The sequence below is a fragment of the Rhinolophus hipposideros genome, assembly GCF_964194185.1.
Source record: "Rhinolophus hipposideros genome assembly, chromosome: 6".
Taxonomy (NCBI): domain Eukaryota; kingdom Metazoa; phylum Chordata; class Mammalia; order Chiroptera; family Rhinolophidae; genus Rhinolophus; species Rhinolophus hipposideros.
The window spans coordinates 47,488,188-47,632,366 of NC_138052.1; the positions used below are offsets into that span (position 1 = coordinate 47,488,188).

At 41.4% G+C, this 144,179-nt stretch overlaps 3 protein-coding genes across 8 annotated transcripts; all 3 read left to right on the top strand.

Annotated features, from left to right (window-relative positions):
- Nucleotides 1–4,979: 4,979 nt before the first annotated feature.
- SP5 (Sp5 transcription factor) lies at nucleotides 4,980–9,323 on the top strand. Of its 5 annotated transcripts, none has more exons than XM_081051174.1 (2): nucleotides 4,980–5,236; nucleotides 7,590–9,317. In XM_081051174.1, exon 2 carries the CDS (start codon nucleotides 7,767–7,769, stop codon nucleotides 8,730–8,732), a length of 966 nt encoding a protein of 321 aa, XP_080907300.1. In that variant the 5' UTR covers nucleotides 4,980–5,236; nucleotides 7,590–7,766; the 3' UTR covers nucleotides 8,733–9,317. The 5 variants fall into 5 exon arrangements, with proteins under 5 accessions (XP_080907300.1, XP_080907297.1, XP_080907298.1 ...); XM_081051171.1 differs by having other exon boundaries at nucleotides 5,009–5,575; nucleotides 7,590–9,323; XM_081051172.1 differs by having other exon boundaries at nucleotides 5,051–5,496; nucleotides 7,590–9,323.
- A 25,996-nt stretch (nucleotides 9,324–35,319) lies between these two features.
- Nucleotides 35,320–65,501, top strand: ERICH2 (glutamate rich 2; the record flags this gene model as incomplete). Its single annotated transcript, XM_081050761.1, has 6 exons — nucleotides 35,320–35,429; nucleotides 48,083–48,231; nucleotides 51,054–51,241; nucleotides 57,376–57,433; nucleotides 64,608–64,679; nucleotides 65,318–65,501. The coding sequence occupies 6 exons, from the start codon at nucleotides 35,320–35,322 to the stop codon at nucleotides 65,434–65,436; spliced, it is 696 nt and encodes a 231-aa protein (XP_080906887.1). The 3' UTR covers nucleotides 65,437–65,501.
- Nucleotides 65,502–76,812: 11,311 nt separating this feature from the next.
- GAD1 (glutamate decarboxylase 1) lies at nucleotides 76,813–118,358 on the top strand. Of its 2 annotated transcripts, XM_081052371.1 has the most exons (17): nucleotides 76,813–77,124; nucleotides 78,522–78,666; nucleotides 81,993–82,055; nucleotides 87,692–87,850; nucleotides 89,187–89,429; nucleotides 96,523–96,613; nucleotides 103,110–103,222; nucleotides 104,392–104,507; nucleotides 104,592–104,671; nucleotides 104,895–104,949; nucleotides 106,241–106,357; nucleotides 107,503–107,567; nucleotides 110,543–110,621; nucleotides 111,728–111,877; nucleotides 113,910–114,017; nucleotides 115,439–115,528; nucleotides 116,917–118,358. In XM_081052371.1, exons 2-17 carry the CDS (start codon nucleotides 78,585–78,587, stop codon nucleotides 117,088–117,090), a joined length of 1,785 nt encoding a protein of 594 aa, XP_080908497.1. In that variant the 5' UTR covers nucleotides 76,813–77,124; nucleotides 78,522–78,584; the 3' UTR covers nucleotides 117,091–118,358. The 2 variants fall into 2 exon arrangements, with proteins under 2 accessions (XP_080908497.1, XP_080908498.1); XM_081052372.1 differs by lacking the exons at nucleotides 87,692–87,850; nucleotides 89,187–89,429; nucleotides 96,523–96,613; ... (9 more) ...; nucleotides 115,439–115,528; nucleotides 116,917–118,358 and adding an exon at nucleotides 82,937–83,123 and having other exon boundaries at nucleotides 76,984–77,124.
- The last annotated feature ends 25,821 nt before the right edge of the window (nucleotides 118,359–144,179 follow it).

Below are 144,179 nucleotides of genomic sequence, written 5' to 3' on the forward strand. Positions count from 1 at the left end.
AAGGTCTTGGATCAGGACTATAACTCTTAAGGCAAAAACCCGTATTTCTCCTTGGGTAAAACAGACAGCAAACCCCTCACATGGGACTGACATTTTCACCACAAGGCAAGTAATAACCAGTAATGTGGCCAATAAATTATTCGAGACTTCTTATTTCATAATATCACTGCAGACCCACATACACATTTAATTGTTTTTCCAGTCATAGAGATTTATATTCACTCAGGGAAGGGCTCTACTGTGATGGTTAAATGGTTGTCCTCTGGAGTAACATTACCTGGATTCAATTCCGATAACAAAAGGTAGAATCTTGAGCAAATTACGTAACCCCTCGATGCTACAATTTCCCCATCTACAAAATAGGGTTAGTGGGAGAATTGGTGAGCTCCCAGTGCTGTGACCGGCAGCCTCCAGCCACAGGGTCACATAAGCACACTCTGAGTGTAAATACCTGTGTTCACACAGTCAGGGTGCGGGCTATGGCCACCCAACTGACTATTACCAGCGAACTACCACACTCCATGATGCAAACCAGTGACCTCACCAGCACTCCTTTCTCCAGCCTAAATCAGCCAACCCCAACCCCTTTCATCCAGGGGTGCCGGACTTGGAAAGTTGGGGATGGAGGGTCCAGAGTTTATTTGCAGTTCTTGATATGCATACAGGGTCTTTATTAGGCTTGCATCCAAAGCAATTTTCCTATATATTAATGTACATTTTAATTTTATTGGCATATCCAGATCAAATTTCCAGAAATCTGTATGTGTAAGATTATTGTGTAACTTAAAAGATTTATCACTTTCATCTTTTTTAAGGAGTGCCACCATGCGTAGATAATAGGACAGGGAGAACCTTTCCTTTCAATACTTACGTTCCCTACAGCACTATAGAAATAATGTATGCAAGACTCAGTTCTTTTACTGCGTTGTATGATCTCAGGAAGCCACCTCACTTCTTTGTGCCTCACTTCCTTCATCAGCCCTCAGTCTCCTCCCTAGGGTTCTGTGACCCGCCTTGGGCTCCACTATCATCTCTCTCTTTCTCAGTACTGGAATCCAAACTCTCCAAGGGCAGGGTGTGTCTTCTTTATCTCGGGGGTCCTCCACCATGCCTGTGCTCACCTGGCCATACATCCTCTGTACTCAGTAAAGTTTGGCTTCTTGTGCCTAGAAAGAAAGATGGAAGACAAAGCCAAAGAATGGTACCTTGAGTTGCTGCAGGCTCCTGCCATGACCTTCAGTCCTTAGCCTTCTCTGTGCCTTTATTTCTTGTGACATCAGGGGGTTCTTGTCACAAATCAAAACACACAGTCATTTTGAAACATGAATACTAATAGATAAACTAAACAGGTAAACGAAAAGATATACTGCATAAAGATATGTCTTTTGTAAGGGGGCCTTGTCTATGCCTTAAAGATTACTCATATCCATGGCAGTGCTATTGAAAGTACTTATATACACCCAAAAAGAGCATGTTTGTTTGGGGACATCCTTCCCATGGTAGGCAGGTGGCACCATTTGTCAAAAGAGGGATTTTTATTATTCCCTTCATTTCATCTCTTATTCCAACCTGTCATCAAGTTTTGGTTTTTTTTCCCTTTAAAATATGTCACCATTTCACTACCAGGGCAGTTCCCAGTCGAGGCCTTCACCATGTCACTCCTAGATGACTGTATCTATGTCTCTCCTTCCCAGCTCTCAGCAAGCCATCCCTCGTAGGGAAAGAAATTCAAGAAATGGAATTGAATTCATGTAATTCCCGTGCTCAGAGCCGACAATAAATTCCTGCTACATACAGCATCAGGGCCAAGCTCTTCTCCCTGCATTCTCTAATCGGGCCCCATCGTGTCAACACCAGCAAAGCAAAGATACAGAGCTTCACCTTCCACATTTATTCAGCTGCTCAATAAAAGGGGAGTTCTCTTTCCTTGCTGTCCTTCCCCACCTCCTCCATCATCTTCCTTTCTGTGCACCCCATTAAAATCTCATAGGTATTTAAAGGCCACTCCAAACCCCAGCTCCTTGATAAACTTCCCTTAATTCCTCCAACCCTCACCAATGCTCTCCTGAGTCCCTGCTGCCTTTCTGTGCTTTGTAGCACCAACAGTCACTGTGCAGGTGACAGTGGTACCTGGGATTTTACTCTACCACCCAACACCAATGAGCAGTTACTGAACAGCTATTCAAGTTCCGGACACATATCGCGCAAACTGTTTCCTCCTGCCATCAAATGGGAGAATCGACTTGGATGAGACCAAAGATTCCTCCCAGATCTAGATTTCCACTCCTTCATCCATTCTATACCAATCCAATTTCGAAGTTTAAGCTTAAAGTTAACTCAATGTTTTCAGCTGAGGAAACTTTTCCAGTACCAAGCCAGTGTTTTCCAAAGATCCCAACATGATGATTTCTTGCCACTGAACACACTTGGCCTATTAACGATGAGCCTGTTTCAGACTCAAGCGTTAGGGCGTATGTGATTGGGTCTGCAGCTTAAACTTCGAGACTGCTCCAAATACTCCAAGTTAATTTAGAGAGTATCAGATTGCAACCCTATGCCCCCACCCTCCTCATTAGAAAAAAGAATCTTTCAAATTGAAGAGGCAAAGTTTGATCCCTTGCATAGTGGGAGCTGAAAACAATAGGAGCTTTCTGCTCTAGTACAACTTCAAAAAGCTGCTGAGTGACCGCTCTAAGAACACTTGTTTGTAGTGATGAAGAGGTACACAGGCATCCTCCTGCCATTCAGTGCCCCGTTAGCACAAGGGACATTCTGCCTCTTGCACTACCAGCACCTTAATGAAGCAACAAGCAGTACTTGTATTAATTAGGCAGATGCTGGCAACTGGAAGGATGATACTTTGGCAGAGAAGGGGCGAGATCTGGGAGATTAAGTAAGGCTCTGCTGTAAAGAGCCAATGAATTAAGAATTTGTTGAAATGATCTAAATAATATGTAGGGTATATTTTTTAAAAAATCAACTGGATTTGGGTCACTGTTGCATTGATTCCAGAGGCACGAGTCCCATGGCTGCAAGAAAATGACTGAGGCGAGGTACCAGGCTCCAGCGAGAAGCAACCCCAGAGTTCTCAGCAAACACCTCCCCTTCCCACACCCAATGGATCCCAGAGCACGCAGAGCAGGCGCGCCCATTGTGCGAGTGCCTCTGCGGGTTCACCTACCCTCCACTTCTCACTGGTGGCAGGGTGGCAGCAGTCCTCGCTGGCCACCCGCCCTTGAAGAAACGGCAATTCAAACGTCCCACTTCGGAGAGCTGTTGCGCTGTGTCAGTGGCTTCTATGAGGCAACCTCCCCGCCCCACCACGGTTAAACTTTGCTCCCCATTCGACGCCCCCCTTCCCTCACCCCAATTCCCCCACCACCCGTCGCGCCTCAGCCATCGGGCTGGAGGACCACAGTGGAGTTCCTGGGTCCTCTGTGCACAAACACACCCACTAACAAAAGAAAGCCCATTAAATTTTCCCTCCTGTGAACTCGAGCCCTAGAGGATACCTCTTTGAACTGACACCCCCACCCCCACCCCGCGCTCCCCTGCAGCCCCCGCGCGGTCTCCCTCCCTTCCTCCTGGCTGTGCACTTTTGCAATGCGCTTGGTCTTTGATGTCTCTTTACATTATGGCAGAGCAGCCACACGCTCTTACGCGGCGCGGGGCTTTGTATAACGGAATTGACATTTGGCCTTGATACCTGTATCTCTTGGTGATTGCAACAAATTTCTAAAATAAATATTGTACTTTGATCTTCGGCATTGCGTTTTTAATGGATGCTGCGAACATTACTTCATTAAGAGTAAGTTTTTCAGAAGCACCGAATGCAAAGGGAGGGAGGCGAAACAACAGTTTATAAGTCTCTCCAAACTTCAGCTCGTGACTGAGAGGGCTGCAATCCTGGCGGGTTTTCACAAATGGGCGCTTTTGAGGCCAAGAGCAAGGACTTCCAACACTCAAGAGAGAAAGCCTACGGTGGCTCTCCCGCACTGTCCTAAAGGCTTTGCATATCTTAGGTCGTCTTTTAAGCCTACAAGCACTCTAAGTGAGCACTACTATAACCCCCATTTTACACATTGGGACACTGAGGCACAGAGAGGTTGAGCAACTAGAAAATGCAAATCTGGGTTCAGGTTTTCAGAGTCCAAGCTCTTAACCACTAAGCCACCACTCTATTTCGCCCTGCTGGCAACTGGTGGTGGTTTAATTGACCAACGGGGGGGCGGGCATTTTGGAGGAAAAGTTCTCTCCTATAACACAATGGAAATGTGAATTGGCCATTCTTGCCTTTTTGTTAAAATAGAGAACAGAATGGGCAAATGAGAATGCCTTCCAGCCCACTTGGCCCAACCTCCCGGGGCCTGGGGGCGGGGGTGGAGGGGAGGGGGGCTGTCGAAGAACTCAAAGGAGTGCAAGAGGAAACACGCTAAGGGACCAGACCTGCTTGGATAGTGAGGACAGGTGCCGGCGCGGGTGTGCGCCACGGGACTCCCTGGCTTCTGACTTGCATCCGGAAAAGGGCTCCTTCGGGTCCCAGGCTTCGCGAGGACGCGACCCCTGAACGGGGCTTAGAGAAGGGTAGGTCTGCCCGGCCTCAGAGCAAAACACTAAGTACCCTCCCCTTCGCCGCTCCCAGAGCACCCAGATCTCATCTTCAGGAGCCAGATCGCCTCGCTGAGCTGTGCGGTCACTGCTTGGCGTTCCCAGGTGACACCTTGTTGGGGAGAAGGGGGCGTGCGATGATGGGGCGTGCGAAGTGCTCATAGTATTTGGGCCCATGCGGCCCACTCTCAAGCAAGATGTTTCCATTTCACTGACGGGCCCTGGGCATGGGGAAATGTGGGCCTGATGGCAAAGTGCCCCGACCACTTAGGGAATGCAGAGGGCACAGCCCAGACTCTGAAAGAGAAGCCCATTGGAGTTAGGTCACGCAGTCCCTTTTCACGTCAGTCCCGGCCGCGGTGCCGTCCCCGGGAGAACGACGCGCAGGAAGGCGGGGCGCGAGACGGCTCCGAGGATCCTTGCACTGCCGACGTCCTCGGACAGAGCAGACCGGGTCTGCCGGGAGGCCGGACCTAGAGCCGGGTGGGCCAAGCCCAGGTGGCCCGAGAGCCTCGGCTGCCGGCGGGAAGCCTCAGCAGCTGTTCCCGGCCCTTAACCCCCTCCTGTGCAGTGGGTACCCGGCGGCTCCCCGCCTGCCTCTTCCTCCTTCCCCTCCCCACGCCCCCAGGTGAGGTGATCCCGGTGTCCGCGCAGCTCCCCGCACCGGACCCGCCTTGCGCCCTGGGCCGGAGGGAGGCAGGTGGTTGACTTCCCTCCTCGACCCGCCGTGGCAGGCGACCGAAGGTTCAGGGGAGGAAACCACCCTGGGGAGCTTTTCCCTAACGCGGAGAAAGCACGCACCGCTCCTGAAGAAGTTTGCTTTCCAAAAGTGATGGGCACAACCCTTTTTATTGACTTTTCTTTCCGATTAGAGGACTGTTTGTCCCGGTACGTACTATTGTAGTTTGTTCCACAATAACAAAAGGCTTCGTCCGCCGCGCCGTACTGTTTTTCGAGAAGTTCCCAGGTAGGTCTGTGCGGCTCGCAAGAACGCGCACTCGCCTGGCGGAGCTCCTGGGGAGAAATTGCTGGCATCGCGGGGGACTTTTGGTGGGGCCTAACAGCGGTCAGCCGCCTGCCCGGCCCTCCACAGCGTACAGGGCTGTCTGTGGGCTTGCAGAGAGGAGAGAGAGATAGCATTTCTTCCCTTGGGTGTATATTCTCGGTTGCTCTGGTTGTCTGTCCTGCAAAGCTTAGCTTAGCTGGTAAACGCCGCACGGTTGTTTTTCCCAGGCTCACTATTTGCAAAAGTTATGGCCAGAGAAAACTTCCAGGTCGCCAGCAAGAATGTCACAAGAGAGCTCCAGTCGCTTGTCAGGCGGGTGGCCCTGAAGGATGTGCACCACCCACCGCCGTCCTGGGCGGCCGCCCGGCCCCGCCCCGGGTCACAGTCCAGCCGGTGGCTCCCCCACCACGAGCAGGGGGGCACGCGGCGGGCGGGGCGAGGTGCGTCCCACGCCCCGCCCCGGGAATTCCCTCCGGTCAGCGGTGTGCGCGAGCCAGTGCGTGTGCTGTCCCGGTGCGGGGTGTGTAAGCACGGGGGAGAGGAGAATTACCCTCATCCGCGTCTCAAAGACCCGCGCTTAGAAGCCGAAGGCAGATTTCTCTGGAGATAACAAAGGCACTTTGTCACTTTGGGCGCTGCCTCGGTGCAAATCTTTAATTGCAAGGGAGTTGGGGGAAGGGGACTATAGTGTCTCAAGCAACCCAAACGCGGGTCTCCAGGCGGCAAGGCCCCCTTTGATCAGGAAAATCCAATTATTTGTGTATATACATTTCCCACATAGTGATTACTTCATTAATTGTCCCGCCTTTATCTCCTCCCTTCCCATCCCCCCTAATAATCAGTTCTTTTATCCAGACCAACAAACACACCATAGGAGCTTTGTGGATTCAAAGGATTTGCTTTCGCTTCTGAAAGAGCCGCTATTCTTTGATGATTGGGTAGCGGCAAACTTCAAAGCCATAAATCTTCCCTCTGACTGGCTGGCGGCCCAGCAAAGTCCTTATCAAATTCTTGGAGGTGATCCTGAAGCGCTCAGACCGCGAGCAGGGCAAGCGAGCCGGGGACCGCAAGGGGCGCGGGCGGGGAGGGCCCAAGCACGCAGAGCGGGCGCCGGCGAGGGACCCTGGGCGGCTGTTCGTCCTCACCTTCGGGTCTCCATGCCTCGGCTGCGCCCTGCTCGGCAGCCAACGACCCTCAATCTGTAGCCATGGCCGCCGTAGCGGTCCTCCGGAACGACTCGCTGCAGGCCTTCCTCCAGGTCAGGGGTGGGCTCGGAAGGGACGAGGGAAAGTTGGGAAGGACCGTGTCTCGCTCTTTCCTGGTACTCTGTGCACCCTGAATCTCAAGGGGAGCCCCGCTTGGTGGATGCCTCAGGAGTCAGACCTAGGGGTACCCACGCCAACTTCACACCTAATCTTGGTGTCAAGAGTGCGGCCTTTGGGGGAGGGACGCGCGGTACTGGGGGTGGTTCAGAGCTGCCCGTCTGGCTGAGAACGGGGCTAGAGCTTACTGTGCTGGGCCCTCCTGCTGATTTCAGCCTGGGGCGGGCGGGGGGGGAGTAGCGCGAGTGCAGCATGGAAACAGCTTAGAAGATGAGAGGGAGGGCGGATAGGCAGCCGGGCTGTGGGTGTTTCCAGGCCCCCTCAGACAGCAGAGCCTGGAGTCAACGCTCGCATGCCTCTCCCCTCCCACTCTGTGCCTGCTTCCTCTAAGGCTGGGTGGCGTCTCTTTCAACCAAATACAGTAGTTAAACAGGAAGCGCTCGTGCGCTCCGCGTGCAGGTAGCGCAGGCACCAAAAGTTTCCCGGGACTGGTGGGTGCGTGCGTGGGCTGCGGTGGCGGGGAGGGGCAGCCGGGACGGGGGAGGGGCGGCGGTATAATAGCGGGCGTGGGGGTAGAAGGCCGGTGGGGAGACCGCGCTAGGAGCGCTAACCTTTTGTCTCTTCTCCGCCCTACCCCGCCGCCGCCCATGCAGGACCGCACCCCCAGCGCCTCCCCGGACCTGGGCAAGCACTCGCCTCTGGCGCTGCTTGCCGCCACCTGTAGCCGTATCGGCCAGCCGGGCACAACGGCGCCCCCGGACTTCCTGCAGGTGCCCTACGACCCCGCGCTGGGCTCGCCCTCCAGGCTCTTTCACCCGTGGACCGCCGACATGCCGGCGCACTCGCCAGGCGCGTTGCCACCCCCACACCCCAGCCTGGGGCTGACGCCGCAGAAAACGCACCTGCAGCCGTCCTTTGGGGCGGCGCACGAGCTGCCGCTCACCCCCCCTGCCGACCCCTCGTACCCTTACGAATTCTCACCGGTCAAGATGCTGCCCTCGAGCATGGCGGCGCTGCCGGCCAGCTGCGCGCCTGCCTATGTGCCCTACGCGGCTCAGGCCGCACTGCCGCCCGGCTACTCCAATTTGCTGCCCCCGCCGCCACCTCCGCCGCCGCCCACGTGCCGCCAGCTGTCCCCCAACCCGGCCCCAGACGACCTCCCATGGTGGAGTATCCCGCAGGCGAGCACGGGTCCGGGGACCTCCGGGGTTCCGGGGGGCAGCCTATCCGGCGCTTGTGCCGGGGGTGCTCACGCTCCCCGCTTCCCTGCCTCAGCTGCCGCTGCCGCCGCCGCCGCCGCTGCCCTACAGCGGGGCCTGGTGTTAGGCCCGTCGGACTTTGCGCAGTACCAGAGCCAGATCGCGGCGCTGCTGCAGACCAAGGCCCCCCTGGCGGCCACGGCCAGGAGGTGCCGCCGCTGCCGCTGCCCCAACTGCCAGGCGGCGGGCGGCGCCCCCGAGGCAGAGCCGGGCAAGAAAAAGCAGCATGTGTGCCACGTGCCGGGCTGCGGCAAGGTGTACGGCAAGACGTCGCACCTGAAGGCGCACCTGCGCTGGCACACGGGCGAGCGGCCCTTCGTGTGCAACTGGCTCTTCTGCGGTAAGAGCTTCACGCGCTCGGACGAGCTGCAGCGGCACCTGCGGACTCACACCGGCGAGAAGCGCTTCTCCTGCCCAGAGTGCGGCAAGCGCTTCATGCGCAGCGACCACCTCGCCAAGCACGTCAAGACGCACCAGAATAAGAAGCTCAAAGTTGCTGAGGCCGGGGTCAAGCGGGAGGACGCGCGGGACCTGTGAGCCCACCCAGGGGAGACTCGGGGTTTCTGCAGCCTCGGACTCCCTTCCCAGCACCTCTTCGGGGAGATTCCAGAGGCCTATGAGCAGCTGGCCTGGGGGGAGACCCAACACTGGCATTTGCCCCTACCTGCTGCCCGCCCCCGCCCCAAAGTGACACCAGGCTCCCAGCTTTCCTGACATCACCTGCGGGACAGGGACTCTGTGCCCAGGAGGAGCAAGGGAAATAGGGTTGGGAGCTCTGCGTAACACGAGGGCGGTTTCAAGCTCTGAACCATTCTCGCCACCTGGGAGACCTACAGTTTTGGGGGACCACCCTGAGCTGATCTTGTATATAGGAAACGCTGCTGAATTAAAGCGGAAGGACCTTGGGAGAGTTGAAATAGTGCTGGGTGTTTTGCTAGGACAGGGCCGGGCTTTGTACAGGTTATTTAATAGCTTTGTTAAAAAATAATTATAATATTAATAAAAATGTTCCTTTTGTCCTCAGCTCCTTGCAGAGCTACAGCATGACATGTCTCTGTAAAACAATCAGCAGTTGCAGCGAGAAAATAAATACACTAACTCCGGGGTCACCTCGGGAAGACCCCGCTGAGCCGGTCTCATTTGATCTTTTCTTCTTGCGGGAGGCTTTACAAAGCGGTCAGGTTTCACTGGGAATTTGGAGGTTTCTGAGGCTGCCTGGGTCGGAGGCTTCTTTGGTTTGGAAGGTTCTGGACAACTGTGTTGGTTGCATGGATGGAAGAAGTAGGGCAGGGTCAGTTTTATGATAAAGAGGATAGCGCAAGATTTTCCGGTCACACCCGAAATTTCTTATGCAGCTTTAGGATTGACCAGAGAATGTTGGGCTTCTCTTAAAAGTTTGATACTTGCTGCACATACAATACATGCTCTTTTTATCTGGTGAATTCCACGTGGCTTTCCATTTCTTGGTACTCTCAGGAAAGAGGTCACAATCGAGCTTGCTCTTTTTCCTGACAGTGGGCTATGCTGGTGTGTCTGGAAAGGTCTTAGCAACTCTAGGATTTGTTCACAGATGAGATTTTGGAGTTACCAGAAAAACTGGGGGCCCTGGCTCAGGTTGTTCTCTGCCCAGGAAAGAAGCATCACTCTTGTATTTCAGACTCATCATGATATACAACATTGTCTTGTTTTCTTCTTAAGCATTTTGTTGCGGAAATCGTAACAGTCTTCTTTCAGATTAGCCACTTAGAGATTTCTGACTAGGCCTGGAAGTTGAGTTCCATTTTGTATGTTGGGATTTTACTTTTTTAATCATTGAAGTAGACTAAGATTTTCTCAGGGAGGGGCCAGAAATACTAATATCTAGGTTTCTTGCCTGACTCTAAAATTTGAAGTTTTAAAGTTCACAAGTGTTTTTTTTTAAGTGTCTCAACTTAGCTGGCTTCTTGATGTTTTCTAATATTTGAGTTTTTAAACCCGAAACTGAAACCTTAATATTCTGATTTAGAATTAGCAAAGAACAGAAAACTTTCTAAATTTTGTTAATATGTTCAGCTAGCACCATTAATGCCAAATTTCAGTGAAACTGAATAATCTTTTCATAGTAATACAGTGTATATAAATTGATAAGTTTTCACAGTTTACAAACTGCTATCACCTTGCCTTTTGTTTAAAGTCAAAGTAAAGGGTAAGTTCTTAAAATCTATGAGGTTTGTGCTTGAGATTTACTGTATTAAGTAAATCACAAACATCAACATAATTGAGATTAAAATTACCTTTAGACTCCTAAGAAATAGCATTTGTACTCCATTAACTTGGGACAAGGTAGTAAATGAATATTAGAATCATTGTGGAAATAGGTCTTAGAACCATTTACTCTCATTAGAGATTTTGAAACTGTTTAATGACAAATTCGAATGTGAGTTTTCAGGGTTCTTTACCTGGGAAGAGAAGTTTGGGTTAGCTAAATTTTCAAGTGTGTAGCAGTTTTGCAAATAATAGGAATAAGAAAGTTGCTAGACAGTAACATTAATATACATCTAAATGTGTAATCTTAATCTAAATCAAGATTATTGAGAATGATTTCTATGAAGAGCTACAGAAACTCTCACATCTGAATCCATGCCCTAGGATCAACTTCAGAGGCAGACTAAGTGTTTGGCAGGTGACAGGGAAAGAGGAATCCTTGTTAGAGTGAGAAGACCAAGAGCATTCGACTCAGAAAAGTTGAAATGGTTCTTTCATGGGAAATTCATAGGAAATAGAATGCCCTTGGTAGAGAAAGAAAAATAGTAATTTTGAAATTAGTCTACCAGCTGTTATTGACAGCTATGAACGTTTAGTATGCAAACAGATGAAGTGTTGAAGATAGCTTCCTTATAATTTTAACTTTGCAGTTAAGAGAAAACATACATAAAATGTATGCAATTTAGTATTTAAACAGATGAAGTGTTGAAGATAATTTCCTTATAACCTTGTGGTTGTTAAGAGAAAAACTAGATAAAATATATGGAATTTATCTAAAAATACAATATATATAATTTTTAAAAGCAAAACATACCATAGTCATTCGATGACAAAATAACTTCCTTATGTTTTCACTTAATTGAACCTGAAAATGTAAAAAGTGTGGTAAAAGAACAGTCCCTAGACTAACTTTGGATAGCTGAGAGACTATTCCTTATTGTACCACTGCAAAACTGTGTTCCAATTACTTTAGAAAAAAAGTTTATACCATTATCCAGGTGGAAGCCAAGAAGCCACAATAGACCAAGTGTAGGAAAGTATTTCATGTTTATACTGAAAAATAAACTAATAAATGCTCAGAAATACAAGTTTGACAATGCCGACATGTATTAGATTTTATAAGCTGTTAAAATTTGAACTGCTGCTGCATGCTTTATTTGTTTCATAAAACTGCAACCAGAGTACCATTTAGGACTTTAAAAATTATTTTTCAATAAATCAACATGCAAGAATAAATGTGCATAAATGATGGATTTAAGGAAATTTAGCAGAAAAATTAATGAAATTCAAATTAAAAGAAATTCAGAAGCAAATTACTATTAAATGTACACTAAAATTTACTTTTTATTTGGAGTTTTGCTGACATCAAAAAAGACAGTTTAATCCACCAACTGTATTCAATGCTTTATTTAAAGACCCCAGCACCCAATTCAATTAAGTTTTAAAAACTAATTGAAGAAAATGTTACCGATGGTCTCAAATGTCAATAGACATTTTATATTTTTTAAAGCAACTGTTTTAACATGCGAATACAGTGTAGTGTCATTTTAGAAAATTCTAAAATTAGTGTGATGTGATTATTTCAAATTTAACAATTGATAAATGAACCATTTTAACCAAGAACTTAGAAACATGGAGAAATTGAGTTGTCAGTAATTTAGGTAATTTGGAATTGGATGTTTCTGAATTTATCAACACTCCATAGTTTTCTGCTTTTCCCAAGGGAAAATTGTGCAAATTTACCTTTTGGGTACCACTAATTTGCATTAGGTTCAGTAACGAATGAAAGTACACTGTTAAAGAAAATACCATTGTATGAGTCACTACTGTGTTAGTCTTTTCTAGTTTCGGTCAGAGTTTAAATCTTATAACTGTATTGTGTATATTGCTACATATTTTTTTGCGGTGAGTCAATCAAACAATACATACCAATTAAAAAAATTAATCTTGAAGAGCATGCTTTTTGCAGAAATGATTTGAAACACTATTTGTAGAAAAGGCAGTTTTTTGCTACAATTTGCACCATGTTTCTATTCTGAGATTGTGGGTTTTTAAGAAATCAGCACCTTCAGTGTTTCTCATTTTGATTCTGCTGTGAGTTTCACAGAATGTTACCATAGCGGTAGCTATGACTTCCAATTCTTGTAAACACCTAGTCAATTGTTTAGGGCTCTAAAGTTGCAAACCACTTTTTTTTGCTTGCATTAGCTCCATTAAATACTGACAAATTGAGGTACAGTGACAATATCTCACTGGGAAATGGTCTGTTGTGGAATCAGATTCAACATTCAAGCTTTGTTTTATAGTAAATGTAATTATGGTTTACTAACATCCCAAATTGAACACCAATCAAAACAAGTCATATTAATGTTCTATTACATATCATTACCTTCCTCTGGTTCACATGATGGAGGGGAACTTAAAATGTATGAGACTGCGGGCAGCTTTGAAATGAGTATATGTGCCAACATAGTTTCATGAGTTAGGAGAAAAAATCTGGATAGATGTATGTTGGTAATGAGATACATATTTAATTACCTAAAGGACATGTTTCATTATTGGGCCACTAGAATGGTAAACTGATTAAAGTAGTATTCAATATATGTGAACAGTACATTTTTCTCTGGTACTGTTCAAACTCAACACATTTTTGCATAAATATTGTGTCAGTTGCTCCTCCCTTGATTGTTTTTAAAGAATCTGCAGTGTTTCAAATTAATTTATGGACATTGTAAAATAACTTACATAATGTTCCGTACTATAGCAAATATGTGCTATCATTCAACAAAGACGTAATGAAACAGCTATGGACCATCACAACTTTTTTTGATAGTTTCACAATTTTTTTTACTATTTCAGCTTATTACCAATTGAAGATTTGAATGTGATGATTGATATACTCTACATTTTCATGCTGACATTTTGATGACTTCCCTTTCAAGTAGTTATATACATTTCCTTCCATGTCTTTAGTGATTATGATGAAGTATAATCCCCAGTGGGGTATTTGACACAATTCATAATTCAGTCCATGCTTGTGAACTGCAGTAGTTTCTTCCCAATACATAATAAACTATATTAACTTATATATTTTGGTTGTCTACCTAATATCAAAATTCAATTTAGGAGAGATAATCCAGTTTCTAATTTGATATATGGAAAATGTGCAGCTTTCATTTTTTAAAAAGTTGTTTTAGCATTATGGAGATTCAATCTGCCTATTATAAAATGAAAGTTTGTTTTACAGCAAAACTATTCATCTAATTGTTTTCCATTACCTGTCAAACTTATGACATCAAAAATATACTAAAATTTTCTAAAGGCTAAGGCAGTTTCAAGATGTCACCTGATTTTTAAATATAAAGTTAAATCGTTCAGTCATGTGGATGCTTTCTAATGATTTTGTGTTTAGCATAATCTAAAACATGGATGGAAAACATCTGGCCCTCAGCTTGGTTTCATCCAATTCACAAGGCAAGTATCAAAGCTAAATCTTCATTTATGCTTATGGTTGGGAAAATGTGTCCTAATTTGAAAAGTATTTGGTGGCAGTTTCCTAAAACTCTATGTAAGGTAGCATGAAAGCTTGTTTCTTTTCTGTCTTTGTGAGTTTTATTCTTATATTCTACATACTGTTATCTTGTTCCTCTCTGTGTCTTCTGGATGTCACATGTCCTTTGCATACCCATGTTCATCTCTACGATGGAAAATCATTTTGTCTTATGTCTTTTCTTGGTGTGTTTATGCCCATTATTTGATTTTGCTCCCTATTATGCAAAATATGATAGAGGATTACGGTTTGAGATAATCCCAGGTTAGATGGATTTTAGTTAATAAAAAGCATACAAAACAAAGTAGATTATCTAACTTTGTAAGCACAGTCCTTTATTGAACTGAAGTTTTCATGAAGGGGAAGTGAACTAAGAGCTATGAGCATTTAGCTATTTATATTCCTCCTTGAGGTTATTATAGTGGATGGAGATTTATTTTTCTCTCAAAGCCTTTCTTCTCTGTCTGATCCTTGATGAGGTCCATGTTATCTCTCCATGGCACTGCACACAACTGCCAAGAAGTCATTGTAACAAATTTTGTACTGAGCCTGGGTTTGGAGTAGAAAGTTGCTACCGTGTTTCCCTGGAAAAAAAAAACCTAGCCAAACAATCAGCTCTAATGCGTCTTTTGGAGCAAAAATTAATATAAGACCCAGTATTATATTTATATTATATTATGTATGTTACATTATATTAATTATATGAGACCCGGTCTTAATTTTTGCTCCAAAAGACGCATTAGAGCTGATTGTCCGGCTTGGTCTTATTTGGGGGGAAACACGGTAAGTTGTTTCCTAAGGTGAAAGCACGATTCCATCAAACATGATTCAGGCTTGTCAATAGCAAGCCTGTGTGTCCTGAGCAGCTAGTAGGTGGAAGCTGGGGGGGCTATAGCTGTCCCCTTGCCTCTATAGCTGGGAGATTTAGAGGCAGGGAAAAGGGAAACAGATCGTGGGAAATAACATGACCATGGGGAATAACAGACATTTGGAATATCCTGTGTAGATAGGCTATTCCTAAAGGGGTTGAAGTAGAGCCATTGGTTAGCAAAGCTGAAGGGAAAGTTTTGAGCACTTTCTGAAGTTGGAATGGACCTTTGTGGTGGAAGGTGCCTCCCTTAAACCAGGTTGATTTGTTGTTTTTTAAATCAATGGTGAGTACGAGTAGGGTGTAGGGAGATATGGGCCTTGACTGAGGATATTTGGACTTGATCTTTATGGTCTCTTCCAAAGCTGAAATGCTTCAAATCTAAATCTGTAAATCAAAAAATTCAAATACATTTTATTATGGCTACTAACAATGCAACAGTAGTATGAATATTCCTGGCATTTTGGCATCTGATTTCAGAAATCCGGTTTTTGAAAATATAGTTTGTTCTTAAATAGTTTAAGTATTAAAGAGGAGCAAAGGTAATTTGGAATAAATCAGCCTCTCTGCAAGTAATAGCAGAATTTAGTCACATGATCTTAATATTGGCTTTTGAAGATAGCACTTCTGGGTGTGTCAATCTTTGTAAGTGCTGTACTATTACGCAATCCTATTTCTATGTATGGAAATTTCATAATAAAATGACCAGGATGGAAAAGTATAGATAAGTTTTCAATAATTAAATAGGCAGAATTGCTTAGATTTACAAACTTTGGCCTAGTTAAATTTAAGGGAACCATCCTTTCCCCATATCCTCAGTCAAGTTGATATGTACCATCAAGAATATGTGAGCTGCATACTTAATTTAGTACTTGTTCTTAGATATAGAAAACTAGGTACAACATAAATTCAAAACGTGTATACATAACTAAATTCAATCACCCAAATAATTATTTGATGTCTACAAGATGTAAGGTACAAAGATGAACACAATCCTTCAAAGAGCTGGCAGTCATAAAGGAGATAAGACATACACACAAATGAATGTCATGCAAGGCCTAACTAAAAAGCAACCAATGAAATTCCTATTAAAGCACAAAGGGAAGAGAGACTATTTTACGTCATAAGAATGGGTCTTCTGCTTTCAAAAACAGCAACCCACAATCCACCCCTGCAGCGTTCAGAACTCCATTCGATTTTTCCCCAGAGCTGAGAGTTCAAGACAGTGTGGTCCCCACACCAGCAGCATTAGCCTCACTTGGAAACTTGTTAGAAATGCAAATTCCTGGGTCCAATTCCAGGTTACTAAATCAGAACCCCCTGGGAAGGGGGCTCAGCAATCTGTTTTAATAAGTCTTCCAGGTGATTGTGATACACACTAAAGTCAGAACCACTGGTTTAGGAAATTATGTATTTAATCATGCATAAGATTAACCTATGGGAAATAAACAAATTCTAAGCTAAAACATTTCTCACATGTTACTCTGAGAAAATGCAGAATGGAGAGGCCGCTTGGCTGAAATCCTTCATCCACGTGAGACACTCAATTGAGAATATTCCAACTCCCAATGGGGAGACAGCAATAGTCTTAACAAGTGATTTTTATGTGCATGTTATATAATTATGTAGACAATTGGCCTTTTATAGTATTTAACACACCCAGACTACCCATTTTTGAATCCTAAGTCATATTTTATGTTAGTGTAATTTTTCCCATAAAATGGGAAAATGACTTTCACCACATCTGTTTTCTTAAGAAGAATACTCATCTAACTAAGCAGTTTGATGTTTTAGTGGCGTTGGATGATTAATAACTAATTATCTTAGGGCACGTATAAACACCACTACGAGTGAAAAATACATGTATACACCATGCAAAAATGCAATGATGACACTTCCAAATTGCAAGCACAGTTGCTTCAAGTCTCTGTTTTGCTAAAATAGCTTTTAAAAACTAACAGGGAAGAGCAGAGTCCTGAGGCTTCTCTGTAGAGGCCAAAACTTAGGCGGTTGTACATATTTATCTAAACCCAGAATTTTCACTTCCTCTGCTTTACCATGGTCTTCATCAGCCCACCTTCTTCACCAAATCTTTCTTGCTCAAGGTACATCTCAGGGCTGTTTCTCAAACCAGAACACAAATTTGTAAAATGTCTTTGAAAAACAGTTTATTTCTGACCATTCGAGTTATAGAAACCTGCTGGGAATTACCAGCACCAGGGAAGCTTGTAACAGAAATGAGAATAGCTGCGTAACTTTTTCCAGTGTATGGCCCTTCTGCCTCCAAGTCCAATCAATCATTGATTTGGGGTATATTAGGAGAACCCTTAGTCAATAACATGAAGCTAGATTGATACTGACTATAGCATATTCCCAAGAAGTTCCCCAGGAAAGGAGTTCCCCAGGAAAGATGGTGGAGGGTCAGGAAGAGTGGGAGAAGACTTAGAGTGTAGCATCAAGAGAAACTATGGCTCCAAGATGCCAAAAGACTGGCTCTCCACTTTTTATATGCATGAAAATACCTAGGATGCTTATTTAAATGCAAACTCCCTGGGTACGTTCCTAAACCAACTTCCTGGGTTGCCTACCAGATGGTCTTTTATATAAGAGAGAAATAAACCATCTAGTTTAAGCCATTGTGATTTGGTGTCTGTTACAGTAACTTAGCCAATATCCTAACTGATAAATCACACAATGCTTCTAGAGGCAGTTATTAGCAGTGTTCCTGCTGAGTCTTCCTGTGGCAGCCGGGAATTACATCCCTTTAAAAGATGTTAAATGGTGTCACCTTTCCACCTCCTCCTAGGCTGTGTCTGTTGGAGTCCTCAAAATGAGTTTTCATCACCGAAAGGGTACCCTCGTAGGATGCAGCGATGGAAAACTCCATCTCTGCTTTCAAGCGTTGCCCATGCTCAAGTACCCAGAAGACATCATTCATTCAGTTACTCATTTATTTCAGTATTAATCGGTCCCTTCTCAAGAGGCAGTCCCCGTTTTAGGTACCAGGAATACCGCTGTACTTTTAGGTACCAGGAATACCGTGGTGAACAAGACAGATAAGCTTTATGCTCTCAGGAGGCTGACATTCTAGTAGGGCAGTAAAAATACAATATAACCAAAACAAAGATAATTTCAGAGAATTCTCAAATAAAACAACAATCTGAAATCCATCATCATTTGCCCAATAACGTCACACAGGCAAACTGAGTATGAGCCACATTGCCGGATATCTCATGGTCTCCGTGGTAACCAGCTTCAAAGATGGCCCCTTGTCATCCTTATCTCTTAACTGCCTCAGACTAAAGGAGACACGGTATTTCCACCCACATTCTTTTAGTAAGAATTACTCCCATGAACACACCTACCTGATGCATGGGGGCTGGGAAATAGACAGAAGCTCATGGGTATTTGTTGAACACTAGCAGTGTTCTCCCAACATGCACATCATAAAAATTCAAATAAATTTTAAAAATAAAGTAGAAAATAAAAGGGCTACTTTATCCTCACCTCTCATAAGTTAACATCTTGGTTCATTCATTCAACCAACACATTTTTCCCGATTTGCAGTGAGCCCAGCCCTGTCTTTGATGCCCAATGTGCTGGATATAGTTCATAACCACATGTGTCTCCCAGTTTGAGTGTGTCTCTTCCTGGATATGTAAAGTGCCTCCACCGCACATAGCTATGTGATTTCAGGCAATCATAACTCCCAAAGACTCAATTTCCTCATTTGCAAAATGAGTATAACAGTACCACCTAATTTATAGGGTTGCTGTGGGGATTAATTTGATAATATACATTAAATAACTTAGAACAAGCACTCAAAAAATCTGCTACTATCCCTATATGAATAATATAATATATAAATCTGCTACTATTGCTATATGAATAATACAATATATAAATAGTATTACACTATAGTACTTACATGCATCTATTCTGTGGTTTACTTCTTGAACTATTTCAGTAAGGTTCATTTTTCCATTTTAAAACGTAGAAGATGAAGTTCATCATTTTAATGGTATTCTATTGTCTGTATTTATCCTAATATATTTGGCCGAGAGATTGATGGACATGAGGGTCTACACATGGACATATGCAAATTTCTTAATGTAGTCATTTTTCTGGACAGCGGATTCAAAATTTAGTTATATTCTGAAAGGATTAATCATCCAGAAACAGAACTGTGTTTTAAATGGATCAATCTTTGCCCTTGATCACGTAATTTCACCTTTTTGCGCTCCAGTCTATCTGCGTGTTTAGTTAAATCACCCCTCTCTCTTTCCTAGAAATGTTAAAGCTTTCTAGAAAACACAGTGAGAAACATAAACATAGAATCAAAACCAACAGTTTTACTAGGTTTAAATGTAATGGTTCCAAATGTAATATTTGCAGCTCCTGGGTGGATAGAGCAGGACTAATTGTCAACCTTCTCACCTGGGTTTAGTTAAACAACTCCAAATAACTTGCCAGCCCGGGCTTTAAAATTCTGAGTTTCTGTACTGTCTTCATAAGGCCTGTTTATTTTTCTCTATGGAGTATGTCCTTATTTAGATTTTCCTACCTCTGTATACACTATATAGCACCACTCTTGAGAAGATGCGTAAGAGTACATTCCACTAAACACTTGTAGTGCACCCTTAAGTGTGCTCTCAACCCTACAGTTTATGCTGCCATATGCACAGTCTAAATTTGTGATATAAAAAATCTACTCTTTGAATACCAGTGATTTTATTAAACGGCCACAGATAAGATAACTTTAAGAGGAAAGACTCAACTACTATTTTGATTTTAGGGGATTTCAGTTCTGAGCTCCTCACAGAGGCACAAAGACCTGTGTGATCATAGAGACGACACTTCTCTGAGATCAGTTTCCCCATCTATATATGGGAGGAAGATGAAGGGGTTTCCAAATGTAATTCCTTAGAACCCGTGGTGACTGATGAGATGCCTCCTTGTGGGTGGGGGCATTCTGCTTCTGTTTCATATCCTGAGCTTCTCTGATAACTACCAGCCAGTTGGATGATCCCTTCCACTTGTGTTATGATGCTGTACCTCACAGATTATAAGCATAACTTATGCCTCTCAGCGCCATTGGTTGATGTACGAGGTTTCAACAGACAGTGCTGAAAAAGGAAAATGGAAGAAAATAGTGGAGTGGGAGAAGCCACAGGGAGGAGTGGGAGAGAGACCACAGAGGATTGAGGAAGTTGGCCAGCCCAGTAATGTAACCCATATCCAGGTTCCCAGGAGAGTTTTCAGCTTAAAGGTTTATCCAAAGTCAAAGAGAGCTGGAACTTTGGTGAAGACCATGTCCTTGGAAGAGTAGCTGATGCTGTTCCAGTTTACAGGGGATCGCACTGCATGGTTAACACATCTGTTCTTATGGAAAAGGAGTTCAGACACTTGGTCTGCTACCAATTAATATTAGGTTGGTGCAAAAGTAATTGCAGTTCAAAAGGTTAAAAATAATTGCAAAAACCACAATTACTTTAGCACCAACCTCATAGCACAACTTTAGCTAAGTCATGTAACTCTATGAGGATCAGTTTCTTTATCTGAAAACTGAAGGAATAGGACTGGATAATCTCTTGAGGTCAACTGGGTTGGCAACCATTGGGTTGGGCTCTTCACAGCATGGTGGCTCTGTGATGGAATATCCTGGGGTGCAGCCAGACAGTGAGTGTTCTATGAGAAAAAGGTGGAAACTGCACAGCCTTTTCTAACCTAGCCTTAAAAGTCACATTTGTTGGTTCAAGAGAGTCACAAAGGCTACCCTAGATTCCAGGGGAGGAAATTAGACTCACCTCTCAATGGGAGTGACAAAGTCCCTCTGCAGAAGTACACATGATATAGGAGATACTGTTGCAGCCATTTTTGGTTACTGATTTGCCGCTCCAGGCCACCCCATTCCTGACATCCATCTCATTCATTCCTACATTATTTATTTTTCCTCTGCTTCCTTTCAAAAAGAATTTGAGGATACTCAGTTGTAGTTAGAAGATGGATTGATGGGCATGGAAAGAAAACAGGAAATTGGTTAATCTCACGTGATAATCTCATATATTCATTCATTCCATAAGTATTTTATAAGGTTTAGCAATGGGTCACATACTGTGATCAGCTCACGAGTAATGAGATGAGCAAAATTAACAGAGGTTCTGTTCTCATGAAGCTTAAACCCAGTTGGGGAGCCAGACATTTTAAAACAGTTCTACAAATGTATAACAACAAGTGTGCTAATCTCGTAAATGCCATGTAGCAATGGTCAAGGAGCAACCCAGGAGCTTAGTCCCATCCAGGGAATTAAAGATTTCCCTGAAAAAAAGTGACTTTTAAACTATTAATGCAGAGATGAGAAAAAGTCAAGTAACTAAACCAGGGTGTTGCAGAGCATGCTCCATGAACCACTGATGGTATAGAGATATGTTATTATTGTCCTTATTATGTATTTATTTTGTGCAATTTATGATAGGTGATAGTGGTTTTCCATTTTTGTTAGCAGACAAAGTTTCCTTATTAAATCAATGTTTTTAAGTTTAGCAAAATTGTCCGCTTAAAAAAAAAAGATAGTGGGGAGGCTGGATAGCTCAGTTGGTTAGAACGCGGTGCTCTTAACAACAAGATTGCTGGTTCGATCCCCACATGGGCCACTGTGAGTTGCGCCCTCCACAACTAGGTTGAAACAATGACTTGATTTGGAGCTGATGGGTCCTGGAAAAGCACACTTAAATAAATAAACGTTTTTTAAAAAATGGTAAGTAAGATAATAGTGCAGACATTACACAAGAAGGCAGATATTGTGTAGGTCAGATGTGGGTACCTGAAGTTTAGTAGATACTGGACTTGGTGTGTTGGGGGAGGTGGGGAGGTTGCATCTTGAAGCTAAAACTCTGAGGTGGAAGAGTTGAGGGTCCAAGAATCAGAAAGGTGGCCAACATGGCTTGAGCAGAAGTGAAAGGGAACACCTTACAATGAGCCAGGAGAAGCCAGCAGGACCCTGACATCCAGGGAGCTTAATTCAGAGCAGAAACCTCCAAAACTCAAAATGGGCAATTGCACTTTTTTCCCTTAAAAATTGTACTACAGGTTAGTACAAAAATCACTGGCATTTGAATAATACCTTTACAATAGAACAAATTTAGACTATATAGATAGCAGCAGTACTAACGTGCAGTATCTGAGAGCTAATATTCCCATTGGAAATAGTGTTGCTCAATAGGTTTTCACTGGGACATCATTGAAGAATTTGGGAAAGGGGAATGACAAAACCTAGTTAGTGAGGTTTCAAAAATTATTTCTGTCAATGTAATTCATGCACTAAAAAATTGTGTAAAAGAGCTAATAATAATAATAAGCAACATTTAGCTCTCCAACCTCTTTCCCACTCCCAGAGGCAACCACCTGAATACTTTTCTGTTTTTATTCTTCTGATACCCTTCTTATCTCCAAAGAAATATGCTTAAATCTCCATTTTTTTGTTTTATCAAGTTTGGAAATTATACTAGACACATCATAGGTGCTTGCTTAGATTTCTTCAAACTCATCTTTCTCCCAGTGTCTCAACCTGCCCTGCCTAGGCCATCCCAGTGGTGACTGCCTACATCTGAGTTCCTAGATTCACTGTGGGAGGCCATCAGGCCAGATGCCCAGATCTGCCTTCCTCAGTGGCTACCTGTAGGGACAGAGCCAGGAGTGCAGTTTCCAGGCTCTCGCCCTAATGTGGAAAGGTGCTCACTAGGGTAGTAAATGGCCATCAACTGTGATTGGATGGCCATCACCTGTGGCTAGTTGGCCGTCAGCTGTAACCAGTGAGCCACTAATATAACTGCTGTGGCTACGCTAGCAGCAAATAAGGGCTCACAAGCAGATAGTGGCTGGCAAGGGCGGAATGTGGATTGCGGATTGCAGAGAGGCGGATTGCAGTTAGCAAGTGAGGTTGGTTGGCAGAGACAAGTGGACAGCGGGTTGAGGATCATGTGGCTCCTGCTTCCTGTGTCTCTAACCCAGCCACCAGTAAGTCTACAGTGGTATGTCTCCCCTATCTATGGCTCCGTGGGTGTTCCTTTTTGGCCTCGCCATATCCTGCATTCTGATGTGGAGAGCGGGACTAGAGACCCCGCATGACACCCTTCATGACACTACCACAGGGGTCAGGTGACATAGCCTGGACATGTGGGAGAGTTCATTCTCCAGGCAGCAAATTTTGACCAATGGAAGAGAGGGAGATCGGGCAAAGAAATTAGAGGGAGATTGCAGACACATTTTCTCTTCCTTTCTCCCTCTGATGGATTGTTCCAGGCACACAGCCTGTCCAAAGAGGTCCTCGTGACACCGTGGTCACCAGCTCTGTTTATTCATGGCACTTTAGGAAGCAATGCCATGGCAAGGAGTCATCACCTTGTATTTGCTACCAGTCCTTCCCGGCCTGCCTTTTTCCCTAACTCTTGCAGAGCTGAGATGGTGCCTCCTGATAAAGCATTAGCCCTTAGCGTTGCCTCAGGCGCTGTTTTCAGGCTAAGACAGATAATGCCAATATTAACTATTGACTTGCAGCTGTGACTTAACATCATCACCCACATCTTTCTCCTGCATCCCTACAGTTAACTTGTTGTTCTTTGTTCTGTTATACTTAAACTTCCAAGTTTGTGCTTTATCCGTTTATCCATTTTTCCAACCACCAGAGAGAGTATCTCTTGGCTCTGACCTTTTGCAGGATGAAGATATTTGTATTCCTTCCCTTCCTTTCACTTCTCCTCCCCTCTCACCTCCAAAACTCTACACCATACTCACATATCCTCAGGGTTGATAGCATTTACATTCTGCTCTGTAAACGTGATTATCTTATTGTTTCCCAAGTGCTGATTCTAAACTTGAAAATCGATATACAGTGCATATACTGTAATAATCCATTGAACAATAAATGTTATTGAGAGTTGGTTGTGTTTCAGTCACTGTTCTCTGGGCTCTAGGGATAAAACCATGAACAAAACAGAAAGAAATCCTTCCCATCATGGAACTTCAATTTCAGGGGGGAGACAAATGAATAAACAAGATCAACATGTAAAATGTATAGTATGATGGATAGTAAAAAGAACTAAGAAGAAAATAAAGCAAGGAAGGAAAATAGAGTCAAGCTGAGGAGTTGAAATTTCAGGGAAGGCTTCACTGAGAATGTAACCTTAAGGAAGTGAGGGAGCAAGACAGATAGTCCATCTGGGCAAAGAGAACAACATTCCAGGCAAAGGGAAGAGCAAGTAAAGGCCCTAAGATAGGAGTGTGCTTGTTGTGTTTGAACAAGAGCCAGGAAGCTCGTGTGGCTGGAGCAGATGGACCGAGAGAGAGATTTAGATGGGAATCAAGAAAGAGAAGTAATGGGGAGGTGGATCATGCAGGGCCATATATGTCCTAGTAAGGATTTTGGTTTTTACTATAAGATAGATGGGAAAACTTGACAGGGTTTTGAGCAGTGGAGTGACAGGATCTAATGTACGTTTTAATAGGATCACTTTGGATATTGTGTTGAGAAGAGACTGGGGGAGGTAAGGGAGAAAACAGGAAAACTAGGAGATTATTGAAATAATCTAAGCAAGAGATGATGATGACTTGAGATAGGGTTATAGCAGTTAAGGATATGAGAAGTGGTCACAATCTGGATATATTTTGAAGGTAGAAACAACATGTTGGTGAATGGTTGGATGTGGGAGAAAAACTGGAATCAAGAATGACTGTAAGATTTTTGACCTGAGCAACTGGAAGAGTGGAGTTGTCACATAACAAGATGGGGAGCCCGTGGAAAGAGCAGATTTTGAGTAGAAAGATGAGGGACTCAGCTTTAGCCAGTGTGAGTTGCTGTTTTAGTTATCTATTATATATATGGAGATTGAATCTCACAAGACTTAAATCAATCAAAAGTGTTTTGTCTCCCAAAGACACCAATGTTCAGTTGAAAATAGCGACCGCAGAATTAGTTTGGGCATACCACACAAATGAACACACTATTTTCTCATTCCCTTTATGGTCCTGCGGAACTAAGTAAAGTTACAGTTACTGATTCACAGGTTGGAATTAAAATGTGCTGTGGGGAAATTTGAGAACAGATGTGCTGGCCTCTGTATTAGGGTTGCTAGGGCTGCCATAACAAAGCAGCACAAACTCGGGGTCTTAAAACAAACAAAACAATTATTCCCTCACAGTTCTGGAGACTAGCAGTCTGAAATCAAGGTGTTTTATGAAAGAATGTGTTTCATGACTCTCTCCTAGTGTCTGGTGGCAGTGGCAATCTTTGGCTTACCTTTGCTCATAGATTTATCACTCCCATTTCTTCCTCCATCTTCCCATGCTGTCTTCCGTGTGTGTGTGTGTGTGTGTGTGTGTGTGTGTGTGTGTGTGTGTCCATGTCCAAGTTTCCTCCTTCTTCTAAGGACACCAGTCATATTAAATTTAGATCCCACCCTACTCTAGTCTGACCTCATTTTAACTTGATTACATCTACAATGACTCTACTTCCAAATCAGGTCACATTCTCTGGTTTCAGGTGGACAAGAATTTTGGGGAGAATACTATGTAACCCAGTACAGCCCATTAGCACATAGAGCTCATTTTGTTGGATTTTACCTATGATCACACTTTGTAAATATTATCATGCAAAACACTGAATTATGGCAACAAAAAAATGTTCACTCTCTCTTAGGTATTTTAATTTGAAAAAATGGAGTTTCAAATCACTTTCTTGATTTCTATGAAGATTTTAATAAAACTGTAGAAAATGCAAAAGACTGTTGATATCTTGTTCAAAAAAGCTAGGCTTTGCTCATCTATCTGCATATTCAGCAGAGTGCAAATGTAAATCTTGACAAATTCTATTCCGTCTATAAACCTGACAATAGCAAAGCTGCAAGTCAAAATGAAATTACATTTGACTGTACCCAGTTTTACTACTATGCTACATAGAAGGAAAGAAGGAAGTCCTAAAGGAAGCAGGCACTTCAGAGAAATAGCATTTATGTTTATGTGCATATGTTGATCTCTACCATCCTGCTGTTGAAAACAATTTAAGAAAGATTTCAAATAAAAATTAGAAATAACTTCATTAATTTTATTAGACACCATATAAAATCACATTTTTCTATTTAATGAAACCAACATGGATAGCCAGCTGAAAAAAGAAAACCTAATTTGAAGCTAGCAACCATTTTTTGTTTGTTTGTTTTTTTGTTTTTTAAGGAGAGCGCAGCTCACAGTGGCCCATGTGGGGATCGAACCGGCAACCTTGGGGTTATCAGTACCATGTTCTAACCAACTGAGCTAACCAGCCACCCCCATAGCAACCATTTTTTTTAAGAAGAGGTAGACACTATTTCACATTTTATAAGATGAAGGTTTACTGTAATTGAAATAAATATATTGTGATGATTAAGTAAAAGTTACTAACTTCATTAATGTACACACAATCTGAAAGAAATCACATAAAATTTTTATTTGTAACTTTTATCTAATGTAGCTTTTAAAAATTAATAGTCCCAGAAATCATTCCAGTTACACACACACAAAAAAAAATTAGTGTTATTAACTTGATTTGCTGTTCAAATTTTTTTCTTTCTAGCTAGTAATATGGCCCTAAGGAAGAATACTGAAGATAGCTAAAAAAGATTTGCTAATGTTTAAATGCATTTTAAAAGCCATTTTTAGCATTCAGTATATTTCACCAATCCTCTGTGTTCTCCTGGACTCTTCCCAAGAATACTTTATAATCTTGACAATAGTCTGGGGATGGAGAAAGCTCTTTCAACAAAAACTGTAATCACTTTCACCCACCTCCCCGCCCCCATGATGCATCAAAACTGAAAACATTTCAATGTGAGTCAAAATGCCCGATCTCTAATGCTGGTTTTACTTAAGCTGAAATATACTTAGAACAGAAAAATATAGGAAATCTAAAATGTTTATGATGTTTTGATCCATTCTGAGAAGGAACTGCCTTTTGGCTTAGCCCATGAGGTCCTTACATCATGGGGGCCACTTCTGAGATTTGAGATGGGTGAGAGGTATGGTTTTCTTTTGTAAAGTGAGAGGAGAAGCAGAAAAACTTCAGGAAAGAGTCCATACAGATGTTGAGGATCCGGTAGCTGATTCTCTTAAACTGTTTTCTTCTTGGAAAGCGATCAAGTTGGAAGACCACTGGTGCAGGAGAGAGGGAAAGCAGATGGACTAAGGACATGTGGTACTATGATGGGCCAGCATTGATGACCCCCTTGAGGTTAACCATAATGAATTTGAAACGAAACTAGTCATGTGTCTTCCATTAGTCACAGTCTGCTTGGCTGATACAGGAATGAAGAAGGTAGAGAACTGGATTTAAGCAGGTTTGTGGATTTGACCAAGCAAGTAGTTTTGAGAATTTAAAGATGTGAAAGAAAGGAAATGTAACCACACTGCACTACTAAATTCTACAGTAACACGTTTTTATATAGATTTTACTTCCTGACTCATCATACCCTCTAAGACCAGTCTATCTGATGGTCACCCCTCTATCTCCATTCTCTTTGTTGTAGATTTAGACCTCTTTAATCTTATATTATCTTAATAAGGGTATTGGGAGTAAGAGGTGATAAACTATGTGCCTAGTTTGTCATCTTGAGCAAAAAGTTCTCAAATTGAGGTTTAAAAGATCACTCTGACACTTGGAGAATGGATTTGGTGAGGAGACAAGAATGAAGTAGTGACATTAGAAGACAGTTGCAGTAATCCCAGTAAAGGGTGCTGGTAGCTTGGTCTAAAGTAGTGGAAGTGGAAATAGAGGAAAGCACACGGTATAGAGAATTATCAGGACTTAAAATTCACGTGACTGGGTTATGGAATAAAAATGGGGGAACAAAAAAGAGATATTTGTCCAGGCTTCTTGCTAATGGTTATATTAACTAAGCTAGGGAACACTGAAAGAGGAAAGCAATTCTGGTGCAGGATCATTAATGTGGGTTTAGAGCTATTGAGCCTGAAGTATCATTGACATATCCAGTAAGAGGTCAAGGAGACACATGCTGTATGAGTTCAGAGGTGAGGTCAAAGGAGGAGATGTGTGTTAGGGAATTACTGATGGTATATTGATGGACAGTGAGCCAAATGAATGGATAAAATCTGTTAGGAAATGAATCCAGAGTAAGAAACTAAGAGGGTTGTCCTATATTGTAAATAATGGCCACATAATTCCTTGCGTCCTGGTTTTCATGACTCTTTACAATGTGATTTTGTCACTTATTAAGAGGTGGAGTTTATTTCTGGTCCCACCTCTTAAGTTTGGACCAGCCTTGTGACTTGCTTTGACCAATAGAATATGGTGAAAAGCACTGCTGTGGGAATCTGAGCATAAATATCAAGAGGCCTCGTAGTTTCTGCTCTGGCCCTTGAGGCTGTCATGTCAAGAAGCCTAGATGAGTCTTCTTGAGGATAAGTGACAATGAGAGGGACAGCCATCCCTAACCACCATACATGTGGATAAAGTCATTTTAGGTCAGCCAGGCCTTATTTGCCATCAGATAACGGTAGCCGCATGAGTGACCATTTGGCTTTGGCTTCAGTGAAGCCAAATCCAACTAGCTGACCCACAGAATCATGAACAAATAACATATTTGCATTTGTTAAGCCACTAAGGTTTGAGATGGTTTGTTATGCAGCAATAGACCACTGATGCAGGAACCCAGGACGGACTCTTTAGAAACTCCAGAATTTAAATATTGGGTAGAAAAACAAAAGCTGGCAAAAAAAAAAAAAGTGATCACTAAAGAGATAGGAAGAAAAGTGGAAAGGTATAGTGTCACAGCAACAGAAATTGACCCACAGAAACCAAGCAGTGTTTCAAGAATGAGGGAATGCCGACAATGTCAAATATGGCTGAAAGGTCACATAAGATAAGATGAAAAATTCCTATTGTATTTAATGATATGAAGGTGCAGTCACTCAGTGACATTTGGAGCGGAGGGAAAAATAGATAAGTTCAGTTTTAGACAGATGGAGTTTGAGATGCTTATGGGATATCTAAGTACATCTGTCCAGCACATAGTTAGATTATATGAGCCTGAAGCTCAGTGGAAAGTTTAGCGCAGTAGGCATGTCAGTGATAAAGCCATTAGTGTGGATGTGATCCCCAGGGAGACTGTGTAAAGTGGGAAGCGGAGGGGATCTTGGGAGCACACCAGGGTTTTAGACAGTGGGTACAGGCAGAAAACACCACAAAGAAGCCCATGAATGAGGTGAACTGGAAGAAAGAGGTGCAGGAAAGACAAAACAGTGTTTCCAAAAGGGGTGAAAAGTAAGCCTGTCAAATGCAGCAGAGAGCTATAGTAAGGTGAGAAGCAGAGGATCCTCTCATTGAATCTGACACCATTTGCCGGGGCAAATGGTCCAGCAGCACTGTGCAGAGCCAGGAAAGGTGGGCTCAGCAATAACTTAGAATATGGATGCCGATACGGAACAAGACTCCACACAGAAACAAGAAGGCAAATGTCAAGTGCCAAGTGTTTTGTTTTTTGATTAATTTTGTTTTGTTTTAAGGCTATGTCACTTAAGCTTGTTTATTAATTGAAGAGAAAGAGGTAGTTAAAAAAAAAAAAAAAGAGGGTTACACCCTAATGGGATATTTTTTCCCCAACATTTTCTTTTCCAGCTTTCACGAAAAATCCTACTTATACTTAGTTTTTGCAGTATCATCCTTCATCTCAATATAGAGTTGGTTAAAATTCCCATATTTATTTGCTTTTTCCATTAAAATTTTAGATTAGCTGATTCCTGATTAAGTTGGGGAGGGACAGGGTATTTTTCTCACTTGGAGCTATTGATACAAGAGAGTTAGCATGTCCCTAGGTAGACAGGGAGGTCCCTGGTGGAATAAACAGTCATATCCTAAAACTTCAGGTTTTGAAATCACTCGTTCACTCCAGGACATAATGTAATAAGGCCTTGAGGTTAATCATAAAATTCATTTTGGCCTGACAAATGGAGCAGATCTGATAGATAAAGAGTGGGTTACTTTGCTAATTCCTTTAGGATGGGCAAGCAGAACAAACTTGGTAGACGAATTTCATTAGAAGGCGCCAGTTCCCTTCTTCAAACAAGTTCCCTTCTTCAAACAGCTTCCCTTCCCCAAGCAGGCAAGGGAAAGTATAAAAGTAGAGCTTTTGCCTCAGTCATGGGGCACCCCCCATTCGGGACCCCCTCCCTCTCGGGAGCTGCAACTTCTTCTCCTGCCTCTAATAAACTATCCTCTTTTTAAAACTTTTTGCCTCTCCCTGGTCTGTTTCCATTCTTTGGCTTCACGAGACAAGATCCTGGCCCACATTCAGAAACTGCCAGCAGATTCAACATCACCTACATCACTTGGGGAATCACAGGAAAATATTCCTATATCACTATCTTCAAATCGGAGAAGGTATCTGGTATTCCAAATGATGCTAAGAAGTGAAATTCCTGCCTGAGTAAATTTGAGAAAAGCTACACATTAAAAAATCTCCCTCTGAGAGACTGACAAAGTACATTAGCATATTAAAGCCTCTGAGACTTCCTACATTAAACAACAACAACAACAACAAAAACCTTGTTTAAAAGTTTACAAACAAACTCATTTCCCCCTGGGGAATGCTTTTTTTCTCTGCATGTTATTAACATAGCAGAAGAATTTCCCCTTAACACCAGTTTAGAAAACTCTGCTGTGGCAAATTGATTCTACCTATGTTCTGTGGATTTGTTAGATTTTAAATAGAGAGGCTCTCCAGCTTATCTCTAGATTTGGTGATTCGTGTTACATCCAGGACTTGGAGCCCTCCCTAGACTATCTACAGTAAAGAGGAGTGGTAGCACCACCCATTTACTTGGGGACCCCTTTATAACAAACACCAGGGCCGGGGAAATTAACCAAAGATTGGACTGAGGATAAAGATGGTTGAGGAGAGGTCAGCAAGAGACAACATCTTTAATTAAGGCTAATGAAAATTCCCACTCTGTGAAGGATTGGTAATTTATTAGAAACCTTGCTAACAGGATGTGAGTTGAAGGCAGGATCAAAGTGCCTCCTTATTTGTCTGGAGGAAGCCATCAACTGAACTACAATCAGTTAATAAGACACACAATTGGAAATGGTAACATATATTTGAAGTTCTGAGGAACTAAAGAATCATGATGTAATGCCCATGGAAGTGGGTGATTGACATTATGGGTTGAAAAGAGGAAAATTATGGAGCACAAATATGTCAGTGTGGCAGTGTGCTGTATCCAGCATCATTCGGGACAATTCCAGTCAGATTGGTCTTAGTATGAACCCTAATGGGGTCCAGCCTGAACTGCCAGCCAACCTTGCCCCTTCTATCTTGTTAAATCGATTATTTGGGTACAACCAACCTTTAAAAAAAAAAAGATTGCTATTTTACATATACCCTAATATTTAAATTCATCCACACATCAAGAATTGGAAGACAATCATCATTTACATAAGGCCTAAAATAACAATGTTTTGGCTCCAGACTCCCTCTACTGTCTTTGCAATAATAAACAAACATTTTATGGCATTTTACTGACTAGATTGCAGAATAGATTCCAGAATTTATGAAAATCAAAGCAAACACAATCCTGTGCCATAATAAAGGAAATCGTTAGTATGATAATGAGAAAGTTCAATATTTGGAGAAAGTTGACAAAATATAAACTAGTTAATGAAATATTTATATAGATAGAACTACATGCAGTTGTCATTTGGCTGTTTTAAATCCACAAACGTCAATGTCATATGCTCCAACCTTATATATAAACATTTGTCAAAGAATAGTAGGGTGTGTGTATGGTGTGTGTTGGGGTGGTTATCGCTTTTAATAGTAATGTTTATTATGAAATTCCTTATTCCAAATACGTTGGTTAACTTACATGAGGTTCCTTGACCAAAATTAACTACAGCGAACATTAAGTTCAGTACCATATAGGAATGTGTATATTATGACTTGGGTTTACAAGAAAGAAATCTACCTTCAGGTTAAAAAGTGTGAAGATACAAAGTGATTCACACAGGAAGGTAAATGAAAGAAATGCAGAAAAGCCATATGTTTACAAGAGGAAAGCTAGAAATAAAATAGTTAACATTTTAACTGTGAGAGGAGGAAGTAGGGCAATTTGCATAGACTTCAAACAATCTCACACTATTGAGAAAACCTGCAAATCCTGGGAAGAATTAGAGGTAAAAGGCAAAGTCAATACACTTCAAATGCCCTTGATGTTTCACAGTTACTAACGAGCAAGCATCTTCTGAGTAAGTTCACACTTTGCACAAAATACATATTAAGTCTGTTGTTGGTGATTTTCCAAAAAGTTAATATTTTACAGTTCAGAATTTTATTTAAGTTTGTATTTAAGTTTCTGTCTTTGAAGCAGAACAAATGCTTTTTGAAGTTATGTTTCCATAGTCTTAGGAATTCAGTCTAAGAATGAAAGATGCCATCAAAAGTGTATTTACAAAGATGTGCATCAAAACCTTACATGTACAGTTACTGTTCACCACTTGTCTTATGCCTAACAGCACCTAGCATGTAGTAAGCACTCAATAAATATTCTTCAAAGAATGAATTACAGGAGAAAAGTTAGAAAATTCCAAATTGGTGACTCGTTGAGTAATTATGGGCAAATTGTGGTTTATACACATTATATTATATGGCAATTAAAATATTTTGAGGACTTTTAAAGACGTTGGGGAAATGTGAAGACTGGAGAGAATGTTAAGCAAATGGGATAACAATGTATACACTATCTAATACGGATCTTATAAAGTAAATATATATGGACACAAAAAGGCTAAAATTATTGATTGAGGTGGTTTTTATTTTTTCCTTTGTGTTTCTGTGTGTTGCAAACTATCATTATGTATTACTTTTATAATCAGAAAAACACTAAATGTTATTAACACACTTTCATAATTTTCTGCTAACATTCAGATCTTTAATAAAAATTTATCCATTTAAAACTGTGGAGTTTAATATAGGCAGTTGTGGGGTGATTCAATATTTGTATTTTCCCTAATATTTGTGGCTTTTCCCTATCACTTTGTTAGGACAAACCCTCACTGCATAGATACTTTTGGTAATTTATTTAGTAGCTATAATGCATGAGTCAGAGCTAAACTGTGCTGGAGTTTTGAGTATTACACCAATAGCTTCTCTATAAAAAAGACAGACAAGTTATTTCTAAAATTATACAGACAAAGATGAAATGTATTGTTTTTACATTAGAAACAAAATAATCATTATGCGTTCAAATAGGCACTGGACCAGACACTTTACCTAAATGATCTTTAATCTTTACAGCTACACTTTATTCATATATGTAGAAAATAGTATAGAAGTAGTAATAATAGCTAATTCGGGACCTCCTCCCGCTCCGGAGCTCTGACCATTTTGCTTTCAATAAACTATCCTCTTTTAAAAAAAAAAAAAAAAACTCCTCGCCTCTCCTTGGTCCCTGTTTCCATTCTTTGGTCTCAAGAGACACCATCCCAGCACTCACAGCAAAACTCCCCTACATCATTTTGGGGACTCAGAGAGAAATATTCCTACAACAGTAATAATAGCTAGGAATTATTGATCAATTATCATGTGCCAGGCTCTGTGTCAGGGGCTTATTTTCTTTCACGTTTTGAGCTATTGGATTAAGTAGTGCATATTATCCCCACTTTGCACTTGAAGACCCTGAGGCCCAAGGTGAAAGCCAGATCTAACCAGTGCTCCACGTGGAGAAAATATTTTTATTCCCCAGGGTCATTAAACTATTTTTGCACCTTCTTTCAGGTACAATGAATATTGAAAACACGGCAGCCTACAAATAAACTTGATCTTCTGTTGGACAGAAGAGGGGTAGGAAAAGAAAGTTTAATCAGTTATACTTAATGTTTTCTTACTTTCCTTGGAGTAGGACAATGGGAATAGCTAGTCAGACATTGCCTATTTATCAGTACAAAGCAAGTTCATCAAAACTAATGCTTTCAAAGGTATTGGTCAAGAAATATAATGAATTTCCCTTTCCATAGTTTGAAAGAAAAGCCTGCAAATTTCAGACCTCGGCTATATAAGGCTGTTCCTATAATAGAAGAAGTAGCGGTTTGCTATGTCTTTATCAAACTAGGAATACATTTGTCATTGACTTCATTGAGTTCTCTAAAAAAGGTCCATTCTGGCTTTTTTCCTTTGCCTCCTCCTTCCTTCTATCCAGGATGCCAAGGAGATTTGTAGTGAATGTGGACAGATGATTAAGAAAATTTAAAAGTAACTGAATTTCTGTATACTCGGTTCCTGAAATGGTCCAGCTTGTTCTATTTTTATAATAAAATAAAGAAATACAATTAAAAATTGCCATTTGTTAAGCACCTTCTACATGTCAGAGCTTTATACCTTTTATGTCATTCGAAGCTGACAACCATCTACAAAGGTACATATTCCCTGAGGGTACCTAACCCCAGAAGTTAAATAGCAATTATACTTCATATCATGGCTACTCAGTAAAATTCGAATCCAGATTTCATTCCAACAAACCGGCTTCCTTCAAAACACGTTGCCTAGCAACAAATCGATCCTACTAGTGCCTTCCCCCACTAAGTGGAGAAAAACAAACTTCCTAGAAGCCAAGATTAAAGGACAATTCGAATTTTCTAACAGAAATTCCCCCCTATCCCCTTGTGTGACCAAAGCGGTTATTTAAGCAGTAAAACCTCCCACAGCCAATGTCAATTTCACCCGGGCCTTGGCCCCCGCTGGTGGCAGAGGAGGGTCCCTAGTTCTAACTACTCGAATCTGATTTCCGGGGAAACTGGCGTTCAGAGATTTCCCAGGAAACCCGTAATCTTGGGGCGACCTCAGGCTGAAGGACCAAGTCCTGCCGCGGACATTTGTTCATTCATATCCAGGGACAACCCTCTCCCCCAGCTCGACTTATTTTACGCCACAAGTTTAAAATACTAACGAGGCCACGCCGCCCCTTTCCCTCTCCCCGCCAAGAATAGGATCAGGTTATGGACAACGATATTTCCATCCCCCTCCCTTCTGCTCTTCTCAAAGTAACTGGTGCGCGTGCGGACGTGGGTCTGAGGGTGTATGCACCCAACTCGCGGCGCGGCGGGACCCCTAGAGCGGCGGGGCTCGCTCCCATCCTCTTCTCCAGCCTGGTACCGTCTTTGACTCCACCAGCCTGCGCGCGCCGGGTTCCACCCACGCCTTGCCCCTCAGCCCCGCCCTAGGCTCTCCCCGCCACGCCTCCTCGGGGGTCCGGCTCGGCCCGCCCCGCCCCCTCCCTCTCTCCCCCCCCCCACACCCCTCCCCAGGCGCAGCCCGATCCCTCCCCGCCCGTCGGAGGCTCCCTGAGCTCGCCCCGCCCCAGCCCCGCCCCTTCCGCCTCTACCCTGTGCGGCTCCTCGGGCTGTGCCCGCGCGTGGTAGCGTCTCCATGGCGACGCGGCGTCGAAGGTTCCACGCTCCGAAACCCGCGCAGACCCCAGCGGGGCTGGCCTTTGGTGACTGCCCTGCAGGTGATCGGCGTGAGAGGGCCACAAGCGGGTAAGAGACCCCACGGCGACTGCGGTCTCCCTCTCCCCATCCCCGCGACTCATCCCTTGTCTCAGAAGTCCCCAGGCCCGACGCCTGAGCCCGCAAACTTTTCTGCACCCTCCAGGTTAGCGTTCTAGGGCGGAGGTTGCGCGCGACAAGGTACCATCCACGCGGCTGGAGATGCGCCTCGCACTTAGCTTCCTCTTCTGGCTGCGGTTGCGCACTGAGGAAGTGATATTAGTCTCTACGTGGGTGTGAGTGATAACGGGGCAGTTCTGACAGGCATGTCTTCACACCCATACTCTGACCGGCAGATTCCCACGCTCCAACTCCCCTTCTCCGCCCCCCGCAAATGAAAAAAGCCACGTTCCATCTTGGGGCTGCCGGCTACTTCTCTCGGTCCTCGCCCCGCCCCCCTTTAAAAATGTTTTTCTTTTTACTTTTACTTGTTTTTGGAAACAGCTTAATGGCCAGTTGGAGTGAGCACTCACTGGCTGTGGTTAAGACGTCATTACTCTCCAGACATAACTTGCTCGGCCATAAAAAATTTCGGTGGAATTTGGACAAATTATTCTCCTGGGACCTTGTTTTTATCATCTGTAAAGTGAGGGGCTTGGACAACGGATCACTTGTAAGGTTCAGTCTTCAGCCTTGAGATGACAAAATTGACTTGACATTTCTAAATTCATATTGTGGTCTTTTGACTACTTAAACTACACTGCGCCCTGTAGCATTTAAATTAACACATGGCATAATTATGCATTTATCGTTTGACTTCCCAGAGGTAATAGGTTAATTGGATGAATCTGTTCTTATCCCAAGAGATCCCTGGAAGTTATTTTTTTTTAAATAAATCTGAAAAAGACACTGAAAATGTCTTTAAACTTGTTTCGTTCTCCTAAAAACCAAACACAATGATCCTCAAATCCACCTTGTTAAATTTCTTGTTTGCTAATTGAAGTTTTTTTTTCAATCTTAGGAAAACAACAGCACTGCTCTTTAAGTGTTAAGAGTTTACCAGACCTGAATTCCAACAACTTTGTATGAATTCCAGTGCACTACTCCAGTATTCCAGAGTTTCAACCACCAACTTTGAGCTAAATCTTTTTCCCCCTTCTATGCCCCATCCAGTCTCAATTTTGTACTTAGATCTGACTTCCTTAAGTCAGAGTTCACCTTCAGCGCTCTCCTTGCTAGACTGTAGGTAATAATAACGATAGTAATAGGAGGACTTGTAATAATTATAATTGTAGTAGGAGATAGGTACTACTATGATTTATTATTAGCTATTTATATTAACCCTCACAGTAAGTCTATGAGGCAGGTAGTATTTTTATCCTCATTTTACATTTGAGAAAAGTGAATCATAGAGGGGTTAAAGTACTTGCTCAAGGTCACACAATTAGCTGGGATTTGAACATAGGCAATCTGACTCCAGAGTCTTAGCACTATATTGTGTAGTAAAGGAAATATACACAATTTATATATAGTCACTTCTAAATATGAATGTAAGTGATAAGTGATCATTGAAACCATTTTATACACATTTGAGCTACGCAATGAAATAATGCCCCATGTCCTATTATGTTTCCCAATTAAGCTCCTCTAAGATGGAGGATAATGCTTCATCAGCTCTGTCTTTCCTCACCACAGTTGCAGGGCCTGACCCTGTAGCTGTCGGTGAGTTCATTCTTTGCCTATTAGTATACAAGGTAGCGTATAAAAACAAATAGCACAAATGGGTAAAATAATCGCACAAATGGGATGAAGAAAACATGTCTTCCAATATTACAAGAAAAACCTAAAATAAGAATTTTGAGAAATCTGAATTTTAAAAGTCAGTAACTCATTTTATAAAAGGTTTTTTTGAAGCCTGTAGAATCTAAATAAAACCTGCTTGGCCCAGTGGCCACTGGCTAGTAAACATTTACTTAGAGAAGTAGGGGTACTAAATGTTTTACTTTTTTTTTTTAGTTCTAAATATTTATTGTCCAGTGTGCATATCTCAAATTGAACACATTTCAAGTTCTCAATGGCCACATGTGGCTATTGGCTACCAAATTGGACAGCAAAGCTCTAGTTTAATACGTTATTTTCTTGTTTCCTTCCTTCCTGTTCCATTCACTCAACGAATATTTGTTGAGCACCAGATTATGTGACATGGAGTGCACTAGACACTAGAGATTTTTTTTTAGGGTCGCTTGAGTTTATCTGTTCTTTATAGCCAAGGAAACCCACTATATGAACTAATTGGGCCCTTGACTGGGATTTTTGATTGTTGAGAATCAATTTTTCCTTAAAGGCTGGAACTACATCACATAAAACTCAAGAATTGCTGGGAGCCCTGTTCTGCACCATGTGTAGAAAATATGTCTTCAGTGAGACAATGAAGACCACATGCCAGGAAGAAGCTGAGGTGAACAAGGGAAAGTGCCTTACGCCCCCCTTGAACATAGCTGGATCCACTGTGTCCTGACTCCCACACAGCTTAGATATTCAACTCTTGGATTCTATGAGCCATCGCTTATGTTTCTGTTTTTTGGTTTTTGCCTCAACTAACTGGAGCATGCAAACAAGAGTTCAGACTAATATAGCTAAGAAGACAAGAACCAATTCCTTTTTTTTAGAAATAAGCTATAGTGACCCCCCATCCTGGCACCCAAAGTACATTTTCATTTACATAAAACAGAATATTTTCAAATAAATCTAAGCACATAATTATGCCTTTACAAATCACTTTGTCATGCACAATGTATATACTTATTTAACCAGATACATTTTCTGATGAATTACCCATCTTTTTATATAAATCTTTCAATATTTTTTCTTAAAAATAAATCTCCTTTTTCTCAACTCTTTTCTCAGAATCATTCTTCCTAAACCTATGAGCCTTTCTTTTTAATTATAAGAGCATTCTAAGTCAATTAAGTTACTTTTTATCATTCCAATGATTTTATAATTCAGTCAATATCTGAGTACCTTTAAAGTGGTGTGGGACCCACACTCATGAATAAGAACCAGTTTCTGTTCTCAAGAAACTTCCATCCTGGTGATGCAGTCATTCCACTACTCTAATTATCTGTTTACCCATTGCCTGTGTGCATATCCTTGACTGATTCTTTTCCTCCACCTGCTTCTTAAATATTGGTGTTTCCCAGGGTTCTATCCTTGGCCTTGTCTTATTCTACATGGGCCATGCCATCTATTCCCATTTTTCTCCAGCTACTCCGTTCATCATCTTTTCTCTTGAGTTCTAACTCCCTTTTCAACAGAGTAAAACAACACTTGATATCGTAGTATAATCTATAGGCATCTCCAACTCAGCATTTCCAAAACCAAACTCCTTGTCTCCTAGAATGTGTTCCTTGCCTGATACCCTCATCCTAGTCACCCAAGCAGGAACCATCAAATTCTTGTTCTCCCTCACTTATACGTCCAATGACTCTTAGTTTCACCTCTCTCGTTCCAAGTGTATCTCCCTGGCTTTATACATCATCATCTTTTCCCTGGACTAGGGTTTGGCAAACTTCTTCTGTAAAGGGCCAGATAAGAAGTATTTTAGGCTCTGTAAGCCCGACAGTCTTTGTCAAAACTCAACTCTGCCATTGTAATTTGAAAACTAGCATTGTGCAAACAAATGAGCAATGTGCAAACAAATTCTAGTCTGTGTCCCAATAAAATTTCATTTACAGAAGTAGGCAGTGAGTCATGTCTGGCCTGTGGGCTGTAGTTTGCCAACCCCTGCTCTGGACTATTGCAGTAGCCTCTTAACTTGTATCCCTACCTCCTATTCTCTCTCAGATTTACCCTCCACAGAATTGCAAAGTCTTAGTTTGCTTTCCATTGCCTACTGGTTAAAGCCCCAAATCCTTAGCACGGGGCAATTAATGACTTGTAAAATTTGCTCCCACACATGTTTCCAATTTCATCTCTTACCATTCTCTAACACACGGCTGGGCTTCTCTTCCCCTTCTGTTGACTGACTACTTGGTCTTGAGTTGGTTAAATAAATGCCAGCTTCATTGTGAAGTCTGACTCCATCTTTCTTCCCAGAAGCAGGCAGAATTAATCACTTCTCACTGTGTTTCCACAGGTTATGTTAATTCTAGAATTATAGCTCTTATTACATGGGATCAGGTATGTTAACCTCATTTGGTTTCAAGGAGTAGGAGCCATTTAGTCAAGGTCTGGCTTCACATTACAAAAACAACTGCTTGTTTCAGCAAAAAGAGAAATTAACTGGCCCGTGGTAAAAGTAGAGATTGAGCTGGAAACAGGGACTCAAACATCATCAGTCGTGTGTCTATCTGTCTCTGTCTCTCTCTCATCTCTTCATCACTCTTCCCTTATTCTTTTGTATATTTTACTTCGCTCTCAGGCCACTTTTTCTCTGAAGGCTAAAACACATGGCTAGTGGGAGCTCTAGATTCATGTTCTTTTACCTCTGTGACAATTCCACTTGGAAAAATCTCAGTGAAATGTTGTGATGAGCTTAGCTTGGGTCACAGGCTCACTCCTTGGTCTGGTCACTGTGTTAGCTTACGAATTACTATGGTTGTTCTGTCTTAGGAAAGTACTACTCTTGTGTTCAGTGGGCTGGATCTGTTAACCACACAAGGAGGAAGGGGTTAGCGGCAGACAATACCTTATTCTAGGGATACTTATATAAAGTATATCTGGGGGAGTAGAGCAAACCCAGAGAACAGGCCTCAAGCTTGATTCTGGAACTGGAAAGTTGTTCAGGGACAACTCTGTTGACTGGAATCTCTCTTCCTCTGTCTTTCCAATTCTGTCTCCACTGACTGCTGACTCTCCTTGGGTATCTCCAGTCCATGAGTTCAAAAGAGAGATTTGATTGATCCTGTTTGGATAGTATGTAAAATTACATTGGCGCTTCTTAGAGGGAAGGATTTCATACATTACTTTGAAGCTATGGTCTGTCCTATTTATGTAAGAAGCTAGTACTTGTTTCCACTATCAAATTATGAGCTTCTCTTATATCCCCAGAGCTTACCACAGGCATATCTGATACATAGTAGGTGCTCATCAAATGTTTGTTTTAAACAGACATTGAATGTTACATGAAAATTGGCAGCTATCATCACTGTGTTCTCGTTCCGATGACCACTAGGACTGTAGAAAAACATCAGGAGAATCTGCCCATGTTGCAAAAGTCAAGGGGGTGCTTGGTAGAGACTCAAAGAGCTGATTAAATGAAGTTGTAATGTTAACATTAACCATAATCAATAATAATGAATATACAGGGCATATACCTGTATACCGTTCTTTCTGGATACCCTGACCCCAGTTTGAACAGGTACCACTGGGTGGAGAAGAGAATTGAAGAAGCACAAGGCCAACATACTGCTTACATGCCTGTAAGAGATGACTAAACAGAGAGACAATGGTATTGCTAATTTTAAATTGTAGTTTTTTAAAAAGTAAATACTATATTTATTTTGTTCAAAGTTCAAGAGGTACGTATGGACATAAAGTTAAAAACTCCTTCCTACCCCAGTCCTACGGCCATCCTCTTTTTCTCCCCAGAGTCAACCAATATCATCAGTTTCTTTTCTGAAAGTATTTCCTTTCAGAGATATTTTTGTGTGTCATAGTCATTGAAAAATACATATTACCAACACAATGGCTGTACCTCATCCTGCTCAGCTTATCAGTCACTGCTGTAACTTTACCTGTGTTCTCAATTGCTCTGCTCTTTCCCTGGAGTCAATGATCTTTCTGAGCAAGTATCATTACTTTGGGGTTTATGTGATTTTTAAATTAATTAATTAATTAAAAGTCTTCAGAGCTAGTCTGCTTGTCTCAATCACAGTAAAGCCTCCTTTTTGTTTCCCTAAGCAATCTAATCTGCTCTACTTCCCAGTTTTTCCTTTAGATAAAACATCAAGTTGTTTCTACAGTGTCCCTCCTATGTGCCAGGAGCTGGGCTAAACACTTTATCCCCAGTCATCCTATTTAATCCTTATAATGATGCAGTGAAATTGGCACCATTGTGATCCCTGTTTTACAGGTGGAGGAACTGAGGCCTAAGGAAGTTCAGTAACTTACCCAAACTTACCTGGCACGTGACAGAACTGGGATGTGAATCCAGTCTCTTCACTCAAGAGCCCCAACTCTCGAGTATTACTCTGTACTGCCCCCTAGGAATTCAGTTTTGTGAAAGGAGATCAAATGGACACTTCCTAGGTGATGATAAAGTCAGACCCAGCAGAGCCTGGGCTAGGCTCTTATCAAGGGCTAGGATTTGCCCACTCTAGGTTTTTCTTCCACCAGGTGAAAATAGGAGGAGAATTATATGCACTGATATTTCATCCAGGTAGAGGGTGGATTGTAACAATCCATAAAGATCCTACAGCTAGAAAGGAAAAAAGAGCTCTAACTATAAAGAGATGTCTACCCAGACATATGGGTACCCACTGGATTGTGGAAATCTGTAGAGGCCTTATGTAGTTCATCATTGCATTGTTTCAGTGTCTGAGCTCTATCTACTGCCCTAGAAAATCAGGAGTAACATCTTTCATTCTAGAGTGTGGTCTTCTACAACTGTGTTTCCCAAAAAGAGCCTTGCTTTTATGATAGACTTTAGCTCTGTGTGAGCTTCTCAGAGGGATAATCAAATTAATAACATGATGTTTGGCTTGGTTAGGGTTGCCCAAAAAACAAAGCCTGAGGCAAGAGTTTGGTACAACTGCTTTATTCAGGAGTGCAGATCAATGTGAGGAAGCTGGATTTAAAAAGAGAAAAACTTAATACAGAATAACAAAGCTTCTCTTTTATTGTCAACAGTTTGGGCCTTGAATTTTGTATTCCAGAAATCCCTAGTAGGTACTAGTACTACTAATTTTAAAAGTCTGGTTTGGGGTGTGGGGACAAGTGTTGGAGGAGGGGGACACGTGAATTGTTATCTATGAAAAATTTCTCATACATAAAAAAACCCTTGAGTCAATTTTTCTCCTTGCGATTAGAATGTAATTTATGCAAATATATAAAGGGCTAAGTTAAAGGAAAATCAGTTTACATAAGGCAGTTAGGAAAGGTAAAAATTCAGAGAAAACATTTTAACTTGTAAGTATTAATAAACACAAGAGAACTTATAAGGTAAGATTATATTTTTAAACATATATTTGGATAAAAATGAAAGGTTAATTTCTAAATGTATTTGTTGAAATAATATTTTATTAAAATGTGGAAAAATTTCTTGTTCTGGCTTATAGACACTCTATAAAGGTGTTTTTCATAACATGAATGAACTGGAATGTGGCAGATGGTTTAGATTACATCTTGTTTTGTCTTGTTGAAGTGGAGGAGAAAAAAGGTGGTGTACAAGTGAGCCAAACTGAATTTATGATTTTTAGCGTCAGCTCAGTGGGAAAGGTGAGTCTTTAACTTGCTGTTGATTGCATTTGAATCTAGATCTAGAGACCAAGTTACGAGTATATAAGACCAAAGTAGCAACAGAGAGAAGCTAATTTAATACATCACTTTTCTAACATGCAAAATTATTCCTATAGCTCTTTTCACGTAGACTCCAAGGTGAAATGGGGAGAAAGAGTTGAGTTCTCTAGACTTGTTTTTCAAACCCAATTTCATAATCCAGAAGAATGAGGTCTTTCAGTTAGGATGGAAATAATGCTACCAAATACAAAACCAAAATACATACTTAATACTCTACCGACAAACTGAGTTTTGCCTTCTTTGTTATTTACATTCTGAATTTATGCAAGTGTTTAAAGACTTGCATAAATGAAGTAAATATTTTGGTTTTTGCAGGAGTTATCTAAGCAAGACAGATGCTATAAAGAATACATAAACTATTTTTCAGGATGTTCTATTTCTATTTTACTATCAGTTTATATAGTTTTTGAATAATTGTTTTGGTATAAAATTACATTTTATCCTAGGTAACAGAAATGTTTATATAAAGGCTATGAATAAGTTATTTCAAATACCTCAGATGAAAATAATGATGCCAGTTTTTATTTCTGCTTCTATTTTAGGCACCAAAATATAGACAGAATGGCAGATAGTTAGAGTTTGATCCGAAGGGTAAATGATTCATTGCTTAAAAAGAATATGTTTAACCATCATTTTGTCCTAAATATTAAGAAGATAGTCTACCAGAATGGTTGACTGGTTGAAAGACTTCGAAATTAAATCCTTTATTACTGTTTGTCATTCAAAAAAATGCCTAAATGTTTACCATCAAGAATTTCTATTAGGAACATCACTGTTGATAAAATACTGAGGTGTTTTTTATTCTTTTCTTTCAGAAAAAGTGATGATTGAACCAAATGAAACAATGTCAGAGTAAGAAAATGTCTGGTTGTGCAACTTATCTATCACATGCCTTTTGAGCAATTGAGAACTAGATAATGCACTCATTTGCCATCCAATTAAATTTGAAAGGCCAGAAATGCATGGAGTAGCACTTTAGCTTTTGCTGTAGTCAAAGCAGTTGTTACTAGATAAAAGGACATTTTAAATGAAAACTGAATTTGATCAAAATGTAGAGATACAGATAATATTCACTTCCACTTTTAAATGCTTAAACACCAACTATTCTGTATTTTACTTACATAATTTTCATTCCTCATTCCTATTTCCCTTTGATACTTGCTCATTTCTTTCAGAATCTCTCTAAATTAACATTTATTTTAAAATTAAACAGATTCTTTATTTACTATGAGATGAATCATTACTACTAAATAAGGAAAATATATAATCAACCCAAGTAGTTGAAGACGTTGGTATTAAAAAGAATCATAGTTGAGTATCAATTTAGTAGCCAAGCATTAAGTACCTGTTTTGTTCAAGGCACTGATTCTGATCGTTCATCAAAGCCCTTCCTGAAAAGATCATCTCCTACCCTCTGAAAAAAAAAATTCTATTATTTATTCCATGAAAAATTACACTTTGAAAATTGATCATACAACACATTCATAGAGATCAATTATTGACAAGTTGGTAGGTACCATTCTGGTGGGATTCTATTCAAATAACATTATTTTGGTTTATTCTGAATATTTTGGCTAGGCGAAAAATTAAAATTAGAATCCACCTTGGCTTTGTTGTAAATTATATATTAAATACATATTTTTATATTAGCACATAAGATATAACAGATCAGTGATGAAAATCATTGATTTCAGATTAAATGTTATAGACAACCAGAAAGGAATAAATTCCCTGTTAGAAATATTAACCTATATGTAGATAATAAATAAATAAGTAAATCCTATTACGTGGTTGAAAACATTTAAATTTAAAAATCTAAGACAATTTTAGTCTTTGAGGAAAATATAACTTTCAACAATAATAGCGGAAGTTAGTAGGTCATTAATGCAAATAAATTACTGTTTTGTCTACTAATAGCCCCAATGTTCTTAGGCTGATAGCAGTGTTGGAACTGGAGCAAGGAGGAATCCACATCCTAAAGTAGTTAAACCCCAGGGATAACTCAAATGCAACCTGGGCCAGAATAGAAAAGCAGAGTGACTACTTGTTCTTTTGATCTTACTAATAATGGCATCTGCTTATCAAACTCCTTTTTGCCAGTTTAGGATGATCGTGTTCCCTTTAATTTGCTTACAGAGAAGAGTTTGGGTTGGGTTTGGTTGTTATTTGAAGTGGGAGATAGGAAGGGATGGTTAGTGTAGCCCGTAAGCTTCACCATGGTGCAGCTTTGTTACCTCAGGTACCTCACCCAGAGTTGAAGGCAAACAGGGCTAGTCCTGGAAAAAAAAAAAAAAAAGATCAAGTAAGAAAATAGAAAATCATGGGAAACCTTTGCTTGGGAACAGTGTGGCTGAACTGCAAAGTTGATGAATTTTCTCCGTGTGGCTTCCATTCCGCTTTCCACCCTCTACTGTTTCTATAGTCTAACTGGCAAGTAGAATTTGCCTAAAGGTCCTATCCTGCTTGTGTTAGGGAAAATTAGAAGTTTTCTTTCCCCACCAGTTCTTTACCTTAATCTTCTAATTGATTCTTCATTCTAGTCTGAGCCATAAGGACTTGATAAACTTCTAGTTTCAAACTTCTCTGCATATGAAACCCACATTTATCTTTTCCTTTTCCCCCCATAGATCCCATGTGTGAAAAATATTGTCTGCCCAACAAATTGCATTTAATTAACAAAATTTTCAGTAGTAAAGGTAAAATACAGAGGGTGCCAAAAAAATGTATACACATTTTAAGAATGGAAAAAATGTATTAAAATTGTAATAATATACACCGATAACAAAAGATGAATACAAGGCATGTGTATACATTTTTTTTTTGTACTCCCGGTATATTTTTAATGCTGGACACAGTTTCATAGGTCTTAGACCTTTGATCTGTTGGGTTTTTTGGTCAAGCTTTTGAGATGAAGGTGGAAATGGCTCACAGCACTTTATGAGGCTGAAAATGTTATTCCATGATATGTTTTATCTTTTCTAAAATGAAGGACAGTTATTTTTTTATTCCCATATTTACACTTGAAGTAAATGCCTCTTTAGACGAAGACCAGGATTGGCCAGCAAACTTTATACGTCAGCAATACAAGTTTCTCTAAATGTAGCCAAGACATTCTTAGAAAAGTAAGTTTTAATTAATTGTTTTAGGCCCATGTTTGACAAATTATAAATCATTTTAAAACAAAGTTTAGAACATAAACTTCCTGAAAAACTTAATTCCAATAGAAATTTGGGGACATTTCGTAAATATGCCCAGTGCTTTTAACTAAAGAATAATCCTAAAGCCTATGTTATCTACCCTCTAGCATAAATATATTCCAGACAAATATTTAACTTGACTAGCTCTCTAGCCTTAGCAGATACTAAATTAAATATCTTCCATTTCCAAAGGATACTACATAAAAATTTGAATGTTTCCTTAATTGTAACTATTTAAATTAAACAGATCTTTTAGAGTATACTAGTTATCTATTTTTCTTAAATGGTTAGAGGCGTTATTACCATAAATAACATCACTTTTCTCAAATGGAAATCAACAGATGATAGTTGAAGAGTAGGTCAGACTTTGGGCCTTTGAGTCTTTGAAACTGTATATGAGAAACACTACAGAAAGTGAGCAGAAAAGGAATCCATATTTTACTATTAAAATGATGATTTGGTTAATGCTCATACGTATTTTTATGACACGTCCACTGCTTCCAAATAGTAATATCCCATTTATCTTCTGTCTGTTGCATATGTTGGCTTTCCCCATGTTGTATCATTAAGATTTTCAAAGACATTTCCAATTATTCGAATACCCAAAACTATACTAGCTAAATTCCCTTCCTTAGGGATATAACTTAATGAGTATAAGTACTATGTTTCATATTTGAAATATACACATGTTTTCTTCATAGTTTAACCTCTCACAATTGATGGCATCTCATACTTAAACTTGGCAATGCTTTTTCTTTCTTAAATAATGGTATGTCTTCTAATAAATAGATGGTATCTTAGGTTCAGCAAAATACTGTAAATTGTGTGTTGGGAGGAAAGGCAGGTAGTAAAGGCCTTTTATCTCGATTAGCTATTAGAGCAAATAAATCCTAGTAATCACTTGTGGTGACCTTTGGCATAACAAGAATCTCACCATGCTAGAAACTGAATCCCTAAGTGACTTCTCAACTTCTCAAATATAGAGTTTCTTCTTGGATGCTTTTTTTCACAAGTAGAAAATCTAGGAGGGCAGAGGCAGAACAAAAGTAAATCATCTTTGCTATGCATTTTGTATTACCAGGGAGGGTTTTGCTTAGCAGCATATACTGGGGAAGTGAAGATTCTATCCCCTCCCATAGTATTAAGAATATCACAAGCTGTTCAGCCTCTTCGCTAAAATCACTTCACAAGACCACTAACTTAACTGCAGTGCTAATGTTCTGGATTCATATTTCAATGGGGGAAAAACAGAGCCAGGATAACTTTGGGGGAAAAATACTTTGCATCTTTTTATATCTTTGCATTAAAACTAGAAATTGAATTTTCTAAGCTTGGTAAAGAAGATAAAGGTATTAAAAGAATCTTAAGACCACGGAAAGCAGCCTTGGGGTCATTTTTTCCACCAGCATGGGTGCCTATGTGTAAACAGTACATCACATAAGACTCCTGTGTCTCCAATTATTTATTGACGTGAGGTTTCAGGCTTAAAGGGTAAAAGAGAAAATTAACCCATTTTTATTTCAGTGACTTAATGGAAAAGCAGGCTACTTTATTTTATGAGCAAGGGTTAATATGAGTGTTGGACTCTCTCCGTAAGTGTAGCATTTAGCGATGGTAAGAACTGATTTACAAACTTAAAGAAAAAAACTCAAGGCTGGTATTCCTTAAATAATTTTATTCCATCACGTATACCATAGTGATGTGCCAAAGACGTTAATAAAACTGCTTATATGCTTTAGGTTAACTCTGAAAAGATACTAAGAATCATTACACGGTGACAAATGCCAGGTAGAAATTGAATTTTATTAATCGTTAGTAAAATTTATTTTTAATGCTTTTCCACGAAGAAGATACTGCACTTTAGCTATTTAGTTTATTGTTGGTATATTATATTGTGTGTTTATATTAAGTGTGTGTATATGTACTTTGTTTAAAGCCTTAAACAGAATTGTGACCTAGGAAAATATTTTTTCACTATTTAACATTTAGGAAGGAAGTCTCTTCAAAAAATATTGAAAATAAAGTCTCTTTAAAGGATACTGAAAATAGAGTATCTTCAAAGAGTATTGAAAATAAAGATATAGAGACAACTCTACAGTCGAACCTATGGTCGTCTTCCTTCTTAAAAGAAAGCACAGGTAATACCATTTGTTTTATTTGAGTACCTTCTAATTCAGCCCTCTTTCACCATGACTTTTGGGATTTTGACAACTTTATAGGTCTGGGATGGATCATGGAAATAAGTAATTCTTCAAAGTACTGGATGATTCTGACACGTAGTCAAGAGTCCATGGGTATAAATTACATAAAACAATAATAGTAGGGTATTAAATTTTAGAATGAGTTAAAAATATCTATGAAAGCATTAATAAATTCCATTCATTCATACTGAGTGCTGGGCGCTGGTGTAGAAACTGCATACAATAGTTAGCAAATAAGCAAGGTCCTTGCCCTTTTGAAGTTTACATTTTAGTGGAAGATAGCCAACTATTAAAAATAAATAATAAACAATAAAAGACAAATAAGCAAGACGATGACAGGCTGTGTTGGGTGCTATTATGTTAATAAATGGCACCTGGGAGAGAACTACCTTAGATCTAGGGATCAGGAAACCTCTCATGATGCTCAGTGTTTGTTTGTGAATTAAATGAGACAGCTCCTGTGACATCACACAAAGTCCTTAGTTCCCTATTCTGAGCTTCCCCTGATGACATCAGTGTGAAGAGGCAGTGAATACGGTGGGAACACACTGGAAGGTCAGGGTGTTTATGAGCTGATGGAGACTGTAAATGAAACAGAAGCAGGTAGGTGGCCCGAATATCCCAGCCATCATACTCTTAGAAGGACTTGGTATCCCTTTTCAGGGTAGCTCTTTTTGTTTAGAGTCAGGAGTTTGCTTTAGAGTCAAGAGTTTTCCCAATTTTTTTTTTTTTTGATCTTTGTTTTCTTGAAATCCTAATCTCTCAAATTCTCCTGGATTTCCTAGTTTTCTTCTGTCGAACACAAGTGTTTCTGTATTATTTAGAGTAGTTTATGGCCACACTCCCATCAAAGAAGGCATCTCCCAAGACTTCCCAGACACTCAATATCTTTTAAGAAAGGGATCGTGTAGGACAAGCTCAGTTTGAGACGGAAAGACATCTGTAGAGCCAAAGGAGTCAACAGGCTTACTTAATAGTTTCCCAAAGAGATAAGTTTAGGAAACACATAGTAAACGTTTTTTTTTTTTATTACTTTAATAGTAGTATACTTTAATGTGTGTTAGAAAAAAGATAAGACATGGTTAAGAATATGGACTCTGAAGCCAAACTGACTCCCAGATCTCCCACTTAATTAGCAGTGTGCATTGGGCAGGTGGTTAGTCGCTATCCCTCAGTTTCATCTGTGAGTGGGATAAAAGTAGTACACACCTCCTTGGGATATTGAGAGAATTAAAGCGGCTAATATATGTAGTGTTCAGAAGAGTCAAATGGCATATAATGTTCGTTATGATTCTCACGTTACTTTTACTAATACATCCATCAGTTTCGTGGATGATAATATTTATGATCTGACAAAAATTATAAGTTAAAAAAGTAGTTCAAAGAAAAATATTAAATAGTATAGTTGATACTCACATATGGCAAAACGGATGAAGATAGTATAAGAATTACTGATGTTTGAAAAATGTTCCAATAGATTGTGCCATAGAAATTTACATTTAAAATATTTCTCTCATCTGTCACCTCCTCTCCGTCTCTATTTTACCAGGGTCTTGTCATTAATCATCTCTCTCACCTAGACTTTTTAAAGAGCCCTTTAATGTCTCCCCTTGCTCTTTTTTTTTTTGGTGGGGGAGGTCTTCTCTCAAATACGCTTTTTATCCTGCTACCCAAGTTTTCCCTCAGAAATGCAGAATTGATCATACTTGTTTCCCTACATAAAATCTTTCATTAGTATCCCCTTCATTCTTAGGATAAATTCCAAGGCTTCTGGCCACAAGACTCTCCATTATCCAGCTAGCCCCTGCCTCCCCTTCCAGCCACATCTGGCACCATTTCAGCCTCAACCTTGACCTTCAAACAGCCTCCGAGTGCTTGTCATGCCACATACTTTCTTACTTCTACGTGGGCTCATGCTGTCCCTCTCCTTGGAGAAACTGGTCCACTCAGACTGGACAGTTCCCAAGCACTCCCCTCACTGGGACGGGGCCCTCCTTTGTTCTCCCATTTACCTAGTACACATTTTTATCACTGTACTTCCGTACTGTTTTGTAATTAGCATCGTGCCAGGTACCAAATGGGTAGTCAGTGGTACTTATTTTTTAGTTTTCAGTCACCTGTGTTTGGTCATAGGTACTGTGACTTGACATTAAGAAAAATGATTAATAATGTTATGTAACTTCTGGTTATATCCAGAATACTCCACATGTATTTCTTCCTAATTTGTGTGTGTGTGTGTGTGTGTGTGTGTATGTGTGTGTGTGTGTGTGTGTGTGGAGAGAAAGACAGAAAGAACTTTATTCTCAGGAATCCAAGGAGTGATATGACCTAAGAAGAATCATTTGCTTCTCAGCCTCTCCAGTCTTACTTTACTCTTCAAGCTCTTTATTTCGTATTTATCTTCCTATGAGAACAATTTAGGAAATACATTTCTGGAGATACAATAGCATTAATTTCTTTTTTTTTGAAATTACTATATTTTTTATAAACAAAAATGTTTCCATTTATTAAAATTTCAAGCACCAAACAATCAACAGCTCAGTGTGACTGGTTTTGCTTTTTTTCTCTTCATTTGGAAGTTTTATTACCTTTTTTGAAAATGGAAATCAGCTAAGTTTATTGCAGTGCTGTTTAGTCATGAAAAAAAAAATTAGCTTCAGAACAGGAAGCAATATACTGAACATTACATTATAATTTAGGAATAATTTTTAATTTTTGAACTTTTCAATATTTATTGATTAAATTATATTCTGTTTTAGGTGAGGTGGGCAAAGATACAGTCATTGCACAGCAGGACAAAAATAATAAATATTGCCTTCAGGATATTGATGATAAGTTGTCCGAATCAACAGCTAATGATGGTGAAGATGACACCAATGATGAAGATAATGCTGAAGACAGTAACCCAAATAAGTATACTCATGCCCCATTAGAGTTAATGGCAGAAGTAAGTTTTACTTGTGCGTTATAATTTAAGAAACTTAAAAATGTTAAAATAACTAAATAGGGCGACTGGATGGCTCAGTTGGTTAGAGTGCGAGCTCTGAACAACAGGATGCCGGTTTCATTCCCACATGGGCCAGTGAGCTGCTCCCTCCACAACTAGATTGAAGACAACGAGCTGCAGCTGAGCTTCCGGAGAGGCAGCCAGGTAGCTCAGTTGGTTGGAGTGCAAGCTCTCCATAACAAGGTTGCTGGTTCAATTCCCACATGGGATGGTGGGCTGCGCCCCCTGCAACTAAAGATTGAAAACAGCGACTGGACTTGGAGCTGATCTGCGCCCTCCACAACTAGATTGAAGGACAATGACTTGGAGCTGATGGGCCCTGGAGAAACACACTGTTCCACAATATTCCCCAATAAAATTTTTTAAAAAAATAAATAAAAATAAGCACTTTATTAAAAAAAATAACTAAATAGTATATAGCCTTGAAGTTTAAAAAAATATAGTTAAAAGATCCTTGTCCATGTATAGGTGCTTACCCGGCTACTCATCTCTCTTAATACGTATAAAAGGTTACAGGTGAGAGAAGATTCTGGAAGTGACTTACAATATTCTGGTCTTCAAGGACTTTTTTTTAACTTTTATTTGTGTTTTTTCCAGGATCCATCAACTCCAAGTCAAGTAGTTGTTTCAATCTAGTTGTGGAGGGCGCAGCTCACAGTGGCCCATGTGGGGATCAAATCGGGAATCTTGTTAAGAACACCATGCTCTAACTAACTGAGCTAACAGGCTGCCCCCTCAAGGACGTTTTTAAGGAATGCTTTCTACATAAAGCATGAGCACCACGCTAGTTACTGGGGTCGTTTATAAATAAATAAGAAAGACATGTCCTACCTGTGAAATTAATAGGCACATATTATTTATATAATACAATTTATGATAAAATTTAATATGTGCTAGTAGAAGTATTTATGAAGTTCTCTGGGAATAGGGAGGATTAAGTGACTGACTGAGAAAAGAAGCAGGAGAAAAAGGATAAAAAGAAGGATTTTTAGAGGAAGATACAAAAATTCGTTTTAGGAACTTAAAGGAAGAGGGAAGTGTAGGAATTCATCTGATAAAGAAGTGGAGAAAGCACTTCTAGCATAGAAAACAACATGTGCAAAGGCGTTAAAGCCTAAAATGTCACGTGCAAACATTGTACATAGACATTTACTAATACTTCTATGCAGAACAAAACAGTTTTACCTCAGTTATTGTGGTATCACAGTCCACGTTTAATTAATATTACACAACTTCATGTATATTGTAAGAACTTCATAATAGTACATTTTCATTTCCCCTTTCTATCCTTTGTGTTATTGTTGTCATACATTTTACTTCTGTATATAAGTTCCACAATACATTGTCTCATTATTTTTGTTTTAAATGGTCAGTTATCTTTTAAAGAGATTTTTTTAAGTTGGAAAATATCTTTTTTGGAACACATTTCTGATGTTCTTCATAACTTTGTGTAAATCCAACTTTCCACTTGATATTTTCTTTTTGCCTGAAAAACTTCCTTCAGTGTATGTTATAATGTGGTTCTGCTGGCAATGAATTCTCTCAGCTTTTGCATTTCTGAAAAAGTCTTAATTTCACCTTCATTTTAAAAGCTGAATTCCCTCAGCTTTTGTATTTCTGAAAAAGTCTTAATTTCACCTTCATTTTTAAAGGATATGTTAGCTGGAGAATTCTAGGTTGCCAGGTTATTTCCTGTACTTTGAAAGGTTGCTCCATCATCTAATAGTTTCAGAAAAGATGTCTGCTGTTATTTGTATCTTTATTCATCTGTATTATTATTATTGGTTATGATGTGCTTTGATGTGGTTTTCTTCATATTTCTTCTGTTCATTGAGATTCTTGGATCTATGAGTTTATAGTTTTCACCGGGATTGGAAAATATTCACTTATTAAGTCTTCAAACATTTTTTTTTGTACATCTGCCCTCCCTCTCTTCATTTGGACTACAATTACACGTATGTTAGACCACCCAATATTGTCCCAAAGGTCACTGATGTTCCTTTTTTTTTCTGTTTTCTCTGTATATTTATTTTAGAAATTTCTATTGCTATTTCCTCAAGTTCATTATCATTTCTTTGCAGTTATACTCTTCTGTTAATCCCATCCTTCCTCTTTCCCTCCTCCTTTCTCTCTCTTTCTATCTCTCATTCTCTCTCTCTCAAACATGTTAATATATATTCATTTTAGGTATTCTATTTATCATCTCTAGAAGCTTTATTTAAAATTTTATGTCTATCATTTCTCTCCATAATGTTCATATTTTCCTTTACTTTTGAGCATATGGCATATATTTTTAATAGTTATTTTAACATACTTATCTGCTATGCTATTATCTTTTTCAACTGTCAGTTTTTATTAAGTTTCTTTCTGCTTATGGGTCATATTTTCCTGCATCTTTACATGTTTGGAATCCTAAACACTGTAAATGCCATGTTCTTAGGTACAGACCTTTGTTGTTTTACTTTAAATATTGTTGAACTTTGATCTGGGATACAGATTGAGTGTCTTGGAAGCGCAGGTATCACATTTTGAATCTTGCTTTTAAGCTTTGTGGAGAGGACCCAGGGCAGCCTTTATAGTGCGGGAACACCACGAAGTGAGGACTCTTCCCAGTGCTCTGTATTTGGAGGACCTTCCATTCTGGCTGGAAAAAACATGAACTCTTCTCAGCCCTGTGTGAAGTCCAGTGATTGTTCCACTTGCTCATTCTAGTGATTCTCAGTAATTCTTTCTTCTAGTGATTCTTTCCATTTGTCAATCTTTCTTCAGCCTCAGATAGTTTCTTCATGCTCATATGCAGTTCACGACCAGCCAAATACTCCAAGAGACAACTCTGCAGGTTGTTGGAGCTCTGTCTCTTTGTGAAGCTCACTGCTCTCTTGAAAATTATAGCCACATTGGCTTCTCTGAACTCCAAACTGTTATTTCAACTCAGATCACTGGTCTCCATTTGGATTCTCCCTGCCCATGCTGGCACCTGGAAACAGCCTAAAAGCAGTAAGCTGAGGCAATCATAGGTCCCATCTTGTTTCCTTTCTCTTAGAGATCACTGTCCTGTGATGTCTGTTGTCCAGCATCTGAAAACTGTTGTTTTATATATTTTGTCCAGTTTTCTGCTTGTTTAAGGAGGGAGAGTAAATCTGATCTTTGTGAACTCCATCATGGCTAGAATCACATGATTTTTAGCACAAAGAAAATGCTAATGTGCTTGCCTTCTTAGATAATTTAACCCAAATGCTAACCATGGAATTATATAAGGAAATCAGACGTATTTACTGTGTTTTCTTCCTAGACTAAAGCATGTATAGGGAATTTTGAAACGTCCCTAAGAGTAAAAGGTGTTTTTAATAAGGGAGAAAAAAATTGATGCCAAGTGTTGGAAAGATTTCACTTAACCAAACTTCCTTTCTACTGGACATCAAAATCATTCATGAATTATGGAGCATTCAGAGACCCTATTTGCCAGACTCAAACTGTCTAGAGTTGCTCATTTTATTCTTTTCTCTTTTCTTTTTGACATTTAATTATAAAAGTAATTTATGAATCCATTTGCATATAAATAGGCAGTATGAGATTGCTTATTTTAATATCGTGTACTGTACTTGTGCATAAGATCTTTTGTTCTCAGAATGCATCCCTCTTAGTTTTCCCAACTTTTTGTTTTGAAATTTTTCAAACCTGTGGAAAAGTTGAAAGAGTGTAACAGTGAACACATGTGTACGCTTTACGTAATTCACCACTTCTTAATATTGTGCTATATTTACTTTATCTCTCTCTTTTCATAGATAAGGCACAGATATAGCCTAGAAAAATATTTTTGGCAGAAACCTTTGAAAGTAAATTTCAAACATCATAAAACTTTACCTCTAAATACTCGAAAATGGGTCTCCTAAGAATAACTTCATTCTTCATTGTAACATCACACTCTTATCCCATCTAAGAAAATTAACAGTAATTCTGTAATAAAATATATTCAAATTGAGATTTTCCAATTTGTCTTTAAAATGGTTTTTATAATTGGATTGTTTTTCCCAGTCAGGATTCCATCAAAATTCATGTGTTGAGTTTAGTTGTGAAGCATCTCTTTATTTTGAATGTCACAAATAATATAAGACCAATTCCTTTAAACCTGTCTTCGGCTTAATTTTAACATCCATTGCATGAATGTCTTAATTTCATTGCCTTTTGAACTGTTAATAGGAAATATATTTATGAAAAATTGGTCAATGCAAAGGAGACTTTGAAATTGATTCCATGTACCTTTTCATTTTCTGAGGTTAGTGTTATCAATATAATGCTTCATTAAAAAGACTGGAAACTAGTTTAAAGTGAAATGAGATGATATCTGCTAACTGATTTAAAATAATCTAGGTGGGGGAAAGAGTGGTGATACTGATAAAACAAGATTAGCAAAATGTTAATTTTTGAAAGTGAGAATTGGGAGCATGTATTTCTTTTGCTACTTTCTCTACTTCTGTGTATATTTAATTTTTCCATAAAGATTTGAGAAATATAAAGAGGTAACAAAAATAAGTGCAATAACAAAACTACTTAAAACTAAAAGATATTCTTCTAAGTGACACTTGAATAAAAAATAAAATTAAAAACTAAACTCACAATCTATTTAGAAGATAGTGATAACGATAACACTAAATTTTAAAATCTTTGAGAAATGCTTAAAGTTTCAAATGCTTTGATGATGACAATGGTTCAAGGAAGAGTGACAATAAATGAACTAAATATTAATGCCAAAAACCAGAAAAAGAACAAAATAAACATAAGGAAAATAAGAAAAAGAATTCAAGGAACAAATTAATAATTCAAAATGAAAACCAAATTAATATATCAATTCAAGAGCTGAATACTTGAAAAAAACAATGACGTACATCAACCACTAGATATTACAATTAAAATGGAAGAAAGCTACAAATAGGGGTGAAAATGAACATCTGAACCTGAGACAAGAATAGATTTTTAAAATATAAGAGAATTATTAATATGTGAATAAATGAGAATTGTGATAAAGTTAATGATTTATAGAAAAATTTCTAGGAGAGTCCTATTTACATTAGATAAATACAAATAATCTAATACCTATGGAAGAAACTTAGAAAATTGGTAGAGAACTGTTTTTTTAAAATGACACCTGGGTGTTTATCAAATGTCTGGAAATGTGTGCGAAGTGTCTCTTTTGCGTGACTTGATGCTCCCGTCTCTTGCAGTGGAAACCTAGTGCATCCACATATGGTTCAGAATATGTCACACACAAGCAAGGACATCTAAGTGTAGACTTATTTTTTTAATGGAAGCAGTCTAAATAACTAATAATAGAAGATTAGTTTAGTAAATTGTAGTCTAAATTTTTTTTAATTTAATAGGGAGAAAATGATCATGATATGTGAATATGAACATGATTTATTTTGTAAAAGTTACTGAACAATCCTAGTTTTTGTAAATATGTGCTCATTTGTGGGGAAAAAATATTAAAGCAGTATACATGAAGATATAAAAGTAGATATCTCTGGATGGTAGAAATACAGATGCTTTTTAATTGGGGACGCAATGTGTTTATTTAGCTTTTAAATTTCCTACATACAAAAATATGTATTACTTTGTAACAAGAAAAATATAAGAAAAATAGTAAAAGCAAAACTGGGTGGTATGAGAGCAATACTGGAAAATAGTGACTATATAGTTGAAAATCTACATTTGTTTTTACTAATTTTGGACTAAGTCCACAAATAAAAGCTGTATCTGAACCAAAGAGCTATTAAAGTGATTAGTGTCTTCACTGTCTCTGCCAGTTGGATCAACCTACATATTCTGATTGTTCAGTAGCACATATATAATGTGGCTGCAGCAGAATAGAGATATTCTTACTCTATATTGCCTTGCCATGAGAAGTCCTTAATTATTCTTAGTTGATTTATTACAGACTCACTTCTGGAAAAAAACATGTAAATGTTAAAAGCAAAATGGTTCATCATTAATGGAATATTTTCTAGGGAGTTTCTAATTGACATTTAAATACTCTTCAAAACTACTTATGTGAAGAATGTCTTAATGTTTTCCAGTTCCTGAGAGCAGAAATGAGCCACGACTACCATTTGGCAAAAAAATTATGTCAGATGAGTAAGTACAAAGTATTTTTCCATTTGCCAATCTTCTCTTTGTTTCTAAATACATTCCATAATGTGTAAGATGGTTGAATTATCATAAGTCTTGAATTTCCCTGATAGTGTCTCAAATAAATTTGATTGATTGGTATGAGGACTAATTTAGACATCTAGGCTAACTTGGAGTGGGACCGACTAACAGAGACTAATTACCGCCACTGGAAAATAAGTCAAAATCCTTACCTTCAGGACAATAGGTAGTAGGTATCTTTATGCCTTTAGTTTCAAAAGCATTGTCAGCTAGTGCAGCAAACCTTACGTAATACACAATTATCCTACAAATTCTGGAGCACCTACATGTGTCAGGCACTGTAGTAGGCACTGGAAATACAGCAGTCAACAAGACAGATAACAGTGCCACATGTATATCTAGTGTCAGGCAGATAATAAACTCACATATAAAGAGGGTGTCATAAATGCTGGTGCTATGGAGAAAAACAAAGTAGGGAAGAAGGAATAGAAAGTACGGGGAGGAGGCAAAACAGTTTTAAATAGTTTGGTCCTGGAAGGCCTCTCAGAAAGGCTTGAGCAAAGACTTGAAGAAGTTGAGGAAACTCATCATGTAGGTCTCTGGAATAAGCGAGTTCCAGGCAGGACTAATAGCAATGTGCTGAGATGCGAGTGTGCCTGACCGAGAGCAAAGACAGTGTAACAGGAGCAGAATACGCAGGGGGAAGTGTGAAAGGGGATGAGGTGACAGTGGCTATGGGTTAGGAGTTGAGCAGATTGCATAGCACCTTTTCACAATTTAAGGGCTTTGGCTTTTTCTCTGACCGCAGTGGGAAACCACTGGACACTTGAGTAGAAGGATGATATGATCTACCTTACTTTTGTTTTTTCTTTAGTTTTTAGTGGTTTGACTTGATGTTCAAAATAGTTATGGTTTTCTTTGTCTTTATACAAAGGGAGGTTTGGGAGGTTTGCTGAGTTTCTTAAATCTGGGGTTTGATGATTTCGTCAGCTTTGAAAATTTCTTGGCCATTAAGTTTTCAAACATAACTTTTGCCTCAGTCTTCTCTTCCTGGGTCTTTACTTAAATATAAAATAGACTTTTTTTCATGGTCTCCCACATGCATCTTATACTTAACTCTGTTTTTTCCATTTTTTTTTCTTTCTGTGCTTCAATTTAGATATTTTCTATTGACCTGCTTTTGAGGTAACTTATCCTATCTTCTGCTGTTAAAACTGTCCAGTGAGAAAATTTCAAAGACCGTATTTTCCAAATTTTAGACAGTCCATTTAATTATTTTTAAATAATCCAGCTCTCTGTTTAAATTCACAATATTTTCAAACTATTTTGCCCATCTTTTTCTCTAATTCATTTGTCATAGTTACTTTAAAAGTGGAATGGCAACTCTGTAATTAAATTTTATTGATAACAGGACTCAAAATATTAACTAGTATTAGATTTAAGTCTCCTGGTAAAAGTCTTTGAAGTGAATATATGGCATAGGGTCTGTGAGGGTCCACTCTCACCTCACACAGTCCCCACTATGGATACAGTACTTCTTAAATCATTGGCTAATTTCAAACATGAGTTTGTTGTTGTTTAAACTACTTTTTTAAAAAATTTTTGTTGGGGAATATTGGGAAACTGTGTTTTTTCAGGGCCATCAGCTCCAAGTCGTTGTCCTGCAATCTAATTGTGGAGGGCGCAGCTCAGCTCCAAGTCCAGTTGCCGTTTTCATTCTTCCCAACTGAGCCACCCCTCCTGCAGCTCAGCAGCAGCTCGTTGTCTTCAATGTAGTTGTGGAGGGCACAGCTCACTGGCCCGTGTGGGACTCGAACCGGCAACCCTGTGGTGCAGAGCTCGCGCTCTAACCAACTGAGCCATCCCGCTGTCCCAAAAATGAGTCTCTTGAATGCTTTAACACTACCTTTTTTATACTCAAAATAATTTATCTTGTTTTGTACTTTTGATCTTTAAATATTTTGACCAAAACTATTTTTGGTGGCCCACAAACATAGAATTTCCAATCAGAAGGAATCCTTAGAAAGAGTCATATCCAATCCTCTATTTTTATAAATAATGAAACTGAAGCAGAGAGAGGTTAAGCAGCTTGCTCAGTCCCACTCACCGAGCTGGTGACACAGCCAGAACTGGGGCCCAAGGCTCCTTCTCCCAAAACACCTTTCTTCTCTGTGGGGCTAGTATAGAAATGAGTGACTCTGTAGTTCTAGTTCCCAATTCTCTGAGTTTCTTGAGGAGCCTAATTGTAGGAAAATTTATATATCATATTTCCATATTCATCATTTTTAGAAAGCCTCTGGCTGAAGCTTACAAAATCTATGCACTGATATCACCACCACATCTGTCAGTCAGTTTTGCCTGTTAGCCCTACAATATGCTGCATAAACATCGGGTGCACAATAAAATGCTTATTGACCTGACTCGAATCAGTGAACACATAGTAAGTGCCAGGTCGATGGGAATGAAAACAACCCAAATAGATCTTTCTTAATGGGGTTATATCCCTTTAAAAACTTACTCCCCTCCTTCCTTCCTTCCAACAAATACATATTGAGCACTCTATCTGTACCAGACATTTAGGCTAGGAGCTGGAGAGAAAGCGTACATGCTCTAAACCTTTTTGGGGTTGGCATAGTCATGGTTTGGTTTGGTTTCCACCCCTACTGGCTTATCTATTAACACTGTTCACTCTTTTCTGTCCCTGTCAAATAGTGGTGCCTCTAAAACTAAGGACTAGATTAGGAAAAAGAGCTATGGAGGGCCCTAAGACGGGCACCATGATGATCAAGAGAGCCAGTTGGGGAAGAACACTGCTCCCCAGAGGAAAAAAACGCTGACAGGAAACGTGGAAAAGAGGCTCAGAGATGGGAGTGTGGAGTGTACAAAGTTAGACTGGCGACCTCTGAGGTCGATTCCCAGTCCAGAATGTGAAATTAGGCAGGCCAAGGTTTAGCAATGCCAGGCAAGGAATAATGGAAAGTTGGAGACAGACTCTGTCTCAGGAAGAAGGAAGTGTTAGTTCTTTGATACTAACAGGAACATTTAGCTGAGGGCTGTTCAAAGTCCCTCTCTATCAGAGCTACAGACAAATTTTTTCTGCCATGGAAAAAATATTATGTGTAAATTCGTACAGTATAGATATTCTTTTGTCTCTTTTTTCCCTCTTCTAGCTCTTCTTTCTCTTTGTGTGTATATATACATTTATAAATTTACATATGTAAACAAATTATGTATTTGCATATTTATATATTTATACGTGTATTATTTAGCACCCACTAGGGGAGCATTCATAATACATTAATTCTTAAAATAATTCTGTAAGCCTGACATTATTAACCGCACATTAAAGATGAGGAAACTGAAGCTAGCAAAGAGAACTAGTTCACACAAAGTCACACAGCTACTATTTATAAATGCTAAAGTTAGGATTAGATCCCAGGTTTGGCTTGAAAACCTATGATTTCCTACTATCTTTCCTATTTCCATTTCCTCATTTGATTACTAAGCTTATGTTTCTGGTCAAGCAGGCAGAGACTTGGAAAAGACATACTTTATGGATCAGTCAGGCTTGAAATGGCTCTTATGGTTGACTAATACATTTATTAATAAATATATTTGTTTATTTATATGAAATAATTCAGCTTTGTCCCTTCAGAAATGTTTTACAAATTTATTTTCTTGAACAACGCCTCAGGTTCCTGGTGTGTTTTCTTGCTGTCCAATCATAGTAGAGTCATTTATATCTTTGTGTGGCTTCAGGCTTCCTATGTGGATTCCCAGGGACCCATAGGTTCTTTTATCTTTGTCCTGCCTTTTGAAAAATGTGTATTGGGTTCCCCCAAGAAATTTTCTCTGTTGGCAAAAGCTTGAATGTTATGTCTTCCACACTCAGTTTTCATATGGTCCTAATAGTTCCTCAGCCATTTTCCTGCTGTCTCATGCAGAACTGATATCTCTGCTCCATGCCGTTTCCTGCCAGGCATTGGAGGCAACCTGGAAAAGTGATTTTTAAAGGACACTGAGAGTCAAGAGTCCCAAGTACTTATCTTAGTTCATCTCATGAATGACTGTGAGATTTTTTTTTTGCCAATCAATCTTCCTATTTCTTGGTCTCTTCACCTGTAAAAAGGGAGCCTGCAGCTCAGTCTTCTCAGGGCATCCACATTTCTGTCCATAGTCCTAGATTCTACCCCCAGAAACATTTAGGCCTTTATAATAACTGTAACTGTTTAAGAATAATGGCCTGAAAACCAAAATGGTTCTCATCATTATAAATCTAACAAGTACATATGTATCTTCAGAAAACATAGTTCCTAGAATGTTTATTTCTTTTTTGAGTAAAATAAATCACCCTTTCCTAGTAGTCTAGAGTATGTAATTTTATCCTGGCAAAAAAAGGCCTGCTTCCTGCTCAGTTTGTCTATATTCATTTATTCCATCTTTCAAAGTTTTGAGGGCTCTAGCTCTGTGCCAGGCACTCTAGGGATGTAAACAGTAGACAACACCAACGATTTGTCTACCCTAGAAGAGCCTCCAGTCTGAGGGACTTGGAGAGCCCCATGGACAGGACAGTGCCCCCAGCTCCCTGTCCACCCTTCAGCCAGAGGAAAGCAGGCACTGAATGTTTAGGAGGCACCAAGCCTTTCCCTAGGCCCAGAACCATTCCAGGAAAACGAATAATAATCAACATTTATTCAGCAGTTACCATGCACCAAGGACTGGACTAAATACTTTATCTATATTATCTCACTGATTTATTAAAACAGCTCAATGAGATCGTTAGTATTGTTACAGGTAAGGGAACCGAAGTACAGAAATACTAAATACTTTCCCCAGGGTGACCCAGCTAGACAGTGGCAGAACCAGGATTCACACCTGACAGTTCTTCAAGGCCCATACTGGGTTTTGCTTAGGGGCCCAGATTAGGAAACAACCCCCAGGACACCAACTGCTTGTGCTACATGCTTCTCTTACTTTTTTACAAACCGTGCTGCCTATCAAAGAGGAAGAAGAATTTTGGATTCATCACCTAGAATGGATACTGCTGGTCTAAGTTTCAAAGCAGATACCTTACTTTCACTCTGAAAATTGACAATTGCCATCAGTTTTTGTTAAGCCATGAGAGTAGCTGATCTCATATTCCACTCTCCTGGAATAACCCTAATTCCAACATGAAATTTTCTAAACTGTGTTCCAAGGAATGTCAGTTCAAGATTTCTTAATAAGTGTTCTACTGAAAAGGATTCCACGGGAATAAATTGGGGAAACCACATTCTCCTCTCTGTAAGATTCATAATAGTTATGAGTATATTTATGGTTCTGTGCAATCCTACAATTGCTTCTTACTGTAAGCTTTACCTGAGTTATTCATTTAACCTAGTTTCCCAAATATGTATTAACATCTTTAGAAACTAGTATCTCAAGGAGCAAGGTGGAGAAACCTTGCTTTAGAAAGAGGCTTAGCCCCAGAGAAGAATTTAGGCTGCTAATGACAAGCCTATTTTAGTCCAAGTTAAATGTGTAAAAAATTATTTTTATTAGAAACCTTTTTAAAAGATGTATAAATACTTGTTGGATCTGTAAAAGCAGCTTCTGAGAAAGTATATAGTCATGCTAAACCAGACTGATGGTAGATTGTTACGTTACTGAATTAGGAAATAAAGACACTCTTTGGTGTGTCAGGATGAAAGTCATGTGGGGTGAGGTTCTATGAGCCAAGGGGGACTAGTTGAACCATCGGTAATTATCTTACTCTTAACCAGGCCAGTAGCACACTTGATGTTTCAGTGCCCCCTGGGGGCCATCAAGATATCGCACAGGAATCACAACATTAAATGGATGATGCAAAATTATGAATACTCAGGGCAGGAAGAAGGTAGAGATCTGTAGAGCAGGATCTGAAAAAATAAATAAAATAGTCTAGAAAACAAATAAAAGGTGTAAATCTTTCTGGCCTCTCGGACTTTGGTAACAAACAAACAAGCCTAAAAAAATCTGTTTGTTGTGGTCCAAAGGAAAGGTGACACATTCATGTAAAGGATTAACAAAAAGGGATAAATAGTGCTGAAAACAATGGGTCTGATGAAGAGAACACTGTTAAGTAGGCGATGACTGGGGCGTAAACTAGGGTAAATGTTTTAAGGATGAAGAGCAATAAGAAATCATCAGTTTTCCTATTTGAAAGGTGAGTTTTTGTTGTTGTTGTTGTTGTTTTGTTTAAAGATTTTTTATTGGAGAAGGGGAACAGGACTTTATTGGAGAACACACCAGGACTTTGATCCAAGTCAAGCTGTTGTCCTTTCAGTCTTAGTTGTGGAGGGTGCAGCTCAGCTCCAGGTCCAGTTGCCATTGCTAGTTGCAGGGGGCTCAGCCCACCATCCCTTGCAGGAGTCGAACCGGCAACCTTGTGGTTAAGAGGACGCGCTCCAACCAACTGAGCCATCTGGGAGCTCAGCGGCAGCTCAACTCAAGCTGCCTGTTCAATCTTAGTTGCAGGGGGCGGGGCCCACCATCCGTTGGGGGACTCGAGAAATTGAACTGGCAACCTTGTGGTTGAGAGCCCACTGGCCCATGTGGGAATTGAACCGGCAGCCTTCGGGGTTAGGAGCACGGAGCTCTAACCGCCTGAGCCACTGGGCCAGCCCAGATGAGTTTTTAAAAATGGCATCTCAAACATGGAAGAGCTTTCACTGAAAAACAAACAAACCAAACTCTGTTCCTTTGTGTTCAAGTGAGGCGGTTAGTAAAGGATGTCATGTAGACACTGGGGGGTGAGATGAGATGAAGGATGAACAGACCTCTAGGCGCACATTCTCATGAGCAAAGGCTCCATATTTTATAGGATTTGTACCTTGTTTGCAGAATGATTATAGCCAAAAAACATCTTGGTTTCAGGGTCATGAGGGATGCTTCATAGAAATAGAGACTGCATTCTCTGGACAGGAGGTAGAAAATAGAATGAGGATTTCCCTTACAAAGCACCTACTCTAAGTAGAGCATTTTCTCTATTTGCACTTAGATATACCCATGGGATAATTGTTGGTGTGTTTTGCTTTGTGCATGTTCACTTCCTCTGATTGACAATTTCTATCTCATTCTGAGGAGCCTGTTTGCCGAAACACTGAAAATTAGTAACACACATTCTGTTGTCCATTTTCAGTCCTAATCTATGAACCAGAAAATCCTGAGGCCAAGGAGTTTTTCTCACTTATTGAAGAAATGTTGCTGATGGGTAAATTTAAAAATTGAAATTCCTTCTTTCTCATAGAACTGTGAGCAGTCACTATTTAAAAACCCATTATCCCAGGAGATTGGCAAAATACATCTTCAGGAAGTGATTAAGAGAAGGCTAAATGGTTGCCTTGGATGGTTTAATGAAACCAGCTTGTCCTCTGTAGATGGTCAAGATAACTCCCTCTTCCCTGTTGGGTGGAACTGCCCAAACAAAGCAGGCTTCCTGGGCACAGGTGTCACTCACTGACAGTCTTCAGAGGGAACAGAACATGCTAATTGTACCATGTATTACAGGAACTATCCCACAATTCCAAGGAAAGCCAGTACCCTCAAAATTACCCTAAATCTCACTTGCTCTTACTCTATTTAAGTAAGAATTATTTCAACAATCGTAAAAATATTTTTATAGACCAGTTTTAAATGTCTTTAAATCCACAAACATCTTTATACCAGAAAGAATACATTCTTCTTTGTACTACTGTTTTAACCCTACATACAGTTAGCAAAGTTCAGCTCAGTTCTCACATTCCAAAAATATGTATTTCTTAGTGGAGGGAGAAGCAAGGAAAATTAGGATTTTTCAAAGAGTGGAAATATTAAGAAACATTTTAAGAAATTATTTTCCTTTCTGTGCAGAGAAAGCTCAAAATCTTGAGGAAGATGATCAAGATAGTGAAGAAGACAGTAGCAGTAAGAGTAAAGGAGAAAGTGAGGAGCTAAGTGAAGAAAGCTCTGATGAAGGTCAAGATGGGTGATAAAAGGTGTTACTATGGTTTAATCTTTGTGTATTTTTATGACTGGAAATAAAGAAGAGAGCTGCATTTTAGTCTTATTCTTCTTTATTTGATACAGTGTTCTTTTATTCATATTAATTTGAGCTCCTTAATATTTAAGTCTTAGCTTAACGTGAGTTACTCAGAGAGGAAAATAGTAATTGAAGACACCTACAGAGCACTATGTGCCAGGTAATGTTCTACACACATTAATTTATTTAACCCAACAAACCCATGAGGTAAATACTATTGTTGTCCCCATTCGACAGATGAGAAAACTGAAGCACAGAGAGGGTAGGTAGTTTGCCCAGCATCATAGACCTATTGATGAATGGAGCCTGGATTTGTACATGGGCGTATGGCTCCAGAATCCATACTCTTAGCCCCTCCCAAGACCACCTCTCCAGGTACTTTTTTATCACTTGTTTTTTGTTCTTTATAGCACAGTATCAGTACCTGAAATTCTTATTTAATTACTTGCTCTTTGTATCTTCTCCATTCCTATCAGAAAATGTAACCTCCATGAAGTAGGACTTTGTCTTTTTCATCATTATATCCCTAGCAACTTGACAAGTGCCTGGCAAATAATGGGGGTATATATATATACCGAGTGAATGAAGTGAAAATTAATGAAAATGTTTACATTCTTTCATGAAACATTGATAGGACTTTATTACACTTTTGATGTATAAATCTACATTATTTTGCAGATTCTGTATTCCTTGATGAATTTCTGCCACCTTCAAATTAGGTTGTAAGGTAACAGGTAAAACTGAGAAAAATATTTCTAAGAAATTTGTTTTTGAATATGCCAATCTGATTTGGGGGGTGGACATTTTGAATTTTTATTCTTATTTCAGCACGGTATCATGTTATATCCAAAATGTTTGCAGCACAGTTAATTTTGTAGTCTGCTAACATTCAGAGGAAGAAATTCTGTACCATTTTATAGGCATGACTGAAAGAAATGAAGACAGGTATGTATAATCCTCTAGTTACACGAGCAGCCAGATAACATTGGAAGGCTGGCTGACACAGATCGCACGAATGGCTTGTTCTTTTTATTTGTGTGTGTGGGGGGAAGGGGTGTCATTATTCCTCCCCCCCCCCATAGGAAACCACCATATATCAATCTGATGAAGCTTACCTGAGTGTGGAGCCCCCACCCCCCTAACCACCCACCACAGCCTAGAAGTTCATAAAATAGTCTAAACTGATATTGCAGACTAAACTAGTTACACTAATGAGGTTTCAGTTTTCTTTTACAGGAAGTTCTGAGGAAGAAACTCCCAGAATAAAAAGCCATATCACAGGTCATGCTATATCGCTAACTCTAAGAATGGTCAAGGTTTACTCATCCGGCATGGTAAGTACCTCTCTCTTCCTGTTCTTCATCCTCCTTGCTCTCCTTGATCAATGTAACTTAAGGTGTTGGCATAACCTGACAGGCATGTGTCTGTGTGTAGTAATAATAACTAAAAAATAATCTGCAAAGTATTATTTTATTATTTAACCCACTGGCTTTTCACAACAGTCCTAAGTAAATGCTATTATTATCCCTATAAGTTACACAAATTGAATTTGGGATGCTTGCGGATATCCAAGGGTAAATTGGAATTCAGATGAGGAAATTAAGCCTTAGAGATGCAGCTAGGTTATGTCCTAGTCTGAGAGATCTAATGAATGCAGCTTTACACAGAGCTAAACTCTAGAAACTATTTAATGACTCAGCAAACAAGTTGTATCTATGTAGACAATTGAGTTCCAGATCTGGGCCTTCTTTGAAACTTTATATTACAATGGTATGAAGGTACCCAAATATCCAACAACATGGGAATGTTTGAGAATTCCACTTAATGAACTTAAGATGGGGACCCACTGAAATAGTTCGATTTATTCAATAAATATTTACTGAAGGCCTACTAGGTTTATAATACGGGGAACAAAACCCAGTCCCTGCTCTTAACTAGCACTTTCATAGTTCAAGTAGAGGGAGATAAGCACTGCCATTGAGGAAGTCCAGGGTGCTAAGGGAGCAGAGGAGGGGGCTCCTCGCCAGACCAGGAATCCAGAGAAAACATTCAGAGGGTGAGAAGCCTGAGTTGAGAAGGCAGAATGAGTGGCAGTTAGCTACACAAAGAGGACGTGGGGAAGAATGTTCTGTTGTCAGATACATTCTGAGTCCAGAAAGTAAGTTCGTAGGTGAGATTGGATTGCAAAATGAAAATGAGCCAGTTAGAGTAGAGACAAAAGGACTGGACAATGAAGGATCATGTAAGCCGTATTAAAGTTTTAACTTTATCCTTAGACTAGTGGGAGGCCATTGAAGGATTTAGAGGAAAATAATGATTGTATTTTAGAAAGATCATTCTAGTAGCCAGGTAGAAAAATGGTTTCTCAAACTATAGGTCATGATCCATTGGTCAGTTATGAAATCATTATAGTGAGTCACAAACAGCTGGGGTTTTTCAATTAAATTACATATAATAGAAAATAGCACACATTGCAAAAGAGTATGGGAATGATGGTTTTGTGAAACTTTGGGCGTGTGTGTGTCCATCCTAGATCTTGATGTAAGATGTATTTCTTCCTATGGAGCTCAATTTTAAAAATGTATATGTGTATATAATACATGTATTTGAAAGCGTAGAGAACTGACTTAAGAGTGGAATAGAAAACTCCACTGTTACATAATAATTCTAGACGTTCAAAATTGTAGCCTAGAAAGGCAGTAACAGAGAGATGCAATGGAATGGAGGAGTTATTTTAGAGGCAGAAAGAACTGACAGGTATTGGTGATGAATTAAATGTGGGGGAGAGGTAGAGGTGAAGGATGACTCCTAGTTCAATAACAGGATGTATGATGGTGCTGCCCCCTAAAAAAAGGTAACCCAGAAAGATTTGCCCGAGATGTTGGTGGTTAACTTACAAAAATTGAGTAGGGAAAGTATTTTAGTTTTCAATGACTTCTGTAACAAAATACAACAAACTTGGTGGCTTAAAACAATCCAAATTTATTATCTTACCATTCTGGACGTCAGAAATACAAAGTGGGTCTCATTTGGCCAAAATCACAGGGTCAGCAAGGCTGCATTCTTTCTGAAAGCTCTAGGAGAAAATCTGTTATCTTTGCCAGCTGCTGGAGCCTGCCTGCATTCCTTCGCTCATGGCCCCATTCGTCCATCTTTAAAACCAGCGGTATCTGACTGGTCTCACATTGCAGCCTCTCCAGTTTTCTCTCCCCTGTGACTGTGATTTTTGTCAAGTTATCATTTGTTAAGTAGAACCCTGGGGTGTCGGATGGTGGGCGAGCCATGGTTCAACAGAGGCCCCAAGGAAAAGTGAAATAGAGAAATTTATTACTCACAGGTCCTGGAGGAGGTGCACCTTATGCCTGGGGACATCAAGATGCAGGCAGAGAGTGAGTAGCAGGACCTGGGGTACATGTCTTTATTAGCGTCTGCAAGTAAAATACTTCTGGGGTTCCCAGGCTAAGGTCAGATTGGTCAATTCAAACCGAAAGATCAAGGTTTCGGTAAATTGCGTGAGGGTCTTATCTAAGGGGTAAACAACGGAAATAGTTGTAAAGCAGGAGAGATAGTATATCTTCATCTCTTAATAAAAATTATTCTAAAAGTCTTTCCATAGAAAGCGTTGTTTGAAAATAATCATTCTGTAAAGATGATAAATATCAGTTCCCTGTCTACCACTGGACAGTGCATTAGGAAGAAAATCTCTTCCCCATCATAATAGGCACCAAAGTCAGTTCTTCTTTAGTATCAGAAGAAGTCAACCAAAGGTGAGACAGAATACTTAAATCAGTAGACAATATCATCATCCTAGAGCTAGCTACCCTCTCTTAGCCTGCAACCCACCAATGAAAGAAAATAAGCGGACAAATACTGAAAATTATATGTACTAAATAGAATTAAAGAATAGTTTATGAAAGTTGTCTCAAAACTTGCTAACTGGCTGCTACCATTAGGCTAATTGAGGTCTCCGAGGGACTCTGACTTTTTGAGACTTCCTTCTCTTTTCTTATCTGATTCCAGGTGTAGAAAAGAAACTGATGCAAAATGACTGCCCACACTCATTCTGCAGTTGCTAGGTGCCTTCCAGATGGCCAGCTGAAGAGGTTAGGCATATATTATCTATTCAGCTGCACAAAATAAAACCCAGCAAAACATGCACTGGGTGGTTATGGTGTTCTAGGAACCCTTCTGTACTGAGAATAATTGGTTTAAAAACAAAAAGCAGAAGCACCCTGCCCTCATGAAGCTTACATTTTAGTGGGAAGAAAAGCAATAAATTAGTAAAGTATACAATATGTCAAGTGACGTAAAAAGTGTTATAGGAAAAGAGGGAAGGGCTAGGGAGTACTATGAGAGGGGGGAGAATTACATTTTAAATGGAAAGAAAAAGCAAGGTCTCGTTGAGAAAATAACATTTGGACATTTGAGCAAAAACCAGAACAAGGAGGAACAAATCCTACAGATACTTAAGGGAAGAGCTCTTCCCACCCCCAAGAAGAGGAACAGTAATCGCAAAGTTGCTGCAGTGGGAGTATGCCTAAAATGTTCCAGAAACAGCAAGAAGTCCAGTATCACTTGGGCAGAATGAGGACTTTGTCACAAAACTGGCTCCCTTTCACCCCTTCTCAGATGAGTGTGAATATTCCAACAGAAAGTTTTCTAGAATCAAAACTTCTCGGTGGGTTAAAAAACCTAAATCACTAAGGGGAGTGCCTCAAATCTATGTCAGGAGATGATCAAGCTCTTCTGAAACAAATGGGCAACAAAATAAAATGTTAGGCTTATACATCCAAGGAGAAAACATTTAAATGGATCAAAATCATTGGTGAACTAAGGAAGAGGAACAGGAATAAATATTGAACACCATAAACAAGGCACAGTTGAACTTGCTAACGTGAGTCTTATGGGCATCAAATAAGACAGCCCACAAAGTCGATACTAGCCCCCATTTTACTGATGAGAAAATTTAGATTGAGAATTGTTAAATGATAGCTGGTCAGTAGAATCAAGATTTGAATTAATTATCTGACTGACTTGAAAGTTTTTGCTTTTCCTCCTGTAACAAGCTGCCTGGAAGAACTCAAGAGGTCCTTAAAAGGAGTCCATAGCATTCACAAGATGGCCCCAGTGAGCAGAGTCACAAAATACTATTACTAAATTATTTCAGAGAAATGAAGGCTTACCTGGTCTCTGATAACCTACCCTCCCATTATGGGAGTCCAGAGAGATTTAAGTGATTTTATCAAGGTCAAGTGGTTATTACATAGCAAATAAGGGGAGGAGGCCTCAGTGAGCAGTATACAGGGCACTGGGGCTGAAGGAAGAAGTTTTCAGCTCACTTCTCAGTGTGTGGCCTGGAAAGTCCTCTGAAACTCTTTGGAGTTTAGTTTCTTCATCAGCAAAATAGAGGTGATAGTTAAATGAGAATCCATACAATAAACACCTAATTTCCATGTCGTATTTCCAAAGTGAGAGACACACAGAGAAAGAGGTCTCTAATGTACTCCACTCCCCTCCACTACCACCACCACCAGGAGGCCAGACTGGGCCGCCTATGCCAAGGTATTTCTCTAAGTCTCACCTTGGCTCTCCCTGGCCTGGTATCAGCTACTACCACAAAAATGCATAATACATCACCCCAAAACTCATGGGTTTGCAGTTAAGCTCCATTCCAGTGGCCAGAGTAAGTCACATGGCCAAGCCCCATATCAAGGGGTGGGGGTTGGAGGGAGTGGAGTATACAGTCCTGATCTGTGGAAGAGGGAAAAAAGTTATACCAGTTCAAGTGTCTTTGACACTTGTCCATGCTTTGTCCCTGGCTATGAAGTATAGACAATGTGCCCATAGCCCCAGTGAGAAGGTACTCATTATTTAACCCTCATATTTAGGGACTGCCTAAAGTTTCAGGTTGTGCAGATCTAAAAGATCTCTGACTCACCCAAGAAAACAGGACCTCAGCCTTGCAGTCGAGAGTAAGACAGAATGAGCTCCAGGTGACTAACTGCTTTGGGAAAACCCATGGTGTGGGTTTACAGATGAGAAGTTTGTGAATAAATTCCAGTGAGCTCTTATACAGAGGTACCAAACAAGGTATACACATTTTAAGAAAGGGAAAAAAATATATTAAAATAGTAATATATACCGATAATGAAAGATGAATACAAGTCATGTTTGACTTCTGCAACTACAAGAGGTGCTCAACGTGGTTACCATCAGCGTCCAGACACTTCTGATTACGGCAAACGACTGCTTGAGCAACGTTGACTAAAGTGTCCACTTGTCTACATCTTTTTGGCATCCCCTGTATGTAAGTTCTTTATATGAAGGGGACTGAGCTAGAACAGCAGTGATGAACCCCCTCGCTTTAAGCTTCCAGTTTTCTCCCCTAAGTAACTGGCCAGGATTAGAGAATAAACCTGATCTGAAATAGAAGTTTGTTATCATATTCTCCACGACTAAGTCAGAACCTTCTCATTAAACAGCAGTCTCAGACATCTAAGTCTGAAACAAGGGCTAAATGCCTGCTATTTTAAATAGTTCAAGAGTTTTCACACTAAAAGAAATGGATAAAATATCACTATACCTAGCATCCCATTTCATACTCTTTCACCAAAAGCATCTCATGGGAAATCACTTGCATCTCACTTTTTGGGGAAAGGACTGATTTTGCCTTAGTTTTTGTTGAGAGAATTGAAAACATAGATATGTCCTAAAAGCTCTGTATCAGAATTGCAATCCAGAGCTGTTGTTATTTCCTTGGTCTCCAATTTTGCAAAGAAACACCTTGCCTAATATCAGAGTTCCCTTCCCAAGGCTACTTTGGAGGAGCAGCTCTGTGGGAAAAGGATACTCTGCACCCCGTTCTCTTTCACCAAACAAAGAGACTGAGTGTTTCAGGCCACTTCCAGCCCCAGCATTAAAAAAGGCTCTGCTTTGTGAAATATGGCAGGGGATGGGTGAACTGGAGAGGGCCTGCAGTTTTCCTTGAATTGCTCCCCTGGGCCCGTTGTTTCTCCTCAGAAATTATAATCTATCGCCACCTAGTGGTGCCTTTGTCTTCATGTTTGGAATGGCAAGAATTGGGCGTCTAAAGATTTGTACATTTTCTCAAATACAAATCACTCTGTCCTCCTTGATTAATTTCTTTAATATTGGAATGTTTTCATGTTCAGAATGTCAAGGGGGAAGGGACTATTTGACTATTATCTGAGCAATTTAGCTCTCTTCTTTAGGAGAAAAGGTGGTAATTTCCGGAGTCCTCTCCAACGTTCTGGTTGGAATTCTGCCTCCCACGCCAACCTTTTAACCCTTTCCTATCTCCCAGGAGTGTGTGTAGTGTGGTCTGTTGGGGTATGGGTGTCGATTTAGCAGTGGTCCCCAAAGTCCGGAATGATCTCGGGAGCTAGCTTTAGAGTACACAAACACACCGAATAGACCTTAGCTCCAGCCTAAGAAAAACCGATTGTGAGGTTAACAAGGCTTCCCACAGCCCTCCCTGGTCTCGGGAGACAGACGTTTAAACGGTGATCACTGCCATTTCCCCCCCCTTTTCTTTGGTCATAAATAAGATACTTAAAATAGACCTTAAATTGCCAGCTGAAATGAACCAATATCATGGCTCTAAATTACCTTTCCTGGAGGCTAAAAATACTAAATACGTCAAAAAAAAAAAAAGATTGACGTTTCTTATTTACTCACCTTGACGTGGACCATATCTTACGCATAAAAATCTCCCCCGAAGACCGTGGGGCTTCCATGCCTTACTCACCCCCCACCTACTCCCTTTTTTCCTTTGCCGAAAGGTTGGGCTCCAAATCCAGCTGGAATATCTTTAAACCTCCCAGGGAAAGGGCATTGTGGGCGGAGGGTCGTGTTCCCAAGTTCCAGCCAACGTTGACCTAAAGGAAGGTTGTTCTTGCGGACAGGATCGAGTAGCCAGGGCTTCAGGCTCGCAAACCCCGGAGAGAGTCTGGAGGGGTCGCACTCGCCCACCCCTACTGCCTCTGGGCGTCGAGTTCCCGTTTCTTCAAAGCGCTAAACCTTAGATCAGAAGAAAACGAAACAGCTGGGCGGATACCACGCCCTTCCGGGCCATCCTTCATCGCCGGTTCGAGTCCCTAGAGAGGACATCTTTTCCACCCCCATTGTCCAAAGTATTTTCACAATACTAATAAAAGATGAAAAAAAAAGAATGACAAATACAAACAAAAAAAATATAGATCCCAAGTGTTCTGAAGAGCCAAAAGACAACCACAACCACCCTCCCTTTGATTTCTAATCGGGGAAAAGAGGAGGGGCGAAATACTCCACCCCACCCCACCCCCACCAACAAGGGAAAACAAATACAGCAGTTACTACCAGGGGTCGGGGTGGGGGCGGGTGGGAGGCGGGCCGCGTTGAGCTGGGTGGGTTGGCCAAAAGCTGGGGACGGAAGCGCGGACCAGAGAGGTCGAGGGGACCTAACTGTGGGCGCTGTCCTTGGTGCTGAAAGAGCCGGGCCCTGTCTCCGAACTCGTGCTGGAACTGTGTGGAATTCCAGTTCCTTACCATCTCCGCTGAGCCCACGATTCTGGTTGGAATGAGAGATAATTGGAGAATAAATCAAAGCAATTAAGCCCCCAAGTCTGTTACTCTCCCCGCCTGGCTGGAATGTCAGCTCCATGAGTGCAGGGATAATATAAGTTGCTTGGACAGTGTAAGCTCCATGAGAACAGTGTCTGGCACACAGTAGGTGATAAATAAATATCCGTTTAATTAATTATTGATATTTAATTAAACATTTTTTAAAATTAAGGACTAGCCTTCATCCCTTCCCTCCCCCCTCCATAAAGGAGAAAGGGAGGAATGTCCTCGCACCTGGACCAGACTCAGCTTTAATTTGGGATACCTAGTCTTGTAGGTAATTTCTTTTTCCAATGAGACAATTTTCTTGGCTAAAACGTTAGGGGTGAGTGGTTATGGACACCGGGGTCAAAGAGGGAGTCATTGGAAATATCTCAATCTGATGCCACAGGTGAAGGTAAACGAATCTTCCTTTGAAAAATCTCGAGTCTTGGGAGAAGGTTGGGGAGACAGAGGGCGAGAGGGCGTCTTCCCCGGACAGCAGACCCCGAGGGGTGGCGGGATTTGTCGCCTCTTCCTTCCTGTCTCCTTGCCCCTCGTCTTGAATGATTTAACACTGGCAACGGGCTCCCTGATTGGTGCAACATCTCTTTTAGAGAGGGTAGAGGAGGGGACGAGGTGGAATTCCGAGTGGAGCCTTATAATAAACCGCGCGTTTCCAGCTTGGTGGAGAAGCTGGGAGGTGCAAGGTTCCAAGGGACATTTCCTGTGCGGAGTGGGCACACCCACCGTGCTCAGACCCGAGCTCCTGGCCTGGAGCTGCTGTTACCTCAGTTGAGGATGCTTTTGTGTCCTTAAAAAGTGCCTGAGCTTTTATTGTGAGGTGGAGAGAGGGCGACAGTATTTTCTTTAGTATCAAGGGCAACGCGGTTATTTCAAACCTGACAGCGAGATCCCTCTTACTGATCGGACTATATCTTCTCAGGAAGAATCTTCAATATCCCTTATGGAATTCTCAGTGATTTGTAAGATTTTCAGCATTTCCACTGTGGTGAAAGGCGATAAGACATTGAAGGAGATGGGGCGAGCTTCGGGTGGACCAGCAAGGCCGCAGACATGCCCATAAATAACCCTTGCCTGCTGCATCGCAACAGGAAAAAAAAATCACTGTGTAAACGGGAAAAGCAATCGCTGGTTACAGGGTGTCATCCAGACACACACAAAGACCAACTTTGTTTTGCCTTAAAGTAAAAGAAGTTGAGGTAAAGGAAAGGGGAGAGCATAACTTAGCAGGGAGGGTGGCTGAGGGGTGGACTGAGGGGGCAGGAGGGTAGCAGCCCCGCCCGCCCCTCCAGGTGTAGGCTCTGGCGCATCAGGGAAAGACCAGGCTGGTACAATGCTTCCCGGTCTCTAGGCGCCTGGCGCCCTCTGGTGGACATTTTTCTGTGAACGATTTTGTGAGGAAGGACTTGCTGAACTCGGCAATTCATTAAGTATGCTTAAATACTGCGAAAGGAGAATCCTTAAAAAGCAAGGGTCCGTCAGTACACGCGCGCGCGCGCGCGCACACACCCACACACGCACACACACTGGTCAACTCTGTGGTCGGGTTTCCCGTGGGTGTAGAGCGGCGCTAGTGCATGTTATTAACCTTCAGATGTGATCAATCAGGATTACTTCTTTCCCCATCACCAAGGGGACTAAAGCCAGCGAGGAATAGAATGACGAAATAAAATGGAATCACTTTAGTCAAGCTGCTAAATTACTAAAATCAAGTAGGTTGAGGCATGAAGAAACAATTCTATTCTTGTTTTAACTAGCCTGGGAACTTAAAACTTTAACTTTCCAATCTTGCGTCACTGCCTTGGATGTACATCAAAACCTCCAGATAACCCTCTGGTTACCCACTGAAGGACTAAGGAAAGAACGTTCGGGTAGCCCCACCATCTGATTTTCATTATCCAGATCACCTGACATCCATTATCCAGCCCACCAGTCATCTATGAGAAGATTACCATCTGGGACCAATCCAGAGGCTAAGAATGCAGAACTGATTCTTCTCAAGAATTTGTGCCATAAGAACCCCCAGCTTATCTTTCTTCATGGGAACACTCTAGGTATTGCCTAGTTGTGTTTCCAGTTTGCAAACCCTAAGACCCTTGAATAAACCGTTATCATTTATTTCTAGCCAAAGCCTCTTGATTCATTTACACTAGGTGCACAGTAGGAGGGAGCGAGCACCAAGTGGGTGGGAAACTGGACCCTTTTCTCTGCCGTGGCACCGGGTAGCTGTGCTAAGTGAAGTGCTTTGGGGAGGCCTCCAGCTGGACGAGGAAATAAGTCCAAAGAAGATGGAGATTCCTTCAAGGGTCTAAGTGTCATTCCCCGCCCTCCTGCTTCCTTTGCTTTTACAACAATCCTGGCTCAGTAGAAAGCCAGCGAGGACACAGAGCTAGCTGTCGCTCAGGGAAGCGTGGCGGGGTCGCAGATCTGGAAGAACGGCGGGGAAAGAAATTGAGGCTATACCACTGTTCTTGTCTTCTCGAAGATATGGGGTTAGGGGGAGGAGAGGGAGGAAGAAGCGCTCAGGGAAGCAGAATTCTTCCTAGGAATGATCTTTTCCCTCCTCTCACCCGACATTGCCTATTTCAAAAAATAGAACGTGTCGAGTACGTTCTGGATTACTCATCGGGCCCTCCCCCCACCCCCTCCGGGCGCACAACCGTGATCTGTATTTATAAACGCCGTGTAAAGCCCCGGAGGCGGTCAGGCACCTGCACAGTAGCCCCGCCACTACGCCGACCAGCTGCCCCCGGGAGCTGCGGCCTCGTGATTCCTTCGCGGAACGGGTCCCGCCTCCCCACTCCGCCCCCGCCTCCCCCGAAGCCGAGCAGCCGCCTCTCCCGGTCGCTCTCTTCTCCTCCGGGCGCTCGCGTGTGGGACGGCGGTCGTGGGAGCGAGGCGGCAGCTGGAGGTGACGCCGGGCAGCTAACGCCCGTGGCGGGGCCCGCCGAGCCCAGCGGATCGCTGCGCGGAGGAGCGGCAGGAGCGCTCGGCGGACTGTGGCCGAGCCCAGGTGGGTAAGCGCACGGCCGCCCGGACTTTCCAGAGCCCAGCCTTGGCGGTTCAGCGGGGTCTTGTCCACCCGCGGTTTCTCCGCCACCCCCCGCCTCCGGGGTCCGCCATCTACCCTCAGCGGCCTGGCTCTCCGCTGGTGCGCGGCTCAGAGACCCCCGCCCTCGCACTCACCCTGTCCCCACCGGAGAGAGTCACGCCTCGGGGATGCAGAGAGGCTGAGGCGCGCGCAGAAGTGGCTCGAAAGCGATTTTCTGCTGCGCTTCCCGGCTGCGAGCGCCCGTCTCACCTGAGGGCTCCGGGGCAGCAGCCGCTGAAGGCGCGACTCGGAGCCGTTTACTAACCTGTTACTTCCTCAGAAGCTGCGGCCTCCCCGCTGCCGGCGAGTGCGCGCGCGGAGCTAGGTGTGGGGTCTCAGGGAGGGTGAGGAGGCGGTGGGCCGCTGGATCTGAGACCCACCCAGGTTCGACCCCTCGCTCTCTGTCCCGGGGCCTTCGGACGCCATCGCGCCAGCGCCCAGCGCCGAGCAGCGGCGCGGAGCACCAGTCCTTCTCTGCTGTGGCCCGCGCCCTGGGCGCAAGTTCGTTTCCCCGGGGACGTTCCGGGTTCTTGCCTCCCTCACCCGCTCCGAGTCTGTGCTGCGAGAAACCCGGGGACCTCAGAGGGTTGGGTGGAGGGGAGTCACAGAAACCTAGACCAAGCCTCATCCCAGGCTGCGAGATGGCTCATAGTGGGGTGGGGTAAGAGGGAGACGAGCGAGGGTGCGACCCGCTGCTTTCGGGCTGCCAGGCTTGCAAAGTGACTGTAGTTCTTTCCCTGCCAAGGCCGAAGGAGAATGTAAAGATCTGGACCCTCACCTTTTCCTCTCACCTGGTCTCACCAAAGTCCTCGGTCTCCAGAGCAGTTAGCCTCCTTCCCAGGGAATTAGCCAGACACAACAACGGGAACCAGACACCGAACCAGACGTGCCCGCCCCGTGCGCCCTCCCCCCCGTTTGCCCGCCGGCCGGCTGCTGAGAACCCAATGGGGCTTGTCGCGGCTAGGCTGGAGAATCGCTCGCTGAGCCGCCCGTCTCCTAGCCCGGTCCCCCGCACCCTCGCGTCCTGCACTGGCCTTGGGCTCCTCTAGACTCAGCGCTGCGCTCCAGGTCGCCCCGCTGCTCAGCCAAACTGGAGAGCCGCCGGGGACTACGTTGCCGGCTCGGGAGTCTCTGAGCTCTCGCGCACGTCTCCTCCCCCCCCCCACGCACCCCGACCCAGCCGGCTAGCTGCCCTTCCTCCCGCCTCTCTCTCCCGAGCCTCGACTTCAGCAGGAGCGCCCGCGCTCCGAGCACTCAGTCGCCTTTCGCACGCCGGACCCCGGAAGCCCTCCCCACACAGCTATCGCTTGTCTCTACAGCCTGTTCCTGAGCCTGACGGGCCGAGGACCCCAGACTGCAGAGGCCCCGGGACCACCGAGCTCATGGCGTCTTCGACCCCTTCTTCGTCCCCATCCTCTTCGAACGCGGGAGCGGATCCCAATACTACCAACCTGCGCCCCACAAGTAGGTCCTGTCCCAGTTTCCCATCAAATCGACTGCGAGGAAGGTGGGGGCGCTGGGACGTGAGGAGGCTACGCTGGCGGAAAGGGAAGGAGGAGCGCGGAGATGATGGAGGCTGGAAAGAAATGGGGCCCTGACCCGATCCCGGCCAGAGGTCGTTCTGCTGACGGGGACGCTAGGCGATTTGGGGGCGCTGGAGAGTGGGAACCGTGAAGGGTCAAAGTGGCAGCGATCCGTGAGGGCTTAGCTGCGAGGGAGGTTCCGGCGGGGAGCGCGTTGTTTTTGTTGTCCTGTGTGTGGATTCTTTGCTTGGTGGGACGTCGAGGGTCAGGGTAGGGGACGGTGTGAGGAGCCCGGAGTCCCCGCGGGAATTGAGTCGTCTGTCTCCTGCTTTCGTTGGGACGAGATTAGACCCCCTCCTTCTTTCCCTCTGCGCTGTGCTTGAAGTCTATAATCAGCGGAAATTTCGACGTTAATTGCAGCTTTTAGAAAACTCGGGGTCCCTAATTGCTCCAAATTTGCGTCAAGCTATTGACGAGTGAGGGAGAAGTCAGAGGCGAGAAAGGTGCATAAAATGGTTTGAGATGGAGCCTCGACATTTTAGACAATTAATTACATCCCAAAGACAAAAAAGAAAGAAGAGTGGGCAGCATCCTGAGTGATGAGAGGTGGAGAGCCAGGAGGAGGCCAGAAGGTTTGCCAGGGCAGAAAAGAGCACCCCTCTCTTTTCTCCCGGGCAGGAGACCTGTCAGCAATTGACATGTCCCAAAGAGGAAGGAAGAAAACGGGAACTAGATGGGGGGGGGGAGATTTATGCTTCCCCACCCCTGGTTCAATGCGCTTCTCAACCCTTTTTACAATCTGTCTTTAATTCAGATTGATTTCCTCCTGTTCTGTGGAGGCATGGGCAAGAGAGAATTGTTTTTCTTTTTCCAATTCGGCTTGAAATGTGCCTCCCCCCAAATCTATCAGCTCCCGATAATAACCGCCCCCAATTTTCTATATAAGTGGGTCTTAGGGATGGCAGTGTGTTTAGGAGGGCTTATTGCTGCGCTTTTATGGCACTTTCTATAAGCTTGAGAAAACGTTGATTGTTTCCATCAACGAAGATGGGGAGTGTTATGGGGTAAGACCCTTTCCCCCCCAACCCGTTGGCGCTGCCAGTGGCTCCCAGGCTGGAGGCCTTGTCTTAAGTCCTTAGGCTGCATTCCAATTCCATTTGCAGCTCCCTCTCCCCGCCCCCCAGGCGAGCTACAATTACCCAACACAACAAAGAGGGGCTCGGGAGAGCCGCCAGTCCTGGTGGCACGTGAACCTGGCACGGGCTGCAGAGCTGGTCGGAACAGGCCGGGAGGAAGGGAGGAACGAGGGGCCTGCTCGCCTTTGTCTGTTGCTCCGGTCTTGATGGATTCCTTTTCCAGTCCTCTCAACATTTCCCGCCCCTCTTTTGCTGCCTGGTGGGGCTGGGAGGCCGTTGTGTTCACCCATCCTTGAGTCCTGCACCCCCACTGCCAAGCCGCGCTCCTTCTTCCTTCTTCCCGGTGGCAGCCAGAGGTGGAGCGCATGTGCCAACCCCAGATCCGAGACCCAGTAGAGGCTTTGACCTGAGTTTGCACATGGCCTGGCGCGACCGGAAGCCTCCGAGGCAGAGGGAAGATAGTCGAGGACCCAGCCGGGAAAGAGCATGCAGCCACCTGTCCAGAGAACGCTGTCGCTGGTCCCAACCTCCCAGACTGCACGCTAATGTCGGGCTCTCTGACCACTCTCTTCCTCTGTTTTGAAGATTCGTCCTCGCTCTCCCAGCTGGCCTTACTTCTGTGCCCCTGCACGGTCTCCTAGGAGGTGGCCTTGCCCAATCTGCGCAACCATATTCGGCCTCTTGCGCCAAGACCCCTCTTTCTTGCTGTCCCTCCTCCCCTCAACTCGCTACACCAAAAGGGCTCTCCCTGTTCCTTTTCCCATCTCCCTTTCCCTTTCTTTCACTGTAATCCCCAGCTCTGAAAGGCAGAGCAATCAGTCTGAATTCCAATGCCTTATCTGAGTGACCTTGGAAAACTTGCTTAGCCTCTCTGAGCTTCAAGGTTCTTATTAGTAAAATGAGTCTTAGATTAGCATTCTTGTTGCATAAGATTGTTATGAAAATTAGCTGAGATGGGTGTTTAAAGTGGAAGCTCTTTATCGGGTGGAAATAGCTCTTGATCAGCTCGGTATTATTATTAGGGTTTTGCTTTCGCACCGATTTCCTGTCTGTTGCAGGAACTCCATCTGTGACACACCGTCTCACTGAGTCGCGCTATTTCTTCTCCCCGCTGGGGTTCTGTTGTGCCTCGTTTTAATGGATGTCACTCTCCTTATCGCAGCCAACACTCGTGCAGGGCTGAAGGCAACGGTCAGGGTTGGATGGGGGATGGGAGTGGTTGGAGGAGCTTTGCTTTGAAGGATCCGAAGGGAATTTCACGCTTGGCCCACCGCAGCAGCTCACATGCGGCTCCGCGGGCACCCCTCGGGCTCCTTGCTGGAAGGTGAACCCCAAGGGCGGGATAGACCCTGTGGAGTTTGAAAATACGGCAGGGCCAGGGGAAAGGTGCCTGATTCCCTTCGCTTTCTCCTGCTCCAGACCCGAGATGTCAAGGGAAGGGTTAATGAGGGGCAGGTTGGGAAGAGGGAGCCAGGGAGGAGGAGTGGGACGCACACTATTGTCTTCCCGACTCCCGGGTCCAACTGAAGAGCAGCCAAGCGAGCCCGATCATCTAGTCAAATACTATTTTTCACCCAATTAATTCCTGAACTCTTCCGCGACCCCATTTCATGCCAGTTTATTTTAAGCTGCCACTCGGCTGGAGACCCGCCAAGAAATTATGAGACGTGTTGGTCCCAGATGCCTCTGTGTTCCCTTTCCGGGCTGCTGTGGTTGCCCTTCGAGTTTGCGGGGCAGAGACCCAGGGACAGGGCCTGGCGGGTGGGTATTGGGCGATTCCGGCGGCGGAGCGTGACCCTTTGCACTCCGGTTAGCCTGCCTCACTCGGCCCCTGCCTCCTCGCGGCTCCCTCGCGTGGCTTGCTTGGAGTTCCGGCGAGGCTCTGGTGCGTTGCCTCGCAGAGATACCCTTCAGTACCTGAAAGTGGGAGCAGGAGGGGTGTGTGAATGGGCACTGGGAGGGCATGAGTCTGCTCGTCAGCCCCCAGATCTGGCTCCTTGCTCCTTTCCGGAAAGATATTTTAATGAGGAGTACACGCGAAGACCTGCCCCACCCTCCCCAGAAAACGTTTGCCCTCAGCCCTGCCCCTCACGGTCTGAGCCTCACTGACCGCACCTCTCTTGCTTTCCAGCGTATGACACCTGGTGCGGCGTGGCTCATGGATGCACGAGGAAACTGGGGCTCAAGATCTGCGGTGAGTGAAAGGGCCGGCTGGGGCCCGGCAAGGTGGCGCGCGGCCAACGGGCGTGGAGGGTTCGGGAAAGTGGGACGCACGTGGAAGGATATCCCGGCTCTGGGGGACGGTTTCTCTAATGTACCTGCAGCCCTGAGGCCTGGTGGAGATACGCTCCTCTGCAGGCCTGGACCCTCCTCTGCCCTCCCCTGACCTGGCGCCAAGGGACCATCTCCAGGGCTTCGGTCCGGGACTACCTGAGACCGTGGGGCTCCCTTTGGGGTGTCTGGGCAGCAGCGCACGAGCACAGCGGCCCCACCCCTGTGCAGCAGTGGGGCTGTTCTTGCCCGGCGCGGGGCGGTGCCAACCCTTACGCTCTGCGGGTGTCTAGAAGGTTTTGTAGAAAAGGTGAACTGGTCTGGCTTTCCTGGCTCGTTATCTGCCTAAGACGGTGGCTGACATGTTGTCCCCCTTCCCTCTCTACCATCGCGTGCGTTGAAAGTGGCCTCTCTGGCTTGAGATGTTTTGCCCCGAGATGCCATAACGGATTTAGATTTTGTTCTTTGTGGCCTCGAAGGACGCATTTACATTTCGTTCTTTGTGGCCTCAAAGGCCAAGAGAAAGGGATAGCCTGCACCCCCGACGGCCTACCTGAGGGAGAGGCGGGCAGCGCAGATGGAGGGTTTGCTTTTGCGGAGCTTGCTTTTGAAGGAAAGGAGGTGAGGGACAGGGAGCAGGCTGGGGGGGTCTGGGGGGGCCTGCAAGATGGAAAGGGGGAGTTGGACACGATTTGCCAGAGGAAGCGAAATAGATCTGGGAGCTGGAGAGGAGAACAGCTCTCCGGAGACGTGAGGGTCTGAAATGAAAACGCCCAGGGAATGTAATTTTTTTTTTTTTTTAAGGAAAAAAGGAGATTTGTTCGAAGGGACACAGCCTAGTGGCTCCAGCTGAACAATGAGGATTTGCTTTCCTTGCTACAAGTCACCGTCTGAAATCTCTAGCCTTATCGGGCCGGAAAATACTGATGTCCCCCGGCAGGCGGTGGAGAGGAGGGGGAAGATTAACGAGGGTCTTATTAAAGAGCCATCCGTCAGCTGCTGTGCGCTGGAGATAGCGGCAGAGCGGACACCAGGCAAACCCGCCGCCACAGCCCAGGAGCGCCCCAGAGCCATCAGGCAGCGGATGTGCTCTGGGTCTGATCTTCCCAGCTTTCCTGTGTCCCTGGCCCCAGGGCAGTGGCAGTGTGCGGTCGGAGCAGAGAGGGGCTCTTTAGCAGCTTCTGGGAACCATCCTCCCTTCCCTGAGCGGCCTGCTTCCAGGGCTCTATGCCCTGGATCCCGGAAGCAGCATTTACTGTGAGGAAGGGTTGCTCAACTCCACACCTAGCCATTTTCCAAGGAAAACCCCGCCCTGCCTCGGCCGGGTTTGGCCCCCTCTCCAGCACGCGAGGCCGTGGGGCGAGGCCGGGTCTCCGATCCCGGGGGCTGGGGCAGCTGGCAGCAGCCCCGGCTTTGTTCTATAAATAACCCCCTACCCCCCGCCGCCATTCCACGCTTAATGGCCCGTTCAGCGCCAGGTCCCTTCGGCTAGGCGCTGGGCTTCAGCAGCAGTCATTGTCATGCAGCCGGGCGAGCAGAACTGAGCGAGCCCTGGGCATCCTCTGCAGTAGAGAAGAGGGTGGGGGAGACTTGGGGTAAGGGCTACTTTTCTAAGGTTCTGGGCCTGCCGGGGGTGGGGGTGGGGGTGGGGGGCGCAGCCATCGCCCACCCGCATCCCCACCTCCTACCCTCAGCACAGGCGGTACTCCCAGCTTCCCAGACTGCAGGCCCTCGGAGTCTGTGAGAAGAAAAGGTCTAATGCCCCCTTTGAGGAAAACCAAATCGCCAAAGGGTAAAGGGACAGGAAAGAGTTGAGCTTCTCTGGATCCCAGAATGTGGGTCTCCGAATTTGCATCAACTTCTTCTGAGGAACAGCTTTTGGGCCTTTGGGGCTACCAGCCTCAGAGAATTTCTTCTCGGTTTCTACCCCCACACAAATTTCAGGAAAGTTGCAAAGCACAGTGACAGGAGGAGAGGGCTGGTACTCCATTAAGGGGATATTGCCTTCTGCTGAAATGCTTGCTTTTGGGGGCCACAGGTTAGGAGGCTTCACATGAGGTTTGATTCTGAAAGAAAACACCAGGAAGATATATTTTCCATACTTTGGACCAATTCATTTTAATCTAGAGGAGGCAAAGTGCAGTCTTTGGTTTTGACCTAAATCCACAGCCCCCTCCACTCCTTTCATCCCAAACTTTCTGTGACCTGAAGGGTGCTCTCTGTGACCTGACACTATTTGGGGTTGGTTTGACCTTTCACCTTAAAATAGCAGAGGGACTAGACTATGGTCTTATTCCCACCTCCTAATCCATTGCCCTGATACCGCCTTCCCCCAAACGTCTTCAGTACCTTGCCAAGATTCTCCCCCCACCCATTCTCCTACCCCTTCCCTGGAACCCCTGGGAATGAAGCTGCAAGGAAGATCTTGGGTATCAGCAGTGGTACCCTTAGCTCTGGAAGCAGAATCCCCTGAGAGAGTAATCAGCTATAAGAAATCCTGGGTCTTGTCAAGAGGTAAAGAGTGAGGTGGCTACCAGCATGGTGGCAATGACCCAAATGAAAGGAGACGCAGAGAGTCTTAAGTTCTGGCTCTGGACTCTGCTAAATTCCCAGCGTGTCCTTGGGCCTCCCTCATTTATCTATGCAGAGGTCCCAAACTGGCTGCCAATTACAGCCTCAGCTCTTTTATTTAGCCCATGCAGTGTGTGTGTGTGTGTGTGTGTGTGTCTGTGTGTGTGTGTGTTTGTGTGTGTGTGTGTGTGTGTGTGTGTTTAATTTTGTGTCAATTGACAACTTTTAAACAGAGACTTCAAATATGCTGTATTTCTGGCTTCTCTTGAAATAAAAAAGGTGGAGTAGAGGAGGTCTGGCAGGGCACTGTTAGTTAAAAATCAGAAAAAGATCCCCTTCCTCTTGGTAGATACAATTCCATACTGCAGCTCAGTGAGAACAGGAGGGTTGGGCTTCAGGCCCCATTTCGTGTTTTTATGCCATGCACAGCTCTCTGCTCCACTTGGAAACAACTGGCTCTAGTCAGGTGCACTCTCATTCCCCACTCTTGCACCCCTCACAGGGCCCTCTAGTCCTTTGAGTTTGAGGGCAGTGTAAGAAACCAGTAGCAGGTGTTCCGCACAGCCCAGAGGTGGAGTCCTAACAAGGCTGCCTCCTCTCCTCCCCTTGAAGCTAGCCAGTGCTACAACCTGACCAAAGCCAACTTCAGCTTCAGCTCTCCTCTGTTTTGCCTCTTTCTTTGCCTCTTAAGAATGTTGAGCTAGGTTACCAGTTACAACCTTAAAGTAGGTCCTCACAGCTAGGGTGGAGAGCAAGAGGGAGTACAGTCGACTTCAGTCCCAGGGACTCTTTGCCAGCAGGGAGGTTGTCAACACACGGAACTCAATGTCATCCACCACCTAGCCTTCCTTGGAGAAGCATACAGGTCCTCCCACAGCCTCTCGGAGCCCAGAGAGGCCTGGCATCTTTACCTTATGTGACACTCCTGATATTTTAGAAAACAAATACCTCTTAAGAAATTGTTATTTCAATAACAATATACATCGTTTATTTTATGAAATTAATGGTTTTTAGCATAAATGGTAATGCAATGTCAGTGTGCTAGTCATAAGATCACTACAGGATTTATAGAAAAGATTGATTCCTAGTGCACCCCAGGGAGTGTGATCCAGGAATGGGATATAGGTTTGAAGTTGTGTCACAGTTGTCATCTCTCAACCCTATTAGGACACCTCTGAGAATGCCTGTGTCCAAACCTCCTTTGGAGATAATATCCAAAGTCTAAGTGGAGGTCTTAGGTCCTGCAGCTGCCCAAAGGAAAGGCATTTCTAAGGGGTCTCAGGTAGAGAGACTTAAGGCTTTACCCAGGAGTGGGTCAGGGCCAACTAGAAGTGAAGGACCTAAAAGTAGTTCAGCAGGCAGGACCTCACCTCCATTAGGCCACTTGGATTTGGTCTTTTCAACCTGGCAAATTTCCACAGCTCCCTGTTTGGGAAGCAGGGGAGCAGTCTGGGAATTCAGGAACTCAGGTGATCCTGCTTCCCTCTGGCGAATGAGTGCTGACTCCTGGTTTTGGACTCTGGGGATTTGGAGGAGGAATCCCAAAAGTAGGAGAAGAGGCGAGGGAAAGGAGATAAGCTCCATCTTTATATCCAACTATGGAGTTTTATTATAATGTATTTCTTCCTTCTGGCGTTAGAGCTTTACTGATAAGTTTACAAGGTTCTGGGAGAAGGAAGGATCTGTTGCCTCTGCCTTCCTATTCTTCCCTCCAAAAACAGAGCCCACTCCAGTGTGTGGGAGGACTCTAATCACTGCAGCCTTCCCCCTGCATCCCGCCTTCCTCCACCCCTCACCACTGAATTGCAGTCTTGGGCAGTACAGTGGAATTCCCCAGATTAACCTGCCTCTCCTTGAACCTCCTGGGACTTTCCTCTAAGCCTGCCTTGTGAAGCAAGTGACTCCCCAAAGGATCTTGGTATTTACAAACACAGCTTTGGGGTCACCAAGAAGCTTAGAACTCTCTTCTGCTTTTCAGTGTGCTGCATTTCGGGCTCAGGGCTAAGACTGAGGCTGAACTGGAGGAGATGCTGAAGGAAGGAGTGGGTCTGCAGGCCCTGAGCTCAGAGGGGATGGCTGGGGGTGCTGAGGAAAACTGTGTGCTCCAAGTTAGCGGAGTCTCCAGCCCTTTTGGCTCAACCTACTTCTCTGTTTGCTGCTGGTGGTGTTTGCACTGATCCCCTCAGACCAGAGAGTCCGTTCCTTCCAAGGAGCAGAGGAGAAGTGCTTTGAATCCTACCCTGGGCTCAGAGTTCATCTCCATGGAGTTCTCGGATGGCTTTCTAGCTCTATTCCAACATTGGCCACCATCAGCCAAACTGTAAGCTCCTGGAGGGCAGAGGATCTGTCTCATTTATTTTTATAGGTCCCCCATCCTGAATGCTTAGCAAAGTGCTTTTCCATAATAGGTAATTAAATGTCCCCACACATAAGATTTTAAGCTTTGTTAATCTCTTTCTCCAATACCTATATGCAAAAACAGGGAAAGCTGCTCTTCAGGTTTGGGTCAGAAAAATTACACTTACATTGAACCTATAAGCTGTGCCTAGTTCCCTGGGTAGAGCATCTTCTCCAATCCCCAGTTCTGGTCCTCACTCCCTCCTCCCTCTGGTTGCACAACCCCTAAACCCAGTGCTGGCAGCATCATCTCCAATTACATCCTTCCCTTAAAACCCCATCCTGGGGCTGGTTAGTGGAGTGGAAGCTGTCCAATTGACTTAATCTGAGTTCACTGTCATGTTCAGAGAAGAGAATGGGCTTTGCTTACTGTTTTTCTCTCTTGCATGACTGGGTCTGTGCCACTAATGACACTTGGCAATGCCCCCTCCCCGCCTAAAGGCAAGCAGTGCCAGAGCCCTTATGTATAAAATACATTCAGCTTCTCTGGAGAAGTGAGAACCCTGCTTGGAGAGTCAACCTGGCTTAGCAGCTGACCCTCTGAGGCTGGATTTCAGTGGACTACCTCTGACCCAGCTTCTTGTGCTACAGGCTTCCTGCAAAGGACCAACAGCCTGGAAGAGAAGAGCCGACTTATGAGCGCCTTCAGGGAGAGGCAGTCCTCCAAGAACCTGATTTCCTGTGAAAACAGTGACAGGGATGGCCACTTCCGGCGCACGGAGACCGACTTCTCCAACCTGTTTGCTCGAGGTAATCCCTCCTCACCCCCTTTTTCCCCCATCACCACAGCCCAAGTGCCATCGAGTAGGTCCCCTATTTCAGTTTCTTAACTTTTTCCTAAAATTTTACTTCTTTTACCAAAAATGTCATTACTTTCCCTGAACCATCATGAAACTGCTTTTCCAACATTTGAATCCCTCCTTCCTTAGTGCCCAGGTCTCTATTGTTTTGGAAGTTGGACGAGGGCAGTCAATAAAACAGTCAACTCTAAAGACAATTGCAGGGACAAATATGGATTCATAGAATCTCAGAATCTGAAGGACTGTTGCATATTAAAAATCCATAATTCCCATTTATCCTCCAAGGTTGGCAACCACAACAACAAAATCACCCTGTGGGAGGGAAGCTGTATGGCTGGGCCTCAGGACCATGTGCTGTCCTGAAACTCATTTTCCTTTTGGAGATCTTTCACTAATTACTGCTGCACCCACATCACTGGTTTTAGAAGGTGCTTTTCCAGGCTGTCTCTCCCAAACAGCTCAAAGGTAAACCCACCACCACCTCCTTTCATTAACTCCTCACAGGCCAGACAGGCCAGACCAGATCAGTAAACAAGACTTCAGTAAACCTCAGATTATCCAGGGAATAGACACAGAGCATCATGTATAGCCGAGCAGCACTTGAGCTATGGATGACAGCCTCATTTGGGGGCCTCTACAACTTTCCTCCGTAATCCCCCAGCCTGACTCTGCCTAACTGAGGCAGTAATCCAAAGTCACCTGCAGACATCCCAAAGTTCAGGCCCAAAAGGATGAACTCCCACCTTCCTGAGTCCCATCTTCCAGTTCTAGTTTCCTGTCTAAGGACACCACAGAGGACCACCCTGTTCAGGGGAGACTTCAGCTTCTACCCATAGAGGCCTTACCTCCACCATCAACAGATCAAGCACATCATGACACAAACAAAGCCTGGTGTCTGAATTGGATGTACAGGGACACACCTGGTACAAGGGGGGCAAGATAGTAGCCCCCTCCATCACACACCTGACAGGTGCCCCATCAGCCTGCAAATGGACAACTGCAGTGGCAGGCTGCTCATGGCCTCTCAAAACACTCTATTCTGTTGGTGAGCAGCCTAACTATCAGAAAGCCTGTGAACCCCCAGAAAGTGTATGCAAAACTCCTGTGTATATGCATATATGCATTTTTCTAGGGAGATAGTACCTCAGATTCTCAATGTGTATACATACCTGGAATGAAATTTAGCCTATAAAGATATCATAGCTGATATTAGGGATTTCTGAGCATAGGAAAGCCAGATATGAGTCAGGTGATAACCACTTGTTGGCTTTCTCCGACCCCCTCAGATCTGCTTCCGGCTAAGAATGGGGAGGAGCAAACTGTGCAGTTCCTACTGGAGGTGGTGGACATACTCCTCAACTATGTCCGCAAGACGTTTGATCGCTCCACCAAGGTGCTGGATTTCCATCACCCACACCAGCTGCTGGAAGGCATGGAGGGCTTCAACTTGGAGCTCTCCGACCACCCCGAGTCCCTGGAGCAGATCCTGGTTGACTGCAGAGACACCCTGAAGTATGGGGTCCGCACAGGTAAGGGTAAGAGCCTGGTCGACATGTGGTGACAGCCTTAACCCCGCACCACGCCCTTGCCAGTTGTGAGGATGCCAAATTCATGTTGAAGGAGAAACACAAACCTAGTGAGGGAAGGCAGCAAAGTGATCAGTGACCACACAACGACCTCGGGCAGTGACAGTTAATGGAAGGCTCCAACCCTGGCAAAAGCCCATCATCATTTATTGTTGTAAAAGTAAATTTAAAAGATATACAGATACTATGGTGCTATGCCAAGTTCTGTCTAAAGAGTCTTCATTCTTGCTTTTAGGCTATTCACAACTTGAAGAGAACAGAGTGACCCATCCCCCACTTCTTTTCTCTCCTCCATTTTCATGCTTATTTCATTCTGATAAACCTTATCCTTACCTGTCCCTGAAATTGTGGGGAATAGGGCCCATTTCCCTCCTGTTCAATATTAGTTTCCTAGGGCTGCTGTAAGAAATTACCACAAACTGGGTGACTTAAAACAACAGAAATTTATTCTCTGCCAGTTCTGGAGGCTAGACATTCAAAATCAAGGTGTCTGCAGAGCTCTGCTCTCTCTGAAGACTCTTGGGGAGGATCCATTGTTGCCTCTTCCAGGTCTTAGTGGTTGCGGGTGTTCCTTGGCAGGTAGACAGAAGCATGATTCCGATCTTTGCCTTCACCTCACGTGGCATTCTCCCTGTGTGTGCGTGTCCCTCTTCTTATGACACTAGCTTTTGGATTAGGGCCCAACCTAATCCAGAATGGCCTCATCTTAACTTGATAACATCTACAAGGACCCTATTTCCAAAAAAAAGTCACCTACAGGAACCAGGGGTTAACACTTGAACATATGTTTTTGAGGGACACAACACTTCTTGGCTAGGCCAAAATGCCCCCCCCCCTCTCTCTCTCTCACACACACACACACACACACACACTTCGCGTCCTATGCCTACCTCTGGGGTTTAGACACCCTGAATCACCGAATCCTATCTCCAACCGGAAGCTCTAGAGGATGTCCTCTTGCCTTGTTTTCATGTTACAGAACCCTCTCTAGTCAGCACTCCTGCCTGGCCAAAGTGGTTGCTTTCCAATTGCCTCAAGTTCAAGGACTTTTTGGATCTCAGGCTATTTCTAAGTATAGGAGTGAAACAGTGGTTTCTTATTTTATTTTATTTTTTTAATTAATTTTATTGGGGTGACAATTGTTAGTAAATTTACATAGATTTCAGGTGTACAATTCTGTATTACATCGTCTATAAATCCCATTGTGTGTTCACCACCCAGAGTCAGTTCTCCTTCCATCACCATATATTTGATCCCCTTTACCCTCATCACCCACCCCCCACCCCCTTACCCTCTGGTAACCACTAAATTATTGTCTGTGTCTATGAGTTTTTGTTTCTCATTTGTTTGTCTTGTTCTTTTTGGTTTATATACCACATATCAGTGAAATCATAGGGTTCTCTGCTTTTTCTGTCTGACTTGTTTCACTTAGCATTATTCTCTCGAGATCCATCCATGTTGTCACAAATGTTCCTATATCATCTTTCCTTAACGCCGAATAGTATTCCATTGTGTATATGTACCACAACTTCTTTATCCATTCATCTATCGAAGGACATTTTGGTTGTTTCCATGTCTTGGCCACCGTAAACAAAGCTGCAATGAACATTGGCGTACACGTGTCTCTATAGAGAAATGCTTTTATATTTTTGGGGTAGATACCCAGGAGAGTGATTGCTGGGTCATATGGTAATTCTATTCGTAATTTCTTGAGGAACCTCCACACTGCCTTCCATAGCGGCTGCACCAGTCTGCATTCCCACCAACAGTGTATGAGAGTTCCTTTTTCTCCACAGCCTCTCCAACACTTGTTACTATTTGTTTTGTTGATGAAAGCCATTCTGACTGGGGTGAGGTGATATCTCATTGTGGTTTTCATTTGCATTTCTCTGATGATTAGCGATGTTGAGCATTTTTTCATATGTCTATTTGCCATTTGTATATCCTCTTTGGAGAAATGTCTCTTCAGGTCCTCTGTCCATTTTTCAATTGGGTTGTTTGTTTTTTTGTTGTTGAGTTTCATGAGTTCCTTGTATATTTTGGATATTACCAACTGAATGGGAGAAGATTTTCGCAAACAGTTCCTCTGAAACAGTGGTTTCTTATCCCTACTGTCTTTCTCTGCTGCAGCCTGGCTTTCCTGAGCATTTGGGTAGATAGATCTACAGGAATTCACAGTCCATGGCATAGTTGCCAACGCAGGGGAGCCCCTGAGGCCACAACTGTTGGCCCCTTGGTTTTTTTGTTTGTTTGTTTTTTCTTTTTCTTTCCCTTTTCTTTATTATCCCTCTCACTCTTCCTAGTCATTGGAAAGTATGACTGGGAAGATTGGTGGTGATAGAGTTGAGTAAGGCTATGAGATGTCAAAAACAAAGTGTTGCAATGAAATAATTAAGCTGGCTAAAAAGGCCTTTTTTGAGTATTACCTCCCACTTTTATATTTTTTAATTTTTTTGACATTCAGTATTATTTTATGTTAATTTCAGATGTACTTCATAGTGGTTAGACTTCATATAATTTAAGAAGTGATCTCCCTAACTAGTCTAGTAACCACCTGACACTATACATATTTTTTACCATATTATTGACTATGTTCCCTATGCTTTACTTTACAGCTCCAAGACTTTTGTAACTATCAATTTATACCGTGTTTCCCCCAAAATAAGACCTAGCTGGACCATCAGCTCTAATGCGTCTTTTGGAGCAAAAATTAATATAAGACCCGATATAGTATTATATTATGTTATATTACATTATATTATGTTATATTATATGAATTATATTATGTAAGACCCAGTATTATTATATTATATTAATTATATTATATTATACTGGGTCTTATATTAATTTTTGCTCCAAAAGACTCATTATAGTTGATGGTTCGGTTAGGTCTTTTTATTGGGTGAACACGGTACTTCTTAATCCCTTCATATTTTTCACCCTGCCTCCCAACCCTTCTCCCATGTATCACCCCAATAAATCTAGTACGCATTTGATACCATACATAGTTATTTCAATGTTACTGACTTCAGAGCATATTCCTTATATTATACCCTACATCCCATGACTACTGTGTAACAACCAATTTGTACTTCTTAATCCCTTCCGCCTTTTCACCCACTCCCCCAACCCTCTCCCATCTGGCAACCATCAAAATGTTCTCTGTGTATTTGTTTCTGTTCTGTTTTATTTGTTTGTTTGTTTTGTCCTCTAGGTTCCACATTAAACAAAATTACATCTGTCTTTCTCTGTCTGACATACTCCACTCAGCACAATACCCTGTAGGTCCATCCATGACGCTGCAGATAGCAAGAACCCACTCCCTTCCATGGCCAAGCAACATTTTATTGTATATATGTACCACCTCCTCTTTATCCATTCATCCATCGGTGGACACCCTAGCTGCCTCCCTCCACATCTTGGCCATTGTAAACAATGCTGCAATGAACATATGGAAGCACTGGTCCCCTTGAAGTAGCATTTTGGGTTTCTTTGGATAAATACCCAGAAGTGGATTACTGGGTCCCTTCTTTGTCTCTTGTTATAGCCTTGGTTTTAAAGTCTATTTTGTCTGGTATAAGTATTGCTACCCCAGATTTTTTTTTTGGTCTCTATTTTCATGAACTATCTCAAAAGGCATTTTTAAATAAAGAATCACAAACAGCTTTTGAGGTTTGCCAACACCACTGGAATAAGTGTAGCTTCTCTGAATAACTGCAGGGTAGACAAGACTTAAATTATATTACAAAGTCTGAGTTTGATTTTTAAAGAAAAGTACATTTATGTAGTTACATCTCACCTTGATCTGATGGCTAATCCATTCCTGATGGAGATCAAGTAGTATTATTTGGCTGAATAAAAAAAGTCAGACTTCTCCATATATGTTTTAGCTTAACTTGCGTTGGTCCAGTGTTTTTATTTTGTCTGGTCACTCTATATAAACTTTCTCAGAGATGAGACCATGTAAATTTATCATTAAAGCCCAAAATAATGCCGTCCCTTGAAGAAAAATACATGGATTTGTCATAATAGCAACTCACATTGCCTATAAAACTGAAGCATCACATGGTTAGAGAAGCATGGACTCTCATTAGTCCAGTGTATAAATCCACTTAGGTATTCACCCTACAGTCATTCACCCCTGTTCTTCAGAGCAGCTTCTGGGAGAAGACATTTGCGCCTAGAGAGTGTAAAAGCTTTGACCCTGACAAAGTGTACTGTGGCTGCCACGTGAAAACAGGCCCTGGGTACTGGTCTCTAATTTAGATGTAGATACCAGAACAATAGGGTAAACCCCGCAGGTAGCTACACACAGTGGAAGATATTTTTTAAAAAGGCAAAAAAAGAATATTAATGCTCAGCCAAAATAATGAATTGGGTTTTAGTAGTGAAAACATACAGATCTGGGTACAATCTGTGAAGGGATGATGATGGCCTTTAGAGATTTCTCTAAAGTTAGCAAAGACTTCTGAAATAAGAACCAGTAAATATAGATTCTCCATGAACTGAGACAGATACTAACCAGCCCTCAGTCACAGTAAATATGTCAACTGTCTTCATTTTTCTTTTTAACACTTTGTTATGGAAAATTTTAAACTTATACAAAAGTAGAATAGTATAATGAGCTCTATATACCCAATACCCAGCTTCAACTATTGTCAACTTTTGCCAATTGTTTTTCACCAGTCCCCCAGCCCACTCCCCTCTCTTCTATATTATATAAAAGTAAATATTATCTTATCTATAAATATTTTCACCATAAAGGGCATTTTAAACAAACGTAACCACAATAACATTATAACATCCAAAACCCCACAAAATTTACAGTTCCTTAATATCAAGTACTCAGGCAGTGTTCAAATTTCCAATTGTCTCATGAATAGCAGAATGTTTTGTTTTATTTTATTATAATTCATTTGAGTCAGGACTCCAATAAGTTCCTCACATTACAATTGCTTGATATGTCTCTTAATCAAAACAGATTTCCCATCTCTCTTTTTCTTCCTTGAAGTGTATTTATTCAAAAACTTTACTTTAAAAGGTTACTCTTCCTTTCTCCCCCTACCCGACTGTCGGTCATGCACTGCTCGGCACCATATCTATCGTCTGTTATTTTCATTGAATATAGAGAATTGAAGTTGAAATTTAAACTGGATCACCTTGTTACTTGATAGAAATTCTGGTAGAAGATTTTTGGGGCATAAGGCTGTAGTCATAAGAGAAAAGTAAGGTTTTAGGGGACTTTGTGTTGTCTATATTTTAATGGATGAGACACTGCTTCACTTCTACTTGAGGGCCTTTGAGTCAATCTGTCTTTGACCATCTTTTGTCCCTCTCAGGCCACGTGGTTTTGATACATTGTCAAATAGTATGATTATATATATTTATGATTCAGTCCTGTCTTTTTTTTTTTTTAAGTAGGGCACAGCTCAGAGTGGCCCATGTGGGGATCAAACCGGCAACCTTGGTGTTATTAGCACCATGCTCTAATCAACTGAGCTAACCAGTCACCCCTCAGTCCTATCTTAGAGCAAAAGATTTGTTGTTAAAAGTTTTCAAATGGGTATTACATGTATTTTAAAAATAGATTTCAATAAAATTTGTTTTGTTCCAGGAGATTCATAGATTCTGTTGACACTGAGCAGAGTAAAATGAGCTAGTTTAAGCTTCTTAGAATAGTCTAATGTCTCGAATCTGGCTCCATACTTACACTATGTTTACTGTTTAGCTTCTTTTATTCTTTATTCTTTTATTCTTTTATTCTAAAGATCAGTATTATGTTTTGAAGACTCTTAGGAATGCAGGGATTGGAATATTCTGATATAAGAAGTCATAGCCCAGGTGTTCTGAATGAGTCGCCATCACATAGAGTGAAGAACAGATTTTCTCAGAGAGGGGACGTAGACCAGGACCACTGAAACACTCGCTTTCTGACAGTTCTTTCAGAGGAAAAGCAATTTCCACTGGAAACACAGCAGTCAGCATATCTTTCTAACACCAGTTCTATGTCATACACGCCTAGATAATCTATGGCGCCGACTCCTTCGGGACAGCCAAGCCAGGCCTGCTGATGTGGGGTTGAGTTTTCCCGTGAATGCCAACTTGGCCAAAACTTGGCAACAAACATGAATTTGCTGAGAACAAAGCCTGTGAAAGCATACACTGGGTTGCAAAGGGCTTTAGAGTTACTATATAGTAATAACAATTATTTTCCCAACAACTCAATGAGATATGAGGCTGTGTCTGCATCTGTTACACAGAGGAGATGCCAGGTCACCTCAGCAATAAATTTAGTTTAATGAAAGATTTGTTACATACCGTGTTTCCCCGAAAATAAGACCTAACTGGACCATCAGCTCTAATGCATCTTTTGGAGCAAATATAGACCCGGTCTTATATTAATTTTTGCTCCAAAAGATGCATTAGAGCTGATGGTGCGCTAGGTCTTATTTTCTGGGAAACAGGGCATATAGGCAAAACACCCCAATGCCTAACATCATATTTGACCAACACGGAGACCCAGAAAGTGATGGCATGCCCTCAACTGGTACTTTTCCCAGGCTTCGTTTGGTCTGCAATGCCAGGAACTCTATGGCCTATAGTCTCTCCTCCATCAGTAAACCTTGATTTGGGGGGAGTAAATCCTTGGGATGTTAAATTAAAAGTTAAAACATTTATGGAGAAAATCAGGACCACTGCATCCTGATTCGTAATTAAAAAAATAAATACAGCAGGGGAGTTCATCCTGGAAATCAAATAAGATATCAGAAAGACTACTAGTTTCATGACATTGTTTTTGTGCTTTTTTTAAATTTAAAAGCATTATGCTTTAGAAACATCTCAGTTTGTGGGACACCATTAATGCTAAACATTTATATAGGGTGAGTCAACCTGGCCTTCATTTTCTCTATTTTTGGGCAGCCCTATTAGATAGACCATTGGAATGGAGTCCCTATCCCAGTGGTCTAGTAGAACAGGCCTTTGCTTTGAAGATAGCTGGTTTGCCTTGATGCTTGCCTGTTACTCACCTCTCTAGGTCATCCTCGATTTTTCAACCAGCTCTCCACTGGACTGGATATCATTGGTTTAGCCGGAGAATGGCTGACATCAACTGCCAATACCAATATGTAAGTCCCACATATTATTTTCATATCAGCAACCATGGTATATGATTATGGGTTGTTACCTTTAAAGTCCAATTCCAATTGTTCTATAATAATTTTATTACAGTTGCCCTAGTCATCTTTTCTCTTAAAATCTTTTAGATTTATCAGTTCTAACTTAATAGTAGATAATCAATAAACTATTTTAATTGAATAATGCTAATTATAAATAATTAAATCTAATTATTTAATTTAATTAGAGCATGGTGATGAGAAATAATAACTCTAGCCTTCAATTTAGTGTGAATTTTATGTTAAAAGACTCCATATTTCTTAATGATATATCTAAGCAGGTCATGTTTTGGAGTATGATCTTGGTCCATCCAAGATATATCAATGTCTATCGAAACACATTGGTCCTTATTATTTAGGTCATACTTCCTTTATATATACAGCTTCCATAAAGCCACAAACTAATTTTGTCAACCTATTGCTTAAGTAAAAATTCCAAAACACAATTACAAGTTGATGGAGGGTCAGCATAGCCTACTAAGTACTTTCCTCCCAACACTATGAATATGTTTTACCACTCTCTAGGCACCCAGACAATGGCACCACATTCTATTACAGTATCAAAGGGGAAATAATGAAACACATTTCTGACAATAATTTTAAAATAATTACAGAAGAATTGTATGGGTTTTAGCCACTGTGGAAATATTTAGAAAAATAATCATTTACTTTTTAAGTTCATGGTAAAGTAGATTTGTACAATGAATTTAGGTAAAAGGGTAGTATTAGTTAAAATGAGAAATTCCATTTGACATCAAGATAGAATGTAAATTATTAAAATTCAAGTTATTCTATTTTTCTTAAGCTACTTCCAGAGACGAAACCTGATGGGGCACTTGAAAATTAATTTTGATTCGTGTGTTTTCCAAAGCTGTTTAATGCTATGACTCAAAATACTTAACTACATTCAGAAAAGTTTCTATTAATTAAGGATTCTTGCTTTGTTTGCTAATTTAAAACAACGACAGACTTTCAAAACAGATGTGACAAGTAAGCCTTTAGTGCTAAAAGGCGTAAAAGAATAAATTGATTGAAATTGGGAATGGTTTTCATGCTCTCTGCTTGCAAGTCATGGTTAACTTTGTGGAGTGTCCTTATTGGACCACTGAGGCTGCGAAGGGCAGAAAGGAATTCAGATCAAAGATACAATTGCTTGTATGGTGTCCTCAGACAAAAAACTCACCTTCGCAATTTTTACTATAGTATGATTTGTGAGAGAAAAATATATCAGCAACCAAAGACATCATAATATACTAATTATAACTTGAAAAGACACTAATGCTTAATTGGAGCATCCCATTAAGGAACAATTTTAATTAGGAAGTACAGCTTTTTAAAAAATTTAACTATTTGGGAAATAAGTTAGAAAAATTGAGTAAAAACCTCGTCTCCATTAAGGGCCAAATACCCATATTAATATAGGCACTGAATTCACCCAACACCTTTAAGTGTGTATTCTGTAGGACTCTCGACTATAATTACCTAATATACGTAACCTAATATCAAGGTAAATAAAAGGAACCCATCCCTTTGAATCATTTATGACCAGATATTCTCCTAAAAGGCTTTTCTTCAACCAGAAAGAGCTCACAAATTCTCATTTTTTTGTTTGTGTTCATAAAATCAAAGTCCCCTACTCTTCCCTTACCTCAGCTCAACCATGAGACACTAAAATACATCCCAGCCATGTGAGGTCAAGGCCAATCCAACTAAATGGCACATAGTAATTGCAGCTGGACTGAACAATGGATATTTATAAAATATTATCCGATTCCAACCAGATCAATAGAGAAGGTTATTTAAAATAGTGAAATAGTTTCTGTCAGTTCTGGAGACAAGGCATTGTCTGAAGATGTAATAACTATTATCTAGAAATTGTTCTAAGCCAGTTCTCCTGGAAGATCATGAAATGTGGCAGCGCTGTCAGGAGCTCATGCAGAAATTTGCTCCCTTGTGACAGTTTCTTCTCCAACTGGGAAGAGTGTTCAAAATAAGTCTGGGGGAAAAAATGAGAAAAGGCTCTTTCTTTGGCAGAGTAGAATTTAATTAGTGATATACTCTTTTTTTTTTTTTTTGACCTGCACTATCATTGAGTTTGGGTGGTATTGGTAATGGAAAATAATAACTATATTCCTCAGTAAAGTCTTTTTAGAAGAACTATCCAAAATCCTAATTCAAATAGCAAAGTGTTAGGTATCTGACAGAGTAAAAAGAACATTTATGTTCACCATCTATACTTGCCTATGCATATATCTTTGAGATGTATTCTTCCAAGCAAGGACCCAGTGAAGATCCAAAGAAAATTTCACAAATGTGTAGCTGTCCATGGCGTCTGTAGCTCTTTTCTTCCAAAGCAGCCACCAAGCACAACTGTGCAGGTTGAGTGGTGCCCACGTGTGAAAAACAGCCTGCCCCATGAGCGCCTTTGTACAATACATAATCTTTATGATAAGATCTATCACAGCCCTCTGTTATAAGGTTATGATTTCAACTATCTAGTGCTTGATTTTTGTAGAAATTACACAGGAGAAATTTTCTAGGGCATTGTCAGTCATTTCATACCACTAGGCAGGTTGCTAGAGGAGCCTGCAGTAAGCAGTTCTCCTTTGTCATAGAAAAGCAGCTGTGATGCAAAGGACTTGGTATTCTGGCTCTGAAACATACTAACAGATCACAAAAGATCACTGATTTTCTCTGAACCTCAGTTTCTTCTTCAGAAAGATGGAGGATAATCTTATCCATCCTACAGAGTTGTTCTGAAGACTACAAAAGGCACCAGTCTTAAGTACTCAGTGTACCCAAGGTGCCTTGCACACGCCTAGGAAAGGCAGCCACCCCTCACATCACTGTTGCCATTCCAGAACCCCTTCCTTCAGCCTCTCAGCTCTTTTGTTTCTGTCTCTTATCATCTCTGGACATCAGAGGGGCTCACTAAGCTCCCCTGGGGTGCGTTAGCTTTTAAGGTGAAGATAGGCCACCTGCCACATCTGTAAGGAGGGGAAATCTAAGAGGAATGTCAAGATAGGGAGTCAACATAGAAAATTCTTTCTTTCTCTCATGAAAGAAGTTTTCAGTTTAGCGGTCACCAGGGACAAATTGCTTGTGCCTTTCTGATGCACGTTATAGCAGGCAGCTCTCACCCTCTGTCTCCTGATGGGGCAGGCTGGCTGCTGGAGCTCTAGCATCGCTTCTGTGTGTCAGAGCTCCGGATGGAGGGAGAGAGAGGGAGAGCTAGAGGAAGGAAGGGCAAAAGGGGAATATACTTTTTCCTTCTCAGAAACTTTAGAAGCTCCACACAACATTTCCCATAGCATCTCTTTAGCCTCTACTAAGTGTCATGGCCACACCTAGGGATGCTGGAAGATGTAGTCTTTGATCTGGGTGGATTGCCACTCCTAATAAAATTGAATGAAGCAAGAAAAGATTGATACCGTTTAGCAACCAGCAGACTCTGCCACAGAGAAATACAACTATTTAACAATTTGCCTTGGTTCTGAGTGAGAATCCCACTGGGAAGGTGAGTTGAGTCACTGAAAAAGGGCTAACTCACTACCCTACTCAGAATATACAAAGGCTCAGAAGTCTCCTTTAGTGTCACTTCATGAATGTCACCAATGGAGTGTTTTAAATCCTTATTTCCAATCCCATGTTCTTATGCTTCAACCCAGACCTTTTTGCAGGTTTAGTTTCTTCTAGTCTGATGTTGAAATATAATCTTGTACTCTAACTTTAGCATCTAACCAGCTTCTTCTGCATCCATATTTGACCTTTGATCTTTTGACTATCTGCTTTCATCTGTCATTTAGGGAGGGGGCACCTAACCTGGAGTCCAGGTTGCAAAAGGAGAGTCTCCTTCAATTGTGTACCAAATGATGTGCACGTCCTCACTTTCTTCCTGGAGAGAGGGACCATAGCTTTCTTAGGAATCCCAAAGGGGCCTGTGACCCCAGTTAAGCTAAGAACCATTGCTGTCGGGTGAGCTTCAAGGCCTTCTATAAGTCTTTGGGTGCAGGCAGACTACCAGTTGTAAACATGGCCCAGGATAGGAAGTCAGGGTCACAGAAATGTCAGATGCAGGGAGCACCATATTAGCCCATGTGTCAGGCCTGGCTGGGGATGAACAGCCATAGAGCAGTCTGTCTGCTGCTAGGACAGGATGTCAGGATTGAGGTCATGAATCAAGATAAGCTTGGCCTTAGCTGTGGAATAACTGGCCCTTGAGGCCCAGGCAGGGACGGTCAAACAGGATTCAGCTGAAGCCAAGAACCGGATGCTGGATTCATCCTCTTAAAAGCTTCTTCCTCAAGGTTGGGAATGGTGTCATTATATCTTTGTCTCTTCAGGACGTAAGAGGCCACCTGGCAGAGAATAGTCATCTAATAAGTATTTGTTGAACAGAACTGAAAGGAAGGTTTAGGAATTGGGTACCTGGACAAATAAGGTACCTAAACAACATGAGATCAGATAGTCTCATTACTAAAAGTTCTAGATCTTTCTCCTAATCTTGAGCGTAATGGCCATGCTCTTTCCTGGTCCTTAAGGGGGAAGACTAATTCTAAGACTAAACCTGGGGCCTAAATTGATTCAAATCATGAAGTGGACCAAGCTCCTAGCCTTCAGTCCCATCCCTTCTCCCTCCTCCCTTTCTCATGTGGTTCCTGCCTGGCCATCTAACACTGACTTGACTCCAACTCAGTTTTCATCCCATCCTTGATAAGGTTCTGATATTATGGTGTGTGATTCCATTTGTCCCATGCCTCATCCCAGAGAGCCTTCTCATTTGGTATTCTGAGATTTTAGCATACACACTGCCACCAGTACCTATTCACCATGCGAACATTTTTGCCATTTCAACATCTCCAAAAATCAATGGCACTGTTAACACATTTGTTCGAGAATGGTTAGAAGCACATCATGAGTTTGCCTCTTGGAACACTCAGCAGCACAGGCTAAACCAGGAATCCTTTCTTCTTCTTCCTTCATCAGGCCATCAGACATGAGGGAGTGTTGGTTGCTACGGTGATGGGGCTCAGAGCAGAACCAAAGCATGATTGTGACCTCCAGAGGTGATGGTAACTGAACACATGATTTCCGAGGGTCTTCCTCCTAAATTTCAAGGGTTCTTCTGAGGAAATGGACATGCTCATTTTGGAAACAAAATTCTACCAACAGACATATCCTGAGCATCTTCCAGGATCTCTTTGTCCTCTTTTACCACTGTGGGATTAATTTGATTGCTTTTTTTCTCCATGATTAAAACTTAGCTTCACATGTGTCTTATGTACAATTGTCATTTCATCCTTTCGAACAGCTCTTCTAAATCATTAAGCCAGCAAGAATTCCCATTAGTCTTCAGCATTGGAAGTCAGCCCAAACACCCTAACCAATGATAAAGTCTTCCCCTATCACTTGGCTGAGTCAATCCAGGCATTTCTCTTTAGCGAGCATGGTCTGAACCGAGCCCGTAAACTCTACTGCTTAAGAAGATCAAGCAAAAAGAAGACATACAAAGAACCTCAGAGTCAGTAAATATCTTTGTTTTCTGGTTCAGTTTTCTGTGGATGGACTTTCTTTGATTTCTCTTAAGCCCTATGATTGACACCATGGTCTTGTTTCAGTGACTAGACTAGTCTACCAGAATGTCTTCTGTTTTGAATTGCTTTGAGAAGAGCATGACTTGCTACTTTTAAATCAGTTTGTTAGAAGACAAAGCTAACCTACCAGGCTATGTGATGCCCACAGTTTTCTGTGTATGCCAGTTGACCATCTGCTTATATTTATAATTGATAATTAGAAAATCATCACTTATAATTATTCTTGACACATATTGACTTCAGAGAATTATAGAAACATAGCTGTCCTTGGGGATTATAAGTAGAAAAACCATGTAGATAATTATGCTGAGATCTTTAAAACCTGGGTCAATATTTCCAATTATCTTTGCAGTTAGCTTCCAGATGTTTACAATTGTTTTTTAAAGATAGACTTTGGCTCTGGGTTTTATAGATTCTACAAGTGTGAAAATGGCAGGTTTTTTTTTTTACAAATATTGCAAACCAATTGTGTATAGAACTTATAATACATTTTTCTCAATTAACATTTGTATTATCCTATAATCTTAGAGGTGAAAGAGACACAGAAAAGTCATTTTCTTTCTTTCTATTTCTCTGGGTTGACTACAGATAGCTAAGATATTCTATTTCAATAAAAATCTATTTTGTTGGTGAAGAAAACCAACAGAGCAGGCACTTCCACCACCTCTTTCAGTATCCCGGGCTGGTTTCTGACATCTTATGATTGGTGATTTAATGCGTTTCTAGGAAATGAATTGTTTTAGTGGTTTTGAACCTCTTTTTTTAGAACCCGAGTACAAATACTAAACCAATCATCTATGTTCCCAAAAGTGGTTGACTTCTTTTATTTTCATTCATTTTTATCACTTTTCCAGGTTTACATATGAAATTGCTCCAGTGTTTGTCCTCATGGAGCAAATTACGCTTAAGAAGATGAGAGAGATAGTTGGATGGTCAAATAAAGATGGTGATGGGATATTTTCTCCTGGTAAGTTTCTGTTCTCTTTCCCTGATTCTCGTCAAGGTTTGTGGTATGGAGCCTTAGGACTCTTTTGAGAATACTAAATACAAAGTGAGTTTGTGGAAGAATGACCTTAAAAAATATTTTTTTCAATACTCTGGCTTCCTATCTTTGTCAGGGTGAAGGCAAGCAAGAATGCTACATTCTATGTGTACTAACTAACAAAGGGTGTGCCTAACCCCATACAAACTGACAAAGGCTGTGTCTAAATCATGCTAAGCAACTCCAGTTTGTCAACAGCAGTTTGATTAAGCTGGGGATCAGTGTCTCAAGAGTATCAATTAACTAATCGATTTTGGCCAAAATAGTATATCTACTTTGAATCTCTGGTTTGATGTAGATACAATAAAAATCTTTAAAACAAGGACAGATGTTCTTGGAGGGAGGAAGGAGTTTGGCATGGTGTCAGAGACACTGTGATTGTCTATGGGGTAAGAAAAGAAATAAGAATTGCAATTGTCCAGGCAATTCGAACTGACTGCAAATTTGCCTATTTAATTGTCAGGTAATTGGTGCACAAGTGATTAGTTTGTGTTGGCCAAACATGCCTAGTTACCTCAATTATAGTTGCATCTTTATTTCACAAGTTTGAAATACACAAGTTTGAAAACACAAGTTTGGTTTTCTTTTAATAAACTTAGAGCTCTCCTAAATGACTCAATAACTCAGTTGGGCTATTCTTTGAGGAGAGTATGCAGGCAATGTCACTGTTTCCTTTGGTAAGCTCCATTATCCTCTCTTTCTCTGTCTTTCTGACTCAGAGAACAAATTCATCTTTGTTCCATAAATAGATTGAGCAGAAAGTGGAAGCAGGAAGGTTGTAACTCACCTATCTCTTTGCAGCCACTGCCACCTCATATTTCTGTCTAGACTTCAGGTGGGATGGGCACTGAAGTATGTGAATCACCTCCAGCCAAATTACCTAGATGGCTTTGTTAATGAGTGTGACTACTGTATTCCCAGGGAAAGAGGTCCAGAGGAAAGCCCTGGCAACAGGAAATCCAGCAAGACCTATCAGGATATTGTCCTTCCCTTTTCTGACCTCCCTTGTCTCTTGAGACACCCTCTCAGCCTTTGCTGTTAGAAACAATAATGAAGGTTCTCCAACACCTCCCAATGTGTCTGCTTGCTAATAGGGGGAGCCATATCCAACATGTACAGCATCATGGCTGCTCGCTACAAGTACTTCCCAGAAGTTAAGACAAAGGGCATGGCGGCTGTGCCCAAACTGGTCCTCTTCACCTCAGAACATGTGAGTTGGGTGCTCTTGCTCATGGATTGTAGTATTTTCCAAGGGACTATCTAACATCTAACCTCAAGCCTCTGTTTGTTACAGAGTCACTATTCCATAAAGAAGGCTGGGGCTGCACTTGGCTTTGGAACTGACAATGTGATTTTGCTAAAGTGCAATGAAAGGTAGGCAGGGGAGAGGGAATATTAGGTTCTTGATGTATTAAATGTGTTCATCTGTTAAATTTGTTTTATTGTGCTTAAGGACTGACTCAGTACAGTGTGCCAAGCTGCTAATGGTCTGTTGAAAATATCTGATTAAATTACTTTTTGCTGCAGCTGAAGTTTTTTTCGTGTGCAGTCACATTGATTCTTCATTTGAGTTTCTCTCCTTTTATAATAATTACAGGGGGAAGATAATTCCTGCTGATTTAGAGGCAAAAATTCTTGAAGCCAAGCAAAAGGTATGTACTCTATGATAGCTCTAAACTCTGGTGAATACAAATTTTTAAAAATACCTTCCTTCTGACCTAGACAGTAAAAGTCTTGGACAATATAAGAGATCATTTTATTGTGTTTTTAAAATTCTATTCTCAAGTGTTTGCTTATTTTCAACTTGGGAGGTGATTTGGCTTTAAAATTGTATCTATACGATATCAATTTTTTAAATGAAAAATCAGTCATTAAACCACTTATCCAATCTTCTTTGTGCCAAATGACTACTTTGATGAACGTCAATAAATCCACCACCCAAGCACCATGAAGATACAGCCTAATTGAAGTTTTCAGTTGCTACTTGTTAGGTATAACCTCATTTTAACAAATATCATTTTAGCTTAGGATTCTGTTTAGCAAAGTGCTTCTATTCTAAGACAGATGGCCCATAACACTCGGTGAATCAGCCTCAATAAATTCTATTAAACAAAAGAATCTCATAGAACAAATGTATCCACAAGGCACTACCAGGTAGCAGTCAGGCCATTTACCAACTCCCTGTTATGGGGTTACATTCTTATACCTCCTTCTCTAACTGTAGTTGTTTGCTGGGGTCTCACTAGGGGAGATGGATGGAAATATCACTAGGACTAAGCAAGGAATAGTGATGGAACTGAGCTTCAATAAAAACCTAAGACTCACAGATTTCCCCAAGCCTGTCTGACTCAATTTCCTCATTTATTTCTTGTTCACATCAAAATTTTACTGTATCCACTATTAGTTGAAGCAATGTGTAGACCAGTTTTAAATAACCAAGCAATGCTTCAGTATTATTACCTCAGTATACTTAGAACATCGCAACTTCTGAACAACTGTACGATGTCCAGATGAGATTTAGAGCTACCTGCCTATCACTCCAAACACTTACTATTACTCTTTCCTGCTTTATTGTTTGCCATGGAACTTGTCACTATAAACGTACTGTGTATTCAGCTTATTTAATTTTGTTTGTTGTCTGTCACTGCCCACTAGAATATGAACTCCACAGGGACAGAATTCTTTGTCTCTTTTGCTCACTGCTTTATTCCCAGCGTCTACAATAGGGCCTGGCACATAAATATCATGCAGAGAATATTTGTTGAATAAATGAATGAATGAATGAACGAATGAACCAACAAAAAGTACTCCCCGATATGGTATCTGATACCACACCAGCTTGGCTGATCTCTGTTAGAAATAAATGTTACTGCAGTTCTTCTACTTCCTGTGGAAAGGAGAAAGGTTAAAAAGACTAATCAGCCTGTTTCTCTTACCTTATAGGGATATGTTCCTCTTTATGTCAATGCAACTGCTGGCACCACCGTTTATGGAGCCTTTGATCCCATACAGGAGATTGCAGATATATGTGAGAAATATAACCTTTGGCTGCATGTTGATGTAAGTGCTATAACTCGCAGAGTGGCCCGGTCCATTTCAGGGGTGGAAGCAGCTCTGCTCTATGATTTGCCTCAAGCTCCTCCCAATGCCCAGCTGGCTCTCTCTCCACCCACATTAGTTCCACTCTTCTCTGCCCCCCAGCTGGCCATTCACGACTAGACATACCACAGGACCACATATCCTTTGGGACTCATCTAGTTCCTTATGGCCAGTTGCTGTCTTCTGTGGTTCATTTTGGAATTTGGTCTCCATCACCTTTTCATGTAGCTTTTGTCTGGACAAATAGCTACAGAAAGAAATATAACTGATTTCAGAGGGGAAAATATATAAGAGACAATGTATAGAAAGTGGCCATGAATCTGGACGCTCAGCTATCTGCCTTCACTCAGTCATCTATGATACTTTTCTAAAAAAAAAAAAAAAATCCGTACCTGATATCTGTAGGAAAAAACATCTTATATGAAGATGTTATCAACTAAGTGATTTAGTACCAGATTTTCCCAGGAACACAAAAGATGCATTTTCACATGTGTGACTGAGTGTATTTTTTCTTTTTTTCTCACTCCATTCTCACAACTGGACGATTGGGTAACCTGCCCTACTATTGAACAAATGACTAACGAAGGCTATGCTTGTGTTATGTGGTGTCCCCAGCGATTCAGTAAACATGCACAAGGGTACCCACAAAAATGTCTGGCTGCTGCAGGAGCTGTGGTGGGACTTCCAAGCCCTGGAGCGCTGCAGCTTTCTGAGTTTTCAGGGGCCCTTAGAATTCTACCCTTGAGAAAATCAGATGGCAGGCTCCGGTCCTTTGTGTCACTTCCAGAGCCAACCTGGGGGACTCATTGAGCATCTCTGGCCTTCCAGAGTACTCTGGGCCTTTGGGTCTTGGCACCACAGGCTCAGACCTGATTTACCTGTATCACTTGTAGCTACTCTTCTTTAACTTGGAGGAACTTTTGAAGAAGTGACAAACAATGAATATTTATAACTGCCATTGGTTGAACAATCAGTATGGGTTCCTTTTGTTGCAGAAACTTATGTTTTTCACCATTTAGTTTCTCTCTTATGTTTTACTAGAGGCGTGGAGTGACTGGTTCTTAAATGTCGCTACTCCCCTCCCTCTCCTTTCTCTGTCCTCACAGGCTGCCTGGGGTGGTGGGCTGCTCATGTCCAGGAAGCACCGCCATAAACTCAGTGGTGTAGAAAGGTAAGGGCCAGAGTTCGGGGCCTCCTTCCATTCAGGCCTTCGAGCATGCCATGCTGCGGAGTCCACTGATATCCCCAGCACCTTGTTTCAATCTGACCAAGCTCACTTTTGCTCAGTAGGCACTTATTGAGCACATATATGCTCGGCACTGGGAAATCAATCATTTGATTTTCCAGTCAAATGGGTCTTCCCCTCAATGAGTTCACGATTGAGAGCGAGAAAGACAAGTAAACAAATAGTTACAACACGATGTGATAAGTGCAACAACGGATGTGATCGCAAGGTTCCCAGGCAAGAAAGAAGAGAAACTAAGCAGTGTGGGGATTTGGAGGCTAAATGGGAGTTTGCCAAAGGTACAGGAAGGGCCACCGATTCATTTCATTCTTCTTTCTTATTAAGCTTACTGCTGGGAAAGGGGCAGGGCACTCAGCTCTTCCAACTTACTTGTTTTCTTGTTCACCATCCAAGTTCAGTGGATGTGCTAAGTAAGCCAAATATGATTTTGACCTGACTCCTATGGATTGATCCTAAATGAACTCACATGGACTCATTTATTCATTTAGCAAATATTTACTGAGCACCTCTCATGAGCCAGGCAGGCAAGGATGTGAAGATTTGGTTACCTGCCTTCAATCCAGCCATCTGTGGCACTTTTCTGAAAAATGTGTACCTGGTACATGTAGGAAAAAGAAGGCCGTATATATGGAAGGTGTTAATGACTAAGAGATTAACCCTCCTGAGGCTGACATTCCAGTGGGCTGAATGTTTATAACAAAGAGACACTTAATCTGTCTCACAGTAAAGAAAAATAAAACAGGGTTAAAGAACAATGAGTGACAAGGCATGCTGTTTGAGACAGGGTAATCAGAACGTTTCTGAGGTGACATTTCAGCAGATACTGGGAAAAAGGGAGACAGGAAGCAAGGATACAGGGAAGAATATTCTAGGTAGTGGGAAGGGCAGGTGCAAAGGCCCTGAGGCAGGGCTGTTATTGGTGAATTGGAGGACCATCAGAGACCAGTGTGATTGGAGCAAAGTGAGAGAGGTGAGAGCAGACCAGGTTGGAGAGTGGACAGGGAGCAGACATCAGGAAAAGCACGCCAGTGGCTTCTCTCACAGAAAGGGCTCTGGCGTGAGGTTTTGTTACTTCTGCTGTGCCTCTTTCCTTCTGGCTCAGTTTTAAAAGGTCAGCATCGAGGTGAGTGGGACTGACTATAAAGCATAATTATATGACTCTATAATTTGGAGGATAATGTATTTAATATAGATGAGCCAGTTCAACTGTACTTTAGATTTCTCAGGCAATTTTCATTTTCCATCTTTGAGTGTAGAAAAACTTGAAACATTTAGCACGAGACTTTTTCTTATCTAATATTTTAAAGCACATATGTCTTCTGAAGGAAATTGAATCTGTATCATGTCTTATTACTTTCCATTTGTAGCAGCAGCAAAGAATCATTTACTCGAGACCTTTAGGACATTAAAAAAAACCCTCTTAATCTAAAAACGATTATGAGACCTAAATATAATTTTTAATGACTCAGTGGTGATAGCTATGAGAAATTGATTAAATCTACTGCTTTTTAAATATGGCCTGACACACTGATGCATTTTAATGAGATAAGCATTTGGTCAACTTTTCTGAGAACTTTTCATAGGTCTCTTTCATAAAGATTTTCTTTATTATGTACTTCGGGGGAAAACACTTCAGGCCTTTCTTATCCTTAAAACACAGTGCACACCCTATTATCGTCACATATATACTAAATGATTTTCCCTCTAAAGGACCTAGGCAAGATGATGAGGTTAAAAATTTACAGCAAGGATTTAGCTGTAGGGAGAACAGACGCAGTATACCTAATTCCAAGCAAATTGCTCTGTCTGGGGAAAACATCCTTCACAGGTATTAAAGCTCAGAGCCCAGCTGTGGGCTAGGCTATTGGGATGGAGTCTGTAAACCACTGAAGCAAGTTACCCCAGTTTTAATCATCATACATTATACTTAGTAGTTTGTGTAATGTCCTAGCTGGTGTGCTGCTTAACCATTTAATTGTGTCTGACAGAGTGATGCGGTTGCTAGGACACCATGCTTGTTAAGCAATCATTGCAGCCTAAGCTGGCAATGTCATGTTTATTTAGCATTTGAACAACACTGCTAAGTCGTCAAAGCCAAGAATTGTCCAATTGATCCTTGCTTTTAGGTGTCACTCTTCATGCTACTTCATCAGTAGGTAGGTCAGCGTCACCAGCCCATTTTATAAATAACAGGAAGGCCGAAAGAAGCCAGAGTCTGTTGCCTAGAGGGTGGCAGGCTAATGGAGGGGTTATGAGCACTGGCTCTGCAATTCAACTCTCTGGACTTGAATCTTGGCTCCAATACTTCCTAGTTTTGCGACTTTGGGTGATGTATTTAACCCTTCTGTGCCATAGTTTCTCCATCTGAAATAGATAATAGTTCCTACATCATAGAGTTGTGAGAATTAAGTAGTCTGGGCACAGTTATTATCATTATGTACTTATTAACTCATTTTCTCCTTTATTCAGTTCTATGAAGAACACTCCCCATTTTATAGATGGGAAAACTGAGGCACAGAAGAGCTATGTAACTTGCCCAACTTAGTGATTCTCGGAGCCAGGATTCAGATTCAGACGATCTGGTTCGAAAGCCGGAGTTGCTAAATCATGACACCATACTGACATAATGCCTGTAAAACTCTCAGAAATACAGGGTACATAAGTTCTTCATAAATGTGAGCTATTATTAATAGCAGTTATTTAAAAGAGGCAGTCTGCATGTTAGTACCCTGAGACTGCCTGCCAAACAGTTATTTACTACTTGATAAGTCAATTTCGGGGATCAGGCACCAAAAATGTGTACTGACTGGCGTTCCAACGGGTGGTGTTTCCCTCAAGATGACAGTCACCTCTTGCTGACTCCTGCACCTTCTCCTCAGAGTATCATGTGCTTCTTTCAGGGCCAACTCAGTCACCTGGAACCCTCACAAGATGATGGGCGTGCTGTTGCAGTGCTCTGCCATTCTTGTCAAGGAAAAGGTCTGTTCCCCCTAGAGACGAGCTGGTGGCCTGCACATCCCTTAGGAGACACAAGGAGAGAAAAGCATGGGGTCTTTTTACGGTACTTGGTGACAAGCTCACCAGATTGACTGCCCCGTTCGGACCACCGTTGCTGTTCTTTCCTGCCCTTAATTGTTAGCCTTCACCTAACCTCATGCCTCCTCTGGCTCTTGCTTTCTGCTGCCCTTCTTCCTTGTTCAGCAGTTCAGGGCCCTGTCGGTAACAGGAACTATACAGGCATATTTCATTTCAAATTCCTTCTTGTTTGTACAAACAGAAGTGAGAGCAATTGGATGAAGTACCAACTTTCACGTCAGTGACAGTGAGGACAAAAAGTGGCCACTGGAACATCCTGTCAGTTCTTAGCATGAATTTGTGGTCCCAAGAGCTGAAATAAATTAGGTCGACTTTACATATTACAAATGTCAATTCAGAGCAACAAGGAATGGTGACCAAAAGGCTCCTGTAAATGAGTTGGGAGTTTATTCCCTTCTTTAAGGATCTAATAATAGGACCCTGCCCTTGAAAGCACTGTTGCTCCAGTGACATGTTTGCACACTGACGCATTCCAAAAAGTCTGTCACCGACCTGTAAGAGCCGGAACCTGCACAAGCTCTTTACTCCACTCCTGAGTAGACTGCCTGTTAACTTCATAGGAGATCCTAGAAAAGATTGGAAGGCTTTTTAGGGGATGCTTTTGGGGAGGAAAATTCTTCACAACATGAAACCGTCCCACCCACTGCAGGAAGTTTTTATCCCCTGCCCACTAATGCCATAGCACTTCCTAGACTTTGGAACAGCCCCAAACACCCACACACACATTTCCAAATGCCCCTCAGAGGAACAATGGGACCCTTGCTGGCATCTGAGACAAGAGATCATTTTCTAATCAAAGTAACAGAGGGAAAGGGACAAAGGTTTGTCCAAGGGTGGGTTTAGAGAGAATATCAGAACAAGTGCAAGACCTCATAAGGCGTGAGAAGAAAGGTTGCATATGACCCTAAGTCCCGCCAGCCCTGTTTCCCAGCCGTCCACGTCTCTGACCTGTGAATACAGATGCATGTCCATCTTGACTTCCACGACAGGGGATACTCCAAGGATGCAACCAGATGTGTGCAGGGTACCTCTTCCAGCCAGACAAGCAATATGACGTCTCCTATGACACCGGCGATAAGGCAATTCAGTGCGGTCGCCATGTGGACATTTTCAAATTCTGGCTGATGTGGAAAGCAAAGGTATGGAAAAGAGAATCCAGGCACTCGAGCAGGAATGTAATTTGCAAAAGGCTAGCTGGCAAAGATATATCACCAATAATTCACTGTGTTCAATCAATATCTGGATAATTGAGCTATTCTCTTTGTTTGCGAATGAAATCACTTTATCCTTCATGTCAAATTCTCCCTCCTTCCATTCCATCTCCTCAATTTGAATTAGCATAAAGTTTCCTTATAGCTTTCTCTTATAACAGCTGAAAATGATGCCAAGATAGAGATTTCCACAACTGTCCTTAGGGAAGCTGAGATTATTCAGTGCAGATTAAGAGATAAAGATAAAATGACTACATGATTCTGTGGAGAACCTTCAATTCCTGTATGAGGCCTCAAACCATGGGGTATCTATGACAGTTTTAAATTATATATAAATAATGGCTTTCCCATTATTTGTACTTTACACACTATTCTGGAATTCTGGAAAATACATACTTTATTCTGAGAAATCCTCCTGCTTAGACTGAAGCATGATGTGTATGTATTCATCAGCCTTTCCGATTACTGTGTCTAGAAAAAAAAAGCAAACTATTAGAATTTTCCCCAAAATATGGGTGAAGGAGAGGATTTCCATTTCACTATTTGCTTCAAAGCATTTTTATGCAACCAAGTAAAGGCAACGTTTATTTCACAGCTTTATATAGCATCTATTGTTTTTATTTACCTACTATAAATTAATTTTACTGGTTTCCATATTTAAGATTGGGTCTACCTAATCCAAAAGCAACGTTTTCCAGTAAAATATCTAGCCACATATTTCTTCTGTAGGAAGAATTTGATGGATTATTAGTTTTCTTCCTCATTTAGCACTTTGTCTTAATATAGAAATAGTCTGACTGTGATTTCTGCCGCAAAGTAATTATAGGTATTTTAGGCATATAAATAGCTATAAATTACAAGAGAAAGTGCTATCATTTAGAAATATAATAACCACAAGGCCTGTCTCAGTAATTTATGTCTTTGTTTTACCTAAAAACAATCTTTTGAACCATCTGCCAGAAGTTTGGCTCATGGTGAATTGGTTGCTGAGGTGGGACCCTGGTGTGGGCTTCCTTCCCAAGTGGAGAGTGGACCAGCCAGGTTTACGCTTAGCAGTGACTGCTGCTTTGCCAGCGTTCGACTTCACCCAGGCCCATTAGCAATCCACAAACCAGCCTAGTGCATCTGCTCTCCTTGTGAACAACGACCCAACAAACAATCCCCATGCTGCTGTTATTAATCAGCCATGCTGTCTTTTGAAACTCATGCTCAGCCAGTTTGTCAATAGTTGGAGCTATTGCAATCTCAGGGCATGTACTGAGACCAAAGGCTTTCCCATCTGCCTGCCTGTCACCACAAAGGGATAATTCTGTAATTCTGTGCCACGTGGAAGGTAGTCTGCCTGGGAGTGTGGGGGACACGTTTGACCCGGACTTACTCCTGAGGAAGGGTGGGTTCTAAAGTAGTATTTCTCAAACTATCTGTGGTAAAGAACCAGTTGGGTTTTTTCAACCTATTATAGACCAATATAACAGATGAATTGCTAGAAAAACAAAATAAAAATGATACAAAGTATAAGCACCAATTTTAAAAATTAGATTCCATAGACATAAAATTACTCCATCAAATTGCTATTAAAATTTCTTATTGCTTCATCTCAATTTCTGTACTCATCTTATTATGGACCAGTTACTGAACTGAGTAGCACTGCCCTAAAGCAAACCAGAAAATAGCATTCAGGTCCAGGCTATGAATAACTAGCAGGAAGCTAAAAGCCCTGTTGAAAATCACTGCCCAGAGACTACAGTGCCTTCCAAAGAAAGCAGGCACATTTCATTTTATTGCATGCAGTGCTGTGAAAAACCTATACACATTTAGTTAGATGGTTCTTCCTAACCATCTCCAAGAATACTCTTACGTCTATTTCCAATAGACAAGGACAGCATGGCCTTCTCAAATGCCCATCACTGGGAAATGCAACCTCTTACCAACAAACTTGACTTTTCTTTTTTTAAAACAGGGTACAGTGGGATTTGAAAATCAGATCAACAAATGCTTGGAACTGGCTGAATACCTCTACGCCAAGATTAAAAACAGAGAAGAATTTGAGATGGTCTTCAATGGTGAGGTAAGTTGTCATCATAGACTAGATATATAGCATTTTCAGAAAATCTATTGAGGGAGGCTCCTGGAGCCATATTTTCCCACAATGCCAAACACTGCTTCTGAAGTTTTATTCTTATGCACTCTTCATTCAGTTCCCTTTGTGTCCATGAACTTTTCTCCGGTAGCACGGGGATGACATTTCCCTTCACCTCTTTGCAGACAAGAGGTCTTTCCTTGGAAGGTCTGAATCTTTTATCATTTGGGGGTGTGTCTTATCATTGCGTTGAACCTCCACACTAAAGTATTTCTCAGTTCCAAGAAATGTATGGGATGAGTATATTCTTGTCTCCCAAGACTGGTTCTAAAATGATGTTCTGCTTTACAGAGTCATTACGAGCAGAGCAACATAAAATTGTCTCCGTCCTGAGTCCATATCCACATTTACACACTAAAGTACTCGTCATATCAGTAGTGACTGTGCACCAGGCTCCAGGCCAGAAGCTGGGTTACATAGTAGTGACCAAAACAGACAGTTTCTGCCCTAATGGAGCTCGCAGTTGGGTAAAGAAAGTTTCCATCGCTGAATAGGAGGCAGTATTGAATAAAAGAAAATCAGTTCATAACCCAGTAGAATATAACACCACCTACCTACAACTTAGTCCATTTATCAGGCAACCTGAAAACACTGGCGAATCACTGAATGAGGAAGAAAGAACCCTGAGCATTTCAAATCAATGATACGGTGCTCCTGCATTTCACTTCTGATCATTTACACTATTTTAAACATTCTACTCGTAGATTAAAGGTAAACATGATGTCTCATGCCAGTGAGAGGCAGGCACATTGATGGCAAACAGCGACTAGGAAGAAAACTGGAAAACTATAGCAAGAATACAGAAGAACTCAAAAACATAGGAGTGTTTAGGGCAAGGACACTAACATTTCTAGGCATCTCAGTTAGTCCAGTCTTATGGTTTAGAACCAGTATTAATGTTCTGTATGATAATTCTGAGTCATCAAGAAAAAGATTCAGTATCAACATAATAAACTCAATACAATATTCAGTATCAATGAAATAAACTGTGTTTTGAGCATCTTTTAGCAATAAGGCACTACAAAATGGCAAGAAAGATACTACCCCTTTTAAAATTACCCATATATAATTATTTTTTAACATTTCAATGTTTAAAGGTGGTAACTTTAGAAAATTGGTCGTGGGAAACAACTCTTGCCAGATATGATTGGACAAACTAGGCACTGTTCTCCCTCGTACAGAATTAACATTGACTTCAAAATGGACATGAAACCGTTTTTTCGTGGTTTTTTTTTTAAGTCTGAGAGACTTTTGCTAGGGGTACATAGGACTTTGGGAACAGCCTTCTTTCAAATTCTCATAATTTTCTGTTTTGTTTGTATGTTGCTTGTTTGTGAAAACCTCTGCAGCCTGAGCATACAAACGTCTGTTTCTGGTATATTCCACAAAGCCTCAGGGGCATGCCGGATAGCCCAGAGCGCCGGGAAAAACTACACAGGGTATGGAATCTCTTTGTCTCTACTAACCCTTTGCAATTTCTCTGGCTGGCCAGAACGTCCTTGCTCTAACATGTCTTTCTAATGGGGGAGAATGGAAACTAAAGACATGGGGTGCTGGGGAGGCATCTTGCTTTATTCTTCTTGGACCTGGATTGTCCCTGCTGTGGTTAAGATACAATGGGAACCTCTAAAGGACGCGGCCCTGGTCTTTATTAAATGGGCTGTATACAGGGCAACTGAATTTTCATATTCCTAGCAACTTCCATATTAAACTATGTCTGTTAAACTCTTTTTTTCTCTTTTTAAATTTTTTTTTTATATTAGTTTTCAGGTGTACAAAGCAACATAATGATTAGACATTTATACTCCTCACAGTGACAATCTCTACAATCTACTACCATGCTGGCGTCGTATATAGCTGTTACTATACCATTGACTGTATTCCCTATGCTGTACTTTACATCCCATGACCACATATCTATTTTATACATTTTATATATATTTTATACACACACACACACACACACAGATATAATTGTAGTCGACATCCAGTGTTATTCTACTCCAGCGTCAGGTGTACAGCACGGTGGTCAGGCATCTACAGTCTATGAAGTGATACCCTGATAAGTCCAGTACCCATCTGGCACCTTACATCATCCATACAACATTATTGATTATATTCCCCATACTGTGTTTCACCTCCTCATGACTGTATTGTGACTACCAATTTGTACTTTCTAATCCCTTCACTTCTCCCCCATCCCTCATCTCCCAAATCCCCTCCCATGTGGAATCTAAAGAACAGAATAAACAAGGAAACAAAACAGAAATAGACTTAGAGTTACAGAGAAAATATCTTTTACTAAGTTCACGTCTACTTTAATGCTGATTCATTCGGGTTGTTGATTTCTATATCTAGTTTATATATTATTTATACCTGCTGGTATTCTATTTCATTTATATAATATAATGTTATATAATGTTTCATTCATCCAACCATTTAACAAATAGCTATTGAGCACAGTCTCTGTGCCAATTTCTGTGCTAGGCAGTATCCTGGGCTCTGGGTTATACAGGAGCCTTAATTTGTGTAGTTGCCCATAAGAGTTTGTGTTTTTTATTTTCTCATCATTGTTCTATGATCGACTTTCAAAATTCAACTGCCCAGTATTTTCTGAGGGAATTTATGACTGGATAGACTTAAATAGTCCTTAGATCTTAGCCACTGCAGAAACCTAGATATAAAAGATGTCTTTGCCTTTATGTCAGCATAAGCACAAATGGTAAAAAGCAAACTGCTCTTCTTTCCAACCAAGAAACGTGTTGTATGGTTAAACAGAGTGGTGTGAATATCAACCTTGAGTTTTGTTTTATGTGTCCATCACCAGGTGGCTCCGAAAATCAAAGCCCTGATGATGGAGTCTGGCACGACCATGGTTGGCTACCAGCCTCAGGGCGACAAGGCCAACTTCTTCCGGATGGTCATCTCAAACCCGGCCGCCACGCAGTCTGACATCGACTTCCTCATTGAAGAGATAGAAAGATTGGGCCAGGATCTGTAATGGCCCTTCTTTGAACAGGAATTTGTGGGGATTCCCTTTCCCCTCTGGCTCTCTAGAACAACCTCTGTAAGTTGCTGAAACAATAGGCCATTTCATTGGGAAAATAGAATATCTTGAAGAATACTGTTAAACCCTTACTTAAGCTTGTTATAGTTAGCAGGAAATAATGTTCTTTTTAAAAAGTTGCACATTAGGAACACACTATATATGTACAGTTATATATACCTCTCTCTATATATATATGTATGTATAGTGAGTGTGGCTTAGTAATAAACCTCAGCATGTTCCCGTTCCAGGACAATTACCTTTACCTTCAGCAGTTACTGAGGGGTCAAACATGCTGCAAACCAGCTCGCCCAACAATTCCAGGAAAGATGTTTCTCAAAATGTCATGTCGTAGGGACCAAGGGAAATTCTGTTGGCAGGAGTTGACCTTATTGTCAGTGTTTCTCTCACCTAAAGAAGTGACAAATGAGAAAAAGCACACTTGATGACATGAGTCACACCCTCCCCATTAGTATCCTGTTAGGGAAAAATAGTAGTAGAGTCATTGTTACAGGTGTGCTATTGCTGTATTTTTAGAGATTAATTTTATGTAGATTGTGCATATCTCTGTTGTCTGACCTTGCCGGGTAGGGGAGGGAAAAACACATGTAATGATTTAAATGACTGTTTAATTGTAGGTAAATGAAATATTTGCTTATTTATATTCAGAGATTTACCATGTTAAAGAGGTGTCTTGTATTTTCTTCCATTTGTAATGTATCTTATTTATATATTAATGCAGTAAGTTCTGAAAACTGTTTATGGTATTTTTGTGCATTTGTGAGCCAAAGAGAAAAGATTAAAACTAGTGAGACTTGTATTTATATTGGAGTGCCCTTAAAATGATTTCAGCATAAGTTTACTGTCTGTAAGAGAATTCTGATACTGTACATAGAGTCATATATATATATAGAAAGTTCATTACTTAAACGGCATCTGCTCTTCTATTATCCTCTCTGTCTGGCTGTATGTCTGGTGTTCTCAATGCTTTTCTAGTAACTGTTGGATAATAACTAGATCTCCTGTCATTTTGTAGTAGTTCATGACCAATCTCTGTGATTCGCTTAGCTCAAACCTAAGGCAATGTTTCTGAAGAACTTCTGAAGATTTCAGATAAATTGACCAGGCTCACCACTGTTTTTGAGGAAAGGAAATTCACACTGTGTGTTTTAGAGTATGCAAGAAGAATATAAATAAATAAAAACATTCTCCATGGAGAATTTAAACAAAATTTTTTTCCAGTTTGTGTTTCATGTAGAAAGACAGATTTCCAATTATAGTTACTTGGATCACCACGCCCCATTCACTGTCCACTAGCTGACTTTAGGCAGTGCTCAGTACCCGTATTAAGGACTCAACCCACTGTCATAGGTTCCCGAGCCCCTCACCGATAAAATCATTATAAATGTAATTAAATATAATTAGCAATTCAAGCCTGGAGAAAGAAAAGCCAACTCTGTTTCTCTTTTTCCTGTTTGCATCTTGGAATTCCATTCATTCAGTCACTCAACAAATGTTTTCTTCCTTTGTGGCAGGCACTGTTCTAGGCTCTGAGATTACTGTGCTGTGCATGGCAGACGCGTTTTCCTTTTAGCGGGATCTTACATCATTTAGTGTCTGTGATATCTGAATATTTCTAAGATCATAGGATTGCACCTTCCTGCTGCTTATACTTGTACAGTGGTCCCAAATTCACTTCCTCAGGAACTATGTTTTAGTGCTGGATCATTAGGAAATAAGGCCCATTTTCTATGATATTCTATTAAGCTATAAGAAGACTATCTCACTTGTTTGGAATACAAGGAGATCCCTATTTAGCACATGTAATAATTAGATAAAAGTCATTTGTAATTAGCATACTGATTGCATGGGTAACCATTGTATTAAACGAGGCTCCATAGGGAGGTGATCATAAAGTCACATTTTTTTCTCTCACTGTTCCTTCAAACGCCTCTAATTTGGGCTAATTCTTTTCATGCCCCTATTTGAATTCAGGCCAATCTATATAGCTTTTTTGGCTTCTCAGTCACAAGAGCAGTTTCATTTTAGCAACTAAATGTCCAGTTCAATATAATAAGCAAGTCTTTGTATTTTTATACAATATAGAGTTTTTCTCCTCTCTGCATCTGGTTCTGTTTCAGGCTGCAACCCTACAGTGGCAGGGAGAGCAAGGGTGGTAGTAGTGCGAAGTCCATTTCGTTTTTTACTTTTCATCTCACCTCTACTTCCTAACTACTGTTATTTCCTTATCCAGGGCCAGGCCTGGGGGAGAAAGCGTTAAAGTGACAAAGGTCCAATTTGAGGTAGCTGTTCAATTTTTATCTGGCATCTGGGCCCATGATCCATGAGATTATTTTTCTCATAGGACAATTTTTGGAGGGAATGGAGATTTTTTTTTTAATTAAGGTAAAATTAAGATACAGTAAAATGTACTCATTATAGTGTATTGTATATATACTCACAGTGTTCTGTGAGTTTTGACAAACCCATTCAGTCATGTAACTGCCACTACAATCATGATCTAGAATACCTCCATCGCACCAACAAATTCCTCCATATCCCTTTGTTCCTAACGCCTCTCCCGATCCCCAGTTCCTGACAATCTCTGATTTGTTTTCTGTCCCTAGAGTTTTTCCTTTCGCATCATCTAAATGGAATCACATAATATGTAGCCGTTTGAGTCTGACTTCTTTCGCTTAACATGATGCATTTGAAATTCATCCATATTGTTCTCTGTATCAGTTGTTTGTTCCTTGTATATACCGCAGAGTGTTCCATTTGTATAGGTATACCACAGTTTGCTTAGCCCTTCTCTCGTAGAAGGAAATTCGGGTTATTTGCAGTTCTTGGCAAGTAAAATGAAGTCACTATAAACGTTAGTGTGCATATTTTTGTGTGGACATATGTTTTCATTTAACTTGGGTAAATACCTAGGTATAGGATTGCTAGATCATATAGTAAGAGTATGTTTAATTTTATAAGAAACTATTTTCCAAAGTGGCCGTACCATTTTGCATTCTCAGTAGCAACGTACAGATTTTCCAGTTGCTCTGTATTCTTGGTAACACTTGTATTGCCATTTTAAAAAATTTTAGCCATTATTGTTTTTCACTAGTTTCATTGAGATATAATTCACATAACATATACTATAATTCACCCACTTAAAGTATTCAAATCCCCGACGTGTAGTACATTCACAGAGCTGTGCATCCATTACTGCAACCAATTGCAAGACATTTTCACCACCCGCAAAAGAAACCTCGTACCCATTAGCAATCATCCTTTATTCCCACATACACATCTCCTCCAGCCTCCGGAAACCACTAATCTACTTTCTGTCTATAGATTTATCTTTTCTAGACACTCTGTATAAATGAAATCACACAATACATAGTCTTTTGTGGCTGGCATCTTCCACTTAGCACATTTTCAAGGTTCATCCATGCTGTAGCACATATCAGAACTTCATTCCCTTGATGAATTCCCTTGATTGATGAGTAATATTCCATTGTGTGGATATACCATATTTTATTTATCCATTCATCAGTTAGTGGACATTGGGGTTGTTTACACTTTTTGGCTGTTGTAGATAATACTACTATGAACATTTGTGTGCAAGTTTTTGTATAGACGTATGTTTTCATTCTAATAGTGGTATCTTGCTGTAGTTTTAATTTGCTTTTCTATGAGGCACTTTTGAAGGATTCTACTGGGATCTTCCCACCTCATTGTACATGAAGCTGTCAAGGTCTCTCCTGCTGGGACCACTTAGGACTCAGACCCTCAGCCCCCCTGGCAATCTACCCTGTCTAAACTACACTGGGATCCCTTCTCCTCCAGGCAGTCCTCTTGGTTCCTTTCTATTTAAAAATCAATGATGTGGATTATATAAGGAGGGTTTTTTTTTAAACATACATGTATAAGATAAAGAATAACAGTAACATAATACTTGAGTACCCACTACTCAGCCAAAGAAACATTATCAGTATCTTAGAGCTTTCCAATCCATCATGAACTCTTCCTAACTGGATGCTCCCCTCTCCCTAAGAAATGATCATTATTCTGAATTTTGTGTTAGTCGCTCTTTCTTTTTTTCCCTATGTTATAGTTTTATCTCATATATATGAATCATTATTGTTTAGTTTTACCTTGTTTTGTACTTCATATAAATGGAATAATACAGGGTATACATACTTCCATAACTTGTCTTTCTAGTCAACATTATGATTTTATAAGGCCAGAACTAACCCACAGGGAGCCTTTGTGCAGAAAAAAACACACACAAAAAAACATCCTTTCCTTTAGGGACAGGCATCCCTGTGCCAGTGTGTACAGTGTGGCGTGTGGAGCAGGCAGTAGATGTTAGTACCTGCTAAGCCCACTTGCCACAAATTGAAAGCACAGCTTTATGTGGTAACATCATGTTTTTGAGATTTCCTCTTTGATGATGGTTCCAGCTGTAATTCATTCATTTTTATAGCTATAGTGTTATTTCTTGTATGAATGTACTTCAGTTAGTTTGCCCATTCTATTGGGGGTTTATACGTGAGTTTTTCCCAGTTTTTGCCTTGCTATGAGTGTTCTTGTACTTGTGTCATGGTGCACGCATGCAAAGTTTTTCCTAAGGTTTATAACTAGAAGTGAAATTGCTGGGTCACAGAGTACTCGTTCAGCTTTACAGAGTAAAGCAGAGTGGTCATACCAAGTTGCACTTCAACCAGCAGTGCACATTGTCCTATAACTTCACCGTCACTTGGCCTAAAATTTTTGCTAGTCTGGTGAGTATGAAACAGTATTTTCATGTCTTAGCCCGATTACAAATTAAGCATCTTTTCACATTTTTATGAATCATTTGTGTTCTCTCTTCTATGAAATGCCTAAATCATGCCCTTTGTCCAATTTTCCCGTTGTCCAATTTTCAATTGACCTGTTTGTTTCTTGTTTTTTCTTCTAACATTTTATTGGGGAAGGGGAATAGTGTATATTTCCAGGACTTTATTGGGGAACAGTGTCTTTTTCCCAGGACCCATCAACTCCAAGTCAAGTCGTTGTCCTTCAATCTTGGTTATAGAGGGCACAGCTCAGCTCCAAGTCTAGTCACCATTTTCAATCTAGTTGCAGGGGCACAGCCCACCATCCCATGTGGGAGTCGAACCAGCAACCCTGCTGCTCAGAGCTCGAGCTCTAACCAACTGAGCCATCATGCCTCCGTGCTCTTTGTTTCTTATGATACTTAGAAGTTCTTTATGTATTCCAAATACTAATTCTTCTTGATTACATGTTTGGCAAATATCTTCTCCTAATTTGGGGCTAGTGACAGAGTCATTGACATTGATGGCTGACACCTTCAGGATCCCGTTGGCTATCATCTTCTGTAGGATATGGACCCCTGTCACGGTCTCCGTGGGGATGCCTCAGGTGCCCCACAAGAGCTGCAGGTACTTGGTGTGAAGGTTGGTGAGGTCACCACTGTCATCCAGAATCATGTTGAGAGGCCCATCCTTAAAGTACAGTGTCTGCTCGTCTGCTCACAGGGACTCCTCATCTGTTTCACCATTCCAGGCATCAACTGGGAAGCTGGCCTTGGCAATGGCAGCCGCTGCATAGTCTTGGGTGGAGAAGATGTTGCGGCTGGACCACTGTACCTCAGTATCCAGGGCGACATGGATCTCAATAAGGACAGCTGTCTCAAGAGTCAGGTGTAGGTAGGTGGCAAGGTGCCCTTAGTGGTTTGGAGGCTGAGTACATCTCCCACAGGTGTATCAGACACGGCATCATCTAGTTTTCCACGATGTCTAAGACCTTGCATCCCTGGGAGGCCAGCCTGATGTCAGTGGACTTTATGGGGAAGTTTGTCTGACATGTTGGTGGCACTTCCACATGGAGTGGTTGACACAGGCAAAAGGAGCCGGGCCTCAGACTGGGGACAGGAACAGGGCAGGCAGTGCTGGAAAGGGGATGTATCTTCTTTAACAAAGTCTTCCGTATCCCAAAGTCATAAGGATATTTATCTATTTATCTATCTATCTATCTATATCTATCTATCTATCTATCTATCTATCTATCCATCTATCATCTATCTACTTTCAGCAGTCACCATTTAGTTTTATGTTTCCTTTAGGATTTTTTATAGATGTCCTTTTTTGGGTTGAAGAAGTGTCTTTTTAGTCCTAGTTTGCTAAAAGTTCCTAAAATAAATGTAAATGTTTAATGTGGTATTACTCATAAACTATTTAAGTTTTCCATGCCTTCTTGAGTTGGTCTTTACAAGTTACATTTTTTCCAGGAATTTATATATATTTTTAAATTTTCAGATTTATTGGCCTAAAGTTGCCTATAATGTGCTCTAATTTTTTTAAAAGTCTGTTGCATTTGTAGTTTTATTCTCCATGTTTTGCCTAATAGTGATTGTGTCTTCTTTCTTTTTTATTGATTAATCTTAGCAGAGGTTTATCAGTTTCATTGAGCTATTCAAAACATATTTAGCTTAGTCAATACTCTTAATTGTATGATTGCTTTTTCCCTCATTAATTTCTGCTTCTATATTTATTATTTCCTCTCTCCTGTTTGTTTTCAGTCTTATTTGTTGTTTTTCTAACTTTTCAAGTTCTATGCCGAGGTCATTAATTTTGAGATTTTTTTCTTGTTTTCTAGTGGAAGCATCTAATGATATATATTTCCCTACAAGCATCCTTTTGGCTATATACTACAAGTTGATACACAACATTTTGTTATTATTCAATTCTAAATATCGTGGATTTGTTAATTTTTCCCTTGTAGTTTAATTTTTGCTTTGTTATTAGGTATAAATAAGTTTATAATTACCATATTTTTCTAGTGATTTAAAACTTTTATTATTATGTAGTGACTTACTTTTTTGCCTTCTTGTCTATTTTGTCTGATATTAATATAGTTGTGTCACATTTCTTTTGTTTTTGCGTAGTATATATTTTCTCCTCTTTGAATTATAATATTTTAGAATCCTTATATTTTAGGCATGTCTCATATAAATAGCTGAATTTTAGCATCTTTTCTGTCTGGCCATCTTTGTCTTTTAACTAAAGGATTGCATTTATTGTGATTACTGATCTATTTGGATTTAATTCTGCATCTTATTTTGTGCTCTTTGTTCCACCGTTTTTTTCTTCCTTTCTTGTAAATGGTTTGGTTTAATTGAGATTTGTTTTTTGTTTCTGTTGTTCTTCAGTGTTCATTTCTGAAAGTCTAACTGCTCATAAGTTACATCCTCTCTGTCTGTTTTTCATAGCTTACTCTAAATATATTAGCATGAATATTTTACCATTTTTAAAACTAATCATTTTACTCTCCTCATACATTACATAAGAACTGCAGAATACTTTTACTCTGATCATCCTCCTCCCAAAATATTTGCCATTGTTGTTCAGTGTGTTTGGTCTCTCTTTTTTAACCCTATAATTTGTACGTTGTTAATAGTTTTATTGAAAGGATTTTTGCTTAACTATACCTATATATTTGCTACTTCCTTGTGCATAATTCCTTCTTACATCTCAGGCCTTTCATTTGGGTAATTTTCTTTTCCCTTGATCTTCCTGCATTTGAAATTTTCTTTGTTACGGCTTATTAATAGCCGCTCTCTGAGCACTGGCTCTCTAAGTTTGTCTGCTTCCTAAGTAGACTGCTTCTCTAAGTTTGTCTGCTTCATCATTTATGAAGCTGCTTTGAAAGCACAGTGAGCTGGGTGATTTGCTGCCTTGAAGCTAGGAAAGCTAACTATTAGATAAGGCAGACTGTTAAATAGGAAGTGCTCCAGTCACATCAAGGGGCCCTGCTCCTAAGCATTATGGGAATTCTGTTATCTCTCACAGATAAAGGAAACCAGATACGTGCATTGAATTTACCTGCAAGATCTTAAAATCCTTTAATCTGACCGAATAATATAAAGCAATTTAATAAAGGGGATCTCATTATATTTTGCACTGAAGAATGGAATTTTTTATAATACAAGGTTGTTTTACTATTCCAATAAAACCACTTCAAAACTCTTCCTCCTGATTCCCTCTATCTCCATAATGGACATCAGTGTTTAATGCATACCTGAGATCTATTCTCTCTTCTTCTGATCACATTACTCTAATTATCCTTGAAGAGAATATCCTTTCTTCATTCTTGCCTAATGTAATCTGGAGAGATGAGCCTACCCTCTGATTTCTGAGATGGTCATCTGACTCAGGTATGGGCAATCAGGATATTTCATCCCCTGGGCCACAGGGGTGGACTCTTGACCCTGGATAAGCTGATGAGATTCCTGAGGTAAGGTGATGAAGCCATAGACAGTGAGGATTCCATGAGTAAAGCAACATGTGCGAAGTCTAAGCAACCTGGGCATTGACGCAACAGGTAGAACAGGGGCCCCATCTTGAAAGCCTAGACTGTTTTCACCCCAACATTCTTTAATAATGGCTGAGGTTGTCTGCAGTGCTGTATTAGTTTCCTATTGCTACTGTAACAGCACAAATTGAGGGACTTAAAACTACATAGATTTATTTTCTTATAGTTCTGGAGATAGAGATGCATTTCTTCTGGAGGCTTGGGGAAATTCTTTTTCCTTGCCCTTTCCAATTTCTAGAGGCCGTCTGAATTCCTTGGCTCATGGCTCCACTTCACATCTCCATCTTTGACTCACCTGCCTCCCTTTTTCCATTATTATTTTTTTATTAGTTTCAGGTATACAAAACAATGTAATACTTAGACACTTACACCCCTCACAAAGTGATAACCCCCTCCCCCAATCTAGTACCACTCTGACATCGTATATAGCTGTTACATTTCCTTTGACTCTATGCTGTACTCCACATCTTGTGACTATACATATATTAAGTTATAGTTGACATTCATTATTGTTCAGCTTCAGCTTCAGGTGTACAGCACAGTGGTCAGGCATCTACATCATCTATGAAGTGGTCTCCCTAATAAGACAAGTGCCCATCTGACACCCTACAAAATCTTTACGATGTTATTGATTGTATTCCCCAAACTATCTTTCATATCCCCGTGGCAATACTGTAGTTACCAATTTGTGCTGTCTAATCCCTTCCCCTCTCCCTCATCCCCACCCCCCTGCCCATCTAGCAAACATCAGTTTTTTCTCTGTATCTCTGAGATTCTTTCTGTTTGTACGGACCCTTATGATTACATTGGGCCCACCTAAATAATACAGAATAATCTCCCCATGTCAAGATCCATAACTTAATCATATCTACAAACTCCCTATTACCATGTAACATAGTCATAGGTTCCACAGATAAGGAGGTGGACATCTTGGCGGGTGGTCGGGGGTGGCTTTAGGTAGGATTCACCATTAGTTAAATGTGCGTAGGGACCAATGTATCCTGAAAAAAAAAACACCTAATCTGAGGAAAAGAGATGGTTGATGGTCCAAGGACAATGAGTTGGTGTGAACAGAAATCTGTTAAGTTCAGCAGGGAATGTCTTATTGAAATTAGTTTTTGAAGACCTTAGGTTATTCCTAAGAACTAGTACCAGAAGTCTGTGAAGAAAATATATGGTGATGGAAAAAGAACTGACTCTGAGTAGTGAATACACAATGGGATTTATAAAGGATGTAATACAGAATTGTACACCTGAAATTTATGTAACTTTACTAACAATTGTCACCCCAATGAACTTTAATTAAAAAAAAAGTCTGTGAAGAGAGGGTGGTACGAAGAGAAGTCATTTCACTACAAACTGTGAGAAATTTAGAGTACAAGCTGACATGACTTTTAGCCACCTACCAGAGTGGAATCCACATGGGGTGTTTGGAGAATAGAGTCCAATGGCTCTGTGGAAACGGCCATGCCTTCTGCCTGGATCTCAAGTTATTGGTTTAAGTTTGTCTGGAACAAAAACTCCAATGATGATGGCTTCAAAGTGGTTAACTTCTGAGGGTATTTTTCCTACCCATAAGTACATTTCAAAGCCTCAAGGGAAGTGAAAAATGTGAAAAGGACAAAGCTATCCTGCTGCCAGGGCTACAGATGCTTCTGCTCCAATGCAGGATGAACAACAGGTGGAACACATGGCAAGAGAATGGGGCGCAGCGAGCTTTTTTAGGGTCTGCCTGTGCTTCTGGTTCTCCAAGCATGTGTAGGGGGTGGGAGGAAAGGGAAGTGGGCATGAGGGATGGTTTTGTATCCTGTTGCAGGTTACTGAGTGGGGATTTTCTGTTTGAGCCAAAATTGGTGCTGAAGGTCCAATTATAAAGACAAAAAGTGTTAAGTACCTCACATTCTAAAGAGAACTGACAACATTGGGTTGCTCACCTTGCTCACAGTTTACTCAGTGGTGGTAGAACAGGCATTTCTAACACCAGCCTCAAGCTGGCCCTCCAACGCCACCACCCTCAACAACAAGAAAGGATTTGTCAGGGGTGTAAGTAGGGGCTCAACACCCTGGAGCAGCTGGAGCCTGGAAGTTGAAGGGAAGGTGGCATCCCAGAGGAGATACAAGTCCCCTCCACTCTGAGCTGAGTGTGAGAGGAAAAGAACAAGCAGTTCATAGCCCTGTCCCTCTCGCTTAGGTCTCTTGAATCACAAGCCTGTCGAGATGGGGAAATAGCTTTGAAAAGCTGGACTTGTCCTTTAATTATCAAAAGTGAAAAGGAAGTTATGGAATCTAAGCTGTTACTGAGGGGTCTCCTACATAGTGAGAGAGAGTGGTTCAACAATTGGGACCAGAGACTGGAAGACAAAACACGTTTATGTTTTACCCCACTGAGTTAGAGTTGTTCAAAATTGTTTACAGTGAATTTACAATAATGGCAGAATAAGCACCCAGGATCTTATTTTCTCCTGACAGTAGGCAAACTGCCCTACCCTTTTCTAGAAAACACCTAGAGTGGTAAAGGGAAGGGAGGGGAAGGGAAGGGAGAAGAGGGGAGGGGAGGGATGAAAAGAGAATGACACCTGTGGCTACACTTGGTTGTGGACCTTAGAGAAAATCAGCTGAAAGGAAGGAATGGAATGAGGTAAGGGTTACTGGTGCTCCGTGGGCTCCAATTACAACCTAATACAATGGCAACTGAAACTGGTTGGGCAATCATTTCAGACTTAAGATAAAAGAACAGCCTTCTTGCCTTACTCTAGTTGGGGAAGTCTGAGAGAAGACAGAATCCTCCCGGGAGGGAGAAATAGAAAGGTGCCTTGTTTTACTATTATTTTCAGGGTTGGAGGTGGTAGGGGCGGTGATGGTGACGGGTGGAATAAATAGAAAGGAAAAAGAAAAGCAAAAGAACACTTCCTTTGTGCTTTTTCAACAGGAAAGCTTTTATTCTCTCCTCATGCTCAATAGACGCCACCTAGCGGGCAAACAACCGGTTCACATTCAGCCAGTGACTGGCCAGCCCAGATTTGACATTTCATATTTACCTTGCTTCACCTGCTAAATGAGGGATGTAAACGGTGTTTTAGCCCCTCAAAGGCTGCTCATCACATTGGGGTAGAGGCAGGAGCTGATCCGGACGGGTGGAAAGTGGCCCAAGAGAGCCAGGGAGTCTCGAGGGCTGGCATAGACAAAGGGGACACAGAGGTTGACAGACTCAGAGCAGGAGTCTGGAACCAGAGATACAGAAGACTGGCAGGGACTACAACTACTATCAGCAAAACGCCAAGTGGATGGAAACTGGGGCACCTGATGAGGCAGGTTGGAACTCATTGGTCCTCCAGACAGAGGTCTGACATTTAGAAGGTCATTATTATTCATAACAGTGGTACCAGCCAGCAGAAATACAATGGTGAGATTCATTCTAGGCAGGGACCACCTGTCCTTTGACCCATTCTGTACTTTACAGCACTGTGTGTGCATTCTGGGCGTGGAGAAGTCTTCTGGGGGCCACAGGAGTCTGGGTATAAGAAATATTTCAGCCCGTCTGAATTGAGTTTTTTTAATTGAGGTATAATTAATATAGAACATTATAATAGTTTCAGATGTACAACATAATCACTCCAAGATATTTGTATATATTGGAAAATGATCACAATAAGTTCAGCTGTATCAGTTCTTTATATATTTTGGATATTAACCCCTTATATATATGATTTGCAAATATATTCTGTCATTTGCCTTTGTTGATGGTGTCCTTGGCTGTGCAGAAGCTTTTTAGTTTGATGTAGTCCCACTTGTTTACTTTTGCTTCTGTTGCCTCTGCTTTTGGTGTCAGATCCAAAAAATCCTCCCCAACATGGATGTCAGGGAGCTTACCCTATATATTTTCTCCTAGGAGTTTGATGGTTTCAGGACTTACATTCAAGTTAACATTGTCACCTTACATAGTTATAATTTTTTGTGTGTGATGAGAACTTTTAAGACATACTCTCTTAGCAACTTTAAACTATGCGATACAGTACTGTTAACTATAGTCACCATGCTGTACATTACATTGCCATGACTTATTATTCTATAACCGGAAGTTTGTACCTTTTGACTCACTTCACAAACTTGGCTCACCCCACCCCTCAACTCTGGCAACCACCCATCTGTTCTCCACATCTATGAATTTGGGTTTTTTGTTTTGTTTTGTTTTTGCTTTTAGATTACATATATAAGCGAGATCATACAGTATTTGTCTTTCCTGGTTGATTTATTTCACCTAGTATAAAGCCCTTAAGGTCCATTCATGTTGTTGCAAATGGCAAGATTTCCTTCTGTTTTATGACTGAATAATATTCCATTGTGTGTGTTTGTGTGTATCATATATCTGTATCATACACACACACACACTCACAAACACACATATATATATCACATTTTCTTTACCCATTTATCCACCAAGGGACACTTAGGTAGCTTCCATGCCTTGGTTATTGTAAATAATGCTGCAATGAACACAGGGGTACATAAGTCTTTTCAAGTTAGTGTTTTCATTTTCTTTGGATAACTACCTAGAAGTGGAATTGTTGGATCATATGGTAGTTCCGTTTTTAGTTTGTTGAGGAAACACCATACTACTTTTTATAGTGGCTGCACCAATTTACATTCCTACTAATAGTGCGCAGAGTTACCTTTTCTCCACATCCTCACCAACACTTGTAATTTCTTGTCTTTTTGATGATAGCCATTCTAACAGGTGTGAGGTGATATCTCATTGTGGCCTTTCCCTGGTGATTAATGATGTTGAACATCTTTTCATGTACTTGTTGGCAATATGTATGTTTTCTCTGGAAAAATATCTATTCAGATCTTCTGCCCATTTTTCAATTGGACTGTTTGGTTTTTTAGTGTTGAGTTGTGTGAGTTCTTTATATATTTTGGATATTAACCCCTTGTTATATATATGATTTGCAAATATTTTCTCTCTTTGGCCTTTTCATTTTGTTGATGGTGTCCTTGGCTGTGCAGAAGCTTTTTAGTTTGATGTAGTCCCACTTGTTTACTTTTGCTTCTGTTGCCTCTGCTTTTGGTGTCAGATCCAAAAAATCCTCCCCAACATGGATGTCAAGAAGCTTACCCTGTATATTTTCTCCTAGGAGTTTGATGGTTTCAGGTCTTACATTCAAGTCTTGATTTTTGAGTTAATTTTGAGTTAATTTTTCTACATCGTGTAAGATAATGATCCAGTTTCATTTCACTTGAGTTTATGACACTTACAATCAAAAGAATCCTAAATAATACAGCTGCTCAGTCTTGTTGCAAAAGTCTATGGAGAGTGTCAGTGGTCAGAAATAAAGTAACAGTAAGGCAGTAAATAAACATGATCACTCTGCTTACCTGCCCATAGCCTCTTCTAAGAGACTGTCCTTCCTAGAATATTTTGATAAAGGTTTGGGTCTGAGCATGTTACTCCAACCTACCAGTTGACCAGGAGCAGGTTCTTGACCCCAAGACTGTCAGGATAAATTAGGTTGTGCTGCCTTAACAAATACCACCCACGATATTAGTGACTTCAAAGAACGTAAGAGGGAATACAGAGCATAGGTTTATCTCCTGATCACATTCCACGTCCATAATATGTCAGCTGGGAGTTCCTCTCCAAATTGTCCTCAATCCAGGACAAATTGAGGGGCAGCCACCTGCTGGAGCATTGCTGGTCACTACAGCAGAAGAAAAAAGAAAATGGCTGAGATACTACAAAGGTTTGAACTGTCAAACAAACTCACAGGGATTATAGATCTTACCCAATACCAAAATGTTTTGTTGTTTTTTTCCATTAAAGTTTATTGGGGTGACAATTGTTAGTAAAGTTACATAGATTTCAGATGTACAATTCTGTATTACATCATCTTTCTATCACGTTGTGTGTTCACCACAAAATGTATTAATAATTCAAGGGATATAGGCAGTCCCAAAAAATAAGTGAAACAGGAGAAATTTGGGACTATCGAACTGTCCCAATTTTCCCTTTCTTTCTGAATTAGGACACATTCTCGTTCGGATTTAAAATACAGTGGTACCTCGGTTTTCAAAAGTCTCCGTTGACGAACATTTTGGTTTATGAACGCCGTAAACCCAGAAGTAAATGCTTCATTTTTCGAACACGACTCAGAAGTCGAACATGTCGCATGGTATCCACTGAGTGCAAGATCCCGAGGCCTAGCTGTCAGCTGTTTTCCACCGTTTCAGAACTCGTGGATTACGTTCGAAAACCAAGGTACCACTGTAGTAGGTTTTAAGGATGGGTTCACTTAGAAAAAGGGAGTCTTTCAGTTATGAAATATCTCCAGTTTATACCCTAATCATTACATATCTATTGACAGTTTTCCAGTGGACCATGTTCCATAAGTACATAAATTCCAGATTTGTGTACCATAAGCAACCTAGACAGACCAAGTACTTCTTGCTACAACCATTCCATAGGTGAAGACTCTCCATTATCGTCAGAAGGTGTGCTTAGCACATTTACAAGGAATAATTCCTTTTTTTCTAAATCCCCCTTACCACCCGTTTGCATCCCCAGGAGAAGGAGAATGGTTGTAGGCCAGTTTCTAATGATGAATCATGCTTTGGCTGTTAAAGGCGTCTATCTGCAAGTTAAGCATATCATTTCTACTCACATTTCATTAACCAAAGCAAATCATATGGAATCAAGGGGATGGGGAAGTATAATCCTTCCTCAGGGAGGGGAACCAGATATTGTGAACAGTTATAAAGTTTACCAGAGGTAGCCAATCCACAGTCAGGAAGGTGGACTCTGATATACAGATTTGCATTGTACTAAGGTAATGCTAACTGCTGTAACAGATAAACCTCTAGATTTCAGGTGCTTAACACAAAGAATGTTTATTTCTCTTTCACGTTGCAATTCAATGTGATATTTGTCAGGCAGCTTTCTACGTGGTGACTCAGGATCCCAATCTCCTTCCATAAAATTACTCCACCATCCCCCATGGCTTCAGCATTCTCTTCCAAACGGCTAACAGAGAGAGAAAGGATGGAAAAGTGAGAACTGATGCTTCTTAAGAGCTTTGGTTCATAAGTGACACACACAGTTTCACCTATATTCAAGGTAGGCTAGGAAATATAGCCCCAGCTACTTCCTAACCATAATTCCACACAGAAAGGGAACAAAATCTCTAATGGCAGCCAGCCATTTGTGCTGCAGGCATTAAAAGATGGGACTTGACAGATTTATCTTTCTCTTAGAAATTTCAACTAGCAAACGCTAAAGGAAATTTCCAATTTACACATATGATGGAGCTGTAGCTAAAGGAATATATCAGTAAGGATTGAGTTGAGTTGTTGGGGGTAGGGGTGGGGGTGAACAGCAACTTTAAAAAGAAGTTTGTTTCTTATATATAAAAGTCCAAATATAAGCAGCCCAGGACTTGTACTGTGGCTCTGCTCCCCAAAGTCTTCAGCAATCCAGGCTCCTTCTGTCTTGTTTTAAGAGGCATGAATGGTTTCCTCCTGGACCCCATGGCAATCCCATGCCCAGCCATCTGTCTATAATCTAACCAACAAGAAGAAAGACAGAAAAAAGAAGAGGATAAAGGGCTCATACCTTCTGTCATTTTTCTTGAAAGGTTCCTGGAAGCCATGACAAAACACTTCTGTTTATATTCCACCGGCCAGAACGTACATGGTCATATGACCAAATCTCGGTGTTAGACAGCCAGGAAATATGGTCTTTATTCTAATAGGCCAAGAAATTGACTGGGGGTGAAAGAACTTTCTTTTAGAAAAACAGCCTAATGGATTAGATTGGTTATGAACGACTAGGTTCTTTGTGGATTAACCTAGATGGGAACAAGTTAAAGAGAATTCAGTTGCTTTTCATAATAAAATGACAGAAAACTGGACTCTTCTTTTATTGTGCGAAAGATCAAGAGTGTTGGAATACAGAAGAGAAAGAGAAAGGCCTTGGTGGAAGGGGGATCTGGGTATAATGGTGTATAGGTTTCCTAGGAATGCTATAACAAAGTCCCACAGACTGGGTGGCTTCAACAACAGAAATTTATTGTTTCACAGTTCTAAAGGCTAGGAGTCCAAAATCAAGGTATTGGCAGGGTTGGTTCTTCCTGAGAGTTCTGAGGAAAGGCCTCTCTTCTTAGCTTGTAGATGGCCATCTTCTGCCTGTATCTCTTCTTATCATTTTCCCTCTATGCGTGTCTGTCTGTGTCCAAATGTCCCACTTCTTATAAAGACACAGTCATATTGGATTAGAGCCCACACTAGTGACCTCATTTTAACTTGACTTCCTCTGTAAAGACATTATCTCCAAATAAGGTTACATTCTGAGGTACTAGGGATTAAGACTCCAACATGTCTTTTTTTTAGGGGGACGCAATTCAACCTATAACAAGCAGTAAGGGAAAGAATGGCTGGTGAGAAATTCTCTAGGGAGGGATAGCAAAGAACTTTAAGAACAGCAATGTTTAATATTCCGTTTAAATGTTCTGTTCATTTAGCTATAAATCCCCTCTATGACCCCAAACCTTCAGTAAAAAGTCTGCCACATATGAGCAACATTCAGGTTAGGAGTGCTTTGGAGAATTGACATTCTGTCTGAGGAAGCACTCTCAGCCTGCTTGTCCTATTCTGCCCACTCTGAAAGCAAGCCTGGAGAGTTAGTGCCTGCAAGCATCCCCCAGCCATTCTAGATAAAGAAGTAGTGGGTAAATATCCCGACTTCCATGCCTTGGACAAGTCTGAGGTTCTTTCCTCATCATCTCCAGATCCCCCAGTGGCACTGACCTCCAGTTGCCCACAGTGATAATCCTGATTTAGTCACTTCCTTCCCCTCCTGAGCTCATGTCCTCACTGGTGTTTTCTGGGATCACCTCCCCAGAAAACTACTTGTAATCAAACTCTAGTTTGAGGGTTTGCTACTGGATGATCCTAAATTTAAACAAAGATGAAAAATCTGAAATCTTAAATCGGATTCCGAGAGCTTTCTTAGCTTACTATGTTCAAGGAAAAAAATCCTAATGCTGCTCATTAATGTCTGTTAATGTCTCTGATAATCCCCTGCCCTGGAAAACAATACTGTATCAAAGTTTCTTGTTGATTCATGGGCTTTCAACATTAGATTTGAAAAGGTGGAAAACAACAAATAGTTGTATTTTCAAAGTTTATTTTTATTTTACTTCCTGCTAGCACCTTGAAACAGATGGTATCCATTCAAATGAAAATGGGGTATAAAGTAATTTTTATTAAATTAACATTCAAGTTTTGTTTTATTATGCATACCACAAATAATTAACTATGTGAGTTCCCTATAAATAGGTTGTATATGTAAAATAATTCATAGTTATTTGTGCTCTACCAATTACATTGAAATTACGACTGGAGTTACCACAGAACCTCAATAATCATCACTATATAATTTGCAGTTTTCCAGATTGGGGAGCTCTTTGGAAGCAGCAAATAACTAGCCTATTGTTTTTAGGGAGTACAGTAATGACTGTTATTACCGAGGAGTTGAATGAAGCTCCTTTTTATGCCCTGAAGATTACTTGATAATTACACGTGATGCTATCCTTAAAAAAAAAAGTACCAACAGATAAACAGAAGCAAACTAACTATATAATAACAGTCCAATAAGGTGGGCCAATATTGGTGGCTGTGAAAATTAACACAATCTTCCATTGATTTTTATTTCTCTGATGGGAACACCTGCCTATACAAGTACACTTAATTAGATGGATTGCCTTGCCTTGTGAATGGCATTAGAAGAACAATCAGTGAAGTTAAAGGGACGATTTCTAAGATTTTGTTTACTATGCGAAAGTACAATAGGTCACAAAGAAGACTCAAACTAAGTCAACTTCCCTCACCTCACCTGAAACAAACCCAGCTCTATCCTCCCTTCAGAGCTTCTTGAATACGGTGGCCAGCTCCATCACCAGCATTGCCTTTCAGTAACCTGACCCTGGACTAGAACGTACTGCTACAGCCACTTCTCAGAAAACCTTTATTTTCTATAGGTGAAGCCCATTAAAAGATTTCTTACATTTAAGTACTTGAAAACAATATTTCTCCTCTTTTTTCCCCCCTCTTAAACTAGGCCACCTTAGACCTTCCCCAGACATTTTTTGGTTCAGGGAAACTTACTTCTCCTTCAGAATTGACTCCAGGCTAAAGTGTTAGGGATTCAAAGTTTGCTTTCAGTCCCATTAACCTCTTTTCCTGCCTTCTTACCCCTCTCATCTTTAGAGGTTCAGTGCAAGTCTGAACAAAGCTTGCTTTTAAGATAGTATCTTCTACCAGCCCCTTTGTTACCTTTCCAGTGATAATTGCTCTGTAAAATCACCTCTAGAGAGTGAATAAAAGATTTTTCTCCCCATGTTAAAGTACCTCAGCCAAGGGGAGGTCAAGTGGCTTCTGAAATCTGATGCCACAGGCAGCACCTTGTCAAGTTACATTCCTGAGACTGTGGGTATAGTCATGAAACTGCCCACCATCCTGACTTCCCTGCTGGAAGAATGGAAGGCCCTGCCTGAAAATGGCCACAATGACAGCATGGAAACTTAGCTTTTAATGCCCTCATTTTCTTCAGCTATTGCAAAATAAAAGCTCCTGCCTTTCACTGGTCAGTTGCCCTGGAAACCACTTTAATAAGTCTGTTAAGATCTTTGTTTATACTCTGTCTCATTGCTAGTATTAGCTCCTATTTCTAATTTTAATAAGACTTTCACAGGCCAGCTCATTGAAACAGCCCTCTTATATTTTTATTCAATTGATTAACTCCAACTGTTTATGACTAAACCATTTTATTTAATAGTCTCCAAAAGCACCCCATAAAATTCTTCATGCGTCTTGGGGCCATTTTCATGAGCAAGCCCTATTATACTTTCAAAATCCTGTGATCAAAGTCTCACCTATTTTTCGAAGATTTCAATTGATGGAAACACCACCTATAAAAAAATCTACTGCCTGTGTGGGATGAAATGTCAGACTGACAAGATGGATACAAAGGCTGAAGTAGACACATTTGGGACGCTGCCCAGCTCTCCCTTTCTCAGGAAACTTCTTCATTCCTTTTGGGCCACTAGTGGCCAAGTTTATACTTACAAGTTGCCACTGCCTTGGCCATAACTGAGTGGACCTGAAGGGAATGTCTAACCAAAGCTGGACCCAGGAATTTGGAATTGAGACTGAGAACTTAGCTGGTCATGTATGTTTTGCAATCGCAGTGGCAGGAGGGTGGAGTGGGAGGTAATCATTACCTGTGTACAGGAAAAGCAAGAAAGCCAAATTGAAGAGAAAAGAGAATGAAATCAACGGAATGAGAGGACCAGATATAAAAGTGAAGTGTTCTGACAGCACTCCAAGCCCAGTCCTGGCTGAGGTTCAGGTTCATTTCTTCCTGCTCTAGGGTTCCACAAACCCTCCACAAACTTACAACAAAGCCCTCGGTTCTGCTTCAAGTGGCCTCTTATCATGGCCTTGGTGGTGCTTTAAAAATAGATCCACAAAAAAAAAAAAAAAAAAATAGATCCACAAATTCTTTGACACTCCTCCCTTCACAGAGCGAAGGCTGATTTCCCTCCCCTGAAATGTGAGCCAGACTTAGTAGCTCACTTCTAACAAAGAGAATGGGGTGGAACTGACAGTGTGTGACTTCTGAAACCAAGTCATAAGGCGCACTGCCACCCCACCTTGTTCTCTTACACCTTGCCTACTCTGGGGGATTTCAACAGCCACGTCTTGGGGATGCTCAAGCAGCCTGTGGAGAGGCTCAAGTTGAAAGGTGTTGAGGCCTCCCACGATCAACCAGGTCTTTTTGGCAGACATGGGAGCAAGCCACCTGGGAAGCAGCTCTTCCAGCCCCCGTCAAGCCCAGGCCAACATTTTAACTAAAACCTCTGAGATTCCTAGGCAGAACCATCTAGCAAAGCTGCTTCCAAATTCTTGACCCATAGAAACCGTGGGGATAATGAGTATTTATGGTTTTAAGCCACTAAGTGTTGGGGTAACTTGTTACACAGCAGTCTTCAAGGCCTCACATGATCTGGACCCCCTCTCAGTCCTCATTTCTGCCCCTGCTCTCCTTGCTCATTATGCTCAAACCATATATTTTCCTCCTTACAACCTTTACTCATAGTATTCCCATTACCTGAAATCCTCTTCCCCCAGATAATATATTCTCGTCTTTTGGGTCTCAGCTCACATGCCCGTGCTTCAAAGAGACCTTACCCAAGTGCCCAATCTAAAGCCTGTCCTTCTGCACCATCTCCACTATTCCCTCGCAATACCCTGTACTTACTCTTCATAGATGTTACTATGACTTATAATTATATATTTATTTGATTTGGAGTTTTCTTGTGGTATCCGCTTTTCAATTTAAGTCCAGGGCCAAGCACACAGTAGACTCTCAAGAATACTTGTGGAATAAATATTGTAAATGAAGTGGGTTCCACTAGCTATGACCAAGGAGTCCTAACTAATAGCTGAACACATTAACACTGGGCCGGGGAACCTAGACTCTATTTCTGGGTTTTACAGTAAGCTGATTGCCCTTTGCAGGATGTTTTTAGCTCCTCAAAGAAATCTTTAGGATAGGTAGATACCTAATGAAATGGGGCCCTGAGTTCAGGTGGTTAGGCTGTCAGAGGCCAAACAGTTAAAGAACTGTGAATGAGCTAGCTGGCCAATGACTGAGAATCACAGGTACTGGCTCTCACAAGCCACCCTGCTGGCTCTCTCTACCCTCGCATGGAATCCTTGCTTTCCAGCCCTTTTCAGAACAGCAGGACTTAACCTAATCCCAGAATGCTGGAAAGATCTCATTGTCACTGCATGTGGTATAGAATTCCCAATGTCTTTTCTACCCATGCTAGATGCTCTTGACTCTCTCGGTCTCCTCTCTGATGCCACAGAAGGGAGTTCTCTCTTCCCTCTGATTTCAACCCTACCCTGCCCAGGTCACAGCTCCCCTCCTCCGCGAGGGCCTCATTCTCCACTACCGCCTCAGACTCAGGCTGATGCCAACAGCACTGTCCGTCCCCGCCACCCCACCAACTCCCATCTCATGTCTTTAATTTACCTTTCAAGATATCTATCACACTATCATTATAGTTTGAACTAATGGATCCAACTATGTCCGGTCATCCCCAATGCTAGGGTCACCTACAGGAAGTTGACTTTTCCTCACAACTAGCCAAGATAGAAAGCAGAGCGAGCCTGGGAAGGACACAGATAAGCTCCAGGAGACCAACCATTTCATGGGCAGAGCCCATGACTTATTTGGCCAAATAGCCACAACTATCACTTGTGCTTCTTTCTCTCTCTCTCTCTCTCTCTCTCTCTCTCTCTCTCTCTCTCTCTCTCTCTCTCCCTCCCTCCCTCTCTCTCTCTCTCTCTCTCTCTCCCTCTCCCTCTCCCTCTCTCCCTCTCTCCTAAGACCACTGGCCTCAGCCTGTGTCTTTGTTCCTATCTCTGCATCTGCTCTATTTTTTTTTTGGTCTCAATCAACTTCCTCTGCTTACTTATCTTTTTACCTTACACCCTGTACTTTATTTCTACAGAACTGAACACCACAGCACCCACAAGTCACTGGGATTTCCCTCTGTATCTTTTAGTTCCAATTCCCAAGATAGCTTGTGAGAAATTCAAATCATCTTTTCAGGCCAAACTATGCCAGTCAGAGGGTAGTAGCGTACTTCTTCATGGAGTCTCCTGTCGTCTGGGGCCAGTCGTCTGGGGCTGTAAGGGGCTGGGAACAGGGTCCTCAGCAAACTGGGCAAGCACTCTTCCAGAAGGGTGCAAGGAGGCCACTCTTCCACCAAGACCTGCCTCGTAGGACCGTTAAATGTGATTTGAGGATTACTCAACAACCTAAGTATCTATTCCATCAATCCTTGGAGTTCAGTAAATTTTCTCCAGAAAAATTCTGGTACTGGACAATATGTTACATGCAATCATAGCTTGGAATCTTACAAAATGGGACTTTAGAGGTTCTCTAGTTCAGGAATAGCAAACTTGACTATTTCCTGCCAACTCTGACTGCTTACAGCATTGTATTGAAAAGAATTGTGCCCTGATCATTCTGTAAAGTTTAGGTGTGAGGATTTGCTGAGTATTTGCTTGAACATGTTGAGACACTCAGCATCATACTTCAGGGGAACCTTTCCTAGTCAGTGTGTAGACTGGAGCCGCCTTTATAGTCTCCCATTCCTTCCGTCCTCAGTGGTAAGCACATCATCCAGGCTGAATCAATGATAGTACACCATCCCTCTGGCCTCAGTGATTGGTACACAGGTGGAAATGTTATCCCACAGGACCATTTAGAGTCTTTTCTATGATAACTACTTCTTGTTAAAGTAGCAAGCCTCGAGACTGCCAGGTGCCCTGTTCCCCAGGACATGACAAAGTCTGCAGGCAACCTGAAGACAGGGGAAGTCCTTCTGAACAAGAAGAAGGAAAGGGAGGGGAAATGGAGAGAGGGAGAGGAGCAGAGGGGGGAAAGAAAGGAAGGGGGAGGAGAGGGGGAAGCGATAAGGAACTGGGACCTTAACAATATAGTTTGAACTACTGGATCCAACTATGCCCAAAGAAGACAATACATTTCTTTGTCTCTTAAACTAGTTTGAGTTTTCTGTCACATGCAACTAACAGAATTCAAAGTAATAACCCCATTCATTTTACAGATGAGGAGACTGGGAGTCCACATTCTTTGCCTATGAATCTAGTTAGTTATATGGCCAATTGGAAAGCAGGTTCTAAAAGAATGTGACACGGAGCCATCTATTCTTGCTGAACCAGAGAAAAAGGCCCTATTGAAAGCTATTTGGATGCTGATTGTGTCATTAGCTCTCTCTTCCAGTTCAATGTCCTCTGAAAATTTTATAAGTATCCCATAAATGTCTAAGCCACTATTAATATTCTTAAACACAACAAAACCAGATCCCAACCACAGAAACCTCCCCCCAGGATGACAGTGACCCATTGATCAATCTTCTTTTGATATAGCTATTCAATTGCTTACTAACCACCTACCTGTACTTTTATGCAGTCTACACCCTTGCTACTCCAAGTGTGTCCTGTGGAACTTGTGCAGCACCTTGGAGCTTTTTACCCTGCCTCCAGCCCCCTTCCCATCTGGCAACCACCAGTTTGTTCTCTGTATCTATGAATTCGTTTCTGTTTTGTTTGTTTATTTATTTTGTTTTTTAGATTCTACATATAAGTGAGATCATATGGTATTTGTCTTTCTCTGTCTGACTTATTTCACTCAGCATAATACCCTCTAGGTCCATCAATGTTGTCACAAATGGTAAGATTTTATTCTTTTTTATGGCGGAATAATACTCTATTGTATATACAAGAGGTGTCAAAATATATATATATACAAGTGGACACTTTGAGCAACGTTGCTCAAGCAGTAGTTCATCATAGTCAGAAGTGTCTGGACCCTGATGTAACCACTTTGGGCACCTCTTGTAATTGCAAAAGTCAAATGTGACTTATATTCGTCTTTTGTTATCAGTATATATTGAGTATTACTATTTTAAAACAGTTTTTTCCTTTCTTAAAATGTGTATGCATTTTTTTGGCACCCTCCGTACGAATACATACCATATCTTCTCTACCCACTCGTCTTTTTTTTTTTTTTTTGCATAAATTTTGTTGGGGAATATTGGGGAACAGTGTGTTTCTCCAGGGCCCATCAGCTCCAAGTCATTGTCCTTCAATCCAGTTGTGGAGGGCACAGCTCACTGGCCCATGTGGGAATTCATCTGGCAACCCTGTTGTTCAGAGTTGTGCTCTTACCAACTGAGCCATCTGGCCTCCCTATCCACTAGTGTTTGATGAACACTTAAGTTGTTTCCATATCTTGGCTATTGTAAATAGTGCCGCAGTGAAAATAGGGATGCATGTGTCTTTTTAAATTAGTGTTTGGGGTTTCTTTGGATAAATACCCAGAAGTAGAATTGCTGGGTTATAGGTAGTCTTATTTTTAATTTTTTGAGGAAACTCCATACTGTTTTTCATAGTGGCTGCACCAATTTGCAATACTACCAACAGTGTATGAGGTTTCCCTTTTCTTCATATCCTCACCGACACGTGTCATTTGTTGATTTATTGATGATAGCCATTCTGATCAGAGTGAGGTTGTATTTCACTGTGGTTTGTATTTGCATTTCTCTAATGATTAGTGAGATTGAGCATTTTTTCATGTGTCTGTTGGCCATCTGTATATCCTCTTTAGAGAAACGTCTCTTCATGTCTTCTGCCCATTTTTTTACTAGGGTTGTTTGTTGTTGTGTTTTTTTTTATATTGAGTTGTATGAGTTTTTTTTTATAAATTTTGGATATTAACGCCTTATCAAAGTTATCACTGGCAAATATCTTCTCCCACTTGGTAGGATGACTTTTTGTTTTTTGATGGTTTTCTTTGCTGTGAAAAAACTTTTTAGTTTGATGTAGTCCCACATGTTTATTTTTTTTCTTTTGCTTCCCTTGATATATTCCCTGAGGAGATATATCAGTAAAAATATTACAGGGTAATGTCTGTAAATTTACTCCCTGTATTTTCTTCTAGGAGTTTTATGGTTTCAGGTCTTACATTTAAGTCTTTAATCCATTTTGAATTTATTCTGGTATATGGCATAAGAGTGTGGGCCAGTTTCATTTTTTTTTTTGCATGTATCTGTCCAGTTTTCTCAGCATCATTTATGAAATAGACTGTCTTTACCTCAATGTAAATTCTTGCTCCCATTGTCATAGATTAAATGACCATATAGGCATGGATTTATTTCTGGGCTCTCTATTCTGTTCCACTGATCTGTGTCTGTGTTTATGCTAATACCATGCTGTTTTGATTACTGTAGCCTTGTAGTATGATTTGATGTCAAGTATTATGATACCTCCCACTTTGTTCTTATTTCTCAAGATTGCCATGGCTATTCAGGGTCTTTTATGGTTCCAGGTAAATTTTAGGATTATTTGTTCAAGTCTGTAAAAAATATCATTGGTAATTTGATAGGGATTAGGCTGAATATATATTGCCTTAGATAGTATGGACATTTTCACTATATTAACTCTTCCTATCCGTGAGCATGTTATATGTTTCCATTTATTTATGTTTTCTTTAATTTCTCTCTTCAGTGTCTTATAATTTTCTGAGTACAGGTCTTTTACTTCCTTGGTTAAATTTATTCCTAAGTATTTTATTGTTTTTGAGACTATTATAAATGGGATTGTTTTCTTAATTTCTCCTTCTAATAGTTTATTATTGATGTATACAAAGGCACAAATACTGAATATTAATATTTAATTTCTGCTAGTTTACAAAATTCATTTATCAGTTCTAACAGTTCTTTGGTGGGATCTTTGGGATTCTCTACAAGTAGTATCATGTCATCTGTGTATAATGACAATTTTACTTTCTCCTTTCCAATTTGGATGACTTTTATTTCTTTTTCTTGCCTGATGGCTGTGGCTAGAACTTACAGCACCATATTGAATAAAAGTGATGAAAGTGGGCATCCTTATCTTGTTCCTGGTCTTAAGGGGAATGATTTTAGCATTTCCCCACTGAGAATGATGTTAGCTGTGGGTTTATCATATATGGCCTTTATTATGTTGAGATGTTATCCCTCTATTCCCACTTTGCTAAGAGTTTTTATCATAAAAGGATGTTGGATTTTGTCAAATGCTTTTTCTGCATCTATTAATATGACCACATGACTTTTATTTTTCATTTTGTTAATGTGGTGTATCATGTTAATTGATTTATGAATATTGAACCAACCTTGCATACCAGGAATGAATCCCACTTGATCATGGTGTATGATCTTTTTAATGTACTACTGAATTCGATTTGCTAATATTGAGTAGAGGTTTTTCTGTTTTATTTTGCTTTTTTTTTTAATCTACTGCTTAGGCCCTACAGAATCAGAATCTCTGTGGCTTAGGCTCAAGCATCAATAGTTTTAAGCCCGCCAGATGATACTCAGGTGCAGCCAGGATGGAGAATCACTGACGAGAAACTGTTCTCAATTTAAGCAAGATATTATGCTTTCTTCTGTTACATGCAGCCCAACGTGATCCAAACTAATGCAAATAGGGTTCACTGTGTAAGTTGCCCAGACATACTTGAACCCTCCTAGCTCAGGGCCCCCTGGAAAGCAATGAGAAAAGATTAATTCAAGGGAAAAGTACAAAAGACTACTTCAGGAAAAGTATACAGCTGTCGGATCAACTCAGTAACTGAAGGTGTTACTGTTCCTGAACTGAAAATATTCCTCTACCCAGTGCAACAATGTTGATATGGCCCTTTGCCTGACCAGAAGAAAATGATTTTAAGTCGTACTGGATTTTGGTCCAAGTCCCTAGAGGAAGCCTGTGGGAGGTTTGGAGTAATCAGGAAACTGGAAGGGTGAGGGCAGGGTGCACTAAGAGCTCCACCACATGTAGGCTAACTGTCCCCAGTATAGATATAAAGATGCAGAAACCAATCCAGAATGTCGCCTAGATCCCAAAGCTGAGTTAGTGAAGCCTCCCGATGTCACCTCGAGAACTAACCTCATGGCAAGGGTAGCACGCATGAGTAAGAATCTTTTATTACTTTTTTTCTTTTATTGATCTCAGCTGATCTATTCATTTGGTCCAGCCTACCCTGA

What these genes read in the sequence shown, in the direction of transcription:
- GAD1 (XM_081052371.1), top strand. Translation starts at nt 78,585, where the DNA reads ATGGCGTCTTCGACCCCTTCTTCGTCCCCATCCTCTTCGAACGCGGGA. An exon ending in GAAGTATGGGGTCCGCACAG is followed by an intron (nt 89,430 to 96,522) that starts GTAAGGGTAAGA and finishes TCACCTCTCTAG; the next exon opens with GTCATCCTCGATTTTTCAAC. An exon ending in TCAACTGCCAATACCAATAT is followed by an intron (nt 96,614 to 103,109) that starts GTAAGTCCCACA and finishes TCACTTTTCCAG; the next exon opens with GTTTACATATGAAATTGCTC.
- SP5 (XM_081051170.1), top strand. Translation starts at nt 6,822, where the DNA reads ATGGCCGCCGTAGCGGTCCTCCGGAACGACTCGCTGCAGGCCTTCCTC. An exon ending in CGCTGCAGGCCTTCCTCCAG is followed by an intron (nt 6,873 to 7,589) that starts GTCAGGGGTGGG and finishes CCGCCCATGCAG; the next exon opens with GACCGCACCCCCAGCGCCTC.